Source organism: Gorilla gorilla, chromosome 12, assembly GCF_029281585.2.
Source record: "Gorilla gorilla gorilla isolate KB3781 chromosome 12, NHGRI_mGorGor1-v2.1_pri, whole genome shotgun sequence".
NCBI lineage: Eukaryota > Metazoa > Chordata > Mammalia > Primates > Hominidae > Gorilla > Gorilla gorilla.
The window spans coordinates 42,898,727-43,042,905 of record NC_073236.2 but is presented as its reverse complement, the minus strand read 5'-3'; the positions used below and the strand labels follow the sequence as shown (position 1 = coordinate 43,042,905).

At 41.0% G+C, this 144,179-nt stretch overlaps 1 protein-coding gene and 1 long non-coding RNA gene across 2 annotated transcripts; one reads left to right on the top strand and one right to left on the bottom strand.

The window, feature by feature from the left end:
• Window positions 1-80,496: 80,496 nt before the first annotated feature.
• Window positions 80,497-140,243, bottom strand: MRPS9 (mitochondrial ribosomal protein S9). Its single transcript, XM_004031540.3, has 11 exons — window positions 140,019-140,243; window positions 128,836-129,015; window positions 109,020-109,082; window positions 108,906-108,936; window positions 100,378-100,457; window positions 91,382-91,467; window positions 90,457-90,532; window positions 87,880-88,048; window positions 86,811-86,919; window positions 83,123-83,292; window positions 80,497-80,776 (listed from the first exon to the last, which is right to left on the bottom strand). The coding sequence occupies exons 1-11, from the start codon at window positions 140,151-140,153 to the stop codon at window positions 80,685-80,687; spliced, it is 1,191 nt and encodes a 396-aa protein (XP_004031588.3). The 5' UTR covers window positions 140,154-140,243; the 3' UTR covers window positions 80,497-80,684.
• Window positions 81,775-83,392, top strand: LOC129531855 (uncharacterized). Its single transcript, XR_008677294.2, has 2 exons — window positions 81,775-81,844; window positions 83,049-83,392. It is a non-coding gene; the product is annotated as an uncharacterized lncRNA (long non-coding RNA).
• Window positions 140,244-144,179: the final 3,936 nt, after the last annotated feature.

The following is a 144,179-nucleotide window of genomic DNA, read 5'->3' as shown; positions in this document are numbered from 1 at the left end:
GGAATAAGAACTACACTTCCAAGATTTGCAGAGCTGGGAGGACCTACACCCAATGCTGCAGCCGGCCGCATTGGTCTTGTGCTTTAGCCAACCCCACCAGAGCCCGTAGGGACAAGGCAGCCTCTAGGGGCCCCTCCTCTTGCTCCCTCATGCCTGCCTGCCATCCGGGCCCTCCAGTGCTGGAGGGACTGTAATGAGTTAACTGTCTCCAGGGTGGTGGGAACCACTTGGGTTACTGCATATATTTCAGAAGATGCAAATTCAAAGCTCAGGAGAAAAGGACTAATTTTCCTATGGCAGAATTTCAGAACGCTTGTTTAGAATCCCTCACCCACACTCCTAAAGCACACTTCGTCGGGCCCTGCTATTCTGTCCCCCATACATCAAGGGGTGGCTTCTCAAGCTAGGACGTTTTCTGCTTGGACTTAGAGAAGATGGGACCCATTTCATGCTTTTCCAGCACAGACTCGCAGCTGTTTCATCACTTGGAGGAGCTCAAGAGACTCAGCAACCTGGGTTCTCTTCCCACTTTGGTCACTCAAAACGGAAGCAATGCTCCAAACTGCTGGCCATCAGCCCAGTTGTTCTCATGAGCCATCTCATTTACTTCCACAATAGTACCTTAGCGTATAAAGGGTTAATCTTATTAAAAAGACAACAACTAAAAAACAACAACCGAGTAAACAAACCTCTGACAGAAGAATCAACTCCCCCAAATCCACATGCACTGGCTAAAACGGGGGATTCCACAACATCCCTGGGTCACTGACTTCTCTTGTCTGGGTCCAGGCAATGATTACTTCTATTGGACTGTAACACCTTCCACCAAGAGGGAAACCACAATGATAAGCCCAGTACTGTTGACAGTCTTTTATTTTTATTATGTACCAAATAATAATTCCATGTGTGACTAGAATCTCTAAAAGTCTCGAGAAGGATGAGAAGCAATGCATGAGAGGAAAAGCATACACCAAATCTCCAACTTAAAACAGAGTGCTCCCTGGCCAGGCGCAGTGGCTCACACCTGTCATCCCAGCACTTTGGGAGGTCGAGGTGGGTGGATCACCTGAGGTCAGGAGTTCGAGACCAGCCTGGCCAACATGGTGAAACCCCGTCTCTACTAAAAATACAAAAATTATCCAGGCATGATGGTGCGTGCCTGTAATCCCAGCTACTCAGTAGGCTGAGCCAGGAGAATCGCTAGAACCCGGGAGATGGAGGTTGCAGTTAGCTGAGATGGCGCCATTGCACTCCAGCCTGGGTGTTGCAGTGAGACTCTCTTAAAAAAAAAAAAAAAAAAAAAAAAAAGAGTGCTTGTGGATACTGTGTTCATTTCCCAGGGCCTCTGTAACACGTCCCACAAACTGGATGTCTTAAAACAACAGGAACTGAGTCTCTGACAGTTCTGGAGGCTAAAAGTTTGAAATCAAGGTGTAAGCAGGGTTGGTTCCTTCTAGAGGCAATGAGAGAAAATCTGTTCTAGGCCCCTCTCCCAGCCTCTGCAATTGGACCAATCCCGTGCTGGAAAAGCATGAAATGGGTCCCATCTTCTCTAAGTCCTAGCAGAAGACATCCTAGCTTGAGAAGCAACCCCTTGATGTGTGGGGGACAGTCCCAGTTGCTGCAATTCTTGGGGTTCCTTGACTTGTAGATGCATCAGCACAACCTCTGCTTCCATCCTCGTGTGGCCTCCTCTCTTTGTGTCTGTGGGTCTCTCTGCCCATCAGTCATTGATTGTGTCCACCCTAGTCCCATGTAACCCCATCTTAACTTCATTACATCAGTAAAGATCTTATTTCCCAATAAGTTCACATTCACAGGTACTGGACGTTAGGACTTTGACATATCTTTTTGGGGGCCCCAATTCAACCAACAACATATGGTGCTGTGTTTTTACATATATGTGTCTATATGTATAGAAATATATATGTGATACATACTTATAATCACCTTTCTAGATAAATGCTAGAATATGTGTAGATGAAATGATACAATGAAACATGTGAGATTTGCTCCAAAATAATGTAAAGTAGAGCCACTGTGTGAGTTTAGATGTAACAAGATTGGCCTTTAGCTGATAACTGTTGAAGCTGCCGGGTGGGCACATGGGTACGTGGGGTTCATCAGATGTGTTCTGTTTACCTGTGGTTGTGCAACATATCACATTTAAGATGTTGAGGCTTAAATCTACTGCTGTCATCTTATTATTCTCTCTCAAGCTCCTAGGGATTTAACAAACACTGCTAGGTGGTTCTTGCTTTGATGTTTTTGTTGTGGACTAAATGTTTGTGTCCCCCCACCCAAATTCTTATGTTAAAACACCACTCCCCAGTGCGATGGGATTAGGGGTGGGCCTTTGGCGGGCGATAAGGATGAGAGTCCCGAGAGAGCTTGCTGCCTGCCGCTGGCTGATACCTGAGGACCCAAGGAGGCGTCAGCAGCCTGCAGCCCGGCAGAGGCCCTCACCAGACCCCGGCCATGCTGGCATTCTGACCTCCTACTGCCCAGCCTTCAGATCTGTGAGACATAAGTTTCTGTTGTTTACAAGCTGCCCAGTCTGCGGTGATTTGTTTTAGCAGCCTGAAGGGACTAAGACCATCTCTCGTGTAGTTACAGTCGGCTGGGCTGGAATCAGCTCAGGGCTCACTCAGGCACATGTCTGGCACCTGGGCTGGGGAGACTCCCACATCAAAGGCTCCCTGGGCTCCTGTGTGTGTGACTCTCCAGTGTGACAGCTCTTTCAGACTCCTCACATGGTGGCCCTAGGCTCCCAAGGTGTATGTCCCTGTGCTGCCCTCTCTCACCTGTGTCAGAGTCTCCGGCAGGATTTCTGTCACATTCTTTGGCCAAGGCAGTCACAAGGTCCATTCGGCTATAAGGGGAGAGGGACATAGACTCCACTGCTTGATGAAAGATGTGTCAAAGGACTCACGAACACATTTTGAAACAGCCATGTACTATGCACTCTACATTTGCCTATGTTTAAAATGCTTCCGTAATGATATACACCCACGTACAATTTATAAAATACTATTTAGGAACTCTCTTTACTTCCTTAAATTAATTTCAAATTAAAGTAATATAAAAGTTCTGCATACAGTTTGGAGGCAAAAGAAAGGAAGCAGGGAAGGGAGGAAAGAGGGAAGGAAGGAGAGAAGGAGGAAGGAAGGAGGGAGGGAGAGTAGCGAAGGAAAGAAGGAAGGGAGGGAGGGAGAGAGGGAAGGAAGGAAGGAAAGGAAAGAAAAGAAAGAAATAAAGAGAAAGAAAGAAAGAGAAAGAAAGAAAGAAAGAAAGAAAGAAAGAAAAAAGAAAAGAAAGAGAGAAAGAGAGTCTAGAAAAGAATTCCTTTCCAGTGTTATGCAGAAAATAAACACTGATGTCAAGAATCTGGGGAAACCCGAATGCTATTTTATTAGACTTTGTAGCCTGTAATTTCAGTTATCCTTTTATATCATCTTTCAGGTCTACAGTCTGTAAATGTCTGCCAACATATATATGCAGTTCCCATAGGAGAAACAATAAAGATTTTGGGATTTTTTTAGCCAGGCAGAGGGAGATAATGGGGAAAGCAGGGTGATGTACAGGGAGGGGTGGGGGCTCTGCCATCCAAGGATCATCTCAGTGCTTCTCTGGGGGCCAGGAGGGGCAGAAGAAAAAGGGTGGTGGTGATCCCATCGCACTGCCCACCAGGTATTTCCTGCGTGTTTCCCAGTCACGCAGCAAACTTGCCCTCTCCCCTCCCTTGAGGATGGGTGTGGCAAGTGGTTTGTGTGCCCGGTGAACTGTGAAGTGTGTGCTTCTGGGCGTATGTTTACAAGCCAGCACAGCATAAGTCACTCTCTTCCTTCTCCTCTCCTGGCACTTAAGAGGTGGCACCTCCCCTGGTCTGGGTCCCTCGCATATTCCTATGTGAAGGTGACAGCAGAGAAAAGAGCCCCTGCCAATCCATGGTGCACATAGAGCACGAGCTATAGACAGCCCCTTGTCACTCTATGGGCTGTTTCCGCAGCATCACCCTGCCCCTCCCGATGGATGCAGCAGGCGCGGACTTGGGGTTTGGGCCAAAGCTCTGCCAATAACTGGCCATGGAGGTTTGCCTTCACTGACTGAGCTATGCATATTAATGCTTCCAACAAGCTACAGAAAATATTTATGAGGCTTCTCTGCAGGACATATGAGGGAGCAGCTAGCACTGGCCAGGCACAGAGTGGGTACTCAGTGGAACTTACTCTCTGCCCAACCCATCGCCCTGACAGCCTCAGTTTCCTCATCATTAAGATGAGAGCATGCGGTTGGAGTGGATGGCCTCTGTCTTGGTCCATTTGAGGTGTGATAGCAAAGTACCATAAACTGGGCAGCTTATAAACAGCAGAAATCTATTTCTCACAGCTCTGGAGGCTGGAAGTCCGAGATCAGGAAGTCAGCAATAGTCAAATTCTGGTCAGGGTTCTCTTTGGGGCTGCAGGCAGCCACCTTCTCACTGTATCCTCACATGGCAGAAAGAGCTCTCCAGGGGCCTCTTTTATGAAGGCATTAATTCCATTTTTGAGGGCCCCATCCTCGTGACCTGTTCCCCTCCCACTGGCCCTGCCTTGTAACACCGTCACACTGGGGCTTAGGTTTCAACATGTGAATCTGTGAACTCAGGGGCACCAACTTGCAGCCCTCCTCAGTGCCTGGGAGCCCTTCCTGCTCTCGCTCAGTGGTGGAGTCACAGCTGGAGAGCCGGAAGCTGGGGCATCCACCCTTGCTTTGACAAGGATGGATTATTTGGAGGAGGACACTGAGTGCCCAACTGTGCCTTCCTCCTTCTTGGAAGAGAAGCAGGATCGTTCCTCTGCCCTCAGAGTCATTTATTATGTTTGTAAAATACTTGGCAGTCCTTTGCAAATAAATAAGTGCTCGGAGTTGTTGGATGTTCCCCTGAGGCTTCGTGGATAAGCACCAGGAAGATGACCAGCAGACCTCGAGGAAAGCCACAGATGTGTGTGTTTTTGGCTTCTAATCAGCCATTCCCTACATTGGCTGCATATTTTTCACTTGCTTATGTGATCAGATCCAGTTGGCTGACCGCATTTCCTCCTCAGCAAAACCATTTTAACACTTAATAAGCCTTAGGGTGGAGCACAGCTGCTGTTAAGTTGTGGGCAGTGCTGGCAATATTAACCCTCCCTTCTCCCCTCAACATCATCCTAATGTTTTCTTCTCCATGAAGTTCTGTTTGGCACACAAATATTTGTAGACTCCCCCAACCCTCAGGAAAATCCTCCCCCTTCCCCTGGCACCTGGTTCCTTCAAACAACAAAAAATTACTGAGCACCTACTCTTTGTGGGGCTTGGCAGGCTGGGCTGGATTCAGCATGGGGCCTGATCCCATGGCGTCTAAGGGAGATGGGCTTTTCCATCAATCAGCTGAGTGATGGAGAGGGAGAGGCTGGTAGGAGCTGTGAAAGTGAGAGATCTATGGTACAGAGACCATGCCTGGTGGGGGAGCGTTGGGGAGGCACCCCTAACATGTGCGTGTTCCCCAGGCATGTGCTGCCACTTGCCAGCTCCCCCTCTGGGGATCTTACATGCTCCCACCTCCGTGCCGAAATTCCCAGATCTTTACCTCTAACCCCTGCCTGGAGTTACTGGCTTGTTTTTCCAACTGCCAGTGACACAACTTACTATTATCCCTTGTAATCATAAAATCAAACATATCTAGCACCTACTCCATGCCTGCTTTACACACATGTACACAATCCTTATTATTCCTGTTTTACCCAGGAGGACTCTGAAGTGCAGAGGTGTTAAATACTTGCCTGAGGTCACATGGCTAAGAAGTGGCAGAACCTGCGTTTGAACTCTGACACTGAGTCTAAGCTCTGCACTAGCATTTTATCTCATTGCCACCTGGCTGGCTCTTGGCATCTCATGTTAAAATATCTAAAAATTGGCTAATCTTCCTCCTTTCCTCCCAGCCCCCATCCACCATGGTGTGAGAGAGCTGTTCCTCCTTCTGGCTGTCTTTTTCTGTAAACTGCATCTTCACCTGCCAAGGTGCTCAGGCTGAGCACCTCGAGTCACCTTGGACTCCCCCCTCTGCCTCTTCCATCCTATCTAGCCAGTTGCTAAGTCCTGTGGCCATTTCCCTGCAAAGTCTTCAAGATCACGATAGCAGCTCTTAAATGATCCAGTTTCAGCCTTGCCTTTTCCCAACTGATCTTGCAAAAGACATGCATGCAACGTTCACCTTCCTAGATTCCAGGTCAGTTGGGTTCCTCCGTTGATCAAACACCGGTGACTTCCTAATGACAATCATAATTCCTAAGTCCAACATTCCCCCTAAGAATTCTCTTTTGGGTTGCACATATCTCCACTGGAAATTACCATGGTCACCTGAAACTCAATGTGTCCCAAACTGTACCACACCTTCTGTTGCAAAGACTTCCCCACCCCATCTATTCACCCTTTCTTCCTTTACTGTGGAACCACAGTCTTAGCTGAGCATAAGCCATTTCCCATTTCTCCTGCAGCTATGTATGGCCGTGTGACCAAGTTCTAGGCAAAAGGATGTGAGCTACTCATGGGTGATAACTTTCAAGGGGAGAGGCATATTATTCTTCTGTTTCACTTGGGCCACATGTACCTGGTGGTGAGCTGTGCTGGACCAGTAGATAGTGGAACAAGGTAGTTGATATGGTTTGGCTGTGTCCCCATGCAAATTTCCACTTGAATTGTATCACCTAGAACTCCCATATGTTGTGGGAAGGACCCAGGGGGAGATAATTGAATCATGGGGGCCAGTCTTTTCCATGATATTCTTGTGATAGTGAATACGTCTCATGAAATCTGATGAGTTTATCAGGGGTTTCTGCTTTTGCTTCTTCCTCTTTTTCTCTTGCCACCACCATGTACAAAGTGCCTTTCACCTCCTGCCATGATTCTGAGGCCTCCCCAGCCATGTGGAACTGTAGGTCCAATTAAACCTCTTTTTCTTCCCAGTCTCAGGTATGTCTGTATCAGCAGTGTGAAAACAGACTAATATAGTAAATTGGTACCAATAGGGTGGGGTATTGCTGAAAAGATACCCAAAAATGTGGAAATGACTTTAGACCTGGGTAACAGGCAAAGGTTGGAACACTTTGGAGGGCTCAGAAGGAGACAGAAAAATATAGGAAAGTTTGGAACTTCCTAGAGACTTGTTGAACGGCTTTGGCAAAAATACTGATAATGATATTGACAATTAAATCCAGGTTGAGGTGGTCTGAGATGGAGATGAGGAACTTGTTGGGAACTGGAGCAAAGGTGACTCTTGTTATGTTTTAGCAAAGATACTGGCAGCATTTTGCCCCTGCCCTAGAGATTTATGGAACTTTGAACTTGAGAGAGATGATTTAGGATATCTGGTAGAAGAAATTTCTAAGCAGCAAAGCATTCAAGAGGTGACTTGGGTACTGCTAAAGGCATTCAGTTTTATAAGGGAAGCAGGGCATAAAAGTTTGGAAAATTTGCAGCCTGACTATGTGATAGAAAAGAAAAACCCATTTTCTGGGGAGAAATTCAAGCTGGCTGCAGAAATTTGCATAAGTAGCAAGTCCTAATGTTAATCCCCAAGACCCTGGGGAAAATGTCTCCAGGCCACGTCCGAGACCTTCACGGCAGACCCTCCCATCACAGGTCCAGAGGCCCAGGAGGAAAAAGTGGTTTCATAGGCTGGGCCTAAGGTCCCTGTGCTGTGTGCAGCCTAGTGACTTGATGCCCTGTGTCCCAGCCACTTGGGCCATGGCTGGAGGGGGCCAAAGTACAGCTTGGGCTGTGGCTTCAGAGGGTAGAATCCCTAAGCCTTGGCAGCTTCCACATGGTGCTGAGCCTGAAGGTGCACAGAAGTCAAGAATTGAGGTTTGGGAACTTCCACCTAGATTTCAGAAAATGTATAGAAACGTCTGGATGCTCAGGCAAAAGTTTGCTGAAGGGGCGGGGCCTTCATGGAGAACCTCTGCTAGGGTAGCACACAAGGGAAATGTGGGGTTGGAGCCCCCACACAGAGTCCCTACTGGAGCACTGCCTAGTGGAGCTGTGAGAAGAGGGCCACCATCCTCCAGACCCCAGAACGGTAGATCCACTGACACCTTTTACCACGCGCCTGGAGAAGCTGCAGACACTCAACAAAAGCCCATGAAAGCAGCTGGGAGAGGGGCTCTACCTTGCAAAGCCACAGGGGCAGAGCTGCCCAAGACGATGGGAACCCAACTCTTACATTTGTGTGATCTGGATGTGAGACCTGGAGTCAAATGAGATCATTTTGGAGCTTTAAAATTTGACAGCTGGCCTGGTGCAGTGGCTCACACCTGTAATTCCAGCACTCTGGGAGGCTGAAGCAGGCAGATCCTGAGGTCAGGAGATCGAGACCATCCTGGCCAACACAGTGAAACCCCGTCTCTACTAAAAAATACAAAAAATTAGCCGGGCATAGTGGCAGGTGCCTGTAGTCCCAGCTACTTGGGAGGCTGAGGCAGGAGAATGGCATGAACCCGGGAGGTGGAGTTTGCAGTAAGCCAAGATCGTGCCACTGCATTCCAGCATTCCAGCCTGGGCAACAGAGTGAGACTCCGTCTCAAAAAAAAAAAAAAAAAAAAAATTGACTGCCCTGTTGGATTTCGGACTTGCATGGGTCCTGTAACCCCTTTGTTTTGGCCAATTTCTCCCACTTGGAGCAGCTGTATTTACCCAATACCTGTACCCCCATTGTATCTAGGAAGTAACTAGCTTGCTTTTGATTTTACAGGCTCATAGGCAGAAGGGACTTGCCTTGTCTCAGATGAGACATTGGACTGTGGACTTTTGGGATAATGCTGAAATGAATTAAGACTTTGGGGGACTGTTAGGAAGGCATGATTGATTTTGAAATGGGAGGACATGATATTTGGAGGGGCCAGGGGTGGATTAATATGATTTGACTGTGTCCCCACCCAAATCTCAATTTGAATTGTATCTCCCAGAATTCCCACATGTTGTGGGAGGGATCCAGGAGATAATTAAGTCATGGGGGCTGGTCTTTCCCATGCTATTCTCATGATAGTGAATAAGTCTTGCGAAATCTGATGCGTTTTTCAAGGGTTTCCACTTTTGCTTCTTCCTCATTCTCTCTTGCCGCTGCCATGTAAGAAGTGTCTTTCGCCTCCTGCCATGATTCTGAGGCCTCCCCAGTCATGTGGAACTGTAAATCTAATTAAACCTCTTTTTCTTCCCAGTCTCAGGTATGTCTTTATCAGCAGCATCAAAACGGACTAATACAGTAGTACAAGGCGCTGGCATCCAAAAACCATGGAGCCACCACCTTGGTTGTAAGCTGCTTAAGCTTTAACATTTAGGCAGAAAATAATGTTGTCTAAGTCACTTTGTGCATGTGTGTTTTGTGTGTGTGTGTGTGTGTATGTTTTGTTTTGGTCTTTGTTTAAACAACCAAATCTGTATCCCAATAATGCTTTGCTCCTCCCCCTACCCCAACTCCCTCCTTCTAGTTAATAACACCCTGTACTATTACTGCTTAAATCAGAAAGCTGGGTACCACCAGCTGACTCCTCCTCTTGCTCACACCGTCCCTCCAATCAGTCGCTGATTGTTCCAGTTTCACTTTAACTATTTCTTAGACGTGGGTGCCCTCCTTTCCATCTTTACTGCCTTGTCCTTGCACACTTTTCCTTTTCCAACCATGTTTCTGGGTCACCTGGCCCTGTTCTGTATACCCTCCCCAGGGGATTGTTCTAGCCAGCACCCCTGGCCCATGACACACCTGCTCAAATCCTCTCCATGACCAAACCAAAGAAATGTGCATGGTCTGTGAGGTGGGGCAGGTGGTAGTGAGGAGTGGAGGAACTGTTATGATCTAACAAGAATTCAGAGACTTTCCAGCCACATGCAATGTGTGAGTCTTGTCTGGATCCAACACACCACTGTACTAAAACACTCTGAGCCAAATGGGGAAACTTGAAAACTGGCTGATTATTAGTGACATTATAGAATGATTGTTCATTTTTAAGGTGCAATAATGAGATTATGGTGTTTTAAAAAATAGTCTTTTTGTCTTAGAGATACATCCTGAACTCCTGACAAATGAAATAATATAGTGTCTTGGGGTTGAGTTAATTAAAATAAGTCATCAGGGGGAGTGGAGCAATGGAAAATAGAAATGAAACAAGATTGGCCATGTACTGATAATTATTGCACCTGGATAACAGGTATGAAGAGGCTGGTTATACTATTCTACTTCTGTGTTAACTATTCTACTTCTGTGTCTATTTTAACATTTCATGGATGAAATTTTAACATTTCATGGATGAAATTTTAACATTTCATCCATGGTAAAATATTTCTTTCAAAGCCAAAAAATACAAAAATCCAGTGTGCAAGGAAACCTGGATGAATTCTGCTGCCTTCAGAGTCAAGCACCAAGTCCTTCAAGTAAGGCAGGACATGCTTCAGGCCTTCCCGCAACCCCCGACCTCTGTCCTCTGAACTCCTGTCCCTCTCCCTCCCCATTGGGATCTCCAGTCCTGCCAGGCCCTTTGCTGCTGCCATGTGTGCCTCCTCACAGCCCTGAGCCTCACAAACCTTCTCATACCTGCTGTCAGCATTCCTTCCCCATCAGTCCCCCTTGCTCGCTACATGGCCCTTCCGAAGTCTGTGCCTTTCCATGACCCTGCTTCACACCCCACCCTGCAGGGAGGAAAAGCAGTTTTTCCTCAACCATCCTCAATTCATGGCTCAGACCCTTATATCAAAAGACAGATTAACAAGAGGAAAGCATGCAAATATGTTTAATGTAAGTTTTACATGACACAGGAGCCCTCATGAGGAAACGAAGACCTGAAGAAACGGTTACACGTATATTTTTATGCTTGGTTTGATGAAGAAGTGGATAGTCGTATAAAAATAAGTTTGGACAAAGGGCATCTGATCTAATGGCAATAAAATGGGGAGAACTTAACAAGGCCTGGTTGTTCACATTCTTCTCTGTGTCCCTGTGTCTTCAGAGATAAGGATGTTCTTTGCCTCTGGGTACAGAAAGGACAGATCTCACATGAGTGTCTCATGACCTACCTCTGGGGGGAAGGTGAGAGAGACCTTCCTGCTTCTGCTGTTTTCTCAAATGCCAAGGTGTTGGGGTAGCAGGTCTTGAACCCCATCAACCCCCACAGTGCTTAGGGCTCCATTGAAGACGGCGCCCTCCAAACAGTTCCGAATCCATTTGCTTTCTTCTGCATCCCCCTATAGAGCCTGAGCTCCTTGGAGATGGCAAGTGTGACCCCAGAATATTGTCTCCAGAGGCAGGGCACTGTTCTGGGCCACAGTGAGTGTTCAATAAGTGAGCAGAATGACTTCAGGACAAGAAGGCTAAGCCTAGTGACGATGCTTCTGCCGTGCACCAGGTGCAAGCATGTGCTCACTCTGAAGTGATGTGGAATCACACAGATGGAGGAGGACTTCCTGGTTGTCAGCAAATCCCCGCGGTCAGCCCAGAGAGGGGGGACTTTTCCAACCTAGGGGCAATTTTAGAAAAATACCAATCTTGGCTGCCACCCTTCTTTAAAAGTGAAGAGAACAGATGATGATGTCTCTGCTGAGAATGTGTTTTTCCAAAAGAAAAATTGGAAGCCACTCCTCCTCTTGGAAACCCCAGGCGACCCTCTGCCCTCTTGAATGTGGTCCTGCAGACACAGGGTCAGTGCCTCCACTGCGCTCTGTCAGCAGAAGATAACTTTCGAGCAGCAGGGATGGGGGCTTCCTTCCTCTGGGAGTCTGAACTATAAATATCTGCGGAGACGGATTTCTCCATAGGGAACAAAAATGGAGAAATTTGTGATAGCAAATAAGGAAGCGCCTCCTATCTCTTTAATGAACAGGATTCCAATTCTCCTCACTTGCCTCTGGGCTCCGTGGTGCAGTCTGTTTACAATTTCTTATAAATCCTTTAACCCTGCAAGTTTCTTTTCATACATTGCTGTTTCCCTTTGCTCTTTCCTGGGGGCAGAAATAGCACCTGGAGGAAGCCATTCCATTCACTTCCTGCTCCGATGAAATGAAATAGATAAAAACCAAACCATCAACTCTCCCATGGCCTGCCTCGGTCTCTTTTCTCATGTGGGCCTCAGGAATGAGAAAATCATATTGCATTTGATGAGGCCCAAAAAACAGCTGTTTGCTGGATGCAGGTGAGTGGTCCTCGTGAGTGCTGAGGGCTCTCCTGGAGGAGGGCTGGGTGCTGAGATGCAGCCATGAATGAATGAAAGAAATCCAAAGCATCCTTCCATGCAGTTCACACCATGTGGGGAAATCTGACATTGGTCAACGTGGCCATCACAACTCACTCAAACCAACCCAAATATCTGGGGCAATTTGGAAACAAGTCATGGAAATAAAGCAAACTACAAACCAGACCATTCTTCCAGACACAAACCCAGTTTTTAATCCTTCACTACCACAGCTCCTTTCTCCAGGGACTCACAAATGTTTGATGAAGGAATCAGTAGATAATTAGTAATCACCTAACAAGTAATTCATCCATGGACTGCTGTGTCCGTGACAAATGCCACATACAGCAGAAGGGGGAGGTTAGGGGCTGATATTTACGCAGCGTATGTGACATGCTTTACAAATGCTGTTTCATTGAATCTTACAGCAGCTCTATAAGGCGTTGTTCATTATCCCTATTTTACGGATGAGCAATGGAAGCTGAAGCTGGTTATATAACGTGTGCAAGATCATAAGACGGAAGTGGAGGAGTATTGTAAGGACTGAAACCCAGCTTTGTCTAAGTTCAAAGCCCTGCTTTTTCTAGAATGTCATGACTTTTCAAGCTTGCTCCAGCAGGACAAAAATGGCTTATAAGCTTGATTGGGATGTTCTGTTGCTAAAATTAAATAATGATTTATAATGATAGCCTCATCCCAATTTGCACAAAAGTTAACTGAGAGAATTTTCTTAATTTCATGTTTTTGCTTCTATTATTTTTTCCTAGGCTGTGGTGCCTGCCACCCCTTATCTGATAGTGACACCAGAAGTCCCAAAAGGAATGAAAAATTAGGAAAGGATAATGAACAACCATTCATGCTCTATTCAGTAGATGTTCTTTTATTGTGGAATGAATGCTCCCAATTTTGATTTCATATTGAATTTGTGTTCCAAGGTTCTCAGGGGCTCATGAGGGAGCTATATACACAAAGTTCACTAAAAAGGTGTCTGGACTGGGTGTCCTGAGACCAGCCATCTGAGGGAGAGCATCATGGTGAAACCAGCTCCAAATTAGCGAGGACACACCAGGGTATGAAATTAATTTCCTATTCAGGAGTAGCTGGTCATGTTCCTTCCTCACCTTCAGCAACTAACTTGTCTGTACTGGTTTCTATTATGGACAGAAACAGTCCTTGGTCACTCAATAAATCACTGATTTCCGACAGAAGGCATGTACCTTTTATTAAAGGAGGGAAATTAGGCCACTGCCTGAGAGCTGTAGAGCAGTATTGTTACACTGCAAACAATTATATAAAAGCCAGGTCCCACTGAGAAGCGATCTCCCAGGACAATGAGGAAAGAAAGAAAGAGATTTGCAAACAACCAGGGCTGAAGCTTTGCAGCCCTGCTGAGAGGCCAATTTCTTCCTTCCTGAAGCCATTTATTCAGTTACCCCTTCATTTACTTCTCACTATTTACACAGTCCCACTCTGTGCTGTGCCAGCCTCTCGCCAAGAACCTTGATGGACAGGAAAGTGAGACTCTCCGCATCTGGGAGCTTCCAGTCTAGTGGGAAACAGAGTAATAAACAGAATTTATATGACACTGTGCCTCACCCGCTCTGCTGGGTGTGTAAAGGGGTCTGAGTGGGGGCCACCCAGGAGTACGGGCTCTGGGAGGAAAGAATATTGTATTTTTGCACTGTAATGATGCCCCAAAGAATCTCCAAATCTGATAAAGGCAACAAAAGAAAAGATAGATTGGACTTCATCAACATTAAAAATTTGTGTGCATCTAAAAACACTATTAACAAAGTGAAAAGGCGGCCAGGTCTGGTGGCTTATGCCTATAATCCCAGCACTTTGGGAGGCTTGGCGGGTGGATCACCTGAGGTCAGGAGTTTGAGACCAGCCTGGCCAACATGGTCTACCAAAAATACGAAAAAAAAAAAAAATTAGCTGAGTGTGGTGGCGGGCACCTGTAATCCCAATCCCAGCTACTTGGGAGGCTGAGGCAGTAAAATCACTTGAGCCCAGGAGGTGGAGGTTGCAGTAAGCCAAGATGGTGCCACTGCATTCCAGCCTGGAAGACAGAGCAAGACTCTGTATTAAAAAAAAAAAAAAAAAAAAAAACAAATAAAAACATAAATAAGTAAATAAATAAAGTGAAAAGGCAAACCATAGAAAATATTTGCAATGCGTATATCCAACATGAGATACTACCTGGAATATATGAAGAGCTTCTGCAATCAATAACAACAACAAGCAACCCAATTTAAAATGCGCAGAGGACTTGAATAGGCATTTCTCTAAAGAAGATGTACAAGAGGCTAATGAATACACAAAAACATACTCAACATCATTAATCATTAGGGGAACACAAATCAAAACCACAATGAGACACCCCTCAGGCCTATTAGGGCGGTTACTATTTAAGAAAACACAGAAAATAAAAAGTATTGGTGAGGATGTGGAGAAACTGCAACCCTTGCGCATTGCTGGTAGGAATGTAAAACGGTACCACTGCTGTGGAAAAGAGGGCGGCAGCTCCTCAAAAATTCAACGTAGAACTACCGTATGATCCAACAATTCCACTTGTGGGTATATACCCAAAAGAACTGAAAGCAGAAATGTTTTCAAACAGCTCCCTATACACCCATGTTCATAGCAGTGTTGTTCACAGTAGCCGAAAGATGGCAGCAGCCCGAATGTCTATCGATTGGTAAATGGATAAACCAAATGTGGGATATTCATGCAATAGAATATTATTCAGTCTTAAAAAGGAAGGAAATTCTGGCACACGTTATAATGTGTTCAAGTTTTGAGGACATTATGCTGAGTGAAAGAAGCCTGTCACAGAGAGAAAGATACCGTATGATTCCATATAGATGAAGTATCTAGAGTAGTTAAATTCATAGCAGCAGAAAGGAGAAGAGTGGTGCAGGGGATGGTGGGAGGGGGGATGGAGAGTGAGTGTTTAATGCAGACAGGGTTTTAGTTTTGGAAGATGAAAAAGTTCTGGAGATGGACAGTGGTGATGGTTGCCTAACCGTTGAATGTACCACTAAACTGTACACTTAAAAATGGCTAAGATGGCAAATTTTATGTTAGGTCTATTTTACCATGATTTAAAAACATCTCCAAGTCAGAGATAGTGCTCCCTTAGTTACTTCAGTTATTTTAGCTTTTTCTATAATAAAGAACACAGTATTCTTTTCTCCCTCAAACAAAGGCAAACAAGCTCTATGTGAGAAGTAGTGTTCATTTATCTTCATCAATTCAAGAATTATTTAAATATTTGTTGAACTTCCCTTGTGTGCCAGTGCTTGCTTGAGCACTGGGGTTATAGCGATAAATATGAATTGAAACTGGTAGAAATCTATGCTCCTCTGACTTCTTCATGGTGTTATCATGCTAGGAGAAACTAAGAACAATTATACAGACACACATACTATATATGTGTGTATGTGTGTGTGCATACATCTATATATATGTATGTATAAAATATATAACTGGAATATAGTTACAAAGGGCCTATATATCAAGGTCCTTTCCTTTATTTTCTATGGACCCATCTGAAATCTAAGGTTGTATCAATCAAGGTCTCAGCAGGAAATAGATGGTACACTCAAATTAGGGAAATTTGAGGAGGGTTCGTTTATTTATTTATTATTTTTATAGAGACAGGATCTCACTCTGTTGCTCAGGCTGGAGTGCAGTGGTCCAATCACGGCTCACTGCAACCTTAGTCTCAGGCTCAAGTGATCCTCCTGCCTCAGCCTCCAGAGCATGCCACCACACCCAGCAATTTTTTTTTTTGTAGAGACAGGGTCTTGCTATGTTGCCCAGGCTAGTCTCAAACTCCTGACCTCAAGCGATCTTCCCTTCTTGGCCTTCCAAAGCGCTGGGATGACAGGTGTGAGCCACAGTGCCTGGTCTTGAGGAGGGCTTAATAAAGGAGCTCTTTATGAAGATGTGGACTGGCTGTAGGGAAACCACACAGGGAGCACTTCAGAAACCCACACTAGTAACAGTGGAGCTGCTACCACCACAGGTTGTATGGCTAAAGGAAGGAAGTAGATGCTGGAACTTGGGAAGATAAAATGGTAAGAAAGGCTGTCATGAGAGGAGCAGTGACTTTGGTGGAGGGACACAGTCAGCCCAAGGCTACCCCACAGTCAGCTCAAAGCTACCCTACAGGTGGCCCAAAGCTACCCCACAGTCAGTCCAAGGCTACCCCACAGTCAGCCCAAGGCTACCCCATAGTCCGTCCAAGGATACCCCACTGTTAATCCAAGGCTACCCATAGTCAGCTCAAAGTTACCCTACAGTCAGTCCAAGGCTACCCCACAGTCAGTCCAAGGCTACCCTACAGTCAGCTCAAGCCTATCCCACAGTCAGCTCAAGGCTACCACACGGTCAGACCAAGGTTACCCCACAGTCAGTCCAAGGCTACCCCACAGTCAGTCCAAGGCTATCCTACAGGCAGCTAAAGGCTACCCCACAGTTAGACCAAGGTTACCCTATGGGGAACATATACTCAACCTCGCTCTCCTCCCTACTACAATTTTCTGCTAGTTCTTTAGTGATTCTTCAAATCCAAGCAGATAAGTCCATATAACTCAGAAGGGTAGGAAGTGGCAAAATGGTGGGAGGTGGGAATGAGGATGGGGACTTGGAGAGACAGATTAAATATGTTTCGCACCATGAAGAAAACATCAGGTAGGTGACCATCCTGAGCCTAACTCCAGGAAGCTGACTCAAGGCAAGGCCGTCTTCTAGGAAGTAGGCAGTGCCAATGCAAGGGGAATCTGAACATTGTTCCAGCTTTGAGCCATCCCAGGGAATCAGGCTTAGCTCACTGCAGCCTGAGATTTGATGAGGAGGCCAAGACAATTTTACCATCAATCTGAGTGGGTGAGATTAGACTGTTCCAAGCATCTTGAACCAAAGTTTGACCTAAACTAAAGCCCAAACCACATCAAGACTGGATTCTTGTTGAGCAAATATTCACTTCTCACCATCATCTCCTGTGGTTGGGACAGATTTCCCTACCCTACATATTACTTGTTGCTTGCACTGCAAGGGAATGTTAGCAGACACAAGCAAGCTGAAACATGCTGCAGAGATCTGCCTTGAGAACATGTGCCCTGGGTAGCTGCAGCCCTCAGTCTGGCCCCCAGATAAAAGGAGGTGTGGCAGATCCAAACCCAATCTGAAGTCAGAAGCCAGGCCCTGCTGATCCACAGCATGAAGAAAAGTCCCACATCTGAGCCCATCCTAGGTCAGCTGAACCACAGTGGACCTGCAAATCCATGAGCATGAGAATAAATGTTTGCTCTTGTCAGCCACTGTGATCTAGGCTTATTTGTTACACAGCACTATTGTGACAATTGCTGATTGATAATAATATGGCAACAGACGCTTGCATCAAGATCAAGAAAAGCCTGAAGCCAATCCATGCATCTCAGGCCTATCTCAGCTGCAGCAGATGCCAATGCCTTTTTTCTACTGGGCCCACAGCAGCAAGCTAATCTTATAGAATGACATGCTATCACATGTATTGCACTCTCCGGTTCCAGTGGATTTTCATGTAGAGGGAATCATTTAACCTCCCTTCTTCTCCCCATTTAACAGATGAGAAAACTGAGGACTAGAGGTGTTAAATGATTTGCCCTGGTCACATCTGGTAAGCTGGAGTTGGAATGATTTGTTCCCAGGAGTTTCAGCTCCATGCCACTGCAGAGCATACTCCTGTCCACTCATTTTTTTTTTTTTTTTTTTTTTGAGACGGAGTCTTGCTCTGTCACCCAGGCTGGAGTGCAGTGGTGAGATCTCGGCTCACTGCAAGCTCCGCCTCCCCGGTCCACGCCATTCTCCTGCCTCAGCCTCCCGAGTAGCTGGGACTACAGGACCCACCACCACGCCTGGCTACTTTTTTTTTTTCTGTACTTTTAGTAGAGACGGGGTTTCACCGTGTTAGCCAGGATGGTCTCGACCTCCTGACCTCATGATCCGCCCACCTCTGCCTCCCAAAGTGCTGGGATTACAGGCGTGAGCCATGGCGCCCGGCCTCTGTCCACTCATTTTAGCTGCATCAGCTACCTGGGAGATGTGAACCAGTTGCCCATGGTTTAGAGACGGGGAACTATATCAGTCCAAATGAACAAAAACTGGAGTTACTAGAGTTAACACATAAAAATACAGGGAGTCCAGTTAAATTTGAATTTAAGATAAGTGACATGTAATTTTTTAGTATGTCTCATGAAATAATTAGGACTTATCTGTACTAAATAATTATTCAATGTTCATCTGAAATCCCGTATTTCGTGTTATGGATATACCACAGTTTGTTTAACCATTTATCTGTTAAAAGATGTTTCCAGTTTTTGGCTGTTGCAAAGCTGCTATGAACAATGGTGTATATAAGGTATTTGTGTGCACATATGTTTTCATTACTCTGGGACAAATGCCCAGGCGTGAGGTAGTTGGGTGGCAATGCAAGCATATGTTTAGTTTCTTTTCTTTTCTTTTTTTTGGAGAAACTGCCAGATGATTTTCCAAAAATGACTGTAACATTTTAGATTCTCACCGGCAATGTATGAGATGTTTCTTCACATCCCTGCCAGTATTTGCTATTGTCAGTACATTTTATTTATGTGCTTTGATAGGTGTATGGTGGCATCTCACTGTGGTCTCAATTTGCATTTCCCTGATGGTTGATGATGCTATCTTTTCATCTGCTTATTTGCCCTCCATATATCCTTTTCAGTGACATGGCTCTTCATGTATGTAGCCCATTTTAATATTAGATTTTTTTTTTTTTACTGTTGACGTTGGAGAGTTCTTGATATATTCTAGATAAGAATCCCTTGTCAGACATGTGGGTTGCAAGTATTTTCTCCCAGCCTATCGCTTGTCTGTTAGTCTTTTTAACAAAGTCTTTTACAGAACAAATAGTTTAAATTTTGATGAAGTCTAATTTTTGAGTTTTTTCTTTTATGGATTGTGCTTTCAAGTGTCATCTCTGAGAACTCTACACCAAGCCCTGCTATGTTTTCTTCTAAAAGTTTTAGTTTTATGCTTTATATTGTAATTTATGATTCATATTAACATTTGTATAAAGTGAAAGGTTATTTAAACCTTGATTTTTTTCCCTGTGGATGTCCAATTGCTCCAGCACCATTTGTTGGAAAGATGATCCTTCCATTGAATTGTTTTTGCACTTTTGTGTTTGATTTTGGAATCAGTTGCCGAACTTGTGTGGGTTTCTATATGGGTTCTCTGTTTCGTTCCATTGATCCAAGTGTTTATCTTCCACCAAGACCATGCAGGCTTTAATACTGTAGCTATACAATAAGACTTGAAATTGTGTAGATTAATTAATTCCATTTTATGTTTTTTAAAAAACAAAATTACTTTAGCTTTTCTAGTTCCTTTACCTTTTAAAATAAATTTTAGGACAATCTTGTTTATATAGACAAAAAAATCTTCCTGGGATTTTGATAGAAATTGCATTAAACATGCACATCAATTTGAATAGAATTGCCATCTTCATTATGTTGAGTATTCCAATCCATGAACATTGCATGTTTCTCCATTTATTTAGATTTTCTTTGATTTATTTCATCAATGTTTTACAATTTTCAGCATTTTTATACATGTTTAAAAAATTTTTACACCTATTTCAATTTTTTAATTACTACAAATAGTGTTGAATTTTAGTTTCCAAGTATTTATGGCCATTTTACAGAAATATAATTTATTTTGGTTAATTAATCTTTTATACTATAATGTCACATATTTCTAGGAGAGTTTTTAGAGATTCTTTGGGATTTTCTACATAGACAATCATGTAATTCTCCATCTGAATGCTTTGTGTCTCCCTTGCTTACCTTATTACACTGGCTTGAACTCCCAGTACTATGCTGAATGGGAATGGTGAGAGTGGACATCCTTGTTTCTGATCTTAGAAAGCATCCAGTCTTTCACCATTTAAGTGTCATGTCAGCTCTAGGATTTTTGTAGATTTCTTTGTCAAGTTGAGGAAATATTCGTCTATTTCTTGTTTTCTGATAGTTTTAATTATGAATGGCACTGGATTTTGTCAAATGCTTTTTCCGCATCAATTGATATGATTGTGTGATTTTTCTTTTTTAGCCTGTTATTAGAGTAGATTACATTGATTAGTTGTCATATATTTAACCAGCTTTGCATACCTGGAATAAACCCCACTAAGTTATAATGTGTCATTCCTTTTATATCTTGCTGAATTCTATTTGCTAATATTTTATAAAGGAATTTGAAACTATATTCATAGTGTTTCTTTTTTTGTATTCGTTGGTATTGTCTGGTATGGGTATAGGATAATAATGGCTTCATAAGAAGGATTGGGAAGTGTTCTGTCCTCTTCTTTTTTCTGGAAGGCATTGGGTAGAACTGGTGTCAATTCCTTTGTAAACTTTTAGTAGAATTCTACAGTGATACCATCTTGACCTGAATATTTCTTTTTCAAGAGATTTTAAATTAGGAATTCAATTTTCTTAAAAATTATAGGGCTATTCAAATTATCAGTTTCATATGGGGACAGTTGTGGTACTTTGTGCTTTTTAAGTAATTGGTTCATTTCATCTAAGTTGTTAGATTTATGTGTATAGGGTTGCTCATAACATTCTTTTATATCCTTTTGATATCTGTGTGATCTGTAGTGATATGCTATTCATTCCTGGTAACAGAAATTGTGTCTTCTCTTTGTCAGTCTTGCTAAAGGTTTCTCAATTTCTTTTAATCTTTTTGAAGAACCACCTTCTAGTTTCATTAATTTGCTCTCTTGTTTCCTAATTCACAGATTTCTTTATTTTTTATTTTTAAATTATTTATTATTATTATTTTTAAGATGATGTCTCTCTCTGTTGTCCAGGCTGGAGTGCAGTGGCAGGATCCTAGCTCAATGCAGCCTTCCACTCCTAGGCTCAAGCAATCCTCCTGCCTCAGCTTCCCAAAATGCTGGGAGTACAATCATGAGTCACTGTGCCCGGCTCTAATTCACAGATTTCTGATTGTGTTTTTATAATTCTCTTCCTTCTGCTTGCTTTATTTTGCTTTTTTTTTTTTTTTTTTTTTTTTAGTTCCTTGAGGTGGGGACTCAGATCATTGATTTGAGATTTTTCCAAATTTTCTAATGTAAGCATTTAATGCCACAAATTTCCCTCTAAGTATTGATTTAAGTGTGTCTCACAAATTTTGATATGCTGTATCTTCACTTTGATTCAATTTAATGTATTTTTATTTCCCTCGAAGCTTCCTTTTTGACCCATGAATTACTTAGAAGTGTGCTGTTTTGTTTTGTTTCCAAGTATTTAAAGATTTTCCCCTTATCTTTCTGTTATTGATTTCTAGTTTGATTTCACATGGTCAGAGAATATCACATTGTATGATTTTAATTCCTTTAAATTTGTTGAGGCTTGTTTTATAACCCAGGTATAGTTTATCTTGGTACATGTTCCATGAGTGCTTGAAAATAATGTGTATTCTGCTGCTGTTGGATGGATTGTTTTGTAAATGTTGATTAGGGCCCATGATTGGTGGTGTTATTAAGCTCAATATTCTTATTGATTTTCTTTCTAATTGTTTTATCTGTTGTTAAGAGAGTGTTGAAAGCTCCAACTATGATTGTGAATTTGTCTATTTCTCTATCAGTTTTTGTTCAGCTCCATCAGTATTTGCTTTACATTTTTACACTCTGTTGTTTGGTGTATGCACATTTAGGACTGCTATATATTCTTGGAGTATTAACTCTTTTATCATAATGTAATGTCCCTATGTCCCTAGGAATAGTCTTTGCTCTGCATTCCACTTTTTCTGATACTAATATAGCAGTTTCTGCTTTTTAAAATATTACCATGGTATAACTTTTCCCATCAATTTATTTTCAATCTACTTATATGGTTATATTTGAAGTGGGTTTCTTATAGGCAGCATATAGGAGAATCATGTTTATTAATCCTCTTTGTGGAATCTGTCTTTTATTTGGCATATTTAGACCATTTATATTTAATGTAATTATTAAAATGTTAGGGATTAAGTCTGCCATTTTGCTTTTTCCTTTCTGTTTGTTCTCTGTTGTTTGCTTTTCTATTCCTGTTTTTGTTTCCCTTCTTGTGGGCTAGTTGAACATTTTTAGTATTCCATTTTTATTTTTCTATAGTGTTTTTAAGTGTATCTCTTCGTATACTTCTTTAGTCATTGCTGAAGATATTACATTATAGATATACAACATATCATATTCAACTGGTGTTGACATTGTACCAATTTTAGTGAATGTAGAAACTTACCTCCCTGTATGGTCCTTTACTCTTTCTCATTTGTAATGTTTTCAATATTTCTTCTACATACTTTGAGAACTACATTATATCATGTTATATAATATAACATGATGTATATTATTTCCATCATCAAATATAATTTAGAAAACTCAAAGAAAGAAAATAAACATATTCTTTTTCCCTATATTTTTGCTTACTACATCTTTCCTTCTTTCACATTGTTCTATGATTCCTTCTTTTTTTTTATTTCTCTTTCTGTTTAGAGAAATTCCTTTAGCCATTCTCTAGGATAGTTCTATATTCTGTTATTTTACAGTACATCTGCAAATTATGTGATTTTCCTTCGCCTGAAAAGGTCTTGATTTTCCCTTTATTACTGAGATATTTTCACCGAATATACAATTCTAGATCGACAGCTCTTTTGTGTCAAGACTTGAAACATGTTTTGTCACTTTCTTTTTGGCTTCATGGTTTCTGATGAGAAGTCTGCTGTCATTCAAATTGTAGCCCCCACCCTGCCGCTGATAAGTAGGGCATCACTTTTCTCTGGTGGTGTTCTGGAGTTTTTCTTTGCATTTAGTTTTCAGAAATTTAATGATGATGTGTCTTGGTATGTATTTCTTTGGGTTTCTCTTGTTTGGGGTTTGCTCAGTTTCTTGACAAAAGGTTTATCTCTTTGGTCAAATGTGGCAAATTTCCAGCCATTATTTATTTGAGTACTTTTTCAGCCCTGCACTTTTAATCCTCTTCCTTCTGGACTCCAGTGACATAAATGTTAGCACTGTTTTTTTCTTTTTTTTTAATAGTCCCCAAGCCCATGAGCTTTTGTTCTTTTCTTTTTCTTTTTTTCAGTCTACTTTCTCTCTATCATTCAGATTGGGTAGTTTCTATTTTTCTATTTTCAAGTTCACTGATTTTTTTCTTCTCTCCCTTCCCTTCTGCTGTCAAGTTCATCCATTGAGATTTTTATTTTACTTACTGTATTTTGCAGTCCTAAAATTTCCACTTAGTTCTTTATATTATCTATTTTACACTGAGATTTTCTATTTTTTCATTTGTTTCATGTGTGTTTGTGATGCTCAGGGTATGTAATCACTGTTTTAAAATCCTTGTCAGATAATTCTAATATACCATCTTGGTGTTGACATCCGTTGCTTGATTTTTTTCATTCAAGTTGAGATTTTTCCAATTCTTTGTATAATGAGTGGTTTCTATTGAGGTCTGGACATTTGGGGGATTAAGTTATGTTGGAGAAGAAGCTATCATGCAACCTGTCACCTGCCCTGAGATTGTCTAATCACTGCCCTGGGCCTGGAGCTTTCCCCCATATGAAAGCTGGGTACTGAGCTGTTGTGTAGCTGAAGATCCTTCTTATTTATTAGAAGAAAATATTTTCCTGCTCTGATTACACAGTAAGCTTCCTTGTACTGCTTACACATGTATCATATGGCACCTGGCCAGCCCAAAGATTATATCTGTCCCCACCAGGAAAGAACAGGGTCTTTGCCTGCAGCAAGAGAGGGTTGTGTGTTTCACCCACTGCCCCACACCTGCTGGCCATGGGAGACCAGCACACGCTACAAATGCTATCTTGCTGCATCTTTTCTTCTTTCTGTAAGTACAGCATTGTTCCAATCAGCGCCTTGAGTGTAAGTCCCCCTTGGCAACTCTGAAATCACAGCAGATGCAGTGGGCCAAGGTCTGTAGGCTCCTTCTTCTGGTTATTGGCATTGCTGTGCTTCTTGCTGTCCTCCATGTGGTGGAAATCCTCACTTGGGATTAGTAGCTGGATCTTCCTGCTCAACATATTATGAAATTCTGTGGTTCAAAAGGTAGGAAAAAACCCAGGGAACTCACTTTCATGTCATGCTTCAAGTCCTGAGATCCCTAGTGGGTCTCTCTGCCTTCTTCCTTCCCCTTTTCAGAGTCTTCTTAAGTTCATCTTATACACAATGTCCAGAGATTTTAGTTTGACTTAGCAGGAAAAATAAGGACAACCATGTTTACTTCATCTTTCTGGAGGAAAAAAATCCATATTTCCTTTAGTTGAACTATCTTTCTCCTTGCTTTAGGAGTCATATCTTCTTCCTTTTCCAATATTAGAACAATATTTAAAGATTTCACATCCTCAGTACTCCCCAAGCTAAAAGTATGCTTCTTTCTATGTTCTATGCTTTTGCCTTTTTTGGAAACTTGTTATTTCTCACTTAGATCATTTCAATGGTTTCCTAACTAGTCTCTAAACGGACAACCTCTCCCTTTTTTCTAGTCTCTCCTGTTCTATAGATTGTGACCAGGTTTATTTCCTTAAGCACAAATCTTATCCCTTGCTTTCCTTCCTCCATAAGTTTTGTTTTTAAAATAAATTTTATTGTGTATATTCAAGGTATACAACATGACCTTTGTAACTTTTACCAGCTCATTACTGGCTACTTAGTAAAATTCGAACTCCTACTTGGTGTTCAAAGCCATTAACATAATGGTTCACCTCCCTGTTTACAGCCTTATCTTCCTCTGCTCCCACACAAAGTGATCCACTTCCAGATCTTGGACACACACTGTGCATTTCCATCCCAGGCCTTCACTCATGCTCTTGTCAGTCTCAAGGAAACCTTCCTTGATTACCTAAGTCAAAACTGGTGCTTCCTCCCCGTCCACAACCATAGACTTTTGCTTACATCTGTCTTATAATCCATGTCATAGTTACAAGACACAATATACAGTTCTGACAGGGTCTCTCCTCTTGCATAGAATCAGGCCTTCTTGGATTAGGAGAGAAGCAGACCTATCAATGGCTACAAGGCTGGGCTGGCTGCTTGTGAGTAGGAGGTATAGTGTGGAAGCATCTGTTTACTTCTAGAAGGTGCACCAGTTCCACCAGTTTCAGGAGATTCTATTCTGCCCTGGGATTCTCTGAAGGTCCAGAAAAGGAGGCTTTAGACATAAGTCCACCATGTATGTCTTGGAAGCAACTGTGGAGATGCTCTAAAGCAAAGCTCCCTGCTCTTCCTAGATTTATGACAAGTCTGCAATATGGACAGTACACCCTCTGTGGCTGAAGGTGCTTCCTCTGTAAGGGGAGTGGGTGGCATCATGAGGAGTGAGGGAAGAGAGGGGCTGCTAGGGTTTACATCTTACCAGCTGTGCAAACTCTGGACAAATTACTTAACTTATGTAACTCATCTGCAAAATGTGGATAATTAGAGCACCTAAAAAGAATCACATAAAAATGCTTAGAACAGTTCATGGTACTCAATAAATGTTAGCAATTACCATTTGCAATATTTTCCATCAAAGGGCCCTGAACAGTAAAGGAATACTAGGGATGATCTGGAGGAACGCCTCAAATCAGTCTCTATATGCATGAAATTTCTTTTAAGGCTCTTGTTACATGTTAAATACTTGTGCAATTTTGCATTCCACTCCAAGATAAAGTTGAGTTTGTTTTAATATCTTACTAATATTTCTCCTGGAAAAATATCTAAGAAAAAGTTATATTCTAGAAAGACGCCTCTCTGATGAATCTCTGGCACCAAGTGGAGTCTCAGTGGCACATTCATACATTGGAGGTGCACAATCCCCACAGGCCTTGAGCCAAAGATGCACAGGACCAGCCATCAGGCCAGCACCAGAAAGTGTCTCACTCATGACTGTCATGTGGGGTGGGTGCAGCCCCTGCCCTCCCATTCCCTGACCTTCCATAAACTGAGGCTCACAGTCTCAGTCCATCTTTTTCATTCGGGAGCACTTGCCTCTTGTTGGATGTGTGAAATGTGGTCAATGTCAGCATGGAAAGAAAAATCTTGGCTTGGATTTCCTGGGCTATGATCATGAATAAAATAGGGCTAAAGAGAGCTATAATCTAATGCACTATATTACTATAATTAGAGCTTCATGCATAGAGCTCTCTCCCGCCCTCCCTCCAAAATAATAAAACAATTTAACATAAACAGTAGTGACTTTAGTCTCTATCATGCAGTGTTCGGTGATTGGGTAATTATGGTAACAGAATATAGTTAATGGATGCTGAGTTCAGAATGTAAGAGAAAAGAGATGAGAGACAGCACACAAATGAATAAAGTCATAGAATCATAGCACTGCAGAGCTGGGTGGGACCCTGGCAGTCATGCACCTTACATACCCATTCTACAAAAGAGGAAAGTGAGATTCAGAGAGATTAAATGACCTGCAAATGTCAGATGCTTAGATAGAAGTGGAGTCAAAACAAAAGCAATGTTTCCTCTCTCATGTCCAATATTCTTTCCCACCCACGATGTTGTCTCTGGGAAACTGCATAAGGCAGTTTCTAGAAAACTAGAAAGTTTTCTGCATGGCAAGTAAACTGTGTTAGACAAAATTTGCTAAGTAGAGACAATGTTTCTGTGAGATTAAGCTGTTGTCTGTCTTTTCATTGCATGTCATGGCACCGGATGTCAACAGCAGCCAGCAGTAAATATTTTTCATTGTATCCATTTTGTTCATTTGATGTAGAAGAGAAGAGAGATTAGCAAATGCGCAAATTAAGATTATGTTTAACTGCTGATGAGATTATTTTAATTTTAATTAATTTTAATGTTGTTAGATTTTATTCATATTACTACAATAAGAGCATCTAATAAATAATAAAACTTCTCATATGAATATTTACATTTCATAGTCCTTTCTTTTTTTTCCCTTGGGACAGAGTCTCACTCTGTCACCCAGGCTGGAGTGCAGTGGCACAATCTTGGCTCACTGCAGCCTCTGCCTCCCAGGTTCAAACGATTCTCCTGCCTCAGCCTCCGGAGTAGCTGGGATTACAGGTACACGCCATCATACCTGGCTAATTTTTGTATTTTTAGTAGAGAGTAGATTTCACCATGTTGGCCAGGCTGGTCTTGAACTCCTGACCTCAAGTGATCCAAGCACCTCTGTCTCCCAAAGTGCTGGGATTACAGGCGTAAGCTACGGTGCCTGTCATACATTTCATAGTCCTGTACTACATGGAAGAAACTTAGGCAGAGTCAACACTTTTCGTAATGAAGGCACATGGACTTCCTAAAAAAAATAAGCCAAAAGTCCTCATGGTACAACTCGGAACCAGATTCCAGCTTGTAGATGTTTTACCCATATTTTTCACAGTGTGTTGGACATAAACACAGTCACAGTCAAAGTCATCTACACACTCCCTCTCTTCTCTTCTCCTTCCTGTACAAAGGGAGAGGCTGATGTCACTGGAGAAAGGGTGAGCTCATGTCTTCCACTAATCCCTGCTGACTGTCATCTGCTTCTCGATCCCAGAAAGCCAGACTTAGGGGATGGGGTCAAGGTTCTTCCTCCTTCCTACACTGTCCAATAACTGTCCAATAAAATGCCCCTGACACCACTAGGAGCTGAGGCTAACCTAAAGGAGGTGGATGTGTAAATCCTATTCTGCCTATGATGAGAACATGCACCACTTTGGAAAGAGCAACGGGGGTCATAAGGCCAGGCACCAGACCAGGTGGGTACTTGCAGGAAGTAGCAATGCAGTTGGAAGTCTTCTCTAAAGAAGCAAGGTGTATGCCATTACATCCAAGAGAAATAAAGACACCACTAAGGAGCAAATTGCTCCTCAAAGATAACAGTCTTTCTTTCCTGGACTTTGACCTTCCTCCTCCCCTGAAAGGCAGTCAGGGGTCAAAGTCAGACTTCACAGAGTCAAGCCAAGTCAGATTTCAAGATGGGAGTAGGAGGATGTTGAGGTGGCGAGGGACGCAGGCATGGGAAGCAGAGCTGAGGACAGGGACATGAGCATGGAAGACCCCTTTTCCTGGGTGCCTCTGCCTTCCTGTTGGGGCTATCAGTGGGGCCCCCCTTGGTGCCCAGTCCAGTGTAGTAATGGGTTCAGTCAGTGGCCCCACTGACCTGACATCTGGGAGTGTATGTGTCTCTAGAGCACGTTCCCATCACAGTACTTTCATAGTCAAATTTTTATTTGAATGTTCTGGCAGGGCAAGTACTATTGTCTTCATTGACTGGAGGAAACTTAATTTAGCATGTATGGATGCTAAATTTTCTGAGGATCTACTATGCTCCAGATACTCTATAGTGTTGTACCTACTTAGTTTCCCCATCTGTAAAATGGGACTAATAATGGTACCTCTCTCATAGGTTGTTATAAGGATTGAACAATATATTGCAGGAGAAATGTGTCACATGGTGCACAGGAGGCCTTCAATGCAAGTGTTAGCTGATCCCTACAATAACCCTACAAGTGTCTATTATAAGCTCCATTTTACAGATAGGACACTGAGGCACAGAGAGGAAAATGGCGAACTAGGAATCAACCAGCATGTTAAGAGGCCTCTTCAGGCCTTCAATGCAGATCGGCACTCTTTGCACTCAAAAACATGATTTTTCTGGGAGCTTCTGGTCTGTTTACAATTTCCATGCACTTTCCTTGACCCATTCCACCTGACTAGAGACAGTCTTCTACATACCATGTTGTGACCTTGTTTGAAGAGCGATCACAAAGTCTTTTGTCTCCAAAAATACACAGTGATTTGTCATCTTCCAAATAAAATTTCAAGCACCAGGCTTTATGAAGACTTCTATGACATAAAGAAAGAAGCTCTCACAAAAGACCCTAGAGCTGTGAAGCAATTTTGAAACAGGTTGAGTGTTTGAGGCCAGTAATAATATGAAAGTCAAAAGGATGTTCTCATCAATATTCTTACAATTTCACAACTCCTTTTTCTTTATTGCCTAATTTCCATCTCAGTCCTTTTTTCGTAAAAGGTTAAGGGATGGAAAAAAAGATAACTGGAAAAAAACATTCCTCATTTCCGTGGCTTCTTGTATACAGTAAGCATTCCATAAATGCTTGTAAGATGTATGAATAAACTGATGGTGAAAGAATGCATCTATTTTCTTCATGTGAATTGGTTCAAAGACCAGTTTTATGGAGACTGCTTATAACCCGCATCCTTAAGAACATCCAATAATGCTTTCCTATAAGTCCCACTGCCTTTATATTTTTTATGTACCCGATGCAAGGATATACCCCCTGAATGCAGCCCAGAGGCTCAGGGGGTATGCTAGCTCCATCAGAGCTCACTTCTGCTTTGCAGACAATCAACTTGAGCTTGCGCTTGAGTAGGAAGCCCCCGTGCTTATGTCAGGATCAAAAGCACATGCAGGCAGTCACCTTCCTTTGGGTGGTGTGCACATTATGTGCTCTTTACTGGTGACTTGCCAATTCTGATCCCATTTCCACCCACTTGATGAGTCTTCAAAAGAATCAACACTCAAATGAGATCAATAGGCTGACACCTCTGAAGTACGACACATGTTTTGCTGGGAGTTTCATGAGTAAGAAGTTCTCAGGTGAAAAGAGAACTGGACTCGCCAGAGCACTTGAGTTGGAGTCTTGGCTCAGTGGTCTCACTGGGGAATGTTTCTCCTTCTTCCTTATCTGTAAAGTGGCAACACCTACTTAACAGGATCTGTGTGCACTGAAAATGTTTGTGAGAGCACCTTGCAAATGATGGAGAGATAAGCTGGCCTATTTCTAAGGATCATTAGCACCAGCAGAGGGGCAGGACGAGGAGCTCATTGTGTGCCACTGGCTTGCCGTTGACTTGGAAACTAAATCACTCATATATTCTCAATATATATATATATTCAATATATATATTCTCTCTATATATATATTCAATATATATATTCTCAATATATATATATATTCAATATATATATTCTCAATAGCAAGTAACTTCAGATTTTTTTTTTTTTTTTAGACAGAGTTTCACTCTTGTTGCCCAGGCTGGAGTGCAATGGCGTGATCTCGGCTCACCGCAACCTCCACCTCCCGGGTTCAAGCGATTCTCCTGCCTCAGCCTCCTGAGTAGCTGGGATTACAGGCATGTGCCACCACACCTGGCTAATTTTGTATTTTTAGCTGAGATGTTAGTTTAGTTCTCCATGTTGGTCAGGCAGGTATGCACACCATGCTTGGATACATTAAGCTTACCAACGACAAATGTGTGTGCACAAATGAATGAGACGTCCCCAAAACAGAGTAAAACTGCAGTCCTAACATTTAAAAGCAACCCCAAATGACAATCCATTATCTAATCACATAGAACGTGGATTATTTACATTTCTCTAGTGCTTTACAATTTTAACAACACATTCACGGCCATTATATAATTTGGTTCTGACCACAAACCTGGCAGCAGGTGGGGTGGGTGATACTATCCTTTCACATCAGGAGCTCAGAGATGTTACAGAATTTGAACAAGATCACATTAGAAATAAGGGACAATGTCACTAAGCCATCCAAGTCTTCAGCCCAGTTCAGCTCATTGTACTGTACCTTCCTCAGGTGGAATAATATTTTTTTAAAATACTGTTTTTGCCTCTTTAGGTAGAAGTCTCTCACACCATCTTTTATCCATTCACTCTTTCACCTCCCCATTTATTTACCCATCCATCTACCCCATCCATCTATCCAATGATTCATCCATCTACTCATCTGTCCATCCATGCATCCATCCATGCATCCATCCATCCATCCATCCATCCATCCATCCATCCATCCATCCACATATCCATTCTTTTGTCTGCACTCTACATGTGTATCTATATCTATCCATTTACCATCTTCCTACCCACCCACTGATTCATTCATCTACCCACCCACCCATCCATCCATCCATCCGTCCATCCATTCACTCAACATTTGTGGTCCTTCTTTGTGCTTGTTACTATACAGAGTACAGGAACTACTTACCAGTTTTTGTTCTTATAAAAGGCAAAGTTTTCAGTAAACAGGGATAACTATAAGAGTAGTATCTGCATCAGTTTCTTCTCATTTACCATAGGTTTTCCCTGATGATAGCAAAACAAAATATTGTGCTCTAATTCTTCCCGTGAAATGCAATAAAGTACCTGGGAGGCTGGCAACAAAAGCACCAGGAAAAGACCTAGTTAGTAAGAGTTCTTTCCTTTATAAGTGCATCAGAAGTACAATAATTATGGTTATATTATTGGATCACTTGAGATGAAAAGGGCACACTTCCAATTACTTCTCATGTGTAACAAGCTCAAATAATTAGAAATATATCCCTAATAGGGTCTTGGAACTTTTTGGAAGAGCTGAATTAACCATCTAGGTGTTTTCTCAGGCTGCCATTCAGAGTTGAGACTCACTTATCTTTATGATTGCACTCTGTTTTGGGCAATGAACCAATATCAATGATGCAGGTGCCCTAACATGTTGAGACCCTGTAAAGTGATGTGTTTCAAAGGAGATAGGAACGAAACTTCAAAAATCTGAACAGATGGGAAAAAAGTATGGATCAACTATCAATGAATAATCAAAGAGGGGAAAAAACCCCAAACTGTGCAAAAGAAAATAACAACATTTTTATTGCAAAAGAAAATAAAATATTTGAAATTTCTAAACAAATAGAATAAAACTTTAACAGTCCCACGAAACACTTTTAAAATTTGCCCAAACAGGGTGTAAATTTTATGAAGTTACTTTCACCAAGTTGCTGCATCACCAGTGACTTATCAATTAACACAACAGAGCTGTGGTGCTCAAACATTAGCATGCATCAGGATCACTGGGAAACCTTGTTAAAACATAGATTGCTAGGCCCTTCCCTCAGAGCTCCCAGAGTCACCAGGTCTGGAGTAGATCTCAAGAATCTGCAATTGCAACAAGCTCCTGGTGCTGCTGCTGCTGGTCTGGGGACCCCACTTTGAGAAGCGCTGCAATAGATCATCTCTAGTCCTCATCTCCCTTAACTTCACAGTTGTGTATGACACTAGGGATCGCTCCCTAGGCCTGTGAAGCCCAACTTCTCTTGCTTTCCTTGCCATCTCTCCTTTGTTCCTTCTTAGTCTCTCAGTGTTCTTGAGATTTTATCCTGGGCTGCTGCTCTTTCACTGAAATCTGACTGAGCCATCTCATTCACTCTGAAGCCTTCTGTCACCACTTAAACCTTGTGGGTCCCCAGGCTGCAGCTCCCACCTGTGTTTCACAAAGGCAGGGTTTTCATCGTCTTGTTCACAACTGCATCCTAAGTGACAGAGCATGCCTGGCATATGGAGTGTGCTCAGTCAGTATGAGTTACAGCTCCCCAGTAGATATTTCTACCTGAATGCATCACACTAACTTGCAACCGAAACTCAGTCCACACAGAAAGAAACATACCAAAGGAGCATATAATATATACAAATTCTTCTCCCATCTCTCCAAGAGTACCATTATCCATCCATTTTGTAAGATCCAAGAAACCTAAGGGCTATCCTTGAATTCTCACCTGGCAAACATCAACTTGTGTTCATTTTACCCTGTAATTCTCTTTCCATTTCATTCATTTCTCCCCATTCCTGTTGCCACTGCATAGTCCAGGTCACCACTGTCTCTTACCTGAATGACCACTTGGCCCCCCACCTGCGCCTCCTGTAATCTCCCGACCCCAAGGCCGCCTGCTGAGTCCTCAAGTCTCCTCCTGCCATGCCCACCACGCGAGCCTGTCCTAGAGCTCTCCTAGCTCTTACAGCCAAGCCCCACCCCTCAGCAGGGCCTTTGTGTCAAACTGAAAGGGTCCCTATGGCCTTTCCAGCATTATTTCCCACTTTTCTCCCACAGCCCTATACTCCAAGCATCTTCAACTTAGCTTTGCTCTTCAAACACTCCATGCTCTCTTATTTCTGAGGCTGGAATTCAAGATGTTCCTTCCACCTACAATAGGCTTTCATTTTCCTCCTACCACGTTTTAGCTGGATCACTTCTACTCAGTTTTCCATTTTCAACTTAAAATTCACATCCTCCAAAAAGCCTTCCCTTTCCCCCCACAAACAAAACAAAACTGGGTTAGACCCAGACTCTCGTGGGTTCCCCTAACCCTCCGTATCTGCATACAGGGTATTGCTTCTGCTTGTTGAAGTTTTTGCCTTATGTATTAATAATACCATGTCTCAGGTCTACACAGTCTCATGTCTACACAGCACTGGGCTCAGGGCCCCCGGATTTGGTCATAAATGGAATAGGCCAAATGCATTTAAGGAATAGGCCAATTGCATTTAATGGAGTGAAATGCAAAATAAATTACTTAGAAATTATTTTAAAAGAAATTATTTTTCTATGTTGATAGAAGTCCAATCGTGGCTCCATTGAAGGGATAGTGGCTCTGTTGGGGGGGTACCGACTAGAAAGGGCATCAGGGGATCCCTTAGGCCTGTGGAAATAGTCTGTATCTTATTGCAGGGGACACATAGGCAAAAATTCATCAAGCTGTCCACTGAAGAGTTGTGCATTTTATGTATGTAAATCATATCTCAACAAAAGCAAATGAATTGTTCCTAAATTAACATAGAATTAGTATAGGCTATAACAATTTGTATGGGCTAAAACAATGCGTGTTGGATATAACTTGGTACTCAATGCCAACCTGTCACAGTCTGAATGTTGGTGTCCCCACAGATTCATACGTTGAAACCTAATCCCCAAGGCAACAGTATCAAGAGGTGGGACTTTAGGAGATTAGCTTCTGAACCCCCGATGTCATGAATGGGATTAGTGCCCTTATAAAAGAGGCCCAAGGGAGCCTGTGTGCCCCATGTACCATGTGAGGACACATAGAAGGTGCCATCTATGAAGCAGAGAGCTAGCCCTCACCAGACACTGAATCCACAGCATCTGGATCCACGACTTGCCAGACTCAAGAACTGTGAGCAATACCTTTCTCTTGTTCAGAATCACCCAGTCTAAGGCATTTTGTGATAGCAGACCCAAAAGACTAAGACACTATCATTGGCATGAAGCTTCTTTGAGATGCTAATTATTTCCTAAAGATCCAGAATTTAAAACATAGCTAAATAATTCTTTAAGTCTTTGTTCTGACAATGTCATTGTTTTAGACTGACTATGCCTTACTTAAACTTCAGGTCCTCAGAATGATTTCGGAGTCATTCTCCACAGAATTACATATCCTATTTAAAACCCTACTTCACTAATTAGAGAGGTTTGAGTTAATGACATATAATTATACTTCGACATTTGAGAAATCTTAAACTATGGTAACGACAAATGCAGGTCAGCTGGGTTCACATTATTTTTAATATGATCACTTTCCTTCTTGAATTGTAAAAACAGGACGCAGGGCAAAAAAACCACCAGGTGGGGGACTCCATAGCCCTATTAAAAAGGAGCCCTGGCTGGGCGTGGTGGCTCACGCCTGTAATCCCAACTCTTCGGGAGGCTGAGGCGGGCGGATCACCTGAGGTTAGGAGTTCGAGACCAGCCTGGCCAACATGGTAAAACCCTGTCTCTACTAAAAATACAAAAATTAGCCAAGCATGGTGGCCCACGCCTGTAATCCCAGCTACTCGGGAGGCTGAGGCAGGAGAATCACTCGAACCCGGGAGGCGGAGGTTGCACTGAGCTGAGATCATGCCACTGCACTCCAGCCTGAGAGGCAGAGTGAGACTCAGTCGAAAAAAAAAAAAAAAAGCCCTGCTGCATGACTTTTCGGGAAGATGATTTTCCAAGCATGTCAAGAAACGTAGGCTTGTCTAGCTGTCTTTTATTAGACTAGAACATAAAACACAGTTTAAGATTCACTTTCTAACCAATAGGGGATAAGGCGGAGGGTTTAAGAGCTTGTTTTTTGTAAGTTTTACTTCTCCTAAGAAGGTTCATGCCCTCTGGTGCTGGGCTTCCCAACAGCCCTGGGGCTCTGTCCCTGTGTTTATTCTGACTGGTCAGCCGTCCCTGGGGCCTGGTGAAAGCCAATTTTGAAAAACAGCAATTAAAGTATTCTTCAGGTAGGGTGAAAACCCCACGGGAAACTGTGCATCCAGATTGAGGAGCTCCCACAGCCACTTGGCACTGATGGGGTGCTTTCTACACTGCAGATGAAAACCATTGCCTGCAGGTCTCTTGGGTGATGTCCCTACAAAAGTGCCTGTTTTGCATCTATTCTTGGTATTATGTTAGCCAAAGTTTCACTTTCCTTATGTTTCTATTTGCTACTGGTATACTGACACTCAGAAGTCAAAGAAGAGTAAGTCTGAAAACTCTCAACTGTCCAATTTAATGAAGACATTACTTTATCATCATCATCACCAAGCATGTATAACCTCCAGTGCCAGGACTGGAAAAACTGGAAGCAACCCAGCCATCTCAGTGTGGTTTAGAGGAATGAAATGCCATTGTGCCCCCTTTCCTGATGAGAAAATTGAGGTAGCTAAATAGAAAGGGGAAGATAAATGTCCCACAGCGGATGTACTTATTCCTGACTTGGCGCACTCTGTCGCTTTTCCAGAGTAGTACCCAGTGAAAAGGAGATGATCTGATAAAGTTGGCACTGCACAGGGATATGAGATGGGAGGTGAGGCAGGGGAGCTGGGATGGGCGACAGTCAGTGATGGTGATGGTGGTGGTGGTTGGTGATGGTGGTGACTGTGGCGCCTGGCCGGCTCCTCTCCCGTTTCTCCATCACAGCCCGTCCTCTCTGCCTCCTCCGTCCCCGCGTGGCCTCTGCCCAGAGAAACAGGATTTGCACCCAAGCCGCACGTCTGTGGGCGCCAAGCTGCGGCGTCCCGCGAGCCCGCACCCCCTCCCCCGGCCCCGCGGCCCGGCGGGCCCCGAGCCCCTCTCTGCGTCCCGCGCCCTCCCGGGCGGTGGCCCCACTCGGCTCTCCTCGCGCCCCCGCGCGCCGGCACCGCCCGAGCATCCCGGGACACGCGTGGCGGGAGGATCTGGCCGGCCCGGCCTCCCCACTGCAGGGAGCGCCCGCGACCCCCAGCCCGCTCCCCGCCGACCCCCCGCGGCCCGGCCACCGGTCACTTACGCCTGCGCTGGGCCCCGCGCGCCCGGCGGCCCGAGACAAAGGCTGCGCGGCCGCGGCGGCGCCGCCGGCTGCTCCCCGAGCTGCAGCTGCCGGGGGCCGGGAGGAGGATGGGGGACCGGGAGGAGGGAGAGGAGGAGGAGGACGGGAGGAGGAGGGGGCGGTGGCCAGGGAGAGCGGGGGAGGGGCCGCCGCGGCGCTGGCCACCCAGCTGCAGCAGCCCGAACCCAAGTCCTTCTCCCGCGGCCGGCCACCCTCCTGGGCGCAGTCCTCCGCGGTCCTCCGCCCCAAAACCTCCCCCGGGAGACTAGGGTACCGCCCCCCGGGGGGCGGGGTGAGAGGAAGAGGAGGGGAAGGAGGAAGGAGGTGTGTGTGTGCGTGCGTGTGTTCCTTCTTAATCGTGATGCTCTCCACCCACCCCCGCGTCCGCGAGCAATCTTATGAAAATGCTCGACTCCCGGCCTCACCTGGTCACCTCTAGGAAGAACCCTCACCTTCCTCCTTCCACCCTCCCGCACACCTCGCCTTCGGATGGTCCAACCATTTTATGAGAAGCAAAACTGAGACCTGGGAGTTGAAATGCCCGAGGACGCAGGGATACTGAGTGGCAGGCTGAGAGGAGAATGCCAGATCTGAGCCCTTTAAGAGGAGGACCCAGATGCTACCTGTTCTGTCCTGGGCCCGATGCACCCCTGGGGATGGGTCCAGGCTGGGAGTGGGACAAGTACGTGCCATCCTGCCTGGGCCTGCGAGGAGACTCCTAGGCTTCCTTTCTGGGAGAAGTAAGATTCTCAGTCATTTGCTTGACTCAGACGTTTGCATCTTGGTATAAAGAGTAGCTTTGATTTATTTTTATTTAAAAAACTTTTTATTGCGAAATCTAAAAAATTTAAAGTAGAAAAGTATAATGAACCTACAAGTGCTCAGCTTCAAAGATTGTCAAGATTTTCCATTCTTTTATCTACTCCTTCCCTTCCCCACCAACGAGGCTAAGGACTTTTAAAAAACATAATTACAATATTATTATGCCACTTTACAAAATTAAGAATTCCCAATGCCCTCCGACTATCACCGAACAGCTGATAGTTATTCATTGAACAGTTATTTTCCAGGTCTGTGTTTAGCACTTTGACTGTGCTGCTCAGCTTTAGTTGGGCCCGAATTTTGTCCAAAGCTGCTGGTGGACAAGAGTCCTGCAAATCTGTTGCTGGCCTGCAGTCACTGAGGGACCATGAACTAGAGAACATGGTCAGTCAAGGGCCAAACACTCATTACCCTGTCCCTGCCTTCTTGAAAATTTTGATTGAAGCCTATCCTTCTAGAAAAGTGCATGCATAGAACTTTGATTTGAATGATAGAAGTTTCCATTCAATTCGCACAAACTGTCTGAACCCTAGTGCAGGTTACAAACTACAGAGGTGGGCTGAAGTGTCCCCTGCAGCCCCTTGGAGTCCCATGAGTGGGCTCCTGAAGGCTCTGCAGGGTCTGGCCCCCAGCAGGAGAGCTGCATTTGCCACTGGTTTCCCTGGTGTCCTGAGGCTGGAGCACAGCAAGAGAGGGAAGTTAGTGTGCCAGCGTTATTCTGTATTTAAGACCTGTGCAGGTGTGGGTTGGAAGTGGATGCTCGGCTGTACCTTAGACGACCATCTGAAGAGGATGAAGAGGCTTGGCTCAGGCCGTGGCAAGGGCACCTGGACAGTCAGCTTCCCTGAACTCCCCTAGTGGCAGAGCCGAGGCTGGCTGTCCGTAAGTGGCTTGAAGGGCAGTGTTAAGAGGTGGCAGGGCAGAGTGGCCAAGAGGCAGGCTCTGGACTCAGACCACTTGGCTTTCAATCCCACACCTATTGCTAGTCGTGTGACCTTGGCTGAATTACTTGGCATCTCTGTGCCTCAGTTACCTCATCAGGAAAAATTGGGGTTGTGGATCGAACCTGTGTATTGGGGCTGCCAGGGGCATTTATAGGTGTACAGTGTCTGGCACAAAATGGCTGGCAAGGTGCTTGGAGCATTCACGCTGCTGCTGTCCCCTACATGGGAGACCACAGTGACTGAAGCCCAGAGGGATGACTGCCCCAGAGGAGTCACAGCTTTACTTTAAGCAGACAAACAGGGCCCATGCCTGCTTTCTGCTGCAGTAGAAGCAGAATGTGCAGAAGAGAAAATGGCTCTTCTCTCCTCGCCAAAGGCCAGAGAGTGGGTGTGGATGCCTACTGCCGGCCTCAGTGGGATTCCTAGACACTGTGGGTTTCCCTACTACCACGGATCCAGGAAATGATCCTTGGGATGCTGAAGGGAAGGGTTCATTCTCTGTCCCCTCACCCCAGTCGAACTGGTCTCAGTTAATGGAACATAATGTTCCCTCTCCTGCCTCCCCACGCCTTACCTCCTCTTGTGAATCTGTCCCTGACAACCTCAGGCTGAGGAAGGTCTCTTCAGTCTGAGACCCTGGGCCTGCACTGCATTCATGATTAGAGCTGTTGGTTGTGATGAGAGCTGTTGGTCGCTGTGTGCGTTGTATCAGCCTCTCTAGACTGTGCACGTGCTGAGGGTTGGAACTGTTATCAAGTCTCAGTGTTCCCCATAACATCCTGTCCATTGCCCCACCTGGTACTGGTACAAACAATACTTCACATAACATACACACAGATAATAGACTGTCCTCCCAAGGGGTTCGGCCCAGGCCAGGATTTCCATGTCCTGTAGCCAGCCCAGCAACTAGCCCAGGTGACTCAAACCTGCTCACCTGCCAGCACCTCCCTGGGGTGGGCAGGGCCTGGAGAGGAAGAGACCTGCCTCTGTGAGGGACATTAGAGTGCCCCGATGATGAGTCTCTGATTTTGTATCTTCACTTCCTGGTTGCTGTATATTCTCATCCCTAAAAGGTGAAGCGCAGTTACTTGCCCTGGCGTGGTCCTGGATTTCAGTGACCTTGTTCTGAAGAGAATAAACCTTTCTCTTTTCCTTGTACCTTTCTACCACTTTCATTCCCTCACTTGCAACTCTCTTTTCCTTCCCTCTCTTGTGACATGGATTATAGAGATTTTTAAAGAAACTTTTTGGTGTACTTTGTATCAATTAGACATAATGTAGCCATAATGTAAAATTGAGTCTAAGGCTTTCGTGGAATGAGATGAACAAGTGAAATGTAGGGTCTGGTTCTGCTCATGGGAGAACCGTCAAATTGTAGGTCTTCTCGAAGAATGAAATATTTGGGGGATACTCAGATCTTCCAATTCTTTCGGGAAATAATTTTTACCAAAAATGTCTAGTAATGTGTTCAGATGAAACACAATGAAGAACTTTATGAGGACCCATTTGTTCTTTGTGGACAATCTGACACTTCAAACCAGCTCTAAGAGAGAACCCTATAAACTATGAAAATGACAGAGAACTTCAGTCTGGATAAAGAAATAGAGTTTAGTTTAGCTAAATGGAAGACCATACAAGTGTGGACAGGACAGCTTGCGGTGATGAATGGATTAGATGGCTATAAAGATCAACTTACAGAAGATTAATAGAAGGGGAGATGTATAATATCTGGGCTTCCAGCTGTTGAGGAATGCTAAGCTTATTGACATTGAAGATAAGCTTAGATAAAAGACATTTAGTCCAAATGGAGAGAAAATACTTTAAAATAAGCCTAGTGCTAGCAACTAAATTAAGGCAGTAAATATATCTGTGGCTCCAGCCCATTTACTATTATAGAGACGACAGATCATTCTAATCAACAGCAGATTATTAACTGCAAAGGGCCCTATGCATCACAAGGAATTTGAGCCACTCACTCTCCCACATCAGAGGAAATCCAGTTGTCCTGACAAGGAAATTTCATATCCTAGTTGGAAAGTAAAAAAAAAGTTGAGAATGTCATATAGGGTGGTTCTAAAATATCAGGAGGTGGGGTCCATGTCCCCTCCCTGTGGACCCCTGGATGGACTTGCCAATGGGGAATGCTGGAAGAGCTGATAGGTGGTCTCCTGGGACTAGATCATAACAGGCATGCACCCTCTGGCTCACTTGGAATGCTTACCTTCCAATATTCCCTCCTGGGAGACACCCACTCGGAACTCAGCCTGGGAGAGGTCCAAGCCACAGGGAGAGGTCAGAGAGAGGTGCTCAGGTCAACAGTCTCAGCCTTTGAGGCATCTCAGCCCAGGCACCAGATGTATGAATAAATGTGGTGATTCCAATGTCTGGCCTTCGAGTTACCTCCAGCTGTTTGAATCTTTCTAGCTGTGACCCTAGCATTGTAGAGAAGAGATTAGTCACCCCTTCCGTATCCCATCCAAATTCCTGACCAAGGGAATCTATGAGCATAATAAAATATGGTTGTTCAATGCCATTAAGTATGGGTAGTTGTTATGCAGCAAGAGATAACACAAATACCAAACAATAAACAAACATATGTCAGGTGGAATGAGACAGATTTTGCCTTCAAAAAGCTTACAGTCTTAGCAGGAATCAGTGTGAAATAAGCTAAACATGAAGGGATCATGCTGAATTCCAGGCTGTTTTCTGCCCTTCCTAGCTGCAAAGCCCTGGGAAGGTGTTGGTTCTTGTGCCCAGTGTCCCCATCTGTAAAATAAGCACAATAATAGTACCTCCTGCATGGGGGCTTGTGAAAAAAGAATACGCGTGAAGAACTTGGGACATGGTGGTACTCCATAAGTGCCAGCCCATTGTTAACACTATTATGCTCCAGGCACACTTATTCTGTGGCACACGCAGGAGAAACGGCTGCTGAACCCTGACCATATCACTGGGTGATTTGTGTTTCAAGAAAAGTAGATTCACGTAATGGGTTTGATTAACAGGCCCCAGGGTTTTATAATGAGTTCACAACAACTTCTCTTCAATCAGGGTTTTATCATCTTTTCTGGACTGTTACCTGCAGTAAGAAATACATTTCACATTGTGACCCATGCACATATGTATCTGCCTATATAAAACTATATTAAAATTTTTATAATACTTGACCTTACTATGTGCAACATACTCTATTTTCTATCTTGTCCCATTGCACTTTTCAAAATCCACTAAATCGATTTCACAATACGTGAACGAGTCAAAACCTGCAATTTGAAACCCATGCAATAAATAATAATTTTTATATGGTTTCTGTGATGGTCCATCTCATGTGTCAACTTGACTGGGCTAGGAGATGCCCAGAAAACTGGCAAAACATTGTTTCTGTGTGTGTCTGTGAGGCATTTCTGGAAGAGATGAGCATTTGAATCAGTGGACTGAGTCAGAAGATCATGCTCACCAGCATGGGTGGGCATCGTCCCATCCCATGAGGGCCCAAATAGAACAAAGAGCAGAGAGAAGGGCAGTTTCACTGTCTCTTCTTGAACTGGGACACCCATATTCTCCTAGCCCTGGACATAAGAGCTCCAGGTTCTTGGGCCTTTAGACTAGGACTGGGACTTACACCATTGGCTACCCTCACTCTGAGGCCTTTGGGCTTGGGCTAGAACCAAACCACCAGCTTTCCTGGGCCTCCAGCTCGAAGATGGCAGATTATGGGACTTCTCAGCCTCCATAATCGTGTAAGCCAATACCATATATGCAGTCTGTTTGTATAAATCTCTCTGCAGTCTATGGGTCCTGTTTCCCTGTAGAACCCTGTTGAACACAGATTCCTTGCCCTACACTTTGTGTTGCTTTTGCCCTTGTTTGCCTAACTCTTCTTCACTTTCTGTAAGTCCTGCCCCTCCATGACCGCCAGTCTGTTGCCTCCCCAGCACAACTGACAGTTCTGAGTTCTGGCAGAGGTGTGGGTCTGTCCCACGCAGTAATGCTGGATGTCAAGCTGTTTGATGTCGTGGTTGCTATATCAGATGCATTCCTACTGTTTCCACAGTCCCTAGCACCATGCCCAGTACATAGTAGGTGTCAGACAGGTTCTTCTGAGTTGATCTTGGCATGGGAATACTAACCTATATTTTTCTGTTCGTGTTATGTGTGTGCTAAGCAGTTAGCTGTTCTCAGATGGTGTGTAATTTGATGTTATTATTGATGATGATGTAATTTAAGTGTCAGGGAGAAGCGAGTTGGCCAGGCTTCTTTCCTCTGGTGTCTTAAGCAAACATACTTGAGAAGTTCTACCTCCTCACCTCCGACATGATGCCTATCCTTCTTGAAAGCTGTTTTCATTTTGTAACAACAAGGCATTTAAAATCAAAATCCAGAAAATGCCTCCCATTAAAATTTTACACTGCCTATTGCTGCATGCCAGCTTTGTTACTGCTTGTTGTTGCTGCCTATTATAAATAATGACCCCAGGACATATTTTGTTATGAGAGCCATTAACCAACACACCATTCTGCTCACATGAAAGAAGCCACGTATCTGCTAAGGCAACTCGTGGACAGGTTTTTTGTTTGTTTGTTTGTTTGGGTATTTTTGCTACATAAAGTGGAAATTTTACAGAAATGTAAATCACAGCTGCTCCTGATTTTTCAGGGCTCATAGTTCAAAACAATTTTTTCTGTTCTCAGGCTGCTGTATCAAGAGTGTATTTGCATGGGGGTGTCACATTAATTAAGGCCACCTTAATGCTGTGGCCTCAGATGAAGAGAATTGCTTTCTCTTCAAGGGTAGCAGTGTGATGGGGTAGAGTGGTTTTGAAGTCACACCAAATTTGGCATTGAATTGCAGCTCTGCCATGTATTAGCTGAGCAATGGGAAGCCAGTTACTTTAGCTCTGTAAGCCTCAGTCTCCTTATTTGTAAGGTGGGGATAATATTATACCTCTCGGGGTCATAGTACTAGAGAAAAGCTCATGAACAAAAAGTGGCCAGAAGCCATTCCTTGTTCATATGAGGAATGCCTGCCTTGTACCATGGCATTCTGTCTTCCTGACTAAAATGGAAGAGGCCAGGGCTGATGGCTGAGTGAAAAGCAGCCCACTACAGGCTGACCAGTGACCAGGCTGTGGCCTAAACAGAAAGTCAGCAGTGATAAATGGGCCTAGTCAATTCATCTTTTAAAAAAACTTTATTCAAAGAAATGATTACCATAAACATCCAGACAGTCGGTATGGCAGTCAGAATAATGGCCCCAAAGATGTCCACATCCTAATCCCCGGAACTTGTGAATATGTTACGTTATATGTTAAAAGGGCTTTACAGATGTGAGTAAGTTAAGGATCCTGAGGTGGAAAGGGTCAAAGCCCTTTTTGCCTTGTAAGGTAACATATTCACAGGTTCCCGGTGAGCACAGAGTAATCACAAGGGTCCTTCTGAAAGGGTAGCAGGAGGGTCAGAGGAGGTGCCATTGTTGGGAAAGGCCAGGAACAGAGGAATGCAGGTACCTCTAGAAGCCAGAATAGACAAGAGCCTGATTCTCTCCCAGAGCCCCTGGAAGGAACACAGCCCTGCCGACACCTGGATTTTAGCCTGCAAAACTCATTTGTAGACCTTTGATCGCCAGAACTGTAAGATAATAAGTTTGTGTTGTTTTAAGCCACTAAGTTTGTGGTAAATTGTGACAGCAGCCATAGGACACGTCTCTGAATGGAGAAAGGAATACACAGAGTCGATGTGGGCTTAGGAAATACTGACCACAGTCCAGTTTTCATTTTTGGATGGTGGTAGCATGGGTGTTCCATTTATAACGACCTGTTCAACATTAGATCCATGTTATATATGCTTTTCTTTGTGTCAATTATATTTCACAATTTTAAAAAGAGTTTCAATGGATTTTTTATCTTTTATTTTATTTTGTTGTTTTCAGACAAGTCTGAGATCCAGCAGGAAGTAAATCAGGCTGTCCAACTGGAATTGAGAAGAGTTTAAAGAAGGGATATTGACAAGCTGTGGCCAGGAGTTAGGGAAGGAAACAAAGACTAGTGCAGAATCCTGTGACTAGCAATGGTGGTTGGCGGTGACCCCTCATGGCCCTGCAGAGGCCAAGGGAGAGGATGGCCAGCAGAACCTAGAGGAGCAGCTCCAGGCAGACAGGAGCTGTCAGTAGAGAAACCCTCTGTGGGGGTGGTGACCTCAGGTTCAATGGTGCCACCATTGGCTGGTCCCAGCCAGAAACCAGAGTGCAAGGGACCCGGTGGATGCCACCCAGAGAACCTGCCTCCCAGCCACGAAGCAGGAGAAGGATGGAAAGTGGATCTGGATGGGCTGATGCAAAACATCCTGTAGAGTCTCTCTCCTCTTGTCTTCTGTTCAGCTAAAAAATACTCATGGTCTCTAAAGAGGCACATGCAAAATCTCGCTAGATATTGCATCATTGCACGTGATGTCAGTTCAGCCATAGGCCCTTGTGAAACTTGACATTTTAGCCCTAACAGTGCTCTTCATGCAATGTAGCAGGGGTGATGAGAAAAAAGGAAGAATGAAAACAATGAACACAAACGTATCTGCTGCCGTCTCCTCTTCTGTAGCTGGTTCTGAGGCCCCCGCGGGAACTGCAGCTGATTTTATAACATGTTCCTCCTACTCTCTGCAGCCCTTAGCTGGGCGAGGGTCTCTGTTGTAGGGTGTTGACCTAAACCTCCAATCCAAACAGGTTTGAGTCCTCAGTTCACTGCAGTTTTCTGTGGGTGAGGACTGCTGGGCAAGAAAGTACTAGAAGGCTGCAGCTCCTGAGAATCCCTGGGCTACCTATGCAATCCTCCCTGTCCCCATGGGGTAGCAATAATGCAGCTTTTTTTTTTTTCCTGGTAACTAAGATCTCAGTTCAGTGACCCTTTCCAGGCCCTTTGGTTCAGCAGCTGAGGAACCCCAAATGGCCAGGGGTCATCTCAGCTTCTAACTTAACACAGTGCCATGGTTGTGTTCCTTCTGGGACTTCCAAAATCATCCATTCCAAGACAACAGAATGAGAAGCAAAAATTCCTCCAGTGAGTTTTTAGGTATTACAGGCTCAGAAACACAGCCACCTCAACCCTTTGATTCTTAGACCCATGTGTCTGGCTCCTGGAGAGATCAACCAAATATTGGCCATTGATTTGAGGTATTTGCTGATTGTTGTTAGACAGCCTCCAGCAACCCTGAGGGTGCCACCTCCCATCTGCTACCATAACTGAGCCTCCAGCAGACCATCTTACCATTCTGTGAATGCTGCTTCCAGGTGATGGTGGGGCTTGGGGTAAGACCAGCGCATTTCATGAACTTTCATCATCATACATGGTGTCTCTGGCTATTTGGCTATGAATCAGGAATTCTTGAAGCCCACACTCTGAGGGTCTGGCAGAACCCTGAGGACAGGAGAGGCAAATTCATACCTAGATTATGAGTTTATCCTTTTGAAGACAGATTGCTATCTCCTCTATGATGACAGAGGCCAGCATAATAAACCCCTCAAGAGGTAGCACATTGCCCACTGTATGTTCCAGCTCCCCAGGAGAATGGTGCCATATCAGGGACTCAGCTGCGTACTATTGGAAGTACCCAGATCCATATTAGTAGGGAGAAGGCCCCATTGTTCAGTCCTGCACAACTCTCATCCTGCCCCCAGGGCCACTTTGAAATTGTACAGTGTGGTAGGGAAACGGGCTGACTGACAGCTACAGGACATGCCATCTTGTGAACCTGATTATTGTATGAGGGCCTTGATTCTGGTCTCTTGGGAGGATTCCCTTGGATTGTGAATTACTTCACATTCCAAGAGCTTTATTCACATTCCTTTCTCCAAGAGCTCCTTGCCACCAGCTCTCTAATTTTGTTCTTTCATCCCATAAGTCACCGCTTGTGAATCAGTGTAGATCCAGACCTCTTCGTCCACACAAGTGGACATGCTGATGTATTACTTGAAGTTTTGGGAAGATTTCCTTTCACCAATGTCCCTGACTGTGACTGCAGTGCCATCTACCTCTGGTAAAATAATCAAACATAAAATTTGGTATGTTAACCATTTATAAGTAGAAAATTCAGTGGCATTAATTCCATTCACAATGTTTTGCAACCATCATCACTACCTATTCCCAAAACTTTTTCATGATCCTAAACCAAAATTCTGGAACCATTAAGCAATAACTCCCCATCTTCCCCTCCCTGCAGCTGCTGGTAACCTCTAACGTACATTCTGCTTGCCTAATCTAGATAGATCATATAAGTGGAATTATACAATATTTGTCCTTTTGTGTCTGGCTTGTTTCATTCAACACGATGTCTTCAAAATTCAGCCACATTGTAGCATGTGTGAGAACTTCTTTCCTTATTCTGGCCAGATAACATTCCACTATATGTATATGCCACATTTTGTGTATCCATTCATTCATTGATGAACACTTGAATTGCTTCCACCTTTTGGCTATTGTAAATAATGCTGCTGTGAATATTGCTGTACCAGTATCTGTTTGAGTCTTGTTCTGAATTATTTTGGGTATAAACCTAGGAGTGAAATTGCTGAGTCATATGATGATTATATGTTCAGCATTTTAAGGAAGTGTCAAACTATTTTCCATACCACTAACAATGTACAAGAGTTCTAATATCTCCACATCCTTGCCAACACTTGTTACATTCTGATTATTGTTATTATAATCATCCTTGTAGGCATGAAGTGGTATCTCATTGTGGCTTTGATTTGTGTTTCCCTAATGACTTAAGATATTGGGTATCTTTTCATGTGCTTATTGGCCATATATATATTTCTTTGGAGAAATGCCTATTCAAGTCCTTTGCTGTTTTTTAATTGTGTTGTTTGTCTTTTTATTGTTGAGTGTCAAGAGTTCTTTATATATTCAGGATATTAATCCTCATCAGATAAATAATTTCCAAATATTTTCTTCTATTCCATAGGCTGTTTTTTTACCCTCTTTACAATCATCCTTAGATGGAAAAACTTGTACAGTTTGATGAAGTCCAATTTATTTTTTCATTTGTCACTCATGCTTTGGTCAGTCAGAGAAGGAGCTGTGATGACAGAAGCAGAGGTTGGAGCAATACCACTCCTGGGAAAGGGTCATGAGCAGAGGAAAGCAGATGCCCCTAGAAGCTGAAGACTACAAGGAATGGATTCTCCCCTAAAAGCCCAGTGCCCAATCCAAGGTTATGAAGACTCACCCCTATGTTTTCTTCTAAGATTTTTTTTTTTTTTTTTTTGAGACGGAGTCTCGCTGTCGCCAAGGCTGAAGTGCAGTGGCGAGATCTCGGCTCACTGCAAGCTCCGCCTCCCAGGTTCACGCCATTCTCCTGCCTCAGCCTCCCAAGTAGCTGGGACTACAGGCGCCCGCTACCATGCCTGGCTAATTTTTTTGTATTTTTAGTAGAGACGGGGTTTCACCATGTTAGCCAGGATGGTCTCGATCTCCTGACCTCGTGATTCGCCCGCCTCGGCCTCCCAAAGTGCTGGGATTACAGGCGTGAGCCACCGCGCCCGGCCTCTTCTAAGATTTTTATAGGTTTCTTTCTTATATTTAGATCATTGATCCTTTTTGAGCTAAGTTTTATTTATATGTGAGGTAGGGGGTCTAACTTCATTCTTTTGAATGTGGAAATCCAGTTGTCCCAGCACCATTTGTTGGAGAGACTATTCTTTCCCCATTGACAGACTTGGCACCCTTATCAAAAATCAATTGGCCACACATGTATGATTAATTTCTGGACTCTCAATTCTATTCCATTGGTCAATGTGTCTACGTTTATGCCAGTACCATATTGCTTTGATTACTTTAGCTTTATAGTAAGTTTTGAAATCAGGAGATGTGGGTCTTCCACCTTTGTTCATTTTTTCCAAGATTGTGTGGCTATTTGGGGTCCCTTGCAATTACATATAAATTTGAGGGTTGGCTTTTCCAGTTCTGCAAAGAACACTGTTGGAATTTGAACAAGGATGGTGTTAAATCTCTAGATTGCTTTGGGTAGTGTTATTATCTTAACAATATTAAGTCTTTCTATCTAGAACACGGGATGTCTTTTCATCTATTTAGATCTCCCTTCTTTCAACATGTTTTTTAGTTTTCAGTGTACAACTCTTTCACTTCCTTGGTTAAATTTATTCTCTGGTATATTATTCCTTTTAGGTCATTATAAGTGAAACCATCTTCTTAATTTTCTTTTTGGATTGTTCATTGCAAGTATTTAGAAACAAAACTGATTTTTATGTGTTGATCTTGTACCCTGAAGCTTTGCTGAATGTATTTATTAGCTCTAGTAGCTTCCATGTAGATTCTTTGGAATTTTCTATATGTAGGATTATGTTATCTGAAAATAGAGACAGTTTTACCTCTTCCTTTGCAATATGGATGCCTTTTATTTCCAAAATATATAATTAGATCAACATATTTAGCAGTTGATGCAGCCCTCACACTGGGTCCTTGGCCTGTGGAGTAAGAGGTACTGCGAGAATGGCCAAGTGGAAACCTCTGAAACTGCCCACCTTTCCACCCAGACAAGATAGTTGGTCATAAATAATATTGCATGGGGTGGTGGCAATGCAGACATTAGGGACACTTTTAAGAGTGTAAAGGATGCAGAGATTGTAAGCCCTATCATATCTCCTTTTGGTCACCAGTTAAACTGGTTGGATCCTGGAGGAAGACTATAGATATACCACAGTTTCAACTAAGTCATGCCCTGATTGCAGCTGCTGCACTAGGTGAGGTGGCTTTGCTAAAGCAGGGTGATGGCCTTAGTCTCTTTGAGCTGCTTTAACAAAATACTTTAAACTGGGTAGCTTGCAAGAACAGAAATTTATTTCTCACAGTTCCGGAGGCTGAGTAGTCCGAGATCAAAGCATTGGCAGATTTGGTATCGATTCACTTTCTGGTTCATAGATGGCGCTTCTCACTGTGTCTGCACATTGTGGAAGAGGCAAGGAGTCTCTCTCAAGCTTCTTTTATTAGGGCACTAACTAATCTCATTCATGAGGGCTCTGCCTTCATGACCTAATCCCCTCCCAGTGGCTGTACCTCCTAATACCATCGCTTTGGGTGTTAGCGTTTCAACATATGAATTTTGGGTAGACATAAATATCCAGAATACAGCAGTGATTCAAAATGAGGCACATGCTATGCAGCCATTGATCCAGCAAATGTGTTATTTTCTATCACAATTAGAAAAAGCGGATCAGAAATAGTTCACTTTCACATGGAACAGACAACAATATACATATACAGTTTCCCCCGAGGTTATGTTAACTCACTCTCTGTTGTAATGTTGTCTGAAGATATCTGCACTATCTGGACCATCTGCATTGATCCATTACATAGCTGATATCATGTTGACTGGGCTAGATAAGCAGGAGGTGGCTAGGACATTGGAGGCCTTGGTAAGGCACATGTGCTCCAGAAGGTGGGAGAAAAACCCCTACAGAGATTTGAGGACTGGCCACACTGGTAACATTTTTAGGGGTTCTATGGACAGAAACATGCTGGAACATCCCTTCAAAATGAAAGACAAATTATTCCGTCTTGCACCTCTCATGGTGAAGAAGGAAGTACAATGCATGGTGGACCTCTCTAGTTTTTGGAGGGGGCCTGTGTCATGGCATCTTCTATACCACTTCTGTCCATGTACTAGTAACATAAATGTCTCCCAGCTTTGAGTGGGGCCCAGAATGAGAAATGGCTCTGCACTCGGTCTAGGCTTCAGGGCAAACATTTATGCCACTTGGACCTTACGGTATTGGAAATATCAGTGTAGGAAAAGATGATGTGTGGAGTTTGTGACAGGGTCCAATGGAAGAATCTTGTCACAAGACCCTGAGGTTCTGTGATGAGGCCATGCTATCTTTTGACAAGCAACTTCTGCTATGCCACTACATTCTGGTAGAGTCACGTCTCCTGACCACAAAACAGCAAGTGACCAGTGACCAGGCAGGAAGAATTACCTATCACGAGCTGGTTCCTGGCAGACTCCCCAAGTCATAAGGTTGGGTGGACTCATAAGCAATCCTCTGTAAGATGTTAGATGCATTCAGGCATTCCAGACTCAAGGGAATGCATGCGCAAGCGTTCCAAACCTCGATGACATCTACCTCTGTTGTACCAGTTCCCCTAATCTCAATTCACATCTATGGCCCTGTGTGTTTGTGTGGGTCCTTTACAACCACAAGAAAGAGGAAGAGAAAGCCTGAGCTGGGGCTGCAAATGGGTTGGCTTGATATGTGGGTGGAAGCTGCAAATGGACATCAAGTACACTACAGCCTATGCTGCAACAACTACTACTTTCAAGGGTGACCTTGAAAGACGATGGCAAGGGAAAATATTTGCAAAGGCCAGAGCTTTGAGCAGTATACTTGATCATTGACATTGTATGAGAAGGGAAGTAGCATGAGTTAGAATATATATTGACTCTTGGGCAATGGTGAATGGCCTGGTTGACTGGTTAGGAGCCCAAAAGGAATAAGATTGGAATATCATGTACAAAGAAGTCTAGAGTAAAGTCATGTGGGTGGATGGATGTGTGGGAGGCATCATGAAGAATGAAGATAATTGTAAAACATGTTGTCTTCCATAAGAGTGCATCCACCTTGGAAGAGACACTAACTTGTCAACACTACTGATATTTTGGGCCATATAATTCTTTGTTGTGGGGACTGTCCTGTGCATTGTAGGATATTTAGCAGCATCTTTGGTCTGAATCAACTAGACACCACTAGCACCCTCCCACTTGTGACAACCAAAAATGTCTTAGGCATTACTAAATGCCCTCAAAAGAGGGGTGGGCAAAATCGTCTCAGTTGAGAATCATTGTGCCAAACAACCAAATAGACAAAATGAGTCAAATATTTGATGGCCAGCCAGTCTCTATCACTAACCACTCCACTGCTGGCATGGTGAGCACATGAATTAAATGGGCAAGGCAGCAGAAATGGAGGGTACACATGGGTAGAATAGCATAGATTCCTACTTACCAAGGCTGTTCTTGCCACAATCTCTGCCAGGTATCTGACCTGCCAGCAACAGACACGGACAATAGGCCCTAATATGGCACCATTCCTCAGAGTCCAGTTCGTCAGTTGGCAAGATGATTACACTGGACGTCTTTCTTTCTGGAAGGGTCAATGGTTCATTTTCACAGGAGAGATACACATTGTGGATCGAAGTTTGCCTTTCCCGTTCATGCGGCCTTGGCACCACCATCATAGGCTTACATGGTGTTTGAGTCACTGGCATGTGAGCCTGTATCATGCATATCTTTTTATTCTGATGCTTTGTCATGTGGGTCCTTGTTGACCATAGGGAAGCTGCCCTTCTTTTTTTTTTTTTTTTTTTTTTTTTTGAGACAGAGTTTCGCTCTTGTTGCCCAGGCTGAAGTGCAATGGTGCAATCTTGGCTCACTGCAACCTCTGCTTCCCAGGTTCAAGTGATTCTCCTGCCTCAGCCTCCTGAGTAGCTGCGATTATAGGCATCCACCACCATGCTCATCTAATTTTTTGTATTTTTAGTAGAGACAGGGTTTCTCCATGTTGGTCAGGCTGGTCTTGAACTCTTGACCTCAGGTGATCCGCCCACCTCAGCCTCCCAAAGTGCTGGGATTACAGGCGTGAGCCACCGCATCTGGCAAAGCTGCCCTTTTTAGGGCTTGCCAATTCCTGGGGACAGTAGATGACTTAACCTGTGAGTGTACTTTTCATATGCACCAATCCAGAACCCACATACCGACCACTTCCTCTATGAAGGTCTCACACTCTGGGCTAGTATTTCCCTGCCCTTCATACCCCAGGCCAGGTACCAAATAACTAGGGAAGCCCCTGCACCCCAGAGCCTGCTGAAATTATTCAAACGAGCCAATCCTAAATCTGCACACCATGCCTCACTCATTCCTTCCTGTGAAAGCCACAATGAATGTTCTTGCCCATGCTAGCCAGCATCCATCCCTCTGCCTTCTGACTGACCCTGGTGTTTCCTCATGTGTCTCTGCATGGTGTGGCTGCCCCCCTCGTCCTGGGAACTGTGAGGAACAGACTATCTTTTCAAAGGCAATCATCTCCTGATCTGCTGGTCTCACCATACCTACATAATAACAAAATCTGCATTGTAAATAACGGGCCCTACACAGCCTCAGACTAGAGGACCAATTTACAATGACAGCAAAGGAGGTGTGCGGCGAGTTCCTGACCGTGGACACACTGATTGTATTACAGACACGTTTTCTCTCAGAGACGGAGGTCTACTGGGATCCAGGAGAAGATGCAGTTACGTGAACAGGGCGAGGGGTGGGCTGGGATAGACACGGAGATGTGCCACTTTCTGTGAGGCAGCGCTGCCCTGCCCAGCACAGGAAGCACAGGCCACAGGCACAGGCACCTCCACTCACCAGGGCCTTCTGGTCCTTCGAGCTGCAGAGAGCTGCCTTGCCTGAAGTCACACTCACATAAGGGCCACTCACATCCGCAGACTAAGTGAGGGAAAAGAGGAAGGCACAGGTGTCTTGTGATTCTGGGGAGCCATTCTTGCTCTAAAGCCTCCTGCCAGATTGGCTACAGCTTTGTGGGGGTGCATGTCACAGTACAGTTTCCCTCGCTGCCCACTCTTTCCTCCGCCCTTTCCCTTCACAGGTTCTGATCTCTGTGTTAGTCATCTTGGACTGCACAGCAAAGTACCACAGGCCTGTGGCCTTAAACAACGTAAATTTATTTTCTAACAATTCTGGAGGCTGAAAGTCCAACGTCAAGGTGTCAGCAGGGTTGGTTTCTTCCGAGGCCTCTCTCGTTGGCTTGCAGATGGCCACCTTCCTGCCGTGTCCTCACATGGTCTCTCTTCTGAGTGTGTCTGTGTCCTAATCTCCTTTTTCTCTTGGAAGGACACTAGTCCTATTGGATAAGGGCCACCCTAAGGGCCTCGTTTTAACTTAATCATCTCTTTAAAGACCTATCTGCAAATACAGTCACATTTTGAGGTACAAGGGGTTAGGGCTTCAACATGTGAATAATGGGAAGACATACTTCTGTCCATTTAAACCTCCAATGAACATCTTGCATCCAAGCTCCATCTCAGCATCTGCTTCTAGAAAACCCAGCCAGGGACTCCAAACCAACGGACAAAGTACTGATTCCTGATGTTCACAGGCCTAGCCTGATCTATTCTTCTATGTCCTCCCTTCTGGTCCAAAACCCTTATCATGCACCCATCTACACTCCTGCACTGCTCCTTCAGTCAGTGTAAACGTTGTCTCCTCCTGGAGCAAACAACTGAGGAAGAAGCCTTAACATCTTAATATCAATACTAAGTATTTCTTTGTCTTATTTTATTTTTTGGAAGTAAGTTTATTAAGCAAGTAAAGGAACAACTAATGGCTACTCCATTGGCAGAGCAGCCTAAATATTAATATTTGTTTAATTTGCCTCTTTGCGATTCCACCGCCCCGCCTTAGTTAAATTCCATGCCTTGCCTGGGTTTTTGCAACAGCATCCTCAATGGCCTCACTGTCTCCTGTCTTGTGCATGTTTAATTCATGTCCTGTACTGCAGCCTGAGTGATCTTTCTGAAGAACTCTGCGGGCATAATGTTTTTGTGCTATTAAACTGCTGTGTCTTCCTTTCTGGTAGTTGATGTAGACTCCCCTTGCATGGAATCCGTGGCAGTCAGAGCTTGGGAGGAAGACTGCAAATGCCTAGAAAAAGGGATCCCTGCTCGGGTTTGATGACAAATCAGGTATTTTCAATCCATGGCAGGAGTGTACTCTTGTAAACCTGGCTGGAGTGAGAAAAAGGTTCATTTGTTTTTATTTCCTTCTATGTTTCAAAAAACATTCCTTTGCACATCAGGAGTCAAGTGGAGTCCTGAGCACAGTTTGCTGAGGACACAGAGTAGCAGTACAAGGAGATTCCCCACTGAGGGGACTAAAGGGAGCCCCTCTGGAGTTGGGAGGAGGAACTACAGGAGAGAAGGTGGGCCAGGATGTGGAGGGGAGGATGCTGGTTTTGCCTGGGGTTGGCCCGCCCACACCTACACCCATGTCCATGCCCACCTGAAACTTCTAGACAGCTTTGGAGGAAACCTCAGGACAGGGAGGATTTCATCTCTGTCCTTTGGGCAGAGGCCATCACCTACAGAATATCCTCCCTTCCTCCCTCCCTCCCTCCTTCCTTCCTCCCTTCCTCCCTTCCTCCCTTGTTTCCTTCTTTCCTCCCTCCATCTCTCCTTCCCTCCCTCCCTTTCTTCCTTCCTTTCTCTTTTCCTCCTTCCTCTTTCTAAATTAACCAGTCCTGAGGCAGGGGTATAACATGGTCAGGAGGGAAGACCCAGAGATGCTAGCTTTGAGCAGGCTGCTACAAATGGCTTGAGCGCTTGCTTGCTTGTATGCCTGTGTCACCTGATTAGCCTGTTCTGGTGGACAGATGGCTATAAATGCAGCAGTTGAATTGGAAGGACTGTAGGGGGCTCCCGTGATCCTGCCTCCTCCTCATGTTAATCTCCTCCCCTTGAGTGTAGGGGGACCCAGCCAACAACTAACCTCAAGACTACCCTGGAAGGAAAGACTAGAAAAGGCGATATTTGGACTTTCAAGAAGCCATCTCCTTGAAGGCAAAGCTCCCTTCCCAGATATTAGCAGCACGTGCCATGTTTGCATCTACGATGATGAGCAGTGCCTAGGTGCACAGAGCACCCGGATGCCCTGGGAAGAATTTCCTTGCTTCAGGGAAGAGGGTGAAAAGTTGGTAGGCTTGCGGGTGAGGGGGGGCTTTAATCTGCCCTCTGTTGAGGGGTAAGGCTCCCTGTCCTCTGAGCCTAGATGCTGGTGAAGGAGTAAGGTTCAGAACCCGGGGTGGCCACTTAGAATTTTCCCAGGTAGATGCTTATCCTGCAACTATGTTATTTGGTCTGAATTGAATGCCCCCAGAATATTAAACATACACATAATGAAACATAAGTACAAGACCACATTTGAAAGTCAAATAGAAAAGATTCCTGGACTTGTATCATTTTGCATTATCCAGGCCTCTGCTTTCATCCACAAGAATGAATAAATAAAAGTAGTCTCAAACCAAAATAATTTTCTGGGCAAAGCAGAACAAATGTGTTAAAATGAAGAAGAAGAAGAAGATGAAACCTCTGGAGATGAAAAGGTTTTCACCCAAGATTGAGCTCAGAGAGATGGAATCTGCCTGTTATTTTCAATTTTTATCATCCAGCTTTTTATTATCAAGGTAATGATAGGGGAGTGGAGCCATTGTGGAGGGGAAGAAAGGAAGCAAAAATGAACACACGGTGCTCGTCAATTAGCCCCAAGCAGGCGCTGCTGGAGCCCCCGATACAAACCTCTGAACACATTAGATTCCAATCAGTTCTCCTCAAGGTCCTAATCAAATTCTTTTTTTAATGAAAATCAAATTTTGTTTGATAAACTTTATTAATATTTTCAGAGGGAGCTTGAGAAAACAGCCCACCTAAGACCCTCAGTAGGCTGGATGTTCATTCAAATTAAGGAGATTCCCCATTCTGTTTCCTCTTTCCATTTTTAGAAAAGAGTAGACATTTTATAGCTTGAGGAATTTTCAAATGCTTCTACATTGAAGAGAGATAATTTACTATAAAGCTATTTCTCTTCTGACAACTTGATATTTCTTGTCTTGGGTTCTCCAAGAAGGCCTATCTGTAGTTGTAAAAAAGGCTTTCTTGATAACATTTATGCAAGAATTAGTTCTATTTTTAATTACACACAGATCTCCCCTTGTCAAATTTAATAGGTGCTTGGATTAGAGAAATGGAATCCATGGCTTGAAATCATATTTTTAAAGGGGCTACTTAGATTTTTCCTTCTCTGAATGCAGAGAATGCACTTTTTACTGTGGAATACAACGTGCATATAGGCATGCACAGTTTAATAATTCTGAAGGGAACACTAGATATATCCACTACCTAGATCAAGAACTAGAGCATTGCCAGCACCCCAAAATCACACCCTGTGCTCGCTCCCCCACCCACAACCCTGACTTTGCTGGCGACCGTCTCCTTCCTTCTTCTTACATGTTTACTTCCTAGATACGGATCCCTAAAGACAAGCTTCTCTCTCCCTGCACTTCTCTCTTCATTCACTCATTATGGTCCCCTAGATTTTTGTTTATTCCTTATTTTGTTTTTATTTTTCATTTTTAGAGACAAGGTCTTGCTCTGTTGCCCAGGCTGGAGTGCTGTGGCCTGATCACAGGTGACTGCAGCCTCAAACTCCTGGGCTCAAACAGTCCTCCTGCCTCAGCCTCCAAGTAGCAGGGACGACAGGCACATGTCACCACACCTGGCTAATTACATTTTTTGTGTGTGTGTGTGTGTGTGTGGAGAGACTGGGCCTCACTGTGTTGCCCAGGCTGGTCTTGAACTCCTGTGTCAAATGATCCCAGGTGAACACCTTGGCCTCCCAAAGTGTTGAGCCACCACGCCCAGCCCCCTCTTCCTTATTTTAAAGTGATGATTTTTTTTGAATGCTCAGATTGTCCTGATTTGACCAGAGGAAGCCCTTCAAGGTGGCTTCTATGTCCTTTTGACTTCCCAGTTTAATCTTTTCTTTAAGCATCAATTTAAGTGCAATATTACTTGTAGAAAATAAAATGCAATCATTCTAACTTCTGTGGAGTTCAGAAGTCTTTGACAAAGGTAAACACCTCTATGATCCCACCACTATTAAGACACAGAATTTCCATCATCCTACCAGTTTTCTTGTGCCCCTTTTGGGTGCGTTTTGGCACCACAATCTACTTTCATCACCACTGATTCATTTTGTCTTTCTCAGTTTTCGTATCAATTAAATGATACAGTACGTGTTCTTTTGTGTCTGTTATTTTTTCATTGGCATAATGTTTTTGAGATTTATCTACACTTTTGTGCATATTTGTGGTTGGGTCCTTGTTTTTTCTCAGTAGCCCTGCACTGTAACATATATCAAATTTGTTTATTAATTCACCTGTTGATAGACATTTGGGCTGTTTCCAGTTTGGGGTTTGTGAGAATGAAGCTTCTATGAAATTTGCAGTGTTCATGTGGACATATTATAGTTGTCACAGGTGTGGGATTGCTGGGTCATATGGCAAGTGTGTGGTTAACTTTACAAGACATTAGCACAAGACAACCATGCTCGCTTTGCACAGTCACTGACCTAGACACTCCTGCCATTTCTCCAAGGAGTCAGGATTTCTTTAAAATAAATATGAATCTTTAGAAATTGGGATTGGGGGCTTGGTGTGCTCATTTTTACTGGTACCCATAGGCAGAAAAATGAATTTTGACTTAAACATCACAACTTATACAACTAAAATCAACTGAAAATGAATCACAGGCTTTTAAAAATGCAAAATGTCTAACTATAAAACTTTTAGAAAAATATAGAACATTTTCTGGACTTAGACTAGGAGTTGGAACTCAGACTTGATTCCAAAAACACAATCCATAAAAGAAAAAATGGACCTAATGAAAATGAACAACTTTTGCTCTGCGAGAGATCCTGGCAAGAGGATGAAAAGACAAGCTACAAAGTGGGAGGAAATATTTGCAAATCCCACTTCTGATAAAAGACTAGTATCTGGAATATAGAATTCTCAACACTCAACAACAAAACAAAAACAATCCAATTAGAAAATGGGCAAAAGATATGGACAGAGACATAACACATCTTCACTGAAGAGGATACAGATGGCCAACAGGCAAGTGGAAAGATGCTCAACATCACTGACCACTAGGGAAATGCAAATTAAGCCATAATTAGATATCAATATAGACCTGGAAGAATGACTAAAATAAAAAATAGTGATGACACCAAAGGCTAGTGAGGATGCTGTGAAACTGGGCCACTCATACATTGCTGGTGGGAACATAAAATGGCACAGCCAACTGGGGAACAGTTTGGTAGTTTCTTACAAAACTAAACATGCAATTACCACACAATTGTGGTCTTGGGCATTTATTCCAGAGAAATGAAGACCTATGCTCACTCCCAGACAGGTACATGGATGCTCATAGCAGCTTTAGTCATTCCCAAATTGAAATAAAAAATATTTTAAGTTAAAGAAAAAATTTTAAAAAGCCATATTCATCAGTACTTGCAAAAATAACCGCCCCCCCACTTAACAAAATTAAAAATAAAAGCCTTTTATGAAATTATTTCCTGCTTTGTAGATAATGCGAATCAGTGGATAATCAGGAAAAGTTCTTGTTATGATAAGCAGTTTTCTATTTAATTTATTAATTTTTCAAGAAGATTCTCTCACATCTGAAATGCCTTTTGAGAACAGAAGTAGAGAGAAATTTCTCTGTTTAAATGCAGAGACTCTGCCAGACCCCGGTGGAGAGCAGCACACTTCCTCCTAACAACATTCTAACGCCTCTTATCATTTCGATGAATCGGCAGAAATTAGCACTCGGCTTCATTTCTTGCCTCTCTCATTAGGAAAACCCATAAACCTTATATTCTACTTATGCTAATGTTTTTAAACAAAACCTTTCTATCTTATGTGCATAATATCAAAATATTGTTTGAAATCTTATATTCATTTATCTTGGTTCATTTCAAGCTCAGAGATACGTGAGGATTGAGATAAGCCAATACCTTCTGTGACCCCTAAATTCATCTGCTCTGTGAAACCTAGGCCTCTCTGACTGACAGGTAGGTGCTTTCATCATCACTGCTGCTGGCAGTGCCAAAGATGCTGAGCGAGCGGCCTCAAACAGACCAGCCTATGCATTCCTTCCAGAACTGGAGGTATTTCTCCTACAACTTAGTGCTGGATTAGAGACTTCTCTACAACTTGCTATGTGCCAGGCACCGTTCTAAGCAGTTTATATATGCTAATTAATGTATTTCTTATAACCACTTCATGAAGTAAATAATACTGTAATTCTCATTTTACAGTTAAGAAAAGTGATGCAAGGGGAGGCAAATAACATGCCCAAGATCACACAAGTAGGTGGCAGAGCCGGGATTCAGGCCAAGCGGTTCAGATCTGGACTCAGGCTCTGCTACCTCCCAGTTGAATGAAAGAGTAAATGGCTGGAGAATGTGTGAATGTGTGAATGATTGAGTCAACAAATAAACAAGTTTGTCCCATGTGGCCCTAAGGTGTGGGGAGGATCCCACCAGCCCAGGAGCTCCGTGGTGCCTGGGGCCTATCTGGGACCTCTGACCTTGTTCCTGGCCAGGATTCGCTTTTCCATGAATGTTATGGTTGCTGAAATGTAGTATCAGGAGCTCAGAGTTGGGAGGCGGGAAACCTGCCTTCTTGTTTTGGCAGCACCAACCAACTTGCTGTGTGTTCTCAGGGGACTCAATGATCTATTTCCCCTTCCCTAAATGAGAGTTCAACAAGAATCATTTCTAACATTCCACAATGCCATATGCTGGCTTGTCCAAGTGAAAGTCTATTGGCAAGGCTAGAAAAGTCCAGCTCTGATTTTGAGACTGATTTTGGAGACCATCCTCATCCCCATATAGGAAAGCACGGGGCCTCAGGTCTCTACCTGGTCTCCACGAACAGGTTTTATATGGGCAGGTTACAGTCTATGTACTGTAGACATGTATATTCACCTCACAACTTGGGAGTCAACTTGTGTTGACTGTTGAGTTTAATGAGTGAAGGGTAGAAGTGAATGCTTAGTTAGATAGCCCTGCGTTCAGAGCTGAAGCAAAGCTCTGTACAAAGTAGGAATTATAGGGCGTGTGAAAATACACTTTCAAAAGTTGAATAATGCCCCAGAGAAAACCTAATTCATTTTACAAAAGGGGAATTTACAGTCAGATAGCTCCATTCATTCTATGAAACCAAGTGTCCTCGCAGAAGTGTTCATCATCTGTGTGGGTTTCAGAGATTGGGGACAGGACTCCAGTAATCCTGCTGCAAACATCTCCATAGATCTTCGAATACAAATGGCTTTTTCCTGAAGTCCATCCACTTTGACTCTGCCATTTCTGTTATAAAAGTCTTGCTTCTTATCTCTATGGGTGAATCAAGTTGGAAAGAGACAGAAGTTAGCTCTTTTTTTCAGTTAACAGGGCATGAAGACGTGTAAATTCTCTGCATTCATCCCAAGTCCCTGGTTCTTCCCATTAGTAGGAACTGAGCTGTGTTGAGGTTGTCTGAGAGCTCGGGCATAGCACAGGACATGCTGCCCACTTCACAAGTGACATGGGGCATTCCCTGGTGAACAGCTCTTCAGTTTCTCTGCTTACTGCCGAATTTAGGGTAATGCCTATAATTGTTTCAAATATACACTAGTGCTGGAGAGACAAGGTATTGGGGAGGGGGCATCAGATTATCTTGTACTTGCAACGTTTGCCCAATTTTCTCTCGAGTCAGCTTCATCTAAACCAGTCTTCCTGACGAGGAGGCAGCCAGGATGGTCCTGCAAGCACACCCTCGTCAAAAACATTTCCACAGTGAAACACTGTCAGCAGTTGTTAGGGTGAGAAGGAAGTTTAGGCAGATGGACTAGAGGATAATTACTACGATTAGCATTTAGAGAAATTAAAAACTGCCATTTATTCCACAGCCAAGGGACATAATGAAACCAAGGAATATGACCGCCTTGCTATAGCCCTTGTCTTGAGAAGATTCATTTCTTCATTTCCTTATTTGGCAAATGTGAGTTGATGTTTTACTCTCCATCACAGACTGGGCTGAGGCAGAGACGACAACTGAGTCACGTAAGGGAGACTGGCACAGTGGATGCCCACGCATGGGGGGTGGGCATGTGCGGTGAGCGCGCGTGCTCAGGGCCCTCCTGGGGCTGCATGGAGGCCTCGCTTCCTGAAGGCGGCGCTGTGGATCCAGTCCCACGGACGCGGAGGGCCAGGCCGGGGACCAGGTGAGAGCCGGGCAGAGGCAGGGTATTGGCCAAGGTCACGGCCCCAGAGACCACAATAGCATTGTGTCGCTGCAGCCAGGAAGAGCAGGCGACAAGGCCTGAAAGGTGAACTGAGACAGATCCCCCAGGGCTCCGCACATGCCCTGGCCTCTCAGCTGCGTCTGTAGGCAGAGAGGAGACACTGAAGGGTTTTTTTTTCAATTGAATTTTTCTTATTGTGGTTTTAAAAATATGTACATATGCACATAAACTATATATGTATGCATATTGAATATATAATACCATACATTATATATACATTTTGTTTTATATATAACATATTTTATTTTGTTATGCAAATATTTTATATACAAAATATTTAATATAAAATATACAATTTTTATATATAATTTAAATTATATATAATTTGTATATTTTATATGTATTAAAAATATATACAATTTATATTTTTATGTTATAAAAACATAAACATATATAAATATACATAACATAAATGTATATATGTATAAATTTATAAATATGTATAAATACATAACACAAATATATATATGTATGTAACATAAAATTTACCCTTTTATCCACTTTAAGCACAAGTTCAGTGGCATTAAGTACATTCACATTGTCACACTACCATCACCACCATCCATCTCCAGAAGTTTTCCATCTTCCTCAACTAAATTCAACCATTGTAATTCAACTAAACGTAACCATTCTACAATAACTCCCTACTCCCCTCTCCCCAGCCTCTGGCAATCACAATTCTACTTTCTGTCTCTATGGACTGTCCACTCTAGGTATTTCCTGTGAGTAGGATCACACAGTATTTGTCTTTCTGTGACTGGCCTGTCTTCCGCAGCACAGCATCCTCCAGGTCCGTCCACGCCGCAGCATGTGTCAGATCTCCTTCCCTTTAAAGGCTGGATAACATTCCATTGTGTGATACACCACGTCTTGCTTATCCACTCATCCCTCGATGCTCATCGGGTTGTTTTCACTTTTGGCTGTTGTGAATAATGCTGCTAAGAACACGGGTACAAATATCTGTTCAAATGGATGGGTTCTGAGCAGGATAGTGGTTGGAAAAACCCTTTAGAAAGAGCTCCCTGCTGGTGCAGAAGATGATGATGATGATGATAACACAACTAATACTGAATGTGTGCTAGGTGCTGCACAAAGTACTTGACGTGCATCAACTCATTTAATCCTCACAACCGCCGCATCCTCACACCTACTTTTTTGAGGTTGATGTTGTTATTATCTCCATCTTACTTAGGAGCCAGTGGAACCTACCCAGGTTTGCAGACAGCAGAAGACGGAGCCAGGAACTGCATCTGGACAGTCAGCTTGCAGAGCCTCGGCACTCACACTGTACCACATGGCCTCTCCTGGCAGACTGGGAGGGGTGAGATAATGCATGGAGGCTGTTGCTGGGCCATGGGAATAATACAGGCAGGAGCTGACAAGAGCTGTGAACTGAGCTCAGGAAGCAATAAAGAATAGGCATGTGGCCAGAGACTTGAGATTCTTAGGGAGTGAGATGGACAAGCTCCCCGGAGTGACTGTGGGTGTGAGGAAGGGGAGGGGTCTAGGATGACAGACAGCTTTTGAACTTGATCACCTAGGTGGAGAGTGGTGCCATTGACTAAGAGAACATGGGTAAATTGGCAGGTGTACTGGGAGGGGAAAAGAATGATTCTATCCAGTACCTGCTAAATCTGAGATTCCACAGGACATTTGGATACAGGTGCCCAACTCATATGGTATGAGTCAAACTCAACAGAAAGATCTTGTTGGAGACACAGATTGAGAAGTCATTAGCATAGGGGAGAGTTGGAATCTTGGAAGTAGATGAGCTTGTCCATGGATCATGTGTGTGGAACTGAAACGAAGAGGTGGAAATTGAAACCCAGGAATGGGGAGTTGAAAAGCTGGGGCAGTGGGAACACGCTAGGGCTTCAGAACTGACATGACAGCAGAGAGTGGGTGAGGCCTCACTGCATTGCCACACGTGCATTAACCTGCACTGTGCTCTCTTCTGGGGGAAAACCAATGGTTAGGGGCTGGGTCAACAAAGAGGGGACAGCAGGCATTTGGTGGGAAGCATCAGAAGGATAGGAGGATATGGAAGCCAAGGTGGGGGAAATATTTCTGGAAGGATGGTATCAAATATTTCTGGAAGGATGCCTCAAAGAGATCAAATTAAATGGGACCAAAACAGTGCACACTGACTTCTGCAGGTAACATTGCTGGTAACCTTACAAAGGGACATTCTGTGGACAGGGTAGGAGCAGGGGCCATCTTGCCCTGGACTGAGGCATAAAGGAGAGTGTGGGTGTACATGGAGTATAGACGTCAGGAGAAGTGTGCATCTGGGGACTAGGGGAACAGGGAGCAGCTCCTAAGGCCTGGCCTGCGGGAGGCCAGTGGAAGATCTTGAGCTCATTCACAGATAGAGGGACAAAAACCAGTGCAGAAAGGTGGTCAGGGGGACCAGGCCTGGGAGGTCAGAGGACAAGAGGAGGAGCTCATGTTTACGAGTATTCCCCTTCAGTAGAGGAGGGCTGCCTCAGACCAGAGAGGACAGTGGCTGGGCAGGCATTGCACAGGGCCATGGGGAAGTCAGAGCCTTTGGAAAATGCAATCTCTCGAAGCTGATCTTGACACAGCGAGGCTGGGACACACACATCGGAAATGGCAAAGTCCTTTTGGGAAGTCATTTGGCAATGGATATAAAGTTAGTTTTGGAAATTCACCCAAAGGGTAAATGAAAGAAAAAGCATCCATACAAATATGCTCCCGGCACATTATTTACAATATTATTTTTAAAAAGCACATGTGGCTAATGGTATGGAAACGAGTTAAGTAAATTATGGAACATATGCTCAATGGATGGAATATTATGAGGTCATTAAAGTTATAATTACGAAGCTTACAGCTACACAGAAACATGGTTATGATAGTAAATGGAAAATCCGTCCTAAAATTGTATGTATACTCTAATTGCAACTATGTGAAGTATGCTTTCCCATGAAAGTACATTACAAGAGAATCCCTAAACTGATACTAGCTGTTGGCTGGAGATAATGGTAAGATTATGGCTGACATTTTTTTTTCTTTTTCTATTTGGAAAGCTTGTTTTGAATCCTAATGCTACAGTTCTCATTAAAACAACAGCAACAAGAAAAAGTAGCCTTATATCTTATTAGCTATTACCCTATTTAAAACAGAACATCACTGGATTTTTTCCTCTCTACCTGATAGTATCGAGGCCTAATAGAATGGATTTTATGTGGTGTGGCCATTCCATTCAAAGCTCCTCACCTTTGATGTTGAGATTGAGTGTTGATGGTAATGGGTGTCTCCTTCCCGCAGTCCAAAGTATACTTGGATGCTTCTAATAGAAAAGATGCTCGCTAAACCTTCAACAACATTCCCAGCCCAGGAGCCATGCTGGGATGGGTTGCGAATGGCAGGCAGGGCAGAGACAGCTGTCCTTGCCAGTCCTGTATCCAGCACACGGGTACGTAGCTTTCATTCTACTGGGGCATGTCCCTGGAGGAGCCCACTAGCAGCTTGTCATAGAACCCCTACCTTCCTCGCGCCCAAGTCTTAGGATAGACTGCAGTCCTAAGCCTCAGCCTCTTAATATTTTTCTTCTATTTTGAGTTAAATTATCTCTATTTTTATCTTTTTTGGGTACACTAACATTTAGAGAGTTTATGAACGGTTCAAAACATTGATACAAATAGGCATTTTGAAATGGCAACTCAAAGTCAAATGGTAGCCATTCTATGCTAGGGACAGAGCAACGTGGGGTGGAAGAAGTGGATCCCAGCCTCCCATCTGCAAGAATTTCCCTTCATTAGAAGAAGCTGCTGTTGGCTGGGAGCAGTAGCTCATGCCTGTAATTCCAGCGCTTTGGGAGGCCAAGGCAGGTGGATCGCTGGAGCTCAGGAGTTCGAGACCAGCCTGGGCAACACGGCGAAACCTCATCTCTACAAAAAATACAAATTAGCTGAAAGTAGTGGTGCATGTCTGTGGTCCCAGCTACTTGGGAGGCTGAGGTTGGAGGATCGCTTGGGAGCAGCAGCCGAGGTTACAGTGAGCTGTGATGGCAGCACTGATCTCCAGTCTGAGTGACAGAATGAGACCCCATCTCAAAAAAAGAAAGAAAAAAAGAAAAAAGCTGCTGCTGCTTTTTTCTAGTACCCTAGCTCTGGCTTCTAGTCTTCTCTAATAATTTACCTCTTTCATTGAAAGGAATCAATGCAATAGGTGAGATAATTATAGGCTCAATGTAAGCATAAGAAAAAATCAGAATTTAGAGATTCATCTGCAAAAGATGGATTAGAAAGGATGATTAATACGCCTGATGTTTTCAAGAGGCATTAAAATGCGCATGAATCACTAGATTAAATCCAGGAGTGGGGCAGGAATTGCATCCTCTTCCTCCTGGTCTCTGTGCGCCTAGTTGCTTATTCGGTTGTAAACTACTCCATCTTGTGGCTAAACTAGGGTACTAATAGAGATCGAGATGCTCTTATTTTCACACCAAAAATCACTGTATTTTCCCCTCTTAAAACTTATGCATAGGTTTTAAGAAATCCAAGCCATTTAAGAATTATGAACAAGCTTTAAAAAATTCCAAGCATATATAAATGAAGAAAGTAAACATTATCCATAATCTCGTTATCTAGACTTATCCACACAGACATATATTTTTAGGCAAATACAGGCACATAACATGCATACTGCTTTATACGAGAACTAGTTACAATTTGTCTTTTTTCACTTCAAATGAATCACTATGTTAACACAATTTAGGAATGAGGGCTGGTCAGTATTTGATAAAATTAACAGGTTGAACTTTTTAGTTGCTATTGTAAATGGAAAAATCAGGAAATCTGTAACTTTGGACAGGAGAGTTTTATTTCTTATAAAGGGTTACAGACTATAAGGTGAGCATTCTGATATGCTGGGAGGTGTAGCCTCCAGCCAAAGCCATAAAGGCAGGCACTTGGAGGGAGGGAAGGAGAAGACAGGAATTTCAGCTTAACTGGTATACATATTCAACAGGATATGGGAGGAGCCATGAATATTCATGAAAGAGGGTCTTGCACATGTGTGATAAGCAAACATGCATGTTATATACATCCCAGGTTCTCCTTGGGGTGGAGACGTAACATTTAAATGCATTATAATTAGGCCCTATATGTCAAAAGGTGAAGCAGGGCGTCAACACACCCAAGTGATCGGCCTCTGTAAACCAGCCAGAACCAGTCCATGGCCTGTGATCTCTTATCAGGAGAAAGTTACAGAAATCAGTCTCTTGTCCAATCAAAGCTGTAGTTATGGCTGGTGGAAAGGGGGTGAGTTAGTCAGTGTCTGGTGGTGGATGAGCTGCAACTAGTTCAACACTGCTTATGTCAAGGCCAATGTTGGTTTAGCTGCTAGAGAGAACCACCTCTGGCAGTTAGAACCTAGTTTATTCTTTAAATGTTGGGTGCATGACTTAACCCTTCCCTGCCATGGCCTTAGGTCTTATTTATAATTTGGTACCATGAGTTTGTTCTGTCAGTCTTATGGTCTCTATTATAACATTAATGCCAGGCAGTTGTGTCTAAACTGCAAAAGGGAGAAGGTATTATATAATGAGACTGACCTCCTGTCCTGTTATGGCCCAGAATTTTCTTTAAGGTTTCTCTGGGGTCCCCTTGGCCAAGAGGGAGTCCACTCAGCTTGCTGGGGGCTTAGGGTTTTATTTTTAGTCCTCATTCTACATATTTTCATAGCAGTTAGGGTAACCACAGTCTCCTTGGGCCTGGGCCTCCTGATCTGTTAAAGCCAATGAGGGGCGGGTGTCAGAGATTGCACACCAGTGGACCCCAAATCCCCCCTGCAGACCTTCTGGCCTCCAAGGTGCCCAGGGTCTTACAATGCTCCCTGCATTTGTTGCCTGCCTGGGGAAGCATGTGGCTTGCAACAGTGGGATTAAATGATCCCTAAATTCCCCGCCACTTGAGACATTGAGTTGATGCTGTTTCTGTCCTGAGAACATTTAATAAACTAGAGAAGTGGTTCTCAAAGTGGGGTCCCTGGACCAGCAGGATCAGCATCAACTGTGAAGTAGTGAGAAATGCAGATTCTGAGGCCTCTCGGGTGTCCTGAATGACCTGGGGGTGGGACCAGCCATGGGTCTTGGGCCCTCCAGGTGATTGTGATGCACACATAACTTCCAGAACCACTGATGCAGAACATCAATGAGATCACCCCTTTCTTATTCATGTATCTTTCACCCTCCCACTACTAATTTTCACAATCTTATCTCTACACAGATTAGGCTACTGCAATTCAACTGATCACAATACAATAAATCCAGAGTCGGGCTCCTTTCCTCCAGCTCCACTGCTAGCCCCGAGGGCCAAGCCACTGCCATCTGTCACCTGACTCGCAGCAGCCACCGCCCTGGGCTCCCTGCTTCCATTCCCACCCCCTGCAGTCAGCTCTGTTCAGAAGGCTCCCATGGCTTCCCTCTCACCCCAGGAAACACTGCTGCCTTAAATAACGTCAGGGCCTTATAGGCTGCCCTTTGGCCTCTCTGACCTCATCTCCTACTACTCCCCTGTTCTCTCTGCTTGAGATGCATTTGCCTCTTCCTCATCCCACCACAGGGTCTTTGCATTAGCCGAGCTCCCCGCCGAGAGCCCTTGGATCCCATATGTGCGCGTTGCTTGCCCTCTCGCTGCCTTCACACCTCTGCTCAAACACCACTGCGGTGTCGAGGCCCCCCTGATCACTCTATTTAAGTTGCAACCACTTCTATCTTGAGAACTCTTAATAAACTAGAGAAGTGGTTCTCAAAGTGGGATCCCTGGACTAGCACCCCCTCCACGTTCCTCCTTCCCTCCTTCCTGGTGCTTCCTACAAGGGAGAACATCAGGTACTTGGCTCAGTTTAAGCTTTATTTCCCCAGCTGGAACTTGAGGAACACGAGGGCTGGGCTTTTGATCTGCTCCAGGGATATCCTCAGCACCTAGCACAGGGCTGCGTGGGGGCAGTGATCAATAAGCATTTGCTAGATGAATGAAAGAAACAGATGCTTATTAGGGGCATGTGCACCCTGACGTGGGGGGCCCGTGACTGAGGGCAACCCCACTCCCATGCTTTGGCCAGCTTGCATCATGCTTCACCACCTGTGCATGCTTGGACTGCCCAGGAGGGCCCTGGGAGACGCTCTCCCAGCCCCTGCCCCGCCGAGGTTACCTCCAGTCCCGCAGGGCTCTTTCCCATCCAGTGAATCTCAGATTCTGAGTCCTCCCAGCATAGGGCTCCAGGCTGCCACACCCGGTTAACCCATCCATGGGCAAGGCCCAAGACTTGGCCAGTGAGAGGCTTCGTCATACGTAAAGGAAAAGAAACATATTATTTGGTTTGTATCTGGAACATCTCCCAGGCACCTTGAGTTGTCGCACCAGCCTGATCTCATCATTCTTTTTATCTGTTCTGAAACATAAAACCACCAGTCTCCGTTCTCTCTAGGATAAAAGTAACAACTCGTACTCTATAAACACCTGTAGCAGCTTCTATGGCTGCTGTGATGGATTACCACAGGCTTAGTGGCTGAAACCAGCACGATGTCTGATCTGATGACACCTTAGGTGCAGGCTCGCTGGGCTAACAGCAGGTGTGGGCAGGCTATGCTCCCTTCTGGAGGCTCCCAACACCTTCACAGGGAGGCTAGGAATCTATTTTGAAGTTAAATTAAAAATACAGAATATGAAGGAGACTTAGATCTAAGAGTTACTGTGTGCTTATTGAGCTCAGAAGTTAACCAAATAGCTTAAGATTATTCTAAAAGACTTTAGAGCTATTAATATAATGAAATGGGTCACAGCCACATACTAGGTGTGTTAGAAATGAGAAATACCAGGCTGGGCACAATGGCTCATGCCTGTAATCCCAGCACTTTGGGAGGCCGAGGCGGGCGGATCACTTGAGGTCAGGAGTTCAAGACCAGCCTGGCCAACATGGCGAAATGCAGTCTCAACTAAAAATACAAAAATTAGCCAGGCGTGATGGCGGGTGCCTGTAATCCCAGCTACTCAGGAGGCTGAGGCAGGAGAATTGCTTAAACCCAGGAGGCAGGGGTTGCCGTGAGCCAAGATTGTGCCACTGTGCTCCAGTCTGGGCAACAATGTGCGTGAGACACCGTCTCAAAAAAAAAAAAAAAAAAAAAAAAGAAGAAGAAAGAAAGAAAGAAAAGAAATGAGAAATACCCAACACTTCCTTCAGAGCCACTTTTGTCCTTTTGTCTTGTTATCCTTCCAGCTTCACAAGCATCGAGGCACGCTCCCTGGACAACAGGACATTGTGGCTCTCCTTCTAAGTGACCCAGGAGTGGTTCCATTCTGTCAGGGGAGCTGAGTTTGCAAGTTCAAGATCTGATTGGAGTTTGGGGTGGCTTATTAGAGGTCACCAAATTCTCCTGCTGCTTTCTCAACCCAAGAAACCCACAAAGGTTTCTACTGATAAGCAGGGCAGCCTCAGCAGCGGCGACAGGAGACCCAGGCGGCTCTGTGGTGATGGGCTACACCCCGCCCAGCACAGCCCCCTTCTTCCCTGCAGATCCCACATGCAAAGCAGGAGGGCTGGGAGCAGAGGTTAGGGAGGGAACGAGAGTCAGTCTGAGCAAGGAGAGTCCCCACATGGGGAAGCCCCACAGGCAGCTAGAAACACCCATCGCACACCACAAGATACCTGGGGCTTATGTTTAGGGAAATTATGTACAAAATTAATCAAAATTAATCCATGATGCCTTTTAAACAAGTATTTTAAAGGCAGGAGCAAGAAAATTGGAAACTAAATAAATGGTGATAAAATTTGACTACAAAATTTTGAAGGCTGGGCAGAGTGGCTCACGTCTGTAATCCCAATTACAATTGAGAGGCCAAGGCAGGAGGATCACTTGAGGCCAGGAGTCTGAGACCAGCCTGGGCAACATAGAGAGATCGCATAGCTATAAAACATTTAAAAAAATTAGCTGGGCATGGTGGCACACACCTATAGCCCCAGCTACTCGGGAGGCTGAGGTGGGGGCATCACTTGAGCCCAGGAGTTTGATGCTGCAGTGAGCTAGGACTGTATCATTGTACTCCAGCCTGGGCAACAGAGTGAGACCACATCTCAAAATAAATAAAAATTTTGAATGTGCCCCATCATAGTAATGAACTGAACAGGAATTCTGAAGCTGGTGGTATGTGGACCCCAGCCCACGGTGTGTGTCAGAGGCACTGTGAGTCCCTCGCTGCCATACAGCATTGCTTGTCCATGCTGCTGGCCAGGGTGAGAGTCCTTTGCTTTCATCTGACTCCATTATCCCAACGTGGCTTAATGGAATTCTGGGGTCACTTAAATTCACCTTATTTTGAAAGAAGGCCAAAGTGCTGACTGTGTGCACAATGGCCTCTAGCTTTGATGTTCTTTGTTTGCAAAGATGTCTATTGAGAAGGCCTCCTAATCTTTAAGTCAGGCTGCAGCTGCTCACCCTGTAACTACCATGCTGGAGCAGGCAAGGTACAGGGAGACAGCTGAGGACCAAGCAGGGCCCCCAGAAGAAAGAACATCACCATGAACTCCAAACCAGCCAATGCAAGCCAAACCAACTCACAGATGGAGAAATAACCATGGCCTGGGACTCCCAGACCCAGTACAATAGCAGGTAAGTATCATTTTCCCATTAATTCTTTTCTCAGGGAGAAAGGCCTGCCTCTCTAAACGCTACCTGTGAGTCAGCCTTCACTTTCCCCTTGGGACAGCCTTGCTTTTGCTGTTGATGCGATAACGCCTGTTTACCTAGGGTCTATCCTGTGTCGGAAACTCTGCTGGTGTTGCATCTAAGTCCTCGAGTGGCCCAGAGCCCTGGAGGGTACGGTTTTGTCAACAATTTTCAGGCAGGAAAACGGAGGATCACAGAGACGCAAAGAGAGGCGTGGCACCTGAGCACCTAAGATGTGCCGGGCACCATGCCAGGCCTCTCCCAGCGAGAGCCCAAGACCCCACAAGGCTGTTACCTGCTCCCAGCCTGACCCAACAGGTGAGGTCATGCCCCCACAGGTGAGGTCATGCCCCCACCACATGGGGACAAGCCCTCAGCATTGAGTCATTACCCTGACACTCACAGTCAGCACCTCACAGCCAGGACTTAATTGCCTTCTAATTGTTTTCTCTGTTTGTTGTTTTTCGGTAATTAGACTCGAAGCTCTCAGGACAAAAGCTCTGACTTGACTGTATCTTGTAACCCTGATTGCTGGACCCAAAGGCGTTATTAGTAAATATGGATTGACTGACAGAAGAATCCAGACTGCACAAGGCAGATGGGTGGGCAGATGGCCACCTTCCAAATTACCTGAACACCGTTATGAGGCATTGGTCATGAGGTCCTCCAGCTACTAGGCAAATACTGATTTCTGTGCTTTCTGTGTGCCAGGCCCTGGGGACCAAGGATGGGTGGAACAGGATCCCTGTGTGTCTGGGGGGAGGAGAACACACGCACGACTGGCCCCCATAAGCACCCTCATCAGTGCCCCAGACAGGTGCTGCGGGGCATGAGGAGACGCAGGGTGGAGGTGGGAAGGGGCCAGGCCTCCCTCGTGGGCAGAGGCGCAGGGAGGTGCTGGGGCCGGTGTGGGCTCAGCCATCTGGGATGGCGGGTGGGAGGGTACTGTGAGGAGGAAACAAGCCTGAATGAAAAGATGGGACAGAAAGATATTTTGTGAGGGGCCCCCAATAACCTGTGGCAGAGAGAGGCTTCAGACTGCATTCTACAAACTGAAATGACAACTTCAAGATGGCTCTTTTGTCTGTGCGACTCACTGCCTTCTGGGAAGAGGACCTGCTGTCTTCTAGGAATTATTCCTTCTGCTCCAACCACAAACTTCACTGGAGCTGCCATCATTCCAACATGATCCCAGCTCCCTAGAGCCAGCTCAAGATAAGCCAGTGGGTGATTTCCTGACATCTTTTGGAAGAAGCGGTTCTGCCTAGAAGGGAAGAATGCGGACACGGTGGCGATGGGCACTTTGGGGGCATTTCAGCTGTGAGACCCAGATGCTACTGCCCTGCCTGCAGGTCGGCTGTTCAACTCTTCTCTCAAGAACACTGGCCATCCCAAGAGCATCTCAATAAACTGAAAGAGCTTCCTCCTTTCAATTAAAAGGTAGAACAAGTTGGACTTGTGCAGCCTGCAACCAAGAGTGTCCTAATGTCGCCGAATACAACCCCTGACTGAAATACAGTCCTCAGCGTCCTTTAGTTTATCTATTAAACACCACTATGAAAAAACACCTTCCCTCCACCGCTTCCTCCCCTCACTTCAAAGAAGCAATATTCTGAAATTACAAACAAGAGATTCAACTTAATAGAGGGGGACACTGTGAGGGAACAGTTTACTCCGCAAAAGTAATGATGGCATCCTTGGTGGAGAAGGTTTGCCGTGAGGTTAGATACAATTATGGAGAGTTCGGGATGAATCTTTCATTCCTGACATGGAGGGAAAGACCTCTTACTGTGAGCCTGGCTCCCCTGGAGAGGTTTCAATCTTTCTTAGAAAGTACAATCAAGTCCTGGGAAAATGAAAAAGGAATAAATTTGAAGTTCTCCTGAACAGTTTTCATAGAAGATCCAACAGTGGCTGTAACTTTTGTTAACGCTTCCGTAGCAGTGATTTAATGAAAAGTGATATGAACTCACCACTCTAATAAAGGGGTCTTCCTTCTTCCTTTTCAAAAAATTTCCTAGAAGGAACTTTGGCTGGCTGATGTTTATCACCTTAGTAGATAAATATTTGTTGAGTGAATGAAAATCAAATACAAAAAGACACAAATACAGGAAAGTTACACTCTGATCTCTCTGTTTTACTCCTGTAGTAACAGTGCCCGACACAGAGGCCTTGTTTAAAAAGATGGGTTTTATTATTATTCGTATGGGGAGGTCAACAGATCAGGAGACGACTGCCATCGAAAAGACAGTTTATTATTCATAGACCCCAGGAGGGGGCAGCCACGCTGTGCAGGACCACGTGGGAAGGCAGAAGGAGCGAGGGTACCTATGGGCAAGAACCTTGACTGTGGCTTTTCCTGGAAGAAGAGGCAGGGTAGGCAGCTGAGTGGACTTAGGATTGGCTACTTTGAATCATTTCATTTGGTTTATGATTAGCTATTTTGAGTAATTCCAATGGAATTACTGGATTAGCTACTTTGAATAATTTCAGTAGGTTTCGGATTGGCTACTTTGAATCATTTCAGTGGTTTTAGGATTAGCTACTTTGCATAATTTCAGTGGGTTTAGAATTGGCTACTATGCACCATTTCAGCAGGTTTAGGATTAACTATTTTGCATAATTTCAGTGGGTTTAGAATTGTCTACTTTGCATTAAATTCAGTGGGTTTCGGATTGGCTACTTTGAATCATTTCAGTGGTTTTAGGATTAGCTACTTTGCGTAATTTCAGTGGGTTTAGGATTGGCTACTTTGAGTAACTCCAGTGGGTTTAGGATTGGCTACTTTGAATCATTTCAGTGGGTTAAGGATTAGCTACTTTGCATAATTTCAGTGCGTTTAGGATTGGCTACTTTGAATAATTTGTGCGTTTAGGATTGGCTACTATGCATCATTTCAGCAGGGTTAGGATTAACTATTTTGCATAATTTCAGTGGGTTTAGAATTGGCTACTTTGCATTAAATTCAGTGGGTTTAGGATTGGCTACTTTGAGTAATTTCAGTGGGTTTAGGACTGACTGCTTGCATTAATTTCAGCAGGCTCTGGCATGTGTGGGTTGTCCTTAATTCTCCGATGCCCTGGGGTGATCAGGGCTGGGGAATTTCTGCCTGGGGTGTGACAGCCCATAAAGGAGGTGGCTGGGTGTGGCTCTGGATTGGCTGGTTTGTATAGGAAAGGTGTACTTGCAGGCTAGTCCTTCACTATCTCTAGAAAATTTACTATTTTTAGACATTGGCCAGCCCTGGGAGGGGCAGTCCCTCCAGGGTCAGGAAGGCCCCAAAATTCTGTCAAAGCATCAGAAAAACATGGTTAAATATAGGCCTTTGCTCCATAAAAATCATGATCTTTAATTCTCTTCTAATTCTAATATAATTCTTTATTATTATTATTATTATTATTATGCTTTAAGTTTTAGGGTACATGTGCACAACGTGCAGGTTTGTTGCATATTCTAATATAATTCTTAATTCTATTGTTTTCTTGGCTATGACATTAATTTTATTGATTATTTAGTTTAAAAGGCTAATGGCGTGTATTGAAGGAAAAGTAATGCAGTAACATGACTTGAATTATTTTTAAAATATATTTTAATATTTCGTACCTCAGTATTAATCTGTATTTTCTGTGAAATGACAGAAAAATTCATTGTAAGATTTTGCTTTTGTGTTTATTTTGATTTTGAGTTGAGTTTCAAGTAATTTTTATAGCTTAGTGTTCAAAGATTACTTTCAATTTTTAGTAATGGGTTTATTGCATTTAAAGTGTTTTAACCGAAGACTTAGAATAAGAAGAAAGGCTTAAGCTACACTTCTGTAGCCTACAAAGTTATTGAGCAAAGGTGGCAATAATTGTTTGCCTGATTATTATTATTACTCCTTGCCTCTTAATTTTGGAGAATGCATTATAGCCTTTCTATTAAACTTCAATACTTATAAAAACAATGTACTGATCCTTTCTTATAAATATTTATAAGTTCTTAGCAGGAGCTACCTAATATGGTTCTGATGGTTCTGTGAGAGGCTGAACACACTCAATGCCTGTGGGGTTTCCTGAATGGAGACTAGCTGAGGTATTTTAACTGGCATAAAAACATCTGGTCTACAACATCAAATCACTCCAACATTGATATCATCATGTTTTAATTTTTTCTGAGTAGTCAGGTCAATGAACTTAGTGCTAAAAAAAGGAGGGAAAATGTACCAAATGACTTTGTCATTCATTTTCAAGGAAACCAGTTATTTATTCCATCACTCTATGGCTTCCTCTTCCACACTCTTGGGTCTCTGTGCACCCTTGTTGAACCTTATGACAGAGGTTAAGAAGGGATTTTCTGAGGGGGAAGAGAATCATAACCAATGTTTACAGAGCTCTTCCTATAGACTAAGTGGCTCACGTGGATTGTTGTGAATCCTCGAAATCCTTGGGCAGGTGTTGCTATTCTCTCTCCTTCACAAATGAGCAGTAGAGGTTTAAGGTTATCAACTTGTCCAAAGTCACACAGGAACTCCAGAGCCCGTGTTCTGGACCATGTGCATACTTCTTCAGGTGGTTTTTCATCTACTTTTATGATACTGTAGTGCATGATAAGCATGTGAGTTGTATTTGGAAGGTATAATAAAGTGGACACTAAGGCAACCACCTCCCAGCTTCAGATAAACATCACCACCAATACCTCTGCAGTCTTGGGGGCCCGCCTTCCACTCCCACCTGGTACAGGCCTTATCTCCGGAGCCTCCTACCAACACCTGCTGCACTTCCCCCACTGGATTCTGTGCTGCACACAAAGGCTAGGCTCATTTTCCTTAAAAAACCAAAAAACAAAAACCAAACTCCTTACGCCATGGGGATGGCCCCCTTAGGGCATGTTCTGAACAAGGGACCTATGCCCAGAAACAACGCACACATCTATGACACTCTGCAAATGATTTCAATGTTTGGCAGACTTCCTCAAACTCATGATTTATCATTAAACTGGGACAGTTGGGAGTAAAAGGGGGAACTATCTAGTAGTCACACTGGGATAGCGGGATGGTGGGGCCATCCTGGGCAAACAAGTGGCACAGTCACCTTGACTTCATCCCTGGACTCTCGTAGCTCTTCCCGTCACATTGCCCAGAATGCTCTCCTCCAATCATATGGCCCACTGACTGTCCTCATAATGATCCCAGCTTGATGGAGTGGTTATGACATCGCCTTCCTGAATAAGATGAGGGTTCTAGCTTGGTTGGAGAGCATAGTATAATGCTTACTAATCAACACCCATCCATTAGGATCTGGCTGACATTCACCTCTCCCATCAAGTCTTCTGACTGTACCAATGCAGTCTTCTCTCCTTTCACAGACGGTTTTAGCACAGGCTGTGTGCCTGGCTTGCATGCCGTCATAGCCGGCCTGGTATTCTTCCACAGTGGTTCAGAGCACTGGCTCTGGAGCCGGGATCCTAGGTTCCAACCTGGCTTGGGCACTCACTAGCTCTAGGACTTTGGGAAAGTTACTGAACCTCTCTGAGCACTAATTTTCTCAATATCTACCTCATAGGGTTGGCTGAGAGGATCGAATGTGTTACGTGTATTTAGAACAGTATCTGGAACAGAATAGGAGCTATAGAAGCATTAGCTCTCACTGTCGCCTTAAGGCAATAATCTTGTCAAATGCCTATTAAAAAAAAATAGCCCCTAGAGAGCCCTTCCCAATGTATGCACACAGTGTGTGTCAAAAATACTTCCCAACAGGTATTTCCCACAAAGGTGTGGGATGTCTGAGAAGCTAAGTGCTCCTGTGGTTAACAAACCTGGTGACAAAGGAGACTGTGTCAAGCCTGAACAAAGGAACAAGAGCTCCGATATACTTTAATCCTCTTCCCTGGAGGCCTCACATCAACACTGTCCACAGTCTAGTTCCTGTTACAGCTGGAATGGAGCAGATGGCCGGTGGTTTTACACTTATCTTACTTGATCGTCACGCAAGGGCAGATGGGGCTGGTAGGACAGAAAATGACCCCAATTTGACTCAAAGAAATTGAGACTCAAGGGGTACAGTGGCCTGCAAGGTTACAAGCCAGTATTTCCTCCAGACGTCACGGGGAAAGGCACCTGTAACATCCGCCTCTCCTGGAGGCCGCTTCTTGGTCATCACTGATGTCCCTGACCGCTGTGCCTGGCTTGCTGTCTTCCTATCACCGCTCACCACCCCCTTTGCTGGCTCTTCCTCCTTCCTCCTTTAAACTTGATGGCTGTTTCTCCAGTTGAGCCTTGGCCTTCTCCCTGCCCAATCCTCTGTGCTGATCCAGCCCACGTTTCAAATTCCCCTTCCATGCAGCAGCCTCCCAAATCTGTCAGCAGGCTGACCCGTCGCCTGAGTCACAGCCCTCGTTTCCAACTGTTTCAAGCATCTCATATGAGGTGGTCTCAAACACCTGAAACCCGAGCCGACCCCTCTGGTGTCTCCTCCTCCTCCCACCAACTTTTCTTCCTGTCTTCCTGGCTCTTTGCATTCCCAGCAGCCGGTGGATCTCATACCGAATACCCGCCCCCAGCTCTCCTGCAGCCAATCAGCTATCGCACTTGGTCCAGGTGAGAGTGGCAACGTTTCTCACACCTACTTCCTTTCTGTTCCCTGCACTGGGTCCCATCCCCTCCATGTACAATAGCTGCCTGGCAGGTCTCCTCCTTCTAGCAACTCCCTGCTCCTGCAGTCCCTCCGTTACCTTCCTGATGGGGAGATCCTCAAGACTTTTCCCAGGAGCTCGGGGTTCCTGAGGCCCAGAAGAAGGTGAGAGTTAAGGCTCCGATTTTGTTGTTATATTATGCACTATGACTCTACTTAATATATATATAGTTTTTAAAGATTGCTAAAATATAGTTTAAAAACACAGTTCTAATTTCAACCCTCATCTGTTCTCTCAAAGGAGAAAAAAATTCCCCTTTGGCAGTGCAGGAACATCACCATGAATTTCAGGCCCTCCAGAAACCCACCTCAGCCTCCTTCCCAGCTGGTCTCCACAGGGACCTCCTCCCTCCCCAGCAGTGCCCTGGCCCGCCTGGCTTCACTCCCTGCACACTTCCTGAACTTTCCTTCCTCCTTTCTCGCCATTTCCTCCATCTGTACTCCCACCCTCTCCTTCCATGGCCTCTTTTTTCCCCACCACCTCCTCCTCAGAGTGCTACTGTCCTTAGGGCCCCCTTCCTCAGCTCTCCTCCTGGCACTGTACGAGCAGCACTCCAGGTCTCCCGTTAGACTTGAGGACTTTGTCTCCTCCACGATACCAACAGTAGCTGATGCAGGGCCAGATGGCATATACTTCAGGCAGCTCTGCACTGCCCCAGGACACCAGGTATGGCAAGAGCTCAGCAAGTGGGCGATCCGTGCCGGCAGGGCTGCCCGCCATCCCATCTCAGCACACCCATGCCACGTGGGGGAACCACTTGTCACTTCTCTCTTGTCAAAGTGGTAAAAAGTATACTCCAGCAGATACAGGCTAAATCAACACCACCGACCAAAATCTGCCACAGACAATTTCACTAGAGAATGACCGCCACACAGAAAAAACCCCAGAAAGTATTTTCTACAGTTTCATCTGAAATGAAAAGGGCACTGCGTACCGCAGGGTACTGGGTACTCACTCTCACTTGTTCATCACCATGTTATTTTATTTTATCACATAAAGGATTTGATGTGTATATACATGTCTCAGAACTTATTCAAGATTATTTTAAAAAGACACTTACGAAGAAATCAGTTGCATACAACTCTTTATATAAAGGATAATTGAGCATTGAGGGTCTAATTCTTGAAGCGATATTTTTACTTAAAATAACTGCATTGAAATGGATTTTTTTTTTTTTTTTTTTTTTTTTTGAGACAGGATCTGACTGTTACCCAGGCTGGAGTGCAGTGGCACAACCTCGACTTACTGCAGCCTCTGCCTCCCGGGTTCCAGCGATTCTCCCACCTCAGCCTCCCGAGTAGCTGGGACTATTGGCGCATGCCACCACACCCGGCTAATTTTTGTATTTTTTGGTAGAGATGGGGTTTCACCGTGTTGGCCAGGCTGGTCTCAAACTCCTGGCCTCAAGTGATCCACCTGCCTCAGCCTCCCAAAGTGCTGGGATTACAGGCGTGAGCCACCACACCTGGCTTCAAATGGGTTTTAAAGTACCCCTGTTACCAACTGCCCCTTTCCTCCCTCAAAAACCTACTGCACAATTGCATTAGAGTTAAAATGCCAAAGTTTCTTCATTTTAAGGTACTTTAGAAATCCTAGAGCAAAACTCAACTGAACGCTTAGCTATGACTGAGGAGTCTCACTCCTGGCCAAACACCTATGTGTGATCTTTCATGCCAAACCATGGTCAATCATAAAGACTGCCTGGTGGGCCTCACGGGGGCAAGCTACACTTCCCACACCTGACTTGTGCACAGCCAGTGCATGACAGGTCCTGGGGGCCACAGTCAAGGACTCAGCCCACCTCCCCGCAGCCCGTGCTCTTCCAGAGCTATGGGCACTCCTGGCTGGGTGCCTTCATTCAGAGGGATCTGTTCCCTTCATGCAAGTCCTCCCTCAGGCACCTCAGCTGAGACTTCCTGGGGAAGGGAAGCTTGAAGCCACTTTTCTCCATATCTGTGCTGATCCAAAATGGAATCCACAATTGTTTCAATAAAGAAACTGTGGCATATATAAACACAATGGAATATTATTCAACCTTGAAAAAGGAGATCCTGCCATTTGCCACAATGTGGATGAACCTAGAGGATACTATGAAGTAAGCCAGGAACAGAAAGATAAGTAGTGCAAGATCTCACTTAGCTGTGGGGTCTTAAAAGTCAAATGTATAGAAGCACAGAGTAGAATGTAATCACTGGGGGCAGGGGGTGGAGGAAGGTGAGATGCAGGTCAAAAGGTATGAAGCTGCAGTTACATAGGATGAGTAAGTCTAGAGACCTAACGTACAACATGAGGACAACAGTGAATCATACTGTATTGTATGCTGGAAATGAGAAGAGACCTTAGATGCTCTTTCCACACACCCACACCTGGGAAACTATATGAGAGCTACGCTAATTTGCCTGACTGCAGTAATCACTTCACTCTGTAAATGTATATCAAAACATCCTGATGCATACCTTAAAAATACACAATAAAAAGATTTTTAAATACCCCCAAAACAAAACTGATCCAAAATAGGGGGCAGGGGTGCCTTCTTTGCCACAGCCTTGCTCGTATTCCTGCAGCGAGTGAGCACAGACAGGCTCGACTGTGCCTTTCACTTGGCTGTTGTGTATACCAGCACCTCCCACACCTGGCAGCTCAGCTCCCTGGCTCTGCTGAGCTCCTGACCGACTCAAGTTACTTCATTCTTCTGAGCAAGCACTCTCACTTCTCATTTTGAAAATACATGGTGACAATTGCCAAGTGGGGAAGCAACAGAATCAGGGGAAATGAGTCTAGCTCTAGCATTGAAAGTACCAACAGTATGGCTCTGGTTGGTTGCTTAATTTGGGGGGCTAAGCCTTCTTGTCTGCAAAATGAGGTAACTTGACTAAATTTTGCTGAATATTCCTTTCAGGTCTAATATGCCAGATTCTATGAATTATGCTTCTTAAAACTATACTCTGAAAAAGTTAAAAAAATAAAGCGGCAGAATGAAACTAACATTCTTTATTTTCCTTTTATTTTTTAAAGGTCACCTTTACAAAGTAGCATTTAAAAATAAATCCATGTCACAGCTCAAAGAAATTTCTGACAGTACTGCCCTCATGCTGGTCAGCCATTATTTACTGTGTGTCTGCCACATGTCGGCACATATATATAGCTCTTCCTCTCCTTTCCTGGGAGCAAACCCTTAGCGTTTCTTCCACGTAAACTTTCTGCGGGCTCCCTCTTGGCCTGGCTTCTTCCGTTCCCTCACACGTGGATCAGTAGTAAGCAGTCCAGCTGCAGCATAAAAAGAGAAGCCTTTAGGAACCATTAATATGCATGTTGCACAGAAGAAAAGCAGGTTCATAAATTTATAGGTACTGTTGTCTGAGAAAAAAAACTAGAGGAAAGCAACCAGACCAGTAATAATTTACCAGCCCAGTATCAACCTCATGATGGCAGTTTGCTTCCACTGTTTCAGGATATTTTTCCAACCTCTGAGACAAACACAAGTTACATTATTTAAACCTGCTTTCCTTAAATTATAAGAGTCATGGCTCCCTTTTGGTTCTTAAGCTTGCTCAACCTAAGTGAGATAAAGCTGCTCTTGTGTGGGCGGTCACTATTCACTGTAAGGGAACTTAACCTGCACACTTACTATTGCAGAGGACAGAGTTTTAATGGAGACAAGAGGCAGAGAAGAAAAACTTACTGTAAAGGTGAAGTATGAGAAAGTACTTAGATACCATCTATTAACAGTTTACATGAATATGCATATACATACAAATATGACTTGTCAAACATTTAAAAAAGGAAACTTTCATTATTTTAATTTATGCCATAATAATATTCCCTGTTTTTTTGTTTTAGAATCTCAAAAATAAGTTTTAGAGTTGTATTCTCAGCACAGGCAGTTTCTTCTAGAAGAATAAAGTCAGTTTAAACGGGAAGCTTTCATTCTCCCAATCATCAGGAGTGATTATGTTTCTAGGCAACTGCTGGGGTTACTCTTAGCTATGGCCCATAACGAAGAGCCCCAGCAGTGGCTGGAGCTATAGTAAGTTAGTAAAGACCACAGATTCCAAGAATACCACTGATGGGAAAGCTCTTACATTGCTTTTATAAATATGTAAATGGACCATACTTTTTCCTTGTCTTTTTCACTCTTCCAACGTTAGCACTCCTCTTACTGTATACAAGGCTTGGGTATTTTATTAAGGACCATTTAATGTACATATAGCAAAGGAAAACCTTGTTTATTATATACCCATAACATTTACACTTGCTTGTACTTAAAGGACATGCATGGAATAAAACAGCAGTATTTGACAAAATACAGAAAAGACCTAAGTTCTAGCTTCAACTGTAAGTAAGAATGCTTTATTACTTTCAGATATGCACAGTAGCTCAAACTAATCAAATTGTTAAGATTCTAGCAAATTACTTCAATGACTAGATATGAATCCCATATGATGACAAATTGCTTATAAGCAAATGGATTTTTAAGAGCCTTAAGCAATTAAGTAGCCTAAGCCATAGGTAGTGTTTTTATTGAACCCCAGCGGCTTGTACTAGAAGGTCTGGTGCACAGAGACCAACCTACTTGCCCAGAGGAGGAGCTTATAGACTTAGGTGCTAAGTGACTTGCCCACGACCATGCAGCCGGCCGATAGCACACATGGTGCTTTCCTCTTCTCATCAACAGTGCGAAGATAGTCTTCAGCTCAAACTTCCCCGATTTATTCTAACTTCTAAAGCAGTACCCTAAGGAAAGAATCAACTGCCCATCCTTTTTCACATTACACAGGGACTCTTGTATTCATGCCCAGGTAACAGGGTTACACAGAGTAGGGTAAAAGAAAATTCAAACGCCACAATGGGAAAAAATGGAAACCTCCAATAACTTACAAAAACAAAATACCCAAAGAACTTTATCATCAACCAAACAATTATTACAAATTTCTATGACAGGCCAGGTGTGGTAGCTCATGCTACGTAATGTCAGTGCTTTGGGAGGCCAAGGCAGGATTGTTTGAGGCCAGGAGTTCGAGAATAGCTTGGGCAACATAGCAAAATGCAGTCTCTACAAAATATACAAAAATTATCCGGGTTTGGGAGTGTACGTCATAGTCCTAACTACCTGGGAGGCTGAGGCAGGAGGATTGCTCGAGCCCAGAAGTTTAAGGCTGCAGCTAGCTATGATAATACCACTGCACTCCAGCCTGGCTGACAGAGAGAGACTGTTTAAAAAACAAAAACAAAAAACCCACACATTTCTATGATAAAACAAAAACAAGCAATTTGTCTCTTAAATATAACTAAGCTAAGCACTTTGTTAAGCTGGATAAAAGGTTATGCATTAAGGCCAAAATTAACTTTTCCCTGACCTTGGAACTGAACATTTTAGCAGGGCTCAAATAATCAGTGTAGGGAGTTCTCCCCTTTTCCTAATTCAAGCTCACCTTGTAGAAATCAAATCTGAGAAATACTGTTATGGTTCTGTAGCAAGAAAGAAGATAGCAAAGTGAAATATTACATATGTAACTATGTATTTTCTCACGAACTTCAGGCACTAGGACAAGAAGCAGATGAACATGTATAGCCAGTATTGGGCCACCATGCCCGTCCCACCTAGACTCATACCTTGTCTCATCCACTCGACCTCGTCCTCAGTGACAAAGCTGCACAAGGCTTTTGCCATTGCCAGTCGTATTGCTCCAGCCTGCGCCGACCTCCCGCCCCCTGAGACTGTGCAGGTCACATCGTGCTTTCCCAGCCGGTCAACAAAGTGGAAAGGGAACATCAGCTGTTCTCTAAAGCACAGCACAAGTAAATGTGGTTACGTTTACTATAAAGATACATAATTATGTAAACAACTGAAATTCTGAATATTCATAAAAACAATATTCTGCATGCCACTGTTATACTTTTCATACTTCTCAATCAATCCATTTTACCAAGATATAGAAACACTAACATTTCTGACATTTTGAATGATTTGCTGAGAGACTGAGATTTCTTTCTTTTTCTTGGGTACAGCAACACACTCTTACTGTTTGCTGATCCCCTTTATCTCAGAAGATCTTTTCAAAGCTTGAAAATAATCTCGTAAAGAAGTCTTACAGTTGGGGAACTCCATTAATCAACTGAATTTAATGTCTCTGGATTGAATGATTAGATATAAAATCAATAGGCCTTTCCAAACAATTATCACATGTCATTTGGATTCACTAAATAAAGTGTACTATAAATGTATCTGTATAATGTATAATGCTCATCTTGATTTGATATGGTTAGTTTTTAAAGTTTCTAAAACTGTTTTTGACCTTTGCACTTCCCTGACACCAAACACCTATTCCCAATATTCTTAAAGTTCTCTAAATCACAGGGTCCTGCTCCCTTCCTGGGGCCAGGTGACATTCTACACAACCCCTGTCAGGCCTGCTCTTTCAGGGTCGGTCAGGGCCCACAAGATCCTGGGGCGGGCACCACAGACAAAACACGGCCCTGGACTTTCTCCTGCTCAACTGAACAAGTATTTGTTGAATATCATTTTCACACCAGGTAAGATGTTCACCATTACCTCTGTCAAGCACTTTGATTTTGCTATTTTGCCTTAATATCTTGCTACACTTTTATGCAGAAAAGCTCACTTATACTGCGTTTGCTTTCTTTGATGCTGTAGCTTCTAGACCCAAAATCAAGTTTATATAACACAGTTAAGCTGAGAGACAGGTATGGACAGGACATTCAAGTGCTATTCTTCATACCACACTAGTAAAATAATCACAAGCAGATGGGCAAAAGATGACTTTCAAAAGCCATAGCAAATCGGAATTTATAACAATATGATGTAGGGATGACATAACTCCTACAACAACAAAAAATTCATAAATCTATACTGTCTTTTTGAACAAATGCTTCCAAGAAACCAAATAAAAAGTAGCCATAAGTTATAAAAACAGTATTATAAGTAGTATCTATTAATATACTATGATAACTAAAGAAAATTTAAGCTGAGCACTTAAAGTACAAGCTACTCAGGAGGCTGAGGTGGGAGGACTGCTTGAGCCCAGCAGCTTGAGTCCGGTCTGGGTCCAGAAGTTTGAGTCCAGCCTGGGTGACATAAAGAGACCTTGTCTCTTTAAAAAAAAAAAAAAGTAAAATATAAAAGAAAATTTAGGCTGGGCGCAGTGGCTCATGCCTGTAATCCCAGCACTTTGGGAGGCCGAGGCGGGCAGATCACCTGAGGTCGGGAGTTTGAGACTAGTCTGACCAACATGCAGAAACGCCATCTCTACTAAAAATACAAAACTAGCCAGGCATGGTGGTGCATGCCTGTAATCCCAGCTACTCAGGAGGCTGAGGCAGGAGAATTGCTTGAACCCAGGAGGCGGAGGTTGTGGTGAGCCAAGATTGCACCACTGTACTCCAGCCTGGGCAACAAGAGCGAAACTCCATCTCAAAAAAAAGAAAAAAAATGTACAGACTGAAAATCTAATTCCACTATTGCATTTACCTCGACCATCTGGCTCCATGACTCAGTTATATATCCAGTAATTACATTATGAAATCTATTTTTCTAGATTTTAATTGAAGTCTCTTTTTATTTATATAAGCATTTGTTAAAGAATCATAAAATTTTAAAAATTAAGCCAGGAAAGTGTTTAAGCTCCCAAACAAATGGCTGTCCAGAAGCCTCCCTTGTAACTTCACTTACGTGGCTAACCCACTTCACTGTGTGTTAGGTGATGACAGAATTCCGATCAAGATCCCTGATTCTGGGTTGGTTAGTCTTCCTATTAGTCAATGGTCACCTCACTGCTGATTTGTAAGTTCCTGAAGTGGCTGCCCTAAATCCTTACAACTACTTTAAAATAGTTGTAGGTGCCCATTCCCACCAAGACTAGCCTTAGGCTTCCCAACCATGTAGGAAGTTTCTTGCCAATAGGAACCATATCTTAAATATCTCTGATATCTTCACAATGCCCAGAACAAGACTGGAGACATAGATGTCCTTAGTAAAAAGCTGCTGAATTCAAACCAAAGAATAAGATCTAAAGATGTAATTTCATTATGAGATCAAGCCAGAATTGAGACTTGCTGTTAAATCATCAGGAGTTATGTCTGAATACAAATCAACAGACAGGTTATTGGTTAAAGAACAGTCCTCCTATAGTTCCCAATGTTGAAGTTATCAAACCCTGGGGTATGGGTTTCTCTCTGGCTTTTCCTAAGGGAAAATAAAAGCTTCTTCCCTCCCCTGCCCTGTGAGGATAATAGCAGAACTAATTCATCTTAAATGGAGTTAAGAATGCACTGCTTGTTGACACGGGCACACACAAATAAAATAAACACACATTTCCTAAAGTAATTATTGTGTCCAGAAGCTTACACTGTATTAGCAGGGTCCTCTTTTGCCTATATCAGCATTGGTATCAAAAGAGTTTTAGCCCTTTTGACCTGAAATACCGTAACACATGCAGGAAACAGGAGAAGGATTAGGAAAGGAGGAACTAATCATACCAAACTTCTGTTACTCGTGGATAACGACAGTAACTACTGGGAAAATAATAACCATATCAAGAAGAGGCCTTTATATAGCAAGTCAGAGAGAGTTCTGAGATGAGTATATTTAGATTAGAAGAGCTGTAGTATCTATTTATGATTAATGTCTATTTCTCCATAGGATACAAAGTTTAAAAATTAAAACTGCCATATTTAGCACCCAGAACTAAGCAAAGCCTGATGAGTTCTTATTTTAACCCATAAATGCTAGGTTTCTTTGCTTGCTCAATATATATAATCACATTCCTCTGAATAGGAAAAAATCCAAAATGATAAAGCAGAATTTTTCTAATATTTATGGTCAGAAAAACATACACAAGCCACAAGAAATTACTTGCACTTTTCTTTGCCTAGTGAGTTAGGTCAGTTTTAAGCGCCAAGGCTGGTTGTTGTGGTGGTGGTTTTGTTTTGTGCACGCCCATCCCCAAACTAGAAGGTGGAAATCTAAATCAAAATTTCTTACATTTTGGCACAGTCTGCACTTCAGAACATAAGCTACATCTAAGACTACTCAAACTGCAGTGGGATCTGATGAAAAGGGGAAGAAGAGTCAATTAATGAGGAATTCTAGAGATGCTTTTTAAAAAATCTGGAAGCTGCTTTAAAAAATAGCTTCAATTAGCTAGTTTGATATGTTACATTGGTAAAGAGAAATAATCATTCAGATAAACAGAATTAGAAGATCACAAGCCTTCTTAAATGATCATGATGTATTATAAAGTATGTTTCCTTTAAAAACAAAAAATCAGAACCCAAAACGAACCTGTCCTGTGTGATCGGGAAGTAAAGCTGGTAATCAATTCCATTTACTTTTATTCTTCCACTTCCATGTTTATAAACAATTGCTTCTGCTTTTGCAGTCTTTCTTTTACCTTCAAAAATATAAAATTCCTATTAGTAAATATCTTGAAGACCTGCGCTTTGAGACAGGTAAAACTACATTAAAATTTGTTTCCCCAAAATAATACACAACACTGTACATAAGCAAGTCCTATAACTATTATTTCAAGTCAAACAAAAATGAAGCAGGTAAACTACACCACAACAGATGCAATAAAGCTCACTGTGGGGTAATTTTGTTCTTCAATTCCATTTTAGAAACACTACAATGATTTTAAATTAGTTTGAACAACCAACAAAGTAATTTATATTCATTTCCCTTACGAGAATCCACAACCAATTTACATAGCATTCTTCTTTTATAAACAGTAAAAATATATCTAACAATATAAGCTTTAGAAATATATAAATAGTATGATGAAATATAACCAGTAGAAATAAAAAAATACTCAGGAAAGGTCACATTTCTTTGAAAACACCACAGTAGTTAAAAATGACAATGACGTGAAATCTTTTAAGAGTTGTAAATATTTTAATAGTTCAAGTCGTAAAAGTTGGCCTACGTCTAATGGCTCTGAACAAGAAAAATGTGAGTTAAGGACGTGAAGTTTTCACATTACATAGTTTTGGCATTTGATATGCAGATTCACTGAACATTTTCATTTTTTGCAAAGAAAACTTTATTATAAATATTTTACCGATTCTAGCAGCTTAAAATGTGAAAATTAAAAGATTCAATAATATAAATGTGTGAAAAGAAAAAGTGTTAATATGACTGTATAGGTATGCATCCACATTTTTTTCTTAGGATATTATACAGTTCAGTTTTGAAAAACTTCAACAGAATCTTAAAAATTAGGAAATCCAAAGTAACAGTAGCAAAAATAAACAAACAAAAAATCTAATGGATACCAGAGAGCAATAGCAAATAAAAATAATTGTAGTTTTTCAACCTTCACTGAATTTATTTTCTCTCCACAGAATGTCATTACCTTCGCTTTTGCTAAAGGCCATTCCTTGCTCATCATACTGTACAGGTTCAATCAGCTGTTTTTTTGATTCAAGAGTTACACTTCTTCGAAACCTCTGCACAAATTCTTCCTCAGCAGCACCACACTGCAATGTCAATAACTTTTCTAGCAGCCGAATGAACTGCATATACTGCAGACAATAAAAATTCATTAGAAGGTGCAAGTGTAATTGCATTTGCTAAATTTTTTCTATTTTTTGCATACTTGATCTTTCCAATGTTGCTTTTCCTGATGAATTTTGACAGGATGACACTTCTGCATCTTCACGCTGCTTTTAAAACAGCATGCAGATGCATCACTTTTCCTGCGTATCTTTAGTGCCAAATCTTTTCTTTCAAGAAACAAAGAGATTTATCATTCAAAGAAAAATCAATTTCTCTGTATTATGTTTATGAAATTGAGATTTAAATTCACTTTCAAAAAGTATTTAGATGATCTTCAAGTGTAATTTGCACTCTTTTATTAGAACTGTATCAAGAGGAGCTTTATAAATAATTTCAAGTAAGTTATGTATAGTAATATGGAAAGAGTTTGATTTTGAGAAAATGTACCTCTTAAATTATATTTCATAATACATTTGGCAAATATATCTTTGGCTGTTCAAGCTGTGTTACTTTAATGTTTATGATTTCCTTTAAAACTGAACAATCAAGCTATTTAAAAATTCAAGAGATACTTGACTTAAAGGGCAACCTCTTGAAATAAATTATCCTTGCTCCTCTGTGCATTTTTTTTAATAGTTCTTGAACATGTGATTAGAAAGTAAACAACTTGGAATTAACCCCTTAAAATTAGAAGCCAGAATAATCACTCTAAAGTGTTTATGGAGAAGGAAACAACTAATGCTTGAGATTCTTAGTTAATATGGATTGTGAAACTCAGTTTTTTATAACCTTATTTATGCTTTTTGTCGGCCTTAAACATCATACTCATCTTTGTCACTATTGCCTTTATTGTAAAAATCTGCCATTAATAGTTTGAAATTTTTAAAAATCTTACCAGTAAGATTAATATTAAAAGAACTACTTTGACTACAGCTTCCTATGATGTAATGAAAGAGAAGGCACTCTTCTAGTAACGGTGAAATACTCAGCTACCTAGGATATTGGGTGGACAGAGCTCCATGCTCCTCTCCAGTCACTGGCCTGGGCGTTCTGTGCTCAGCTACTCTCTTGATTCCATCTCACAGACTCTCAATGACTACTTCTGCACCTACAAAGGGGCACTATGGGTGGAACTCAGCCTTGCTTCTGAACTAGGTTAAGAAGTCACTGACCACCTCCACATCCCTCATCTTGATACCAGCCATAAACATTAGGATTTCTTCTGATATCCAGTACCCCAAAGTACAAAGTATCATATATAACTTGTTTCTTTTGTTTTCATAGTTGTACACCTGTATTAAAGTCCGTGGGATATTACAAAGCAGAAAAAATACCTGAGTTATTAAAAAAAAATCAAAGCAGCCAGAAACAGAGGAAATAATGAAATTACTTGTTCAGTGAACAAGCAAAGAGATTTTTCAGTTAGATTCAAGTAGAGCAGTACTTGGCAGTTAGGATATTAGAAATTAACTCTGGATCTACCACTAACCAATTGTCTGACACTTTGTTTAAGCAAACTGCAACTTTTCCAAATCATTAATTTCTATAATACATTAAATGAGAAAAAGAACAATTCAAGTACATGACTTAAAATCTATATATGGTGGCAAAGTACTAACAATGTTAGCCACCACCATCAAAGAAAATCTCCATCTGGGAAAAATTTGTGAAATTTATCTACACCCCAATCTTCCAGAAAGTAATAAATTTGGAACATCAAAATGTTTAAGACATCAACTGTCCTGTGAAAATGTTGATATATTAGAACATTTAACAAAATAAGAATGCAATTAAGACCTAAAGCAGGGGGTCACAAACTTTATAGGGTATAAGATTTGCCTGGAAAGTTGGTTAAAAAGATTCCTCGGTAACTCCCTAGAGATTCTGAGCTAGATCTAGGGTGAGGCTTAGGACACTGTAGTTTGTAACCAGCATTTCAAGGGATTCCGACAGAGGTGGTTTGCAGATCCCAAGATAAAAACCACTGACCTTACAGATATGGCACACAAGGTAAGCAGTAAACTGCATGAAGGTAACCATGTGCTGCATCCCTTTTCTACTTAACCTATAATGACTCCTTACACTTATCATCAGCTTGTAAAATTAGCTACTGGCCTTACGTAAGGAGATGAAACAACATCTGCCGTGCTTCGCTAAAACAACTGGCACAGGATATGAGGGCACTTACAAGAGGAGGACTTGTAGACTCGACAAGTCACCTCCCTGACCACAGATAAGGTCCTCCCAAGGCAGAAATCAATGATGAATGTGTTTTGTTTTTTTGTTTTGTTTTGTTTTGTTTTTAAAGAAAGAAAGAAAAGTCATCGTAGGAACACCTGCCTCTGAGGAACATTACTATTAGGATCCTAAATACAGCAATTGTCTGTATTCTTATTGCACAGGTCCCCTTAAATTAAAAAGATTAATTACTCACATCTAGATCTGACAGTTTTTCCACTAACATTTCTTCTAGTTCCTCCTTAATCAGCCATCTGCTGCCAATCATGTCTCTGTTAAAATATCACATATATTCTCTTTTCAGTTAGCCATGCACTTAGAGTTATATCACAAAAGATCCCACATATAGTAGCAATTTTATGATTTGAAAATCAGTTTTTATATTATATAGCAGTAATTTTACCCAACTAAGCTATTTTTGACATACATTCCATTTCCTCAATCTACTTTAGAAAAGGTATCTACTCTAGCAAATGTTTTAAGAGTTAAATATGCCACTATGGAACTCATTTGGTATTAAAAGCCCACCAGATTTCTTAAAGATTAAAATTGTGCCTGTATAACTTACTTCAAAGAAGATGTTATAGATACAACATTAACTTGTCAATAGACTAATGTGGTAGCAAGTTCAACTAAAGGGACAGGAGTGCATTTAACTTAACTTAAACAAGGTGTTCTTCCTTTATGGAAGAAATCTTGAATAGATAGGCCAAAATTTAACACTGGCTGATCAGTTTGATGGATCTGATCTATCGCTGTCTGCCAAATGGAAGCAGAAACCTTGAAATATCAAAATATAAAAATAAAATGTAAAAAATTAAAGCATGCAAATGCTAAATAAATGTGCAGCTATATACATAAAAATTCTGAGGACATCATATCCAGGTATAGTAATTAAATATTCTATCATATATAAATCTGGGATAAAATAACATAAAAATAACTTCAATTCATGCTTCCTCCTAAACAAAAACTATCTATTATTTTGAACCCTAACCTTAATGCTTAATGCTGAAATACTGAACAAATTTTAGGCTTCAGGTATGTCTAAAAAAATACCAATGAGTGGCATGTTTTTAGTTCAAATTTTACTTATATTTTAATGCAAGAAAAGAGCTTACCTGGTTACAGTTTTTTCTGGAAGCAGACTTTTGGCTTGCAAGTGACTTTGATGTTTTTCTAAATTGAGTAACATTCCATATACATCCTATGGCAAACAAAATATACAGTGCATGCTAAAAATAAGAGCAATGGTACATTATAACTTCTGATATATTTTATAGTTTTCTCCTGTAAGTACTTCCTAAGGTGTCCTCCTCCTCAGAGAATCAAGCTGCAGAGTAAATAAAACTGAAAATGCTTTTAATAATACTATTTCTCATTTAAACTAAAGGATGATAGAGTAATTTCAATGAGAATTTAGTGTCATACATCACAGCACACTTAACTTTAGCTGATTTTAAAATAACTCTATAAAAATTTTACAACTCTACTTCAGTGAGGTTGGTTAAAAAAAACCAAAAACCTTTAACTATTTTCCTTTTCTTTCAGAAAAAATCGTAATTTATATGGCAATGTGCACTTTAAACTTAGAGAATTATCCAGTAAAATATATGGTATTTATAGATACTTATGTATTATTTAATACAACTTACTACTTATTTAATATTTAAATAATATTGAAGTCCTTATCATATAGTTTTTATCTTAAAAAGAGCCATTATATTTTTTATTTGATTTCCTCCTATTAATTTACTTCCTAACAAAATCTGTGAATGCATGTCACTTGTTAAATTACAATGGAAGTAGAAGTTTGCCATTTTGTTAAAACTTGCAAAAAGCAATAATCCAGCAATAAGGATCATCAATGAAATATATTTTCTAGGCAATGAGTTTACAACAAGTAAAATAGTACAGCTTTTGCCTGAGCAAACTTAACTTTTTGAGACTAACACTCAATACATTTGTATTTATTCATTTATAATTTACACATAACCTACCATACTAATACCCAATGAGCAGATAGGCATTTTAAAAGAATGAGCTACAGATGACATAAATTTACTTTTTTTTTTTTTTTTGCTAATCATGATACCTCCTAGTATCAGCAAATCTCAGAAGATACACCTTGTTACTGATAGAGATGTGTCAATCCATATCTCAAACAGTCTTAATAATTTCAAGTTTTCAGGGGCAGCTTCTTGTGGGCTCTGATTAGACTACCATATTACCTAATAATGTTGCTGATAAAGTTTTATCTAAGTGTAGGAGAAATGTCCTTTTGCCACTGTCATCACATTTACTAGTGCTTGCATTTTAGCACGGTCTTCACTCTGCAACCTGTTTTCAGGAATCAAAGGAAGGAAGGAAGGAAGGAAGGAAGGAAAAAAGGCAGGGAGGGAGGGAGGGATGAAGTACAGACTGAGTCTTTGAATTTTTGTAACATAGATGAGAAAAGCCGATATAATACTCAACAGGTAGGACTCCTCAGTGAATAAGGATGTAAAAGTTCATTCCTTTTGGCTGGGGAGATTCATGTAAGTGTTTTCTGCTTTGTTTTTCATTAAGGGTAGTAGAATTGATAGTTTAGAAGAGAAAAGAAAAAAGAAGCAGAGAGAAAAGAAGAAACAGCACTAGAAGCTACAAAACTGGTGGTGAGCTAGACATTATCAGTAGACACGAATATCTCAAACTGAAAGTAAATCCATCACTCTAGCTCAGCAATTCTAAAAGTGCAGTCCCTAGATCATCATCAGCAGCAGCAGCATCCAAGCCTAGACTGGCTAGAAATGTACACTCTAAGAACTACAGAGAATCTAGTTCAACACAATAGCAAAGGGACAAATGAAGTTAATTTAATCCTAGTATTCATATTAAGTGGAACTGTCCCTACAACTACATCCCAAGTACATATCCATCACCTGTAGCAGCAGAGGAATGTATCTGACAATTAAAAAACAAACAAAAGCCAACTGTCCACCCTAAAGCAAAACCACAAACCATCCACATATAGAAAAACAGGGGTATATATCCACATATATATATCCCTGTTACTCAACTGAAAGTAAAAGTTTACAATTTATCTCCCAAGAATTGGTAAGCCTTGCTGACTGTGGTTAGGGTACCTTGAACTCACTTTTAAAGGCTACAATACTGAGTTGGGACTTCAAATGGATAGTATATCAGAAAAATTTCAATACACCTCTGTTTCTAGAAGCAATTCTCAAATGACCTGAATAAAGAACTCCCCCCACCAAAAAAAATGAATGCTCCCCACTTATATGAAATGGACAGACGCAGGCAAACAGCATGCCACTGTGCACCCAGCACAGCCTGTCAGCAGGCTGGACCACAGGCAGACTGTGGCTCCATCGGGGTGTTCTGGTAAGGAAACTACATTCCAACTACATATCCATCACCTGCAGCAGCAGAGGAATGTATCTGACAATTAAAAAACAGCTCTCAGCTGACGGGTCCAGAGTCCTGAGGTTCAGAGAGTGCAAGTCTATCTTTCAAACTAGCGAAGAATATATGAACTTAAAAGAATGCCAGCAATAGTAGTAAATTGCTGAGTAATTTACTACCCTCCTCCGCTTACAAGGGTTTACTTAATTTTCTGAAATAATTAAGGCAACTAAAATAACAACAATCAACCTATCTGGTACGTAAGTTTTAAGTCAAAGTATAGGCTGTCATTTCCCAATGACTTTTGAGCAATTTTTACTCTCAGTCCTTATTTTTCTTAAAGTATTCTTCTATGATGCCATTTCCTCCTGTTGTACTGAGATCTATAATAATCTATAAATGGTACAAGTAAAACTATCAGGAAAAAATGTGGAAGAGGAGAAAACAACCCATGAAAAAGACATGTCAGATTTCAAACACGATGAATTCGATTCATTTGTGGCAAATGCTTACAATTTGATGATTGTAACCCATCAAATCACATAATGCCCATTAAGCCACTCCATACACTTCTTTAAATAGGAAAATATATGTAAAGTACATACTTAGCACAGTGCCTGACCTATAGTAATGGTCAAGAATGATAGCGGGGGTGAGGTATGGCTTTCAAGAGTCAAACAATTTTACTGGTGCATCATTTCCATTTATTCTTTCTCTTTTGCATAATAAAAGCACTCTTAAGATTCTACCTTGGTTAGTTAGAGACAACAGTTCTCTGGAAAGTAGATTCTATAGCTTCAACTCCCTGAAGAGATGTGTGCTAATTTACATCAAAAAAATCCTTAAGGGTATAAAATATGCCAAGAACTGTCAACATCACAGATTACCACTGGTAGCTTCTGGTATATTGTTAAGTTTCCACTTAATTTTTAAGGGACACTAGAGAATTAGTATGACCCACCTACACTAAGTTTATATACTGTATTTAACAGTGTAATTTTCAAATATGACAGGAATAACCCAGATGTGAAATGCTGAATCATTAATCACAGCTATGATTAATATTTCATAAAATCAAAGCAAGTCTATCCACCCCTCGTGTCATCAGATTTCCATAATGTATGAGTCAAATTTAGAAGGTGCCTAATTTGAAAATACCAGATGCTCAGGTTGCAGAAAAGAAATGCTTAAACCAAACCCTTCTGAGAGTATGAGCACTATGATTTTTAGTATCCTTCTGAAATCTGTTTTGGTTCTATTAATCATGTGGAAATTCCAATTTTAGGAAGTGTAAACAAGTAACATTTCATGGGGAGGTGATATAGAAAAAGTCTATTGTATTTTGGTACACAACATAAATAGTAACTAATAGTAATTATCTTAGATACTAGTCTGGTAACAGTAAAGTAACTGACTTAAAATCTGTGTTTGTTAAAGAAATCACAGAAAATCAATTTCTTAAATTATTTCCTCAATTTTTTGGCCACTGGCATATACAAAATCAAATCAAACAAATAAAAATGTAATCCACTTATCATTAACTAAGAGGTTTACGCTATGTATCTCAAGTTCCAAGTGACATACTTCTGTTATAGACTCTTGCTATTACTTTGTGAATACAATACAATATACTATATAGATTGTACATCATGTAAATGCCATTCAACATACAAAGAAAATCATCTCAAGATGGAACATCTGAAAAAGGACTCTGGGGAAGTCCACACCCAGGAGTGATGACCTGAAAGTTCTTATAACTCAGACAGCATATATTTTTACTATTCAAATTAAAGGCCCATCATATATTATAGTAATTATACCATTACAAAGAGGTAATCTAATTAAAGCCAACATAGAGACAATAATATGTTGAATCCTTTTCTAAAAAATTAATTTCCTTAATTGGTACACTTGGAGCATACCAGATATACAATGGTAATTATTCATATGGGAGGAAAATATACATTAAAGACACCTCTAGAACAGCAATTTCGACTGCTGAATTAATTACTGAATTAACTCCTGCTGTCAAGGAAAGTCTTAAAACAGCATGCAAATATATTTTAGCACCAGTTTGTAGCTTTTTTAAAATAAGCACTTTACATAGTTGTAGTTATTTCACGATACCTCACTGCGAGAAGGGTCACTATCTTAATTTTTAAAAGACAGCACTACATGCAAGAGTTTTAAATATTCTCTGCAAGGTCACAAAGAGGATCTAGACACATCTGAACTCAGTAAGAATTCTGTGATACTCCGTCCCCAGGACTTCTGCTAAGAGTCTGGAATCGTCACATAATGAAGCAGCACACTTCTGGGGCTGCTGTTCCAGGCTTTAAGAACCGAGTAGGTTACTGAAGTCCATTCAAATGAACTGGAGATTCTCCAAATACGCCAGGAGCTTCCTTCACAAGGCAAATGAACCCTGTTTACACATACGTTACAAGGATTAGAATTACCTGGTTTTCTCTCACATTTTAAACTTTACTACTTATCCCTTCATTTTACATATATATATATATATATATAGGTATATATTTCATCTGTGGCCATGTAACTCCTTCAATTTAAAGAAATACTTTGAAAATACTCAATTGTTTACTGTAAAACTGGTTCTAAAACATAAATGAAGTTTCTACACAATGCTAAAACCTAGTGCAGTGTTTAGAGTTGCATACCTTCCTTTTCTTAAAGACTGGGATGAAGGGAGCTTTTGTAAAACTTCAATAAATGCTTAGGGTATTGGGGTTGATATCAGTCTTAAAACTGGGACTTTATTAACCTCTCTTTTGAGAAAATGTATTTATCTAAAGCGAGTAATGCCTACAATGACAATATATAGAGTTTTCAATATTCTGTACTATGGTCCTCCCCAAGCACTGGTTTCATGGGACATTAAAAGGGGTTTGGAGTAGGAAGTGTTCTACAGCCCACTCGGTTTGAGCAGCAGAGTGTTATAACAACATGTTTCTTAAGGACTTCACAGAGCTTTGATCCTACTAAGTGTCTCCTTATTAGAGTTCCCCAGTACACAATATGTAACATTCCTAAACTAACACCACTTCAGAGCCTCTTTCCTGAAGAATATTTCACAGTCTGTATTCTGCAGAAAGCACTTTGGGAAGAGCTGTGTTACAGACACGCCTTGACTTAATGAGCCATGTTTTACAAAAGGGTTACCACTTCAGCGTCAAATAATCCCCTCCCATTATGAGTTTTAAAGGATTTTCAACTTACTTGTAGTTAGTGAATTTTAAATTTTCAGAAACATATGTATTGGTAAATGTTTTTTTCTTAAAATTAAAGGACCTTCACAAACTGAACCATGAACAGCAAGGCTGCGGCCCACCGTTCCCTTTGCCACCAGCTTGGTCGTCCTGGACAGGCCCAAGCTGCTGCGGGAAAGGGGGTAACCCTGGTGGGGTTTACAGCCTTGGACCCAAAGGGCAGCCCACTCTCTGGCCTAGTCCTTTCTCCACTTCCCGCAGTCTATACCTAGGCTAGTCACAACTCGGCTCGGTTATCTTGCTGTAGAGCATTTTGTTTTTTACACAGACATCTATATCCTCTTTAACATTCTTCCCCCTCCTTCACACCTTTGCTCAATTGTTTCAGGAAACTTTATTCTTTCTCTCTTTCTTGAAACCTAAAGCCCTAAATCATGTCTGAAAAGCAAACAAGTTCTACTGGTTAAATGGCTATTAAGGAAATGAGAAGCCATACATTTTTGGTGAAAAAGGCAGCCAAGCCAGTGCCACCATGCAGGGGATCCCTTCATGGTACTCAATGATGCGTTGAGAAACTCAAGAAGTTTCTTATTTCTTCTTATTTAAATTACTTTTTATTAAGAAATCATTTGTTACTATGGTTTTATACTTTTTCATTATATACATACATCTTATTAGTGTAAAATAAATGAGTTTTTAATCAACTTTCCCAGGAACCTGAAGACATGTGGATCATTATATCCATAGGAAAATGGGAGCCCCAAGCGCCCTGCAAGTGAACCTGTGGAGTGTGGCACATTTCCAAAATGTGAGAACATCACGGATCAGCAAATCCCCCTTTCACTTTATACTTTCCTATCACACTTCATTTCTGGGCAGGAACAATAAACTGTACCTTATATTTCATGGCCATTTTTCCTCAAAAACCTCCCCATTCCTCCACAGAAAGTGGATGGACTAAATATAGGTCAACTGGAAACAGGATTCACTAAAGCGTCATACACAGATCTTAACTGCAAGGTGCATCAGGGCCATCTTTTATTAATTGCTATAACGTAATATATATGCTTCCTATGCAAACAGTCACCAAACACTAAAAAGATTTGTCAACTTTACAGAGGATAAGAAGGTTAATAGGCATCAGAAGGGTCTCCTCACACAACTGCACACAGGCACTAGATGTGTTTTCCTGTCACAGCTCCTGGCCAATGGCATCCGGGCCTCATACAATTACAGTTGGGCAACGACGTGGGAAAAACAGTTTGGCTTAGTGTCTGTTACCCTGCCACATAGGGAAAAAATTATATCAACAAAAATAAATGGTAGCAACAAAGATTCATTTCCAACTCTTTAAAGCTTGCCACAGTCTTCAGGGGCGACCTCCCGTGCCGCAGTGGGGACAGCCATCCTGTGATCACTCACAGTGGGAAGGGGACGGTTCCCCCCACCACTAAGACCAGGCAGAACAAAGAGAGTGCAGACAGGCGAGATGGCTCCAAGTGTTATAGCTGGACTTTCTATGCAGTGCCTGGCCACTACAAAAACGCTTCTGTAGGGTGAATGATGAACATTTAGTCACTATTTCAAAGTCTCAGTATCTCCTGCAGATGATCGTGATATGTGTTATCTGGGAAACTAGGCTGGTGTGACTGCGGCTGTAATTAATGACACCTGCTATACATAATGCTGAAATGTATGCATAAGGCATACATTTAGAAATTACTGCATTAAACTAAAATATAAAAGCCCAAAGGACTCTTCTATAGATACATAACAAAACTTAAATTACTCAAAAACAAAGAATGTTTATTAATCAGATATCATTTGACATTTTAGTCAGAGAGTATGGTAACATTTCATCCACTTAGAAACTGATCAGTTTCTTGAACAATACCTTTTAAAACATAAAAACAAACTTAAAAAAGTTAGGTCTCTTATTATAGGATGTGTAATTTCCTCATTATGATGGAATGTAACAAAATATCTTGCCCTTGGGTTGCTCAGTTTCAGCCAAAACAAATGCAAATGGCATGTCAGATGACAGCTGTTTGATAAGGCTCCTCTATAAGACCTGCATGCTTTACTTTTTTCCGTGAAACTTGGGATGAAAGGCAGAAGGCAGGAAGAGAATTAATGTAGCATACAGTCTAAAGGCACTGCTACAACCGTGATTAAGTAGAAAAGTTAAAAGGCACAGATTTTCCACAGCTTCGCTGCGTGCAACCCATCCGTGTAACAAGTTGACAGGCCTAGCGCGTCAGCTCCATCATCCCCTCCGACAGCTAAAACGCAGCATTGCATCCCTTTTCAGAGAAAATTTGCGTCTGCACCATGAAGCGTTGTACATTATTTCTTAGCACTGCAGGGGGCTCAAGTCCATATGGAACCTTCACAAATATTACCACAGATCAAACCGGCGGCGTTTGGAGGCAGATTTGACATACCTATTTAAATGAACAGCAGGGGTCCCCGGGCAGCCTCAGGCTGTGCGGGAGAGAACCTCTACGGAGCCGGAGCCGCAGCTCCATTACTCAGCAAAGACACACTCTACATTTATCATTCATTTCATTTCTGCCAGGGCAAGAAGCTCATTTGCCCAAGGTCAACAAAAAGCGAAAAGAAGGTCTTCTTTTTTTTCCCCAAGAAATAAATGTACCTGACAAGTGGGAATTTTGTCCTTTGGGTTTGTGGAGCACAAATAAACAGCAGATAATTCTAAAAAGCAGAGTAAATGTGTGCACTGATACAAGCCACTGCAATCTGACTGTAGATGGGGGAAGCCCAATAAATATTTTTGAAACTTTAAAAAATCATATAATGAGTAAAAAAGAACTTGATATCATGTTCTAAAAATAAAAACAGAATATTGGCATCCAGCCTTTTTTTCCATAGCAGTTCTGGGGAACTCTTCCAAATTTGCACACTATCAGACACTTATAGCTCTGAAAACAAAACAAAAATTGTTCACAGCATACTAAATGCAGCTGGAAGTCAAACTGTAATAAAATAATTTCTTAGGTTGTTTTGGGGCCCAAATTCTAGGCTCATACACTGCATTAACCTATGAAAGGCAAAAATTATATATATATAACAACAAAAAATGAGAAATAACCATTTGATTATTTTTCAAGGCAAATGCCTCACAGCCCCCGACAGCATCATACACTTGGCCTCCTCCTTCTTTACCCTGGAAGCACATGCACACACTATAATTGAGTTGAACATCTATCTTGGAACATGATTTCAATTTCTAAGTAAAAGCATTTTAAAGACAAACCATTCTGATATAAACTCTATATAAAGTTCGCCTTTAGCAAAAATGAATTACTATAACTCATTTCATTAACACACTGTCCTACCTCTAGAAGTCTTATTTTTGTCAATTATAAAATACTAGGTAAATTCTGAAGCTGCGAACAGTATCCAGTATAATTAGTTTTGTAGCTTACAGCTCATATTATTTATCATAAATGCAATATACTTACATGCATTAATGAGTAGTATGATTGTTTGCCAGTATAGAAGAGATAGTGAAATGGACGGCCATCTTCTCCCCACTGGATTGCTGATTTAAAAAAGCCAGATGAAAGCAAATAAAAATATACACAGAGACAAACCAAATAGCTGCATTTAACCACAGTTATGAGACACATTTATAATTGAGTAATAAAAAATACAAAAAAATCACCAACATTTAGAATTTTAATATTTAGTTTAGCATATTTATATGCAAATATTTAGGATATTAAATATTTCATACCATTAACATAAAACAATGTTTACATTTAATTTAAAAATTACTAAATATTTCACTATGAGAATTTCTGTATTGTTTCAAATAAAAGCTTATAAAATAGCCCAAATCATCTTGTTAGAATAAAAAAATTTAGGTTTGGCCATAAACATAACTCCCTCCCATATTTTTAAAAGGGAAAACTGGTAAAGTAAAAAAAATGCAGTGCATTCAGAGAATCTAAAACAGGTAAACAAATGAAAACTAAAGAATGTATTTTTCTATGCTACATCATTTGTTTCAACCCAGTGGTCATCAACCTCCGAGAGTTTAAAACATCAACAACAGAAAAGCCTCAAAAAGGTGTTGGGTGTAATTCCTTCTGAAATACAGATGGGCATTCATATCTAACTAACCACCACCAAGCAAACTGAGAAGTGGTGTTAGTCTAAGAAACAAGACGAATGCTAACTCTGTGTCCTTTGCGCATACTATTTCTGTTGTTTCTCTGAAGCAGATTATACTTCCTGGTCCACTACAGAAGTTGTAAACTATTTTCCCCCAGGCTGTCACTTGCCTTTTACTTTTACTTATGTTACCTTTCATAATTGAGAAGTTTAAAATATGTAAATAGTCAAATCTGTTGCTTTTCCTCTACGGCAGCATGACTTGTTTTTTCACGATTCATCCCATGAAGGAATCCTTTATAGGCATTTTCTCCCTAATTTCCGCCCCTGCATGAAATGTTAATACCACAGATACACTACACATCTGCTGAAGTATACTGTGGCCCACTGGAGGGCCACAAACCATTGTAACAGTTAGGTTTCCCCACCCCCGTGAACCAATCTTTGCCCCCACTGAGGAAACATGCTTTAAGGCTTTGGGCTCTCTAAAACTATTTTCCTGTATTTCTTCTGGAATTTTTATTTATTTTCATGTTCAAATATTTAATCTATCTGGAATTTATGTTTGTGAGGCAGAAATCCAAGAACTATTTTGTTCAGTAAAGAGTCATTATCTCTCTACAGTTTTTTGAATAGTACATGCTTTTCTATTGAAATACCACCTGTATTATATGTAGGATGTCTTTCTTCTGAAACAAAGACCACACTTTCATAATAAATGCTGAAAAGAAAGTCTTGCTTGGGTATTTAGCTTGAAAAACCAAATTCTTATTTGCTAATGGCTTATGGTTGATTTCAGCACTTTCCCAAAATCATTGTCATAGACTTCATGAATCAAATCCAGCATATTTTCTAATATTTTTCTTTTCTTATGCACTTGATTTTCACTGTATGGTTAGTCCGTCAGAAAGTGATAAAAAATGACAAACATCATGGCTGCAGACAAGACTCTACTGGTAAGCTTGGAGAGATGCGTGAGTTGGGTCTCATATCATGGGATTGATTTCATTACATATGTGAATGTGTATACACACACACACACACACACACACTTGACTTCACCGAACCTAAGGTATCACAGATTTTAAGATGTCTCATCATGTATTTTATATATCACAAAGAAGGAGAAAAAATACTGTCAAACCATGATATGTATCATAGTTCACAAAAATTGTGAAGTGTTCCCTGCTGTCAGACATTAAAATTTGAAAAAAAAAAAAAAAGTCTTAGAATTAACTAAATAAGGCACAAACATGTGCTGCCAGGACTTTGCTCATTGGCCTGTCTACTCCGCGTCAGTAACCACCATTTTAATTAGCAGAGCTTTTTGCTGGGTTTTGATACCAGGTATGATGAGCTTCCTTCATTACTTAAAACAATTTTTTTTCCCACTGCTTCTTGCACAACTAGACTTGACAAGTTTCTCCCAAAAGTTGTACCAAAACTTTAAGTAAAATTATATTCAATTTATCAATAATTTAGAAAGCAGCAACTCTGGAATAGTCTTCCCTTAGAGAACCATGGAATTTTTCCAACAATTCAGATTTTCACTTCTGATCTTTAACTGAGTTATCATAATTTTCTATATAAATCTCATATATTTTGCAAGTCTTATTTGTGTATTTTAGTTTCTGTTTCTCTTGATACTGCCCTCCCCTATTCAGTTATCTATAATATAAACATAATTTTGCACAAGTAACACATACTTCCCAGATCACATGTTAAAATTCCTTTGCCAGAACAAGGCAGGAGTTTATTGTTCTGGACTCTCTGTGCATTTACATATGTATGCCTGCATGAAATAGGGTTGTTTGTGTGGTTCTTTTAAAGATATAAATGGTATTGAACTGTATTTATGCTACATACACCATTTTTACTTGTTTTTTCCACTCAATGTTACACCTCTACTAGCACAACTAGCTCTATCTCACTCTTTTTACGGCCTGTATATTATTCCACAGCATGAGTTTATTTAGCTACCCTATGATGAACATTTAGACTTTTTCCAATTTGTTACTGATACAATATTTACAATTTCCAACCTGATGATTGTGATAATTGTCTCTCATTATTGTTTTACAAGATGTTATTTCTTTTCTTCTTCTTTTTTTTTTTTTTTTTTTGAGATGGAGTCTCCCTCTATTGCCCAGGCTGGAGTGCAGTGGCACAATCTTGGCTCACCGCAACCTCCACATCCTGGGTTCAAGCGATTCTCCCTTAGCCTCCCGAGTAGCTGGGACTACAGGCGTGTGCCACCACGCCTGGCTATTTTGTATTTTTAGTAGAGATGGGGTTTCCCCACGTTGGCCAGGCTGGTCTTGAACTCCTGACCTTGTGGTCCACCTGCTTTGGCCTCCCAAAGTTCTGGGATTACAGGGGTGAGCCACCATGCCCATCCATAAGATGTTATTTCTGATCTCTGATATTTTCAAATGCTTACTGGTACTTTAACTTTTTCTATTTATGAATTGCTTATTTTCCTTTGCTCATTTCTCTAGTAAGCTGCTTTTGTTAATTTGTGAGTAATTTATTCTAGGTATCAGGCCTCTGGCATGTTTCAAATTTCCTAGTGTCTTTGTCAAAGAGAAATTTTTAATTTCAACATAAGTAATTTGTCATCTTTGTCCTTTAGTTTTTGTGATTTTAAGGACATAATATCTATTACTTTGAAAGTATTGAAAGCTGTATGTATATTCTTCAACTAGCCACCTTATTTCTGTTCTAGAGTTTGAATTTCTTAACTCCAAAAACACACAATAATTTTTAAAGTCTTGACCAAACTCTGTTATCTTCTGCATACAGTCTATTTTTCAGCATTCCATTAAATGAATTGAGAAAAAGGAGGTACATGTATGTATATACGTATGTATGTGTCTGTATGAATATGTAGGTATGTATTTGTATAGTTGGAATTCAGCATTTTTAAAACAGTTCTTGTCTGCCAAAATACATAAAGGAAGTGAAAGATTGCAATTCATTTGCTACCAGTAAGACCATCATGTTATTTAGTTCATCATCACATGCCATTCCACACTGATTTGTGTGTAGATGTGGCCGCCACAGAGTCATCAACTCACAGGATGCTCATATGATCTCTGCAGGATCAGCATTTCGCCCAGTAACTATACTGTGGCATGCTTTTATAAGAGGGTATCATTTTAAAAATTTTCAGAACAATTCATAGTTTAAATGTTTTGAATTCAGGTACCCAAATAATGTAGTCTACTGAAATTCTAATATAGTTTTTAGTGTATGTTTTCCATTTTCTAAGTAGGCAGTCATAACATCTGTGAATAATAATCAATTTTCCTAATTTCTTTCAGTTTTCTAATTCATACTTTTTTAGCCACACTTTTTTTTTTAACCATGCTAGGTAAAACTTCCAAAACAATGCCAAATAACACAGGTGAGTATGCACATAACTGTCTTATTCCCGAACTTAATGGGATCTATTGATATATTTTTAAATTTGATGTGTTTCTGTTTGTCATGATATGCTTTCTCAAACTAAGAAAGTTTCTTTTTATTTCTAGTTTGTGTTTTTACCAAAAAAATTAATGCTCAATTTTGTTAATTAACTTTTTTATTGAAATGTTTTAACCTTGACTCAATTAACACAGAGAATTACATAAATCATCCTTATTTTCCTGGAGAGAAAAAAAGGCCTTCTGGTATATTCTCTTAATATAAAGCTTTACTTGGTTTGCTAGTGTTTTATTTAGTGACAACAGACTATAGCTTTCTTTTTCATGAAATTTATGTCCAGATTTGATAACTGTGTGACCCTCTGAAGGGAATTTGGAAGCTTTCATTCTTTTCTTCTGCTCTACAACAGTTTAAATGATAACAATAGTTACATCCTCCTTCAAGGTATGTCAGAGCTTCCCGACAAAACCTTCTAGGCCTGGGCCTTTCTCATTAGACCTTTGGTGCTCCTTTATAACTTCTGCAGCTTTTAGATTAACACAGGGGTACCCAACCCCTGGGCCACAGACAGGTACCAGGTTCTATTGATTTGTACTTACTGTCACGACTGGTCAACTGGGACCAGAGTGGGTGTTTCGCAATAAGAGCACTTGGTTCTACAGTAGGGGTCCCCAGCCCCTAGACCACAGACCAGCATAGCTTCATCTGTATTTATAGACGTTCCCCATTGCTCACATTACCGCCTGAGCGCCACATCCTGGCAGATCAACAGTGTGATTAGATTCTCATAGGAGCGTGAACCCTATTGTGAACAGCACATGCGAGGGATCTAGGTTGCATGCTCCTTATGAGAATCTAAGGCCTGACGATCTGTCACTGTCTCCCATCAATACCACATGGGACAATGTAGTTGCAGAAAAACAAGCCCAGGCCACACACTGATTCTACATTATGGTGAGTTGTATAATTATTTCATTATATCTTACAATGTAATAATAGAAATAAAGCTCACAATAAATGTAATGAGCTTGAATCATCCCGAAACCATCCCCCAACCCCTGGTCCGTGAAATCGTCCTTCACAAAATTCGTCCCTGGTGCCAAAAAGGCTGGGGACCACCGGTTTAACCACTATTCTCCTGATTGAGACAATTGTGGCAATTATATTATTCTTTCAACTACATGTCTGAGAGTCAGTTGAGTCTGGTGGTCATACATATGTGTGTGTGCCACAACTGCCTGGGCCTCCCTACATTCTGGCTCAACTATTTCCTGGCTGTTACGTCCTTGGTAAGTTAAACTCCATGTGCTTTTAATTCCTACATTTGTGCAGTGGGGAAAATTACAGTATCTACTTAAAAAACCTGTTGTGAAGAGTGTAAGTTAACACACAGGAAGCACTTAGAACTATGCCTGGCCTACTCTGTTTCAATAAATGCTAACAATTCTTACTTGAGAGATTTTTCAAGTTAGAATAAAGTTACCCATAACAATTGCATACTTTAAAATTACCCTCTGAATATTATTATTTACAATTCTTAATATTGTCCTCTTATGTTTTCTCTTTTCTCCCTGGCCAGATTTGCTAGAAGTTGATTGATTTCACTCGCTTTTTCAAAGAATGACATGGTTTTGTTTATCATATCCCTTCTTTTAAATTTCTTCGCTATGTTCCTCTATTCTATTTTTCTTTTTCTGGCTTCCTGAACCGAACATTTAGTTCATTTACATTCAGTCTTTCTTAATTTCTAACAAATATATGCTTGTCTCTGTATAATACAATGTCCATATTCCATAGGATTTAATAGGAACTGTTATCATTGTCATGTCTGTAACCTCAACTTTGATTTTCTCTTTAACTCAACAGTCACATGGTTCTATTGATCTTAACTCAGAAAAATCGAATGATATGATTTTTACTACTTGGAATTCGTTAGGTTTTCTTTATGTCCAATTACATCATAATTCTATTAATAGTCCATAGGCCTCTGCATAGAAAATGTATTCTTTGTATCTGTAACTATAAAATCATGCTGTGTTATTCAAATTCGTTATAGCCTTAAGTTAACGGCTTTTGCTTTGAACATTTCGATGCTAAATGTTGGTGCAAAAAGGTTTGTGGTCATCAAATCTACTCAATGGAGATTAGGTTTTATCAACATAAATTAACATTCTTGCTTCATTGAAGTATTCCTCACACTCCTTGAATTCCATTTTGTCTAATATGAGTGCTACTCTTTGCTCCTGTTGACCCAGTAGTTATCTTTGTTTCACTTAATATTTTTATCACTTGCTTTAAAACATGCAGAGCAAGATTTTATGTTAACTCAATCTAGAAGCTTCCATCTTTTAATAAGGAAAGTGTTAGTACACTATAAGTGTCAAAATCTATCCAAATCTAAAATTCACTGTTACTTTTTTAGCATACAAAAAAATCAGTTTATCCTATATTTATGAAATACAACAAAATTGGGAGGTAGGTAGGTAAGCAACAAAAAAATTTTACTAATTCTAGAGGAGTACTGTTTACATACAGTTACATATAGTAAACTACAACTTAAGATAATCCTACCAGGAGTGCATATTTTCAAAATAACACATGGGCATTTTGCAGGGATATATAGAAGTTTCAGTTGTTACAACCTGGCTGCTAGTAACAATAAACTTCTAATACTGAGAAGCTGGTATGATTTGAAAGAACAAACCAGTCTTAGAGGGGCAGATGTATAAGAAGAGATGCAACTAGTAGAGATATAAAGAACAAAGAGAGACAGAAATAGGTGAGGAGGCTGACAGGTTAAAAAAAATAGAAGAGTTAGTAAAGAAGAAGAAGAAAAAAAAATCACTGTCATTACAAACATTTACCGAAAAGCTACTAGGTGTTTAATGTAAGTTACTGTGCCCTGTGCATAGTTTTACTTCTGTAACACTGAGTTGTATCTGCAAAAGTGATGTGCATTTTTAACATAGTCTTCATTTATTATTTCCCCAAAAGCTATTATTAAATCGATGGTATAATTTATAATCAACCATGATTAAGAACTGAGGGAATACAAATGATAGAGCATATTTATAAAAAGATTCAAAACATTTATAATAAGATTCAAACTAAAAGTTATCATTTCCAAGAGTGAACTGGAATAAGAGAATAAATGCCTAGCTTTGAATAAAAATATGACTTAGCAGAAATACCGCTGCAAAATAAATAAGTCTTCTATAGAAATATCTGCTATCTTACCAATTTCTATTTAATTCTAAACACACTGATAAAGCGGCCTGCATATTGAGAACCTGTGGCCACCAAGCTATTCTCAAGTAGATCCACACATTTTTGCTGCCGAGTTTCATGCTTACTAATAGTTGTGTTTACTCCCAAGCCTATTTTATTACAGTTGTACTTATTTCTATAAATACATGAATTAAGTATTACATAAATAAATTAAATATGAGTGCAAACATAAAAGTTGCTACTTCTAAGAAAACTAGGTTGAATGCTCTAGAAAGGCAAGTTGCTAAAAAAAAAAAAAAAAGTTGTGTCAACTTCAGTAAGGTTGATGGGAAGAATTTGTAGAAATACAAAAATATTCTGCACTCAGATTTCTTAGGAAGTGTAAGTTCACTGCTCCACTGCAAGAAAATCAAAACTGAAAGACTGATGATGCATCAGCAGCATGGTTATATAAAAGCAACGGGGAGCAGCAGACACACTCAAAACCACCAAACCTCTAGGGTCACAGCAAAAGCTTGATGGGTAAGTACAGGTTACATTTTGAGTGTTTTTTAAAGAAATGATTTCTAGCTTTAATACTTTTTAAGTTAACAGAGAACTACTGGTCCTCACTGGATAAGAGGCTTCTAATGTATAGTAAATATATTATTCAATTTCTTGACAACCTTAAAGCTTGCTGTGTATTTTCTTCAATTTTTTTTTTTACACATTTAAAAGATAAAGAGAACATCTTAATAGAAGCCAGAGAAAACAGGAGACACAATTAGAATGATGGCTAACTGCTCATTAGAAACTATGTAAGACAAGACAATGGAATTACATCATTAAAGTATTGAAAGAACAGAAAAGAAAATCTACAGTCAGTGAAAATGTGCTTCCAAAATCAAGAAAAGTTTTAAATTTTCATATAAACAGAAGTTGAATTAGTTGCCAGCAGATCTGTACCAAACTCTCCCTCAAAAGGACATATTGGAATGCAAATAATTAGTATGACATTGGTATAGTCCTAAGCTCTAAACACATCTAATTTTAGTATTTAATTTAAAAGATATGGTTTGCAAACTTCACTCATTCATTGTTACAAAATTTTTTGACCTACTTCACAACTACTGTGACACAGGAAGGCCACCCTACGATATGTGAGCAACCGCTGATACATAACCTAACACCGGAATACGGTAAAGAAAAAACTGTTTATCTCATTCTTGAACAAACTTACCTCTTTGTCTTGGAAAAATCTGTTCAGGATGCTGTAAAATAAATTAATAATGTATTAGATAATTATCATAACATATAAAAGTGAAATTTTTAAAATAGTAATTAAGATAACTACCTTCATTACTGGCCTGGCTCGTTTCTCAAACAAACCACTTGGGAAAAGGTAAGCAATAGCTCTCTGAAAATATACACAAAGGTTAGTTAACAACTGTTATATAAACAAGGTTAGAACTAATAGTTATAGAGTGCTTTCTATATGTTGGACATTGAACTACAGTTTCAAAGCATTATCTTACTTCATAAATGTTTCAATGGGATGATAAAATTACTACACACACATCCAAAAAGAAAAAAATTTAACTATTAAACTGGTTATTGACAATTTTCAAGTGTCAGCTTTAAACATGTCATTCCTTGAATACGAGAGCACAAATAATCTCTCTTTTAAGGGATCACTTAGAGATGCTCCTGTCCGGATTCTGTGGAAATGTGCTTAAGAGCAATTGTTCCAGCTCCCAGCTGGTTGTGCACATATCAAAGAGCAGGCTGCAAAGAGCAGGCTCTAAGTCTCACCCATCATGACACCCCTGATGTTTTTAGATGTTCTTTCAACTTTTTCCAGAGTTTTTAAACTCCACTCTTTCCAAACAAGTTCTTCTTCCACGTCTGTTTTTCAATAGGGATGCTACTGGCATTGTTGGCGTGACAGCTCCAACATAGGCACCCTTTCCCCATACTGCAGGTCATTTAGTATTCCTGGCTTTTTTCCAGTCGGCACCAGTAATACCCAGTGCTCATGACAAATCTCACCCCCACACCTTTCCAAATGCCCCTATGTCCTAGGGAGCAGCACTGCCTCCCAGCTGAGAACAATAGCTTAAGCCTTTTATAGTGTCTTCTCCAATGCCCCGCCTCACAACAACAAAATGTACACTTTCCTTCTTGTTGAACAGTGCCGATGAAGAGTCTATGGCCTGGGATCCGGTAGTGCATTTAAATACACTTCTGCTCATTTAGAGAGCCTGTTCTGAGTGGGCCTTCTCTGCCTACCTGCATAGTAAATGTGCTGGATCAGACTCTGCCACCAAAAGGAGAGGTCTATAATTTGGGGGTGTAAATTCAGTCATATTAGGGAGCCTAATTGTGTCTCTGGATCAAGCTTCATTCTCTTATTCAACTTTTTTCAGAACAAAATTACACTTAAAACGAAACAAAAAATCTACGTCAGGCATGGTGGCTTATGCTGGTAATCCCAGTACTGCGGGAGGCTGATGTGGGAGGATGAGGCCAGGTGTTATAAACCAGCCTGGGCAACATGCTTTGTCACGCAGGCTGGAGTGCAAAACAAACAAACAAATAAAAAACTTAGATCAAACATCAGTGTGCCCCTTTAGCAAACTCTTTTTTGTTTTAACCAGGTCCCTCCCCACCCACCCCCTTCCTTTGCTGCAGGGAAAAAAGGTAGACTTTTTCTTTTATCAGATCAGAACCTCACTCTGTCGCTGAGGCTGGAGTGCAGTGACACAATCATGCTCACCACAGCCTTGACCTCCCAGGCTCAAGCAATCCTCCCACCTCAGCCTCAGGAGTAGCCGGGGCTATAGGCTTGCACCATCACACCCAGCTAATTTTTTTTTTTTTTTTTTGTAGAGACGAGGGTCTCACTATGTTGCTCAGGCTGGTCTTGAACTCCTGAGCTCAAACGATCTTCTTGCCTTGGCCTACCAGTATTGGGATTACACACATGAGCCTTAATAAATGATACTGCAACTGACTGCCATTTGGAAAAAGATACAACCAAAATCCAAACCTCACATCATATACAGCAGAGTAAACTCCAAATGAGTGACAGGGCTAAACATACAAAATAAAAACAAACAAATACTCACATATGACATGAGTGAATTCCTTCATAACTAAGCAATGGAAAAGTCTTTCATAACTATGACTCAAAATTTATAAGTAATTTTTTAAAAAAGATTGACAGGCTGGGCCTGGTGGCTCACGCCTGTAATCCCAGCACTTTGAGAGGCTGAGGTGGGTGGATCACGAGGTCAGGAGTTCGAGACCAGACTGGCCAACGTGGTGAAACCCCGTATCTACTAAAAATACAAAAATTAGCTGGGCATGGTGGCGGGTGCCTGTAATCCCAGCTACTTGGGAGGCTGAGGCAGGAGAATCGTTTGAACCTGGAAGGCCGAGGTTGCAGTGAGCTGAGATTGCGCCATTGCATGCCAGCCTGGGTGACAGGGCGAGACTCTGTCTCAAAAAAAAAAAAAAAAAAAAAAAAAAGATTGACCAATTAAACTATATTTGTAAAAGAAGTATATGGCTCATAATAAGGTAAGTGCAGTTAAAACTACTGAGAGAACACATTTTATCTAATAGGACTAGCAAAAGTTCAAAAGTCTGACAGCACACTGTTGGCGAGGCTATAAAAAAACACCCTGCCACCTTGCTGGTGGGAATGCCAAGTGCTATAACCTCTTCAGCGGGAAGGTGGGAGCTTTCTAACAACATTACATATATATTTCCCTAGCAATCTGACTCAATGAATTTACCCAGAAGATACACCCCTATGAATACAAAAGAACATAAGCACGTGTTATTCACTGATTTATGAGAACAAAATACTGAAAACAACCAAATCCCCATGCATAAGAAGCTGGCTGAATAAATGAGGGCACATCTGTGCAATCAAGTACTATAGAGCTGTAAAACAGAAAGAAAAGCCAAGATACAAAAGAAATGTACCTAGAATGCTGCTTTGGTGTAAGAAACAGAAAAAGAAAAGACGTATAAGTACAGGGGGAAAATACACATAAGTTTCTTTTTGCAAACATAAAACACAAAAATGTTAAGTAGAAACCAATAAAAATGATTTCTCAAGGGTTGGGTGAGAGTAGAGGGAGGGACATAGGGATAAGGGCAAACTCCTCTGGGCCTCCCCTGTATAGTTAAGCCCTGAAGCATGTAAATGTTTTATGTATTAAAGAATAATATTTACAAAGAAACTCTAAAAATATAACCAGAAACAAATAACAACAACAAAATAATTGCAAAGAAATCTTCATCTTTACTTGGTAGGCCTATAGTCAGTCATAACACTGATACTATAATTCTGAAATATTTTCTGTATACTGCAGCATAAAGCAAATAAGTAAATATATTAATTTTATGGAGACTGATATTTTATTATAGAAGAGATATAAATGTACAAGGGAAAACCCTATAATGTTAAGTAATATAAACTATTATCTTAAAAACTATTTCCTGTAATATTCAAAAAATATTATTTCCTAGTTCTGTTCCCTGAAAAAGCATAAAGCAATGGAACTTTAGGAGCAATGGGAGGGTCAACTGGTTTCTACATACATCCCAGTATAAGGAACCAAGTACCTTGGAGAAATGGCTGATTCTAGGTGTAAGGCAGACAAAGCACAAAATGAGTCTGAGACATTCTCACTATCTCTTTTTAGAGATACTGAGATCCCATCTCTACAAAAAAAATTTTTAAGAGGTGTGGTGGCACATGACTGTAGTCCCAGCTACTCAGGAAGCTAAAATGAGAGGATTGCTTGAGCCCAGGAGTTCAAGTCTGCATTGAGCTATGACAGCATCACTACACTATAGCCTGGTTGATGGAGCAAGACCCTGTCTCTGAAAATAAAATAATGATAATGCTTCACAACACACTCAATATGTGACATGCACGTTCATGTGCACGCACACGCACACGTGTACACATACACATACACACACACACACACACTCAGGAGAAGGGGCAAGAAGAAAAAGAAAGCTACTTTACAGAACAATATGTTATAAAAGTAAAAGGAGTGACAGAAGTAGAAAATCACCATTTTACAACTTCCAAATTAACCATCAATTTCAGGCAAGGATCACCAACAAATGCTAAAGTCACTGGCTGAAAGGTTACTAAAGAATGGAAAATTCGCATGAACTCAAAATATTACCCTATAGACTGGTTACAAAGGGAAAAGGCTACTTTTGCAATAAAGAGGTCTAGTGGTCATCACTATAACCAAGGGATCAGTCATATCATCATCAACAGCAGGACAAACTGACTATGTACCTCTTAGACTTCGTGGATGTAACGAGAAGTATACAATATCACCTAAGCAGTATTCTTTATACATTCTAAGTCTGATCACGAGAAAGCAAGCAGAAAGCCAGAATGTGACACAACTGTACAAGACAAGTGGCCTGGACTCTACAAAACAACTAGTCAGCTACAAAGACATTCTGGGGAAAACTGAGGAAATTTTCATGAAGATTATATATATGGCTTATAGAATTATTATAATTGTATCAGATGTGATAACGATATTGTGGGAGATAACAGTATGAAGAATGCAAGCATTTAGGGGTTAAGTACATACTGATGTATTTGGGGGTTAAGTTTATAATGTGCAGTTTTCAGTGGATCAATAAAAAATGTTTTACATATACAAAGCGATAAAGAAAATGTGGCAAAATGTGAAAATCTGGCAAATCTAGGTGATGGGGGTATGCGTTTATATTTATTCAATGAATATTCAACTTTTCTGGAAATTTGAAAAGTTTCAAAATAAAAAGGTGGGACAAATGTTAAAAATTTAAAAATAAATAAGATTTTCCCAAACGCAACCTGTCTCAGCAAAGCCAACACTAGCCTACAGCACTTGTGGGCCATCTAGACCTCAGGCCTCGTTCTCAGTCATACAGGGCAGCCCAAGGCCGGCTGGCATCTTAGCAAAGGGACCACTGAAGCCAGGGCCTGCATCAGAATACTAGATGGCGTGGAAGACTAAGCATAATTCTTCAACTTAGAGTGAACACACTGCAACCACAAAGGAGACAATTCAACTGAGTTTCAAGCTGTCATCGGCATCATTTCCAAATATGAAAATTACTGTTAATCTAGGTGACCAATGAATAGAATCCTAGACGGAAATGAAAACTGAAGAATTCCAACCTACAGTTGGATCTGTCATGAAGACTAAGACAGAAAAGTCATGAGGAAGCTAATTGGTGGAAACTGAAAAGAAAGCATTGATTGCAAAGGATGTCTGGGGCTTACAGGCAATCTCTCTTTTAAAAAGACAAAAATAAGCCAATAAAGAAATCGCTAGAAGTCTTCTGAAAGTATCAGAAAATGTGTCTTTGCCTTTAAAAATTTTTCTCAGCTAAAAGTAAATTAATACACACTTATTAATTTATAATCCCTCACTATACTAGGTATTGTACCAAATACTGTGGAAAAGGTCCACAGAGCAAAAGATACCATGTCAGATAAAAAACAATATTGCAAATTCAGTGAAAACAATGAAAAACAAAAGATGAAAGAAAAATGAACAAAAGAGGGAATAAGAAATAAAATAAGCCAGTTGTTTTAAAACCAAATAACAAAACATACAAAACAGAAAAGGCACATTCCTGGCACGCTGTCTGCCATCTGTTTAGTATGCATGGAATAGTACTAACACGACCTAACCTATTACTTCCATTTATCTCCTACGGGCATTCTATGCAGATTTTTTTCTTTTTCTTTTCTTTTACAAATTCTGAAGCAAACAAAGTACTACCTGGCTATGAAAAAAAATTATGTTGCTTTCTGTGTCTGCTTAACTTCCAGTTACCACACAGTTGTTAAAACACAAGTAGATGAATATCCTTTTGAGATGAACAACAAATACATATAACAAGAGAATCTTGAGTGTTAGTACTGAGTTGAACAGCCTACAGATATGTTTTGGGCAGACCATTATGTGCTATAAAACAGGAAAATCTTTACTTTCACTAAACATTGCAGAGTTCAAAAGAAAGGAAGCAGTGAACACAAAAACATGGTGAAAGTGTAAATAATAACATAATCCTCACTGTGTCTTATTATAACCATAAGAAGACTTTTCAAATACTACCACTCCCAGTGATTCTGATGTGCAAGGATATCAATTTTATCTAGTTGTTGTGAGAATTTAAAAAGGTATTTATAAAAATACAACTAGTAGTCATTCAATAAATATTAATTAACTATAAAAAATATTCAGTTTTGTAAAGCACATTATTTCACATAAAATAGCATGCATTCATGAGCTCCATTTTACAGACCAAGAAGCAGCAGTTAAGTAGCTTACACTGAAATAAACGGCAAAGCCAGAACCTGAACCTTCTGAAATTTAATTTCATAATGTACTCTCCTTTGTCCATACCAGGGAACCAATCTTCTCTTAGATAACAGATTCACTTCTTCACTGACATCAAGGATATCCAGCTATTTAGTAGTAAAATTAGGAGAAAAAGCCAAATGTGCTTAAAGAGAAAGAAATAGATTATTTACCTAAATAAATTTTACTCAACAAATATTTATCCCACCTGAGTTCTAGGCACTCTGCTAGTTTAGAAAGATAAAAATTAAGATATGGCTCCTGACCTCATTCTATCAGTGGAGACAGATGTATACATAGTCTCAAATACAGGGGCTGCTGTAATAGTACACATAAAATGGCATGAAAAAACAATATACACAGGACCTATGATAGAAATACTTACAGGTTACACAGAGGGTACAAAGGAGAGTGGTCATCTACTCTTTTCAGTGATACTTTGCATCTGTCTCTTTTTACCAGTCATTTCTTCCTTTCTAAACAAATGCCTTTGCAAATTGTTTTGTCTGCCTGGAATACTGTTGTTCTACTTCTCCACTTAACACATTGCTGTTTGTCTTTCAAGATCTTTCAAGATCGTAGATCAAATGCAGCCTTGTCTGGAAGTCCTCCCTATTCCACTGGGCTCTCCATTACTTCTCTAAGTGCCACCTCAGTCAAACAGAGAACGAGCCTCTTTCAAGGTCCACACCATCTGGCCATTCCGTTCCCTCCCCATCCTTGTCACTGCCTTCAGCTTCCACATCGCTCACAGCACTCACAAAGGGGTGAGGCCCACCTTTCTCCTTTCCATACCAATGATGCCACATTTGTGAGCAACCTCAGGGATCATGTGAAGCACCCATCTAAACAAGACTGTGCTCCTGGTGGCATCTAGGCCCATAAACAACTCAATTCTCACTCACATTCCTGTCCTGAGAAGCATCCACCCACTCCCTGAAGTACCCACTGCTTTCTTCCCCAGATTTCAATCTGGCCTAGCCATAATTCTGGTCCTGTAATTACTTTGTCAAGGGTCACGGAGGGCTTTTTCCAAATCCTGTGACCTACTTTCGGGTCTCATCCATATGAGACCGCTGTCTCCCTTCCTTCTTGCAGCCACATTCCCCTCCTACCTCTCTGAAAGTTTCCTCTTGATCTCTCCTAAACACACCTCTGCTCATCCCTTAAGTGCTGCTTCCTCAGAGTTCCATCTTTGATTCTCTTCCTTTCTAGCAAATTTATGTAGGGAGAGAAACCAAATCTATTTCCGTAGTTCTAAACTGTTTGTCAATTGCTTTAGGGATTTTTCCATTTATGTATCCAAACAGCACATCCAAAACTGTTCCTCAAATAACTTATTTTGCTTTCTACCAGTTCTTCTTTCTCCCATGTGCTGTTGCCAAATCTTTGATTTTACCTCGGTCGTGTCTGCAGGTGTGTTTTTGAAGGCAAAGGACCTTGTCTTAGTCAATAATTTCTCACTTCAGAATTAGAACACAGCAGATACTCAAAGAATAAATCAACAACCAAATGGACTGCAGGGCCCTTGAGAGAACCAACTATAAGAACTCTTCTATAGACAACTAGGGAAATGTAAATACAAACTCATAGATAAAATTTTCTACCTCCTGCTATAGACTATATTCAGATTAATTTTCTTAGATGTGATAGTGATATTGCGGTTATATAAGCAGATGTCCTAATTTTTTGAAGATGTATTTAAGAGTGAAGCATCATGATGTTTGTAATTGTATTTTACTTTAAAATAAAATAGTGCAGCCAAAAAACATACAGTTGAAGCAAATATAGCAAAATGTTAAGAAGTTAATCCAGGTGACAGACATTCTCTTTTTCTGTATGAATGAAATTTTTCATAAGAAAAAGTACACAAATTAGTATTTACTGCTGTTGCTATTAGATTAGAGTGTTTTGATATTTCTCAATTCTGGTTCCAACATCCATGCAACATACATGTTAATACATAAATACATATGTATATACACATAAAAGTCATATAACCTTTTGTTCTTCTATAATTTGTGATTGTTTTAATAAATTTTTGTTTGTTTTTTAGAGACTGGGTCTTACTATGTTGCCCAGGAGAGCAGTGGCTATTCACAGATGTGATCATGGCGCACTACAGCCTTGACTCCTGGGCTCAAGAAATCCTCCTGCCTCAGACGCCCAAGGAGCTGAGACTACAGCACGTGCCATGGCACCTTGCCCATTGCTGTTTTATTCAGATAAAAGAAGCAACCATGTTCTATACTTCTAAATTTCTATTTTCTCTTTTGTAGTATTTTTGAACTGTTTTCGAAGCCAATTCTTCAGGTGTTTTTAATTGTTTCAATGAAAGACAAAATACAAACTGCAAACAAATATTACTTATACTACCAAGTATTATCTTTCTTGTAAGTAACACAAAGCAAAAATTATAAATTCTTACTTGGGAAGAAATGAAGGGCGCAATACTAACATGTCCAGTAGAACTTCCTCTGATAATGGAAATACTCTATATGATTTGTGCTGTTCAAAATGACAGCCAGTAGCCTATGTGGCTACTATGCTCACTGACATGTACTTGGTGCAACTGAGGAAGTAAATTTTCATTTTATTTACTATCAATTCCATTTTATTTACTGCCAGTTAATTTTAATCATGCAACTCAGCACTGTACTAATGTTCCTGAGGTGTATTTCAGCAAGGTTTTTTAAACTTCATTAAACGGTTACAAGGTTAAAGTCTGTAACGTAATGTTATTGGTCTAAATTAACAAACACATATCTATTGTTACAAGACAGAATATTAACAACCAAGTAGTCTCCAAATAGAGGATTTCTACGACAAAGTTGGTAATAACGGCCATTCCTAACTTTATCTCCTGTGAAGTGAAAAGGCTGGAAGCAGTGTTTCAGTACTTAGATCTATGACTCGATTCCTTGAGGGCTTGGACGGGTAACTCAGTATCAAGACAACCATCTGTAAGGCTGCGTTTCCTGACATCTCTTAAGACTACAGAGGCCCTCTGCTACTAAGCATGATAGCCTAACTTTACTCTCTTAAAGAGTAAAGGTAAGAGAACTGGGTTTAGATACCCTATTTCATTCAGCCTGGACTTCAAAGTTGGGTATGTGGGTGGAAGTATTTACATACAGGAAGGAGTAGGAAAATGTAAGAGAGAAAGACAGACAGAGAGAGAGAGTGTGTGTGTGTGTGTAACAGAAGTGTGTACATGGAGTAAAAATGAGAGTAATATTACAAAAGCCTTCACTTTCCCAGTCAGCCTTCTTGTAGTCTGTATTCATTCAGAGGTCCTTAGTGGATCAGCTCCAGTTTTCCCCCTATCCTTTGTTGTTCATTTGAATCATAGTTAATCTTAACTTGCTACTAGAAAGAAAAATATATAAATATCAAGTTGTGACAAATACTGAAAACCTTCTCTGCTTGTTTTTGCAGTTTCTTTCTCCTAGAACAAAGCATAAGCAAGAAAAACCAACAAAGCAAAATGACAAGCACAGACCTCCATCTTACGTTCTAGAAGGGTCCACCTGAAGGAATAATGTCCTCTCTAAGCACCCATACGAACAGTATCTTACTTGCAACGTGCCCTCCAGGGATACTGTCCCCAGTGCTCCTCCCCCCAGGCAGTGCAACTTTCAGTCCAGTTCTGGAATAACTCTTCCCCATCACCATTCTAAAAGCAGGGATGGTGGGGAGGAACGGGGCACTGTCACCTTTCTCTCTAAACCTGCTGCGGGTAGTGATGCACTACTGGAAATTCTGTGTGTCAGAAAAACATCAAAATGCATCTGCTGCAGTCTGCATTTCAGCGCCAGGCACAATCTTACTAGCACTGTCTTGCTGAAGTTACTGCTGTCTCTTGTCACTGGAGGCTCTGCCGCAGGTATGAGGAAGCTCACCCCATACTACCCCTGTAGCAGCAGCAAGGCCCACTCAGGGAGCACAACAGCTTTCCAGCTTTCTTCCTCTCAGATTGCCTTCCCACCCCACAAGGCCTAATGTTAAGATTTCAACTTCTTTGACCACGATTATGCAGACCTAATTCAAAGCCAGGCTACGCAAAACCAGCTCAGTGCCACACATCCGACTGTTTTAGTTTTGACTGCCTGTAAGCTGGTCTATTAGGGCATTGTAACTTGAGGTTTATTTCAGTAGAAAGGCATTTGCTCAAGCCCTTCCAATACAATATTTAACTTTTTTTTTTTTTTTTTTTTTTGAGACAGAGTCCTGCTCTGTCGCCCAGGCTGGAGTGCAGTGATGCGATCTCGGCTCACTGCAAGTTCTGCCTCCCGGGTTCACGCCATTCTCCTGCCTCAAGTCCTGAGTAGCTGGGACTACAGGCACTCACCACCATGCCCGGCTAATTTTTTGTATTTTTAGTAGAGACAGGGTTTCACGGTGTTAGCCAGGATGGTCTCGATCTCCTGACCTCGTGATCTGCCCGCCTCGGCCTCCCAAAGTGCTGGGATTACAGGCGTGAGCCACCGCACCCGGCACGATATTTAACTTTTCATCTCTACTCTTACCCCCAGTAATTTGCTCTTTGGCTTCCTCTATCAGTTTCTCTCAAATGCCAATGCCTCAAGAGACTTTCCCAAGTTCTCCTTGCAAATGGTAGACAACTTTGTTCTTACTCCTCAAACTCAAAAGCCTTTGCCTCATATTGAGAAAACACTTCATTGAAGATAAAGTCTTCCATGAGCTGATCTCCTGAGTCCTTGGGATTTTCCAAAACACACAACGGCAGCCAGGTGCGGTGGCTCACGCCTATAATCCCAGCACTTTGGGAGGCCAAGGTGGGCAGATCACTTGAGGTCAAGTGTTCGAGACCAGCCTGACCAACATGGTAAAACCCCGTCTCTACTAAAGACATAAAAATTAGTCGGGCGCGGTGGCGCCACCTGTAATCTCAGATACTTGGGAGGCTGAGGCAGGAGAACCACTGGAACCCAGGAGGTGGAGGCTGCAGTGAGCTGAGATTGCACCACTACACTCCAGCCTGGGCAACAGAGCAAGACTCTCTCTCAAAAAAATAAAAACAAAAACACACAATTGTAATTTCCCAATCCAACATAAAGCATTAAGCTTAATATAAAATTAACACTAAGGAGGGTATTTCAAATAAGATAATTACAAAGAATAAGTAACAAAAATGGTTGGGGTAATAGGGCTACTTCACAAAAAATTTTAGATTAGGGCAAAGACCTAGATTAGATTAGGGCAAAGCCTGACCAACATGGTGAAACCCCGTCTCTACTAAAAATACAAAAATTAGCTGAGCATGGTGGTGGGCACCTGTAATCCCAGCTACTCAGGAGGCTGAGGCAGGAGAATTGCTTGAATCTGGGAGGCGGAGGTTGCAGTGAGCCAAGATCGTGCCACTGCACTCCAGCCTGGGCAACAGAGCGAGACTCTGTCTTGAAAAAAAAAAAAAGAAACTCATTAAACTACAGCATGTCATCTATACTTAATGTGAATCCAAAACAAAAAGTGCTGAGAGAAAAGAAAGAAAAAGTAAGAATGTAAATTTTAAAAATTTAATCCAAATAAGAAATGGAGTAAGGTAATCCTCATTAGTAAACATGTTTCTTCCATTTTTAGGTTTTAACTACAATGCTGATATTCAACAGTTCCCTAAAATGAAGGCAAAGTATTTGAGTATGTTCTTAGACTTAAGTCAAAGTATGAAAGAATTGCAGACTCAACCCAGAAGCACTGGGTCAAGAATGCAATCTCTATTAATTAGGCATCCCAGCTGGGCAGTGGGTTTGCAGCTGTTAACTTGATCAATGACTTACCTAAATGTCATCTCCACTGATTCGCTTATAAATTACCAGCAAGTGAGACTAATGTACAGGTGCTAATTTATTTAAACTGTTCTCTACAGTTCTACATAGCTTTATAAACTGCATCTGGCACCTAATGTTAGCTGTCAGTTGTACTTAGACATGCCTGTCCTAACGACTCTGTTCATTAGAAGTGAGCACAAATTATGAAATATTGTGAAAAATGATACATCAAATGGAATGGGCACAGCAAATCAATTAGAGAAACTTCATACAGCATATTCACACTTAGGAGAATAAAACATTCTGGTTTCAGAATGAGGTCTATAATACCAATTAAAAAGTAATTGGTAGACTTCAGCAGTGCTATATATCAATTTGCTGGCTTTTTTCCTGAAATTCTATAGTAATGTAGAACTTAACTTTTAATTCCCAAATAAAGACATTAGTAAACGCAAGTGCAAGTCTGTATTCATAATATTTAATATAACAGAAAGGTCTCCCAACTAAACTTTATAACAACTACATGCTTCATTGGAAAAGGAAAATGCAAATATCAGTGTTCCTCAACTTTTTGGTGTTTACAGTATGATTTTGAGTAAAAGAATTTTTGATGGTACACATGACAGGATTAAGAAACTTCACTAAATAGGTTAGCAATCATTGTTACCCCACGTCTGCTCTAGCACAAGGAGATGTTACAAGGTCTATAAAGTTCCATTGGCACTTGCTGCACTCCTCACCTAGCTGTTCTTTAGTCTTGGGGTCAATAAGGAAAACTGTTTCTGCTGCCTCTGTTACACACTCATGGGCTTAGTTCTTCAGTTTCCATACACACCAAATTTTCTTTACACTAAAAAACAAGACTCACTCAGCTCAAGGTTCCATCTGACAGATTCCTCCTAACAGTTATGTATACTGTTAACAGCCAAAAAAAAATTTTTTACACACTGATCAACATTTGGCAGTAACCTGTGAAAGACTGATGAAATAGGAGTTGAGGATAACAGCATTAAGGTCTATTTGCTAAATATTTAGCCTGCATTTAAAGTACTTTCAGCATAACACCATATACACTACTAATTTTGTTAGAGGCTACCCGTTTTTCCTCCTGTTAGATCTTCTAAAGGTTATCAGTAGCGCCATCATGGTTCAGTGGGTAAGAACAATAGGTAGTTTATTTTGTTTCAATATAATTTAAGAAACTGGGCAAAAATCAAACTACTTTGAAATGAAGAGATTCTATACCTGCCAATTACTAATTCCTTTTTAGTTATAATACTTTACTTTTTCACCAATAAGATAATATTTTTCTTGTAAATTTAATAAAAAGATCGAGCACCAATTTGAGCTAATTCTGGAAAAAAAATTCTGAAATATATAGAATCCTGTAGCCTTAATAATGATAAATCTTCTAAGTGATAAAACTTTAAAATAAGTACCACTAGTGACAAGCAGAATTATTTTTATTAAAAAATTTTATCCATCTTATTCCTTTTTACCAACTCACATTGTACTCTTTAATAAACCTTATTAAGGAAGCACTAGTATATTACATTAGCTAGGTGTAATTTTCACACATAAATTATATATGCTGTATTCAGCGAGGCCAGATTTCTATTCAAACTTAACCCTCTGAAGTAAAGTTGTAAAACTAGAAATCAATGAAAAAGACCTATAAAGAACTGCAATAGCTGACATAAATTCATGAATTTTACTTACTAGGAGGGGCACGTAGGGCCTCATTCAGAGTCCAATGGCTTTTAGTTTTAATTCACACACTTAACAAGTTTAGTTATGCCAGAAGGTTGGAAGACAGGTGAGGGTGGCTAGAGGCAGACACATAGACATAAGACATCCTGACAGCAAGGGAGATGACAAGAATCAGTAATACAGCATAGCTGAGCCATTCACCGCAGGGACAGTTGTGCTCTACAAGCCACAGTCAGAGGCTAACAAACATACTAAAAAGGAAAATACTAAGGCACTGTAAGGTTAAATTATACTCACTATATCCTACTAAATAAGGTTGGGGAGACTGAAATTTATTTTAGAAAATGTTACCTAAAAAATTAATCTGAAAGAGTAGAAAGAACAGTGTACAGCCTTAGTATTGTTAAAAAAAAAAAAAAAAAAAGATACCTATCCCATAAGGTTTTTACAAAGATAAAATGTGGCAACGTACATCAGGCTCCAAGATGGCACTTCACACATAACATAGAAGGTTTTTAGTATGTGGTAGTAGTTTTCATTACAAATAACACTTAAAAATAGGTTTCCCTTATCTGGAAAATTCACTTTTGTGGAATATCTAACTTCCTGATCAAACTAAATAATTAAAGAAAAGCTACTGCACCTAGTCTTAATTAATATATTAAAAGCCAAACATTTTAAAACCATTATAACTTCTTAATATGTAACAGCAATTGCAAAGGAAGCTTAAAATATTTTCTTGATTTTGGATAAATTATTTTTGTTTTCAGAAATAACCCATTGCTGCAGCATGGAAATGCTGACTCATCAGCCATAGTGTTTCTTTCAGTTGATGTATACTGCTGAGCCACTTATAAAAACAATAGTTTAAAAAACATAAATGAAAACAGAAAACCATATGAGTATATAATTTTAATTCTTTGGTAATGGTTGTCACTGTCTGTCCTCTTTTGCTTTTGTATCTACTCAGGTGCCACAAAGGAGGAGGGGGTCCACTAAATTTAATAAAATGCAATACCAAAAGGGGTCCGCTATATTTAATAAAATGCCACAAGAGTCAGTGAAGCCGACCAATCACTTGCAGCAAAGTCTAGCACAGCAGAATTATGTCACTGGTGTCAAGGAAAACGGTTAACACTCACTTCCATATGGGCTTTTTAGATACCAAGCTAGGTGAGACAATATCAACCTACAGGAGACAAAAGCAACCTCCCCTATAGTCAATCAGTGATAAATCAATGTACCCAACAGTGTTTCAGATGATTCTCCCCAGCACTCATTCTCAGGTGGCATGGAAGACTTGTGTGACAAAGCAGAGAACTGGGGAATGATTCCAGTTATGGCAGATGGTATTTATTACTGTTAATAGTAACAGGAATAATAACACACTGCATTAATCTCATGCCTTTTAGATATATTCTGAGGTAGACAAGTCGGTATTATTATTTTAGAGATAAGAAAATCAAGTGACAGAGAGCCCTGACTTGCTCAACGACACTAGTTAGTGACATCGCAAGGAATTTCTAAATCCCAGGTCCTGTATTTTTCTACAAGATCATTTCAACTACAATGAATTTTTAATAAAAAGACAGAAAAAAATCAATCTAATAAAGCTTTCTGTATGTTCTGCATTTATATTCCACACAATAAATTCAACCTCATTTTAGAAGAGTCTATATATTTTAAAGAAGCAATTGGATGTTTTTCCTATTAATTCATGATTTGATTACTTAATTGGCTAAATCTAAAGGTAGATTTTTATAATATTCTGTTAACACAATCACACAAGATGACATCAAGTTGCTTTTACCATATATCCACACACAGAGTTTTAAAAGTACAGAATAGCTGCCACCACTTATCTTTACATAGTGATGTTAAATATCTCTTCTCTGGAAAATAATTCTACATTTTGAGAACCAGAACTAAATACATTGTTTAAAATTGGTTTCTACCTGATTGAATGAGAATGTATTCACTAAGCTACAGGATCCTTTTAGATTTCTCTAACTATTAAAAATGTACTCTAGATGGAATCACCAGTTTGTATCTGTTGTAAATACTTTAACAACATTTTTAAAAGATATTTTAATATATGAAAGGGTTGTTTTAAGTCTTAAATGTTTTGCTCAAATGCAATTCATAAATGGTCTTCACGATCATTATTTTAGTAATTGGATAACTAGTATGAAAAAACTAGTTTCTAAAATATATAAAATAACTAATAGCTTAATCTGAATACAATGGTGCCTAATTTGTCTATGTGAAAATTATAGTGAGCCTAGACTTTTAACTATGTAATTGAATTAAATTATAGACCATAGCTACTCTATATAAATTAAGTCCTCATGAAAATAATATTAACATCCCAAACTAATATTCTGGGTAAACATCCAAGCAATGAACAAACTACTCCAAACAACAAAATTCATGTTTAATACTTACACTGTGAAAATACTTATACCTTCAGATAAAATTACAAAATTGTTGAATGATTCTGCTTTTTTCAATAAGCTACATATGCCCAATGTACATCCAAAAAGGTAGTTAAGTGGGGCTGGGTGTGGTGGCTCATGCCTTTAATCTCCCAGCACTTTGGGAGGCCAAGGTCAGAGGATGGCTTGATGCCAAGAGTTCCAGACCAGCCTGTCAACAAAATAGCAAGACCTTGTCTTTATCAATCAAACAAACAGACAAACCAAAAAGGTAGTTAAGAGTTGCTCAAAAACATCTTAGTAGTAAACTCAATTGGGTAGGGAAATCCTCCTGCTAAGAACAGTTACTCCAGGACACACAGACCACAAGGATGTAGGACCATTTTAAAAAGTAAGCAGTTAAAAAAACCCAACAACAACAACTCACAAAGAAAAGCCCAGGCCCAGATGGCTTCACTGGTGAATTCAACCAAATTCTTAAAGAGGAATTGCTACAAATTCTTGACAAACTCTTCCAAAAACAGAAGAGGAGAGAACACTTCCTAACTCATTCGATGAGGCCAGTATTACCAATATCAAAACCAGACAAACATTGTAAGAAAACTACAGACCAATCTCAATTAGACACAAAAATCCTCAAGAAAATGTTAGCAAACCAAATCCAGAAACATATAAAAAAAGAGTATACACACCAAAGAAGTGGGATTTATTTCATGAACACAAGGTTGGTTTAACATACAAAAATCAATTTGTGTGATACAGCATACCAACAGAACAAAAGACAAAAACCAAATCATCATCAAAATGGAAGAGCATCTGACAATATCCAATACCATTTCATGACAAAAACACTAACCACAACAACAAAAAAGTTCAACAAACTAGGTATGGAAAAAAACTTACTGAATCTGATAGAGCATCCATGAAAAACTCACAGCTAACATCATATTTAATGGTGAATGACTGAATGCTTTCCCCCAAGATCAGGAACAAAATTGGGATGTCCACTCTTGCCATTTCTACTCAACATTGTTAGAGGTTCTAGCCAAGGCAATTAGGTAAGAAAAAGAAATAGAGGTATCCAAATTAGGAAAAATGAAGTAAAACTATTTCCATTTGCAGGTGAAATATCCTACTAATTCTTGTAGTTTTTAGTGGATTCTTTGGGATTCGTAAATATATGGGATATCCTGCTATACCCTTCTATATATGGGCTATCTTGCTATATCCTGTATTTAGAAAATCCCAAGGAATCCACTAAGAACTATGAGAATTAGTAAGTTCAGCAAGGATATAGATTCAAAATCAAAAATATACAAAAATCAACTGTATTCACTTGCAATAAGAAACCCAAAAATATTATAAAATAAAACAATTCTATTTACAATAGAAGTTTTTAAGACATTAATACTTAGAAATAAATTTAACAAAAAAGTGCCAAATTTAGACTCTGAAAACTACAAAACATCACTGAGAGAAATTAAAGAGGATCTGTATCTATAGAGGGAGACCCCATGTTCAGAGATCAGAAGACTTAACTAACATTAAGACGGGAATACTCTCAAAATCTATCTAGAGATTCAGCACAATCCCTATCAAAATCTTAGGTGGCTCCTTGCAGGAACTGACAAGCTGATCCTAAAATTTCATATGAAAATTCGAGGAGCAAAGAACAACCAAAATAGTCTTTAAAAGCAAGAAGGAAAGAAGAGTACTTACACTTCCCAATTTCAAAACTTACTATAAAGCTACAGTAATCAAGACGAAGTGGTACTGGCATAAGGATAAATGTATAGATCAATGGAATAAAATAAGGTCCAGAAATAAGCCCTCATAGTTACACTGATATTCAATGTAAGTGATAAAATAATTCAATGGGAAAAAATAGTCTTTCCAACAAATGATGCCGGAACAACTGAATGTCCATATGTAAAAGAACAAAGCTACATCCCTGCCTCACATCACACACAAAAATTACGTTAAAATGGATCAAAGACCTAAATGTAAGAGCTAAAACTACAAAACTAGAAGAAGAAAATATATGGGTGAATTTTCATGACCTTGGATTAGCAATGGTTTCTAAGGTATATACATAAGAGAAATAAAAACATATGTCTGCACAAGAACTTTATAGCATGCACATTCTTAGCAGTATTATTCATCATAACCAAAAATGGAAACCCAAATGCCCATCAACTGATGACTGAATTCTTAAAATGTGGTATATCCATACAATCGAAAACTATTCAGTAATAAAAAGGAAGTACTGACACATGCCACAGTGTAGATAAACATGAAAACATTGTGCTAAGTGAAACAAGCCAGTCACTAAAGACCAAATACTATATGATTCTACTTATATGAAAGTCCGGGGTAGGCAAACTTAGAGTCTAGAGAGTCTACGTTCTAGGTGATTTGAAAATTAGGACCTGAATTCTATTCCTGTTGCACTCTTCAATTATTACATTCCTGACAAAAGCAATAATGGTCAATAATTTTTTTTGCTAAATGCCCCAGGATAGCTAGCAAAGGAACTTAAATTTAACAACTTTGAATCTTGTTCTAATTTTTAAAATGTAATATCTAACATCTCATGATATTTTATACTTAACTGAAGAATAGCATCTCTTTATAGAAAATATCCCCCAATACTGTCCAGATTACCATAAAATTTAAAAAGAGGACAGCAGCTACAAAGTCCCTAACTACAAATCACCTAACCTAGAAGAGCAATAAGAAATCCTTCTGGACCGGGCCGGATGGCTAATGCCTGTAATCCCGGCAATTTGGGAGGCTGAGATGGGTGGATCGCCAGAGGTCAGGAGTTCAAGACCAGCCTGACCAACATGGTAAAACCCCATTTGTACTAAAAATACAAAAATTATCTGGGTATGGTGGTGCGTGCCTGTAAGCCCAGCTACTCAGGAGGCTGAGGCAGGAGAACTGCTTGAAGCCGGGAGGCAGAGGTTGCAGTGAGCCAAGATCGTGCCACTGCACTCTAGCCTGGGCAACAGAGCAAGACTCTGTCTCAAAAAACACAAAAGAAAAGAAAAAAATCCTTCTGGTTGAATAAAAAATGTTGGTCTGAAAGTGATACTACAGTACCATTTATAAATAGGAAAAGTATACAGAAAGATTGAAATTAAACTAAAGTGCATAAAATGACTAAAAATACTAAAATCGTATAAGAATGTTATTATCTATACAAAGATGTTGTTCTTCGATTAAATATAAAACATCTTGGGATATTAGATATTACTTTTTAAAAATAAGGACAAGATTCAAAGTTGTTAAATTCAACTTCCTTTGCTAGCTACCCTAGGATGTCTAGCAAAAATATTATCGACAATTACTGCTTTTATCAGGAACAGAATTGAAGAGTGAATAGAATTCTGATCCTAATTTTCAAATCACTTAGACTACGCCCCCATTTTGAAAACTCAGATATATATTTAAGTTGACAAAAACACTGGGCCAAGGTTTACTTATGGGACTTGATATAAATTTGACTCTATTTTCATTACCATCTGTTTTATCATTTTGTAAGAAAGCTGAGTCTAAGACTACACAACAGGTTAAACATTTCCCAATAGTGTATGAGCATTTATAGACTCATTTCTAGGTAACACCTAAAACTCACCATACTAAGTAAATCCTGCACATTTGTCTTTGAAACCATGGCTCCAACCTACAATGTATAGCAGCATTTTTCCTTATTCTGACAGCTTGATTAAAACACAGAGCTAAGGGGCTCATGAAGAAAAGTGCTTTTAATATCTAAAACTCTACAGCAATTACTTTTTCAACAGAGTAACTGTACTTACATCAATATCTTCTTGAGTGAAAGTTTCTGGATCTTCTCCCATCATGTTGGCTAAATGTCTCTTTCCTATGTTGAACTCTTCAATCTGCTTTTTAATAAAATCCTCTGTGTAAGTTTCACGTTTTGAGGTAGGAACGTTTTTCTTTGGTATTACAAATGCAGTATGTCTTAGCCTTAATATCTAACAGAAAATATAGATGGAAAGAAAAGAAAATAAATTAAACTGTGATCTTCTAGGCCATTGTCCTTAAATAAAATAGTATATGCAAGTAGTTGTCTTTTTTTGTTATGGTATTCAAGTGACAGGAGTCCAGAAAACAAGTTTAAAGGGCCTGCTAAGAAAGTTGTTAGAATGTGTCCCCTACTCAAAGCCTTGCTTACAATGTAGTTTAAGCTACTAGCATTTCAATACATTAAAACCAGAAATACCTGTAAGTGGTATGCTACCTCCTGATCTATTTTAAACATCCACTTTTGATAATGATTGGTCAATGTCAGTGAGTTTTGATATTTGGCACATGGGATAAAGAGTAAAAGGCTACTCCCTTAAGGAGGCAAATACACATGCACCAGAAACCAGCAAGCAGAAAACACGACAGCAAACGGCATGGCCTGAGGAAGAGCACCTTACACTGTGGGTATTCACCTTATTTGTGGGTAAGAATACATCCTATCTTTAACCATCTTTTGGCTTAGCTTAAGACTTTATTCCATGGTCCTTATATTAAAGTGATAAAAAGAAAAAATCGCTTGACTAAACATTGAGAAGATTTATTAATTTGGTTCAACATGCTAACTGCAGAAATAAGGGCTCGCATATCTTTTATTTTTCTTTTTTTTAAAAATTATTATTATACTTTAAGTTTTAGGGTACATGTGCACAATGTGCAGGTTAGTTACATATGTATACATGTGCCATGCTGGTGTGCTGCACCCATTAACTCGTCATTTAGCATTAGGTATATCTCCTAATGCTATCCCTCCCCCCTCCCCCCACCCCACAACAGTCCCCAGAGTGTGATGGTCCCCTTCCTGTGTCCATGTGTTCTCATTGTTCAATTCCCACCTATGAGTGAGAACATGTGGTGTTTGGTTTTTTGTCCTTGCGATAATTTACTAAGAATGATGATTTCCAATTTCATCCATGTCCCTGCAAAGGACACGAACTCATCATTTTTTATGGCTGCATAGTATTCCATGGTGTATATGTGCCACATTTTCTTAATCCAGTCTGTCATTGTTGGACATGTGGGTTGGTTCTAAGTCTTTGCTATTGTGAATAGTGCCGCAATAAACATACGTGTGCATGTGTCTTTATAGAGAGGATGTGGAGAAATAGGAACACTTTTACACTGTTGGTGGGACTGTAAACTAGTTCAACCATTGTGGAAGTCAGTGTGGCGATTCCTCAGGGATCTAGAACTAGAAATACTATTTGACCCAGCCATCCCATTACTGGGTATATACCCAAAGGGCTCGCATATCTTTTAAAGGCATCAGTAATTATATCACACTTGCTGCTGCTGGTCCTTTTATGCTGTGGCACTAGGAATTTCCCTCCAAGGCATGAAGATTTCGCCTTCAATCAAAGATGCTAAAAAACGAGAAAAATGTTTTCAAATGACATTCAGCTGCATCCCGTAGCTGGCAATAACTAGAACAGATCTTTCTGGTCCTGGCTTTTCTTAAGATCTCAAACCTGTAGTTCTCAACCTTCATCCTGGCCCCAACAATTCTAAACACTCTTAAAGCAATATTCAGGCCTTAAAACCACAATCTTAGGAATCCACTCACTTCCTTTTTCGTAAACATAAATCTCTCTCAGACAGACATCATTCACCGGCACCATCCCTCCTACCTCCATCCCCTTCCCTTCCGAGAGTCCTAAATTCAGATGCCTCTACAGTAATTTGTCACTAAAGTTACACCAGAAAATATAAGAAAAAATACAGGAGAAATGTAACAATACCCAATTAATGAAAAAAATATATGTTTTTAAACTCTTCCAAATTAAGATAGTAAAAATAGAGTTTCTTCTTACTTTTTAATGAGTAAGAAAAGGGCAATTTAAAATTCTCTGAAACTTGAGTTTATTTTTACTTAGGAGATCACATCCTTCTAAAATATATTACTAACCAATCATTATCGTTTCTCACAATGCTTTGTGAAGATACAGTATTGCTGCCAATGAGTAAAAGCATGACCACAACTGGCTAATACATGGTCCACTCTTTTATAGACACAGCCTGTCCGTACACCCCTGCTCCCCTTGCCACAGCCCAGCGCCACCAGCACCAACTTCCTACCATAGTGGTTCCCATCTTAACGTTTTTACTGTTTTCCAGGGGATTTTAAAATTTGTTCTTTATGAGTCTACGTCTTCTTTGGGCAATGGAGAATGTTGCCTCACATATTCAAAGTGAAGAGAAATTATCTTTCTACCCCAAGAATCATAGCAAAGGTGTGATCTGGGGGCCAAAAAGTAGCAATCATATAGTAGATAATTCTCCCAAATGTTCCACTGCCAAAAGGATGATTACACTGCTGGTTTTTATAGATAACATGACAAAATGTTTTTGTTCACAACTAAAACAACCCTAATACAGGTGAACCCACAAAGACTTTCTTTTGGGTCACTACAACCACACTCCCTGCCAATCACCAACCACAGCCCTCAGGAAATGTGCCTTCTGGAGCGTATGGCTCCTTTCACTGAAGGGATTCCAGAGGAGGAGCAAGATCAGGGAGGAAAGTGATGCGTTCAAATTTGAGAATGTGTGTGAGATGTTGATGGACATCCCAGGAAGACCGATGTCCAGGAGGCAGGTGGCTTTGTGGGTGTGAGCATGGACAGACCTGAGCTTCAGATACAGGTCTGTTAATCACCTGAGACATGAGGTTGACACTTAAAAGAGAAGGAGAAAAAATGGCAAGTATTAGCGTTAGGACAAAGAACATGTCTTCTACTAGTAATGAAACAAATTGTTTGTAGGTGAGGGAAGGTAGGCAGAAAGGAAAGGTTACTTATGTCTTACACCCTCTATTTTCTCTGTGAAATAGAAGATGGTCTGCTGAGAGCAAAAGGCGGTAGGTTTAACAGACTGAACACCTCATATTCAAAGAACTGTGATGCAGTGGTTGTAAAGTATAGACAGAAAAACTGTCAGAAAGAAATTAGAGATGTCTGGGTGCGGTGGCTCACGCCTGTAATTCTAGCACTTTGGGAGGCCAAGGTGGGTGGATCACTTGAGGTCAGGAGTTTGAGACCAGTCTGGCCAACATTGTGAGACCCCATCTCTACTAAAAATTACAAAAATTAGCAGGGCGTGGTGGTGTGCGCCTGTAATACCAGTTATTCAGGAGGCTGAGGCAGGAGAATTGCTTGAACCAGGGAGCCGGAGGTTGCAGTTAGCCAAGATTGCACCACTGCACTCCAGCCTGGGCAACAGAGGGAGACTCTGTCTCCCAAAGAAATTAGAGAAAAAAATTTTAAGTATTCATTCATACTTAGAGGTAATTCTCATTACTAGTGAGCCAGGAGAATAATTCCAGACAGGAATCTATATCCATACAATGTCTGTAATCTTTTGTCAATTTTATTTCCCTATGGTTGGTTTCTTTTGTATGTTTCATCGGTATATTCAATGTGCTATTTAGTTCCAGAGAGTTACATCTTAAGGTAGATTGTACCGTTCAGCATTACAAAGTTTTCTACTCCTATGTAATATTTTTTTTCTTCAATTCTGTTGGGTCATAATATTGCAACCCTTTCAACCTCCTATTTACATTTCCCTGGAATATCACTGCCCATCTTTTTCATTTAAGTTTTAGACTATTTTAGGTTTTGTTTTTTTAACCCAATCTGAGATTTTAGTAGATGAGAACACCCAAGTTACATGGGGTTTAACAGCTATTCGGTCTTGTCATTCATCTTATTTAATCTTTACATTTTTTAATGCTTCCTTCCTATTTTCTTTCTTTTGCTATATGAAAAAAAAAAAGAATTGGGTTTTCTTTTTTTTGGCTTTTGAGCTGGCAATTTGGACCATATACAGCTTGCTCTCATTTTACCAGTGACAATACATGTGTCTCTGAATAAAATGTTTAAATGTACTATCAACTTCAAAAATAAATATCCAATGAATTCTTATTGACTTATTCAGCTCTCTTTTTCAGCCATAGCAATTATCTGTTCTTCTGTTCTCCATAGTTTAGATCAGCTTCTCTTAGTCTTATTTCTTATCCCTTTTCTGCATTCTGTATGATTTTGAAATCTTTACTCCATGGTTTTTTCCCTCTTTCTACAGTGTCAATTCTGCTTACTGCAGCCACTATGAATTTTTAGCTTTTTATATCATTGGTCTATCCTCAAAATTCTTACCTCAACAGTTTCCTTTAATCATATCTTCTTGTCTTATCCCATCTCATAGAGCTCCTCCTCACTCAACTGATTTTTAAATGTCCTTGACAGTGTTAAGTAGCTGTGGTAAAATAATTCTTCCATTTTGTTAGGTAAATATCCCTTTGTATTTTCTTCAGCTGTCTCTTCCACACTGTTCCTTTTGCTCCTACAACATTTTAGCATCTTCTCAAGCAAAAGAGTCGATTATTGAAGACTTGGTTTTTCACTTAATTTAAAATTGTGTCTGCCTATAGTCTCCAGGGTTTGTGACATAAGGTAGCGGCTTTCCTACTTTTAACATAATTGAGGTTTAAACATATTTATAAACATTTTCATTGTTGTCCATTTAGAAAGGGCTTTAAAAAAATGGCCCTAATTTGCTATTTTTCATAAAAAGTCCTTAGGATCTTTTTCAAAGACATTTCTACACATTGCTTAAGAGTATGACATTCTGGAAATTTATAATATTAAATTTACAAAGTTATCACAGCATCAGTAGCAGGATATTGAATATGTTTATTAAAAGTCCAGAATTATTCCAGCAATGAATTCACACAAAAATATTTACATTCAAAGGAGTCCATTATTCATTGGTACAATCCATTAAATAAGGTGAGGCTAAGAGTATGAAAAAAAACAGATCTTTAGCTAAAAACACCAAGAATTCTTGAAGGGAATTTGCTTTGCCACTGTTAAGAACAATTTGCAGCCAGGCGCAGTGGCTCATGCCTGTAATCCCAGCACTTTGGGAGGCCGAAGTGGGCGGATCAACTGTCAGGAGTTCGACACTAGCCTGGCCAACATGGTGAAACCCCGTCTCTACTAAAAATACAAAAATTAGCTGGGCATGGTGGCAGGCACCTGTAATCCCAGCTACTTGGGAGGCTGAGGCAGGAGACTCACTTGAACCCAGAAGGCGGAGGTTGCAGTGAGCCGAAATCACACCGCTGCACTCCAGCCTGGGTAACAGAGCAAGACTCCATCTTAAAAAAAAAAAAAAAATTGCAGCCGGGTGTGGTGACTCACGCCTGTAATCCCAGCACTTCCGGAAGCCAAGGCAGGCAGATCACGAGCTCAGGAGTTTGAGACCAGCCTGGCCAACAAAGTGAAACCTTGTCACTACTAAAAATATAAAAATCAGCTGGGTGTGGTGGCAGGCGCCTGTAATCCCAGCTACTTGGGAGACTGAGGCAGAAGAACTGCTTGAACCCAGGAGGCGGAGGTTGCAGTGAGCCGAGATTGCACCACTGCACACTCCAGCCCGGGTGACAGAGCAAGACTCTTGTCTCAAAAAATAAAACATAAAAATAAATAAAAATTTTTAAAAAAAGGAAAGAAAAAAGAAAGGAAAGCAGGCAGGGTCCAAGGGATCTCTATCAGCTAAAAGTTATCCATGCAGGTTCAATCAGAATGTGTCCATTAAGACAAAATGGTATTCCAACTGTCCTGCCTCTATGCTCAGGATCTCAGGAGGAGGAACATCTGATATGATTACTTTGAGTCAGGTGCCCCAGATTATTCGGGACTACAGCTAGGTCTTCTCAACTATAACCAGCGAAAAAGAACTAATTCCTCCTGGGGAAACTAGGATACTACTATGAAGGGGAAACGGATACTATGTTAAACAAATAAGAAATCCACTTACTTAAACAAAATTTACCATTTACATTAATTCTACAACCTGTTATAAATTAAGACACTTAACGTACTTACCAATCAAATAAAACGCATAAACCCTGTTTAACTCCCAATTAAAATAAACCAACTATAAAAAGCTACTGTTGGGACATTCAGGGAAATTTGAACATGAAATAGGTAATAGATGATAAGAAATTACTGTTCATTCTGTTAGATATGACGGTGGCAAGGAATCTATTTTTTTAAAAAAAACCTTTATGTTAGAGATGCATATTCAAGTACCTATAAGTAAAATAACAGAATGTCTGGGGTTTACATTAAATGACTCTGGGGGGTGGGAGGGGAGAAATAAAAACAAGACTGGGAAATTATTAATAATTGTTGAAGCTGGTTGATGGATCTGTGGAGTTCATTATATTATTCTATTTTTATATGCTTGGTTTTGCAGAATAAAATTCTAAAAATAAACTACTTTACAAGTTCATTTAACAAATCTGAGCAATTATTATAGACCAGGCTCTGTATTAAATGTTAACAGAAATAATTGTAAAGAAGAAATGAGTGATGTTAAAGTGAGAATGTTGCCATAATGAGATAAGAAAACAAAACATAGTAAAGATGCAGTTTTCTTTAAGCTAATAATCCTATCTGACAAAAAGAATGATACAGCAGGTGTTCAGATGTACCCACATGTGCACACACATAGGTACCCATATATGCCCACACATAAGAACCATAGAAGAAAGACCTAAATACATGAAAGAGACACTTAGATAACAAGAAAATAAGTATATATGGGTTTTCCACTGTTGTAGGCAGCTTCCAAGATGGCTCCCAGTGAATCTGCCGCCTGCTGTTCTTCTCTCTTGCTTACCTTTTCTTCATCAGCCTGAGGGAAGCCAGATGTGCTGAGTTGCCCTAGAGGCCCATGTGGCAGGAGCTGAGGGAGGGCTCTGGCCAACAGCCAGCAAGGACCTGGGGCCTTCAGCCCGATAGCCTGCAAGAATCTAAATCCTGCTAACTACAACACCGAGTGAGCCTAGAAGCAGACTCTCCCCACCCACAGTGGAGCCTTGAGATGACTGCAGCCCCGGCCAATACCTGGACTCTTGCCTTACCAGAGACCCTGAGCAAGAGGACCCAACAAAGTGTGCCTGGAGAACCCTGACCCACAGAAACTGTAGATAACAAATGTCTGTTGTTTAAGCTGCTAGGTTTTAGGATAATTTGTTATGTAGCAATAAATAACTGATACATTCATCATCCTAATTACAACAATGAAGCATAGTACAAGAAAGTTTACTTATCTTGTTTTACAAGGAAAAGAGAGGTGGGAATGATAGTAACATTTATTATCAAGCTCTTATTATATAAGAAATGTATAAATTGCCAAATAAAGACAGTGTAAATTTTAATGTAGAGGTATTTTTCATAATTACAGCAATGAGGAACACACTCAATTCTATCCTTACAAGGACAGGATTAGATCTCAAAGGGAATAGTTTATCCTACCAAAGGGCTTTTCTGTTGCTAATAAACTGGGATTAAAAATAAATATATTCAGAAATTATCAGGGGTAGGGGCATAACTAATTTACAGAGCTGTACAGAGCATCTGATACAAATTCAAGTCAATTATACAATTTGTTTTTCAAAGCGTTTTTTAGCCATTTGTCAAAAAAAAATGTATTAAGATCCTACTAAAGCAGATCAATAGAATGCTGTGATAAATACAGGATATTATAACCTCCAGAAGCATGGGAGATTAAAAAAAAAAAAAACAGATACTTTAGACAGAGACAGGAATGTGTTTACAGTGGAAACCAAAATATAAAGGGCCAAGCTATTTAATGTCATTGATCACTTCTCTGGCAGATGGTCTAAATCAACAAAGGCATCTTGGCTTGGCAAAAACTGAATATTTAAGCACTAGGAAAGTGTTCAGTAGTACAGAATAATTAAGAAGACACCCTATTAGTGTTTTGTAGAAATATTTTTCAAAATAGCAATTGGTCTTTTGTTTTTCCTTATTATAAAAATCACAAATATTATAGAAAGCCAAATTAGCATTCCTATATTAGCTATATTGATAGAGGATTTATGAATTCATGGGTAACCTTTGTAGTACAGCATGGAAGGAAACTGTCAACTGCTCATAATAGTGCTAACACTATTTTCATTTGTGACAGGTAAAAAATTCAGCTACCTTAGCATAGCAAAACAGATCATACTGATTCCTGCCAAACTTTCCAGACCTGTCTCTGCACCATTCTCTCACCAAAACCCTATGCTATAACCAATTGTTGCTGACAAAGCCCACTATTACTCAGTACATCTCTATACCCTTATGCACCTATTATATCTTCCCTGACAAAGCCCACTATTACTCAGTACATCTCTATGTCCTTATGCACCTATTATATCTTCCTTGAATAGAATAGCTTTCTGTTTTCATATAACTCCTATTTGCTGCTAAACACGCTATTTTTCTTTGCCTCCTCTGGGAAGCTGCCCATGACAATCCTCTACCTGGTCAACAACTCTAGTCTGACTCAGGCATATTACTTCTGTGCTCTTCTGTATTTACCTCTGTAAATATCACAGTACACCATAGATCCCTGATATTCATGGATATACAATCTGAAAAGTTTGGCCATTCATAAGTGAAGACTGCCTCTTCTGCCCCAAATTTGGGACACTCAGACATTTGCAATTGTATTGAGGCATTAATACAAAACATGCGTACCACAAGATTGGTATGCAAGAGGTAGTCTGTTAGTGAAGGTCTCAACTGAGAACCTAGGAATAGCTTAACAAAACTTGCTTCTTTTTCCTTATTGTAACAGTGTTTCTCAAACTTGTTAAACTGTGACCCATTGTAATATCTACTGTTTATATCACCACCTAGTATACATTTACATATATAAACAAAATGCAAAAATATTCTGCATGAAACGCACTTTATTATTATTCTATTCTCCCACACCCTTCAAGTTTTCTGTAACCTCTGAAGAGATTTTGTAATTAAGGAAATTAAAAGTTGAACAAACAAAAGACCAGGTATAGTGTTTTGTCACTCATTAAGTGATTAAAATTTTTATTATTTTATAAAACATGGGCTACCAAGAGAAATCTATCTATTAATGTTGGAGGCAGAAGTGAAAAAATGTTAATGTTTAAGACAGATAAGCTCTGCACCACGATAAAAAAAAAGCTTTATCAATGTCTTTAGGTATATGTATGCAATCATAAGAATCTAAAGGGGGGTCAGCTAAGTGTTTCAGTTATATCTGAGCTGTACTTCACGTGGTAAAATATATGCTGTAGTAGTATTCAGGAATCTGGGGATTCTGCCATTTCAGGACCATCCCTTAAGAATGCTAAGGGTGGATACTATCTTGTAATTGTTTGACTTTAAATTGTTTACTTCACAGTGCCTGGCTCAGGTAAAGTGCTCAGTAAACATTTGCCATATGGGGGAAAGAGGTTGTTTCAAGAGTGGTCAAGGAGATGAAAATTAAAGTAACAGGAGAAATCATTCTTCATCCATTTTACTAAACCAGTACTTAAGAACTAGACCAGATGTTTACTGAAACTTTATTAGTGCAAAGAAAGTAGAAACAAAGCAAATGTCCATCAATTGTTACATTAACTTTGATATATTCTTATCATGGAATAGTATGCAGCAGTTAAAAATGCTTTTAAAAACATAATAGGGGACCCTGAAGGATTTCTACTTTACAGTATACTGCATATGTACAAGAGAAAAGCAAAAAGTAAAATGCAATCAAATATGGTACCATTTTTTGTAAAGTACACCTGTGCATGTATGTTTATGCATGATTATAAGAACATGGAAAAAACATAGAAGAATAGATACCAGGAGGGACAGAAAGTTAGCCATCCCCCAATACACACATTAAATGTCAACAATAAAAATACTCTGTATTATATAGTCCCTCTCATAATCATGCGTATGTAGCAAAGATATACTCAAAGAGATGCATGAAAAAATGAAAATTTCTAGCACATTTTCCAGTAAGAAAAACAAAACAAAACAAATGTCCACATGAATAGATAGAATGGACTGGTTGATCTAGGTTAAAATATAAAAGAAAGAACATATAAAAAGATGTGTTTTTTTTTAAAATATAGTTTTTAAAGTATGGTATTTGACTTTCCTGCAATAATTGGTACTGGTTATCACTCTCCCTCCTTGAAACATTCACCTGTTTTCCATGACACCACACTGGCTGGTTTCTCTCCTGCTTCTTTGGTCCCTCATTCTCAATCTCTTGGGGCCTCTTATTTCTTATTTGTCCTTCAGGGCCCTGTGCCTCTGCCTACTCCTCAGTACACTCTCCCTAGGTAATTTAATTTGTTTACAAGGCCTCGGTTACCATTTACAAGGTAACAGGGCATTTCGAAATTAGTTCTCCTCCTGAGCCATAGACTTGCCTATCTGTAGACCTACTGGAAATCCCAGATGCCTAAAACATAATCCCAAACTAAACTCGTTTCTTCCCTCTCAAATCTTTTTCCTGCTCTGAGATCGCATGTCAGTAAACTGGCATCATCAGCCATCCAGCTGTTGACTCCCCACTTCTCTCTGGATTAAACGAAATGTACAAGTTCTGGCCTGCATCTTTCCATAGAGGGAGATTTCGGGAAAATTAAGAAGCCAGAAATTGCGCAGATTGAAGGCACTTTTAAAAAGTCACTGTCCTCTACACAACGTGACTTTCTCCATTGTCTTCCAGGTACCTGCAGGAATCCAATTCCCATCATTCTTCTCTGACGCGGCCCTCCTCCTCCCTAGACAGCAGGGCAGGGTAGGACTGGACCCAACACAGACCTAGGCACCGACCCTTAGCTCAGCAGCCAAATGAAGGAAGAGGTCGCTCCACTTCTACCTGCAGGTAAGTTCCCCTCGCTGCACCCCGCAAAAAAACAAGTAACAACCTCCAGAGCGGCTACTGCACGCCAATACCCACCTCCTCACCCCCAACCTCAGACCTCCACTAAATACCTAAGACCCTAGGGTCCCTGCCTGAAAGCACGCGAGACGCTGGGGGAAGGTGTCCGCGCTGGCTCCACATCCTCGCGCGGCAGAGATAAGCCGCTTCCAGTCTTCCCAGGCCTTACCTGGGATCTGACATTTGTTTGCAACTCAGGGGCCGCGGTTTTCCAGAGGCCTTGCTTCCGGGCCAGGCTACCCCTACCCCAGAGAAGAAGCCGGTAGGAAACTGCTCCGCCGTAGGACACACAGGACGCCGCCATGTTAGCCGTGGGAGCTCCAGGACCGGAGGGGTGAGGGGGCGGGGCCTAGAGACGGCGCAGGCGCTAATGGCGCGGGGTTCCAGAGGCTGTCCTGTGCAAGAGCTTCTTGGGCCTTTGGATTAGGGGGCGTGTCCCGCGATCCGCGACAGCTCGTCGCTGATTGGGTGCATGGTGTCCGCGGGGCGTATCCGACTCCAGCCCTGCTCGGTGTCGACCTCACGAAGGATCGCTGGTGGGTGGTTTATCTCGGCCTCTTTGTCTTCACGTCCTGAACTCAGCCTCTTCGGGACTCACTTCCACGCTCTCCTAGTCTCTTTGGCACTCACATCCACGTGGCGCTTTAGCCAGCCCTTCCTTCCCAGCCGCGTTGCTGCACCTCGAGCCGGCTCTTCCTCCACCTTGGCAGGCCGGCCGGGGCCCCAGATGCACTCCAAGCCTTGATTCCTGTCTGTCTTATCCTAGTAGGGGTTTTCCCCTCCTCTAACTTTCCACGTTCGTCTGGTTCCAAGTCAAGACTCTCCTGCAGCAATTGTCAAACCCCTTTCGGTTCCCTGGCACTCTCCTGCGTTGTTTCTTAACTGTATAATGCACAGGATAAACCTTAAACCGGTAAGGTCAAACACTACCTTTCTCGTTTTTGCACGCCCCTCCCTAAGCGTTGGTACTAAGCCTTACTTGAAACCCAATCAGAACTGATTAATTGTTGAATAGAGATGAGTATGTCTTGCTTTCTGAAACTTGCGTGCTCCTGGCAGTTAACTCCCAGGTTGCTTTCTACGAAACACATATTAAATGATGTAGTAACGCACTTTAAAAGGGTTTACACACACTTAGATTTGAAGGGTCAGTAAAAGTAAAACACACAGAAAATCTGAGATCATACAAAGTTGTCAAGCAAATAAATGCCGTCTACTATCACCATCATTTCACGAAACAGAACTTTTTAACATTAAAAAGGTAGAATGGCAGAATTTCACAATAAAGAAAAATCTTTTAAATGGAATACATTTACTTGTATAAAATGCTCATCCTGTTGTTCTTTTTGTTATTAGCTTTTAGACTAGCAAAAAATATCTTGAGAAATTGGCAGAGGTCGGAGGACTAAACTGTGATTTTTTTATCTTGCCCAAGATTCCTATCTACAGGATTTGGGGAATCATGCCCTACAAATCATAAATTCTTATTAGATGGGTTTTACTTAACCCTATATATGGTGACTTACTTTCCAAACTGACTCTGGCATAACATTACAAGACAAGGAAGAAAATCAAAATATTTTACCCCAAAACATGTTTCTTTGCCATATCTTGAAATGGCCCTGCAAAGCTGTCCTTGGAGGGGTGGGATATGCATCTGTAAAGAATCTCTATTAACATAGCTAGATCTTTTTCTTCCAGACCCTCCCCATCCTAAATAGATTAACTAAGATCTGAATAGGAAACATTTGTCATCCATTGTCTCTAAGGACAGCCACTGTAAGACTTACAGAGAACTTTGGTCTCCATAATCTCTATCTTAAACTGAACATTCCCTTTCTATCAGTCCCAGGTCTTTCTGGACCAAACCAATGTATTTCTTAAATGTGTTTGATTGATGTCACACGCCTCCCTAAAATGTATAAAATCAAGTTGCACCCTGACCACCTTGGGCACAAATTCTCAGGACCTGCTGAGGACTGTGTCACGGGCCATGATCACTCATATTTGTCTCAGAATAAATCTCTTCAAAATATTTTACAGAGTTCGACTCTTTTTGTCAACAGATGGATAAACTAGCATTTAGGAATCAAGACTTTATTTATTTATTTATTTATTTATTTATTTTTGAGATGGAATTTTGCTCTTGTCGTCCAGGCTGCAGTGCAGTGGTGTGATCTCGGCTCACTGCACCTTCTGCCTCTCGGGTTCAAGCAATTCTCCTGCCTCAGCCTCCTGAGTAGCTGGGATTATAGGTGCCCACCACCACGCCCAGCTAATTTTTGTGTTTTTAGTAGAGACAGGGTTTCGCCGTGTTGGCCAGGCTGGTCTCGAACTCCTGACCTCAGGTGATCTGCCCGCCTTGGTCTCCCAAAGTGCTGGGATTACAGACGTGAGCCACCACTCCCAGCAGACAACCAAGACTTTATAGCTCATTAAAATAGATGTCTTTAAACAGCAGTTCCGACACATTGTGAGATTATTTAAAAATTTTTTTAAATCTTAATTGTGGAAATTTAACCAAGTAGAAAACAGTAAGTATGTGGAAGCAGGATTTATACTATTAAAAAATTATTGATATTGGACCATATAAGAACTAAGTACTAAAATTAAGGTTAGGAGTGGTGGAGATTTTTCTCTTTTTTGAAATTCATGTCACAGTCCTTTACTAGCATGCAGTCATGCACTGCATTATGCAGTTTCGGTCAACAGTGACCTTCACATAAGAGAGTGGTCCCATAAAATTATAATAGAGCTAAAAAGGTCCTATCTCCTAATGACCTTATAGCCATCAAGACATCATAGTAAGTGAGGATACCACCCCTCATATTGTCTTATGCCCCATTTCTCCCTCCAAAGAAAGAAGAAGTACAAACTAAAAGGCAGAAATGGAATCCACAGGGAGATAGCCCAGCACTGGGCCCTGGGCCTGGTAGTTAAAAATCAACCCCTGACCTAACTGCTTGTGTTATATATAGATTTCAAACATTGTATGGAAAAGCATTGTGAAAATCCCTGTCCTGTTATGTTCCATTCTGATTACCAGTGCATGCAGCCCCCACTCACGTACCCCCTGCTTGCTCAATCGATCATGACCCTCTGATATGGATCCCCTTAGAGTTGTAAGCCCTTAAAAGGGACAGTAATTGCTCACTTGGGGAGCTCGGTTTTTGGAGATGTGAGTCTGCCAATGCTCCCAGCTGAATAAAGCCCTTTCCTTCTACAACTCGGTGTCTGAGGGGTTGTTGTCTGCGGCTCGTCCTGCTACAATAGTACAATGCATTGCTTACCCATTTGTGGTGATGATAGTGTAAACAAATCTATGCACTGCCAGTCCTATTAAAGGATATACAATTATGTATAATACATAATACATGATAATGAACTATGTTACTGGTTTATTTATTTACCAGGCTATACCTCATAGTTTTTATTGTTAATTTGGAGTCTACTGCTTCTACTTATAAAAAGAAAAAGTTAACTGTAAAACAAACTCAGGTAGATCCTTCAGGAGATATTCGAGAAGGCATTATTGTCATAGGAGCTCCATACGTCTTATTGCTCCTGAAGACCTTCCAGTGGGACACACTGTGGAGGTAGAAGACAGTGACGTTGGTGATCCTGACCCTGTATAGGATAATGTGTGTGTTTGTGTCTTTGTTTTTAACAGACAAGTTTAACAAGCTAGAAAAAAAATTAAAGAATGAAAAAAGCTTATAGAATAAGGAATAAGAAAAAGAATATAAAGAAAGAAAATGCTTTTGTCACCTGTACAGTGTGCTTATGTTTTAAGCTAAGTATTATTACAAAAGAGTCAAAAACTTTAAAAATATTAAAAAGTTTATAAAGTTAAAATAAGCTAAGGTGAATTTCTTATTGAAGAAAGGTAATTTTTAAATAAATTTATTGTAGCCTAAGTGTATTGTGTTTGTAAAGTCTACAGTAGTAAACAGTAATGTTCTAGGCCTTCACATTCACTTACCACTAACTCACTGACTCACCCAGAGCAACTTACAGCCCTGCAAGCTCTGTCCATGGTAAGTGTCCTATGAAAATGTACCATTTTTACCTTTTATACAGTATTTTTACTGTACCTTTTCTATGTTTAGATACACATTTACTTACCATTGAGTTACAGCTGCCTACAGTATTCCGGTAACATGCTGTGCAGATTTGTAGCCTGGGAACAATAGGCTGTACCATACAGCCAAGATGTATAGAAGGCTACACCACTGAGATTTGTGTGGCTACACTCAATGATGTTTGCACAGTGACAACATCACCTAATGACACATTTCTCAGAATGCAGGATCGTACAGTAAAGCAAATG

Coding starts and splice junctions, on each gene's coding strand:
- MRPS9 (XM_004031540.3), bottom strand. CDS start 140,153: ATGGCGGCGTCCTGTGTGTCCTACGGCGGAGCAGTTTCCTACCGGCTT. Junction 108,937..109,019: donor GAGCCAGGCCAGTAATGAAG/GTAGTTATCTTA, acceptor TTTATTTTACAG/CATCCTGAACAGATTTTTCC. Junction 80,777..83,122: donor GGTCGAGTGGATGAGACAAG/GTATGAGTCTAG, acceptor TTTATGCTGCAG/CTGGACTGCTTACTACTGAT.